This window comes from Pogoniulus pusillus, chromosome 12 (assembly GCF_015220805.1).
Source record: "Pogoniulus pusillus isolate bPogPus1 chromosome 12, bPogPus1.pri, whole genome shotgun sequence".
In the NCBI taxonomy this organism is placed as follows: Eukaryota; Metazoa; Chordata; class Aves; order Piciformes; family Lybiidae; genus Pogoniulus; species Pogoniulus pusillus.
Window position 1 is genome coordinate 31,866,836 of NC_087275.1, and position 108,002 is coordinate 31,974,837.

Consider the following 108,002-nt stretch of genomic DNA (forward strand, 5'->3'; position numbering starts at 1 on the left):
CCAGGCTGGGGCGAGGCTGGACTCGGCGACTCCCAGCGGCACCTCCCCGCCCTCAGCGCTGCGAGGCGGGGCAGGGGCAGCGGCAGCGGCAGCACCTGGCTGCGCCCCGCCCTGCTCCAGGCGGCACCGGGCGAGGAGCCGCCGCCGCCGAGCGGCACCAGGCAGCCGTCGGCCGCCGTGCCCGGCCCTGCTCCCGCTCCCGCTCCTCCCCGCCCGCCGCGCCGTGTGTCAGGTGCCGCGGGGCGGGCAGTGCGCCTGTGCGGTGGCCGCTGGGTGCCGCGGAACGGAGCGGAGCGGAGCCCCGGCGGCGGCGGCAGGAGGAGGCGGCTGTGACCACCGTCCCTGGGAGATGGCGGAGCCGGGGGCTGCGCGCAGCTACCCGCGGGCGACAGGTAAGGGATAAGTGCGCGGCCCCGCAAGGTGCCGAAGGACAGCGACTTGGCTGCCTGCCCCTCTGAGCTGCCCCCAGCGCCGTCCCGTCCTCTCCCCGCCCCCAGGCCGGGGGCTATCGAAGCCCCCAAGGGGCGGCAGACGAAGGTCGCTCTCCCGCCTGCCGGGCAGGTGCTGAGGGGGCTGCAGCGGCAGGGTCCGGCCGCCATCTCGGGCCGCGACCGCAGGGCGGGGGTGGCGCTGACCCACGGAGGGACGAGGCCCGTTATCCTCCGCGGGAGCCGCGGGGGAGCCGGCAGCGCCCGGGGACGTGCCGAGCGAGCGGGTCTCGCCCCCGCCGTCCGGTGCCGCCTCTGTAGCGCGGGAGGTGTTCGCCGTGAGGGGGCTTTTGTGCGGCGGGTCGGGCGCAGCGGGCAGGGGCTTCCCGCCCGCCGGCTGCGCTGCCGGGGGGGCGGCCGCTTGCTTTTGCCCCCTCACGGAGAGCGGGGAGGGAGCCCTTCAGTAACCTTCTTTTCAGCGGTGCCCGGGCCTGCCTGTGCTGGTTGGCCAACCCGGGCAGCAAACTGGTTGAGCTGGTATCGAGTGTGAACGCCTCGGTCCGAGCCCTTAGATAGGTATGGCGCCGAGGAAGGTCCCTCCTCGTTTGCTTGGTGAACACAACTTCTGCTTTCCGAGGGCGAGAGGCTGTGGGAGGTGCGGTGGAGGCTGCTGCGGTGTACGGGGTTAGGTGTGGGCTGGTATCGGGTCCCCCCCAGCAGCATGAGGTGCTTAGGCACAAGGCTGGTTGGCGGGCACGGTCTTGGCTCTTGGCCTTGTGAAGGTGTTAGGGTTGGGTCTGGCTGCCCTTTCTGCAGGTGACCTCTGGGCGCTTGGCTGGGTGAGAGGAGTGGTGATGGAGGTGCCAGGCAGCTGCTCCCTCTGCCCTTCCCTTCATTACCTCACGGGAGCCCTTGCTCTGTGGACGGCAAACCACCTAAACGTGTGGCGGCAGAGGGAGTTCATTTCCCTCCTGTCCTAAGCCGCTCTAGTTGCTGAAAGCAGGTTTACAGCTGCCGCGGGAGATAAGGGAGTGTTATTATCCAAAACTTGGGGAGTAGGAAGATGAATCCAAGTCTTTGACGTGCCGGAGGTAAGGCTGTGTGGGAAGCCAGGCAGGGAGCGGGGAACGCCTGTGTTTGCTGTGCCTTGCCCAGCTCCCATGCTCAGCCCTCGCAGCCGCTGCTGTGAGCTGTTGCAGTTGGGCAGTCAGGCACTTCTGGGGCTTGGATCTCCAGGTTTCATAGAATCATAGAATCATAGAATCAACCAGGTTGGAAGAGACCTCCAAGATCATCCAGTCCAACCTATCCCCCAGCACTATCCAGTCAACTAGACCATGGCACCAAGTGCCTCATCCAGGCTTTTCAGGCAGCCCAACCTAGCACCCAGCCCTGCCCAACCAACCAGACCATGGCACTCAGTGCCCCAGCCAGGCTTGGCTGCAACACCTCCAGCCACGGCCACTCCACCACCTCCCTGGGCAGCCCATTCCAGTGCCAACCACTCTCTCTGACAACAACTTCCTAACAACATCCAGCCTAGACCTGCCCTGGCACAGCTTGAGCCTCTGTCCCCTTCTTCTGCTGCTGGCTGCCTGGCAGCAGAGCCCAACCCCACCTGGCTACAGCCTCCCTGCAGGCAGCTGCAGACAGCAATGAGCTCTGCCCTGAGCCTCCTCTGCTGCAGGCTGCACACCCCCAGCTCCCTCAGCCTCTCCTCATCAGGCCAACAACTTCCTCCTAACATCCATCCTGAACCTGCCCTGGCACAACTTGAGGCTGTGTCCCCTTGTTCTGTTGCTGGTTGTCTGGGAGAAGAGACCAACCCCACCTGCTTACAACCTCCCTTCAGCTAGCTGTAGACATCAATGAGGTCACCCCTGAGCCTCCTCTTCTCCAGGCTGAATAAGCCCAGCTCCCTCAGCAAATCTGCCCAATATTCTCTTGTAGTCTTCCCAAGGCATTTTCTTTCATGCTTATACTTTCTGACTCGAGAGGCAAATGCTGGAGGAACAAAAGCTTTGCTCATTATATTTCTGCAATGTATATTTCACCCTTTGTAGGGTCTGGAATCCATAGGAAAAGGCAGCACATGGAGTCATTGAAGATGATATCAGATGGGTTATGTGTTGTGGAGCGTGGACAGGCACAGGCAGATGTAATCACTTGTGGTCAAGTATCGACATTTGAACACTAATGACCAAGTGAGAGTGGTCCCAGCCTCGTCTGTTATTGCGTTTGAATTGGCTGCTAGAAGGTAATGTGGCGTGGAAGATTGTCCTTGTGTGGTGTGTTTTACGGGCAGCAGTGTGTGCGTGGGGTTTGGATCAGCTGCAGCAGAGAAAGAGGCATTTTGATGGGAGCCAGCTCAAACCAATTTTGCAGCAGGCACAACAGCTACTAATGCGAGTCGTTAGCACGGATGTGGAAGTGACACCCTCCTAATTCACATGTGGGTCCTGGCGTCCTCATCTTCTTCACAGGGATAGGAACAATCCTACCTTCACATTCCAAAGTAAAATGCTCTTTCTTACAGTGTTGACCCCCCCAAGGCAATGGTGGGGGCTGATGGCTGCAGCTATTGTTCCCCCTTTGCGAACTTTGCAGTGCTCTGGCAGCATCTGAGTCTTGATCTCTAGGGTTCTCCGTTGCTAGAATGGCAGTGGAAGTGAAGCACCAGATCAGCTCCATTGGAGCAGGCTGCCCAGGGAGGTGGTGGGGTTGCCATCCCTGGAGGTGTTGCAGCCAAGCCTGGCTGGGGCACTTCGTGCCATGGTCTGGTTGCTTGGCCAGGGCTGGGTGCAAGCCTGGACTGGCTGAGCTTGGAGCTCTCTTCCAACCTGGTTGATTCTATGATTTAGTGCATCCATCCCTTCAGACTGCCTGCCCAGATCAAGCTGTAGCAAGCAAGCATGAAATAAGTAAGAGAAGTTGTTTGCATCTCTTAACTACTGGGGAAGAGGCAAAAAGGAGACAAAATTCTGTGTCACAGGAAGCATTTGCACAGCTTTTCCAGAAATCCAAGACGTGGGAATAGAGATACTACAACCTGCTATGTTGCAGGAATCTTGGCCAAGGACAGTGTTAGCAGACTCTGAAGTGACCTTCTTGTGGCCTTCCAGGATCTGAAGTGGGCTACAAAAAACCTGGGGAGGGATTTTTTAGGCTGTCAGGAAGTGACAGGACTGGGAGCAATGGAGTGAAGCTGGAAATGGGTAGCTTCAGGCTGGATGTGAGGAGGAAGTTGTTGAGTGAGTGGTGAGAGCCTGGCAGGGGTTGCCCAGGGAGGTGGTTGAGGCCCCATGGCTGGAGGTGTTTGAGGCCAGGCTGGCTGAGGCTGTGTGCAGCCTGCTCTAGGGTAGGGTGTCCCTGGGCATGGCAGGGGGTTTGGCACTGCCTGATGCTTGTGGTCCCTTCCAATCCTGATTTATTCTATGACCAAAATGTAGATGTTACTACTGCTGGCATCTGTAGCAAGAGTTACAACTAAACTGCATCTGAAGGACAAGTTGTGCAGTATCAAATCTTTCTTTGCTTTTGCTGCCCTGAGCAAAGGCTCAGGATATGTTCTGAGGGATTGAAATCCTGAATGCTCAGGTTTTCAGAGCAAAATTAGATTGTTTTTTTCTTCTTCTTGTAGTAAAAGTTGGTCGACCTTAAGCACTTAAATAAATATGGCATGGTAGCCAGCTTAGACTGTACATCACAGAAGCAGCTTCTGTGAAGGACTTGGTGTCTGCATTGCTTTAAAGCACTGTGTGGTGAGCTTTCCTTCCTGATAGCAGTGCTTTTCCAGCTGATCTCTCATTTGCCAAAATGATTTTAACTACACTTGGATGCTTTTGCTTTGGTCCTGTCTTATTTTCTCTCTAGGTGGACGTTCAAGGTTGTTTAGCCCCAAGCTTAACTCCTGTGCTGCTTTTCATGTGAGGTTGCCATTTGCAAGTATTTAGTTCAGAGCAGTTGAATGTGCTACATCCTCTCCTGGTTGTTTTCTTGCATCTCTCAAGGTGTTTTGTTATTTCAACTGCTGTAACAATGACAGGCTTTGCCTCTGTCCTTTCAGGGGTAAAATAATAGTCAGGACCCTTTCCAGTTCATAGAATCACAGAGTTGTCAGAGTTGGAAGGGACCTCAAGGATCATCAGGTTCCAATCTCCCTGCCACGGGCAGGGGCACTTTTCACCAAGTCTGGTTGCTCAGAGTCACATCCAGCCTGTCCTTAAGAAATTCCAGGAATGGAGCTCCCACCACCTCTTTGGGCAACGTGTTCCAGTGTCTCACCAGCCTTATGATGAAGAGCAGCCTGGTCTCTAGTGAAAGGTGTCCCTGAGCTAGATGATGTTTGAGGTCCCTTCCAACCTAACCCAGCATATGAATCTGACTGCGCTGCCTACCAGCCATCTCAATTTGTCTCCTCCCTGTTTCAGTCTTCCTCCTTTGTCTCTCACAGCTGTACTCCACCTGATAACTGTGGGGTTTGTAAGGTCTGTGTATCTCTTAGAGCCTGTTTGATGCAGCTACCTTTCAGGTGATGTTTCACAGGTTATGCTCAGCCTTCGGTATTCTGTGCTATAGTGCTTTGGGTCAGTGAGTGTGTGACATACACAAATGTAACGTCCTTGTGACTCTCCTGCTGCCTGAGAGGGGAAATTGGGATCATGTGCTTAAATAATGGAAGGAGCAGTAATCACAGAATGGTTGGGTTTGGAAGGGACCCCTCAGTGCAATCCCTGTGCCAGAGTAGGATCACCTAGAGTGAGTCACACAGGAACGCATCTGAGTGGGTTTGGAATGTCCCCAGAGAAGGAGGCTCCACAACCTCTCTGGGCAGCCTGTTCCAGGGCTCTGGCACCCTCACCCTCACAGAAGTGTCTCCTCTTGTTGAGGTGGAATCTCCTCTGTCCCAGCTTGTAGCTGTTATTCCTTGTCCTGTACCTGAGCAGCACCACAAAGAGCCTGGTGCCTGCATCTTGACACCCACCCTTCAGATATTTACAGACCTTGGTCAGATGCCCTCTCAGCTGTCTTCTCTCAAGACTTCTCAGTGCTGTAACTCAGCCAAGGTCATTGCAGTAATCAAAAGCAAAGTTCTTTCAGTACTGCAGCAGATTATTTGGCCTGCAGAGCTTCTGACACTGAGATAATTTCTGAGTTATTTCGTTGTAACTGACTCCTGTTCAGTATTTCCATCACAACTCTGCTCATTACAGGGGGGTTGGACTAGATGACCTTTAGAGGTCTCTTCCAACCTGGGTGATTCTGTGATGCTGCCTGTCTAGATTCTCTGATGGGAATTGGTGGATGTAAGAGCATGGTTTTCCCAATATAATCGTGGAGGGAAAAAAGTGACTTGAAATCTTGTCTAATCACAGAGCTATTTTGCAGCATAGTATTACCCTGAACTGAATTGAGATACCTTTCACTGTGTTATCTCCACAGTGATGGATGATGATTTATAGGGGTTTAAAGATAAGAGGTGAGTCACAGAGTGGAAATTAACCATTAAAATGAGGGGGGAAAAAATCACCCCAAACCAAACTCGCTTGGTGATTGTGTGAAATGATGTAACATTTGCCAGGCTTCATGGCTGTCATTCAGGCCATTCAGACTTTGCTTTGCTTTTCTTCATTTGTACTGAGAATCATAGAATCTTCCCAGAGGGAGTGATTGGCATTGGAATGGGCTGCCCAGGGAGGTGGTGGAGTGGCTGTGCCTGGAGGTGTTGAAGCCAAGCCTGGCTGGGGCACTGAGTGCCATGGTCTGGTTGGTTGGGCAGGGCTGGGTGCTAGGTTGGACTGGCTGAGCTTGGAGCTCTCTTCCAACCTGCTTGATTCTATGAATGGTCTGGGTTGGGAGGGACCTCCAGAGCTTATCCAGTCCACCCCCCTGCAGTCAGCAGGGACATCCTCCACTAGGTCAGGCAGCCCAGAGCCCTGTCAAGCCCCACCTTGATTTTTTCCAGGGATGGAGCCTGAACTACCTCCCTGGGCAACCTGTTGCAGTGTTGTGGCACCCTCATGGTGCAGAACTTGTTCCTCACATCCAATCTCAGCCTGCTTTTCTCTAGGTTGAATCCATTGCCTCCCCTCCTATCACCACAGGCCTTTGCCAAGTCTCTCTCCATCCTTCCTGTAGCCCCTTCAGGTTCTGAGAGGCAGCTCTTAGGTGTCCCTGGAGCCTGCTCTTTTCCAAGCTGAACAACCTCAGCTGCCTCAGCCTGTCTTTGCAGCAGAGGTGCTTCAGCTGTCCAGACCCTAAAACCCTAGCACATAGCCCTCTGTGGGGATCTGAATGTTGTAAGGATTTTGAAGTACTTGGGGCAGTGAAATCCAAATCAAAATGGTTTTTCTTTTGAGTGGCCTTTGCTCGTTGTGTGTATCTACAGCTGCAATGCTTACACATTTCAGGCTTTCTGCAAGTGTAACACATTTAATATATTAAATTCCTCTTGCTCACATCTTAGTTTCTTCTTTTTTCTTCCTGTGACTCTTAGATCAGTTATCTGCAGTAGTTACACATTGTGTGAACTATTTCATGCCTGTGTCCTCTGCCATATGAAGTAGTAAGAAGGATGTGCTTGTTTCTGTTTGTTATTTGCACATCTCACTTTTCCTTGTCAAATGAAACAGAGGAAATGCTTTGCCCTAAATTCTGGGATGTCAGTTTCTCTTTCCTGCTTGGATATCTGGAGGTTTTTGCTGCTGCTTTCATGTGTTTGTGTCAGTTTTCCTTTGATCAAGAAGCAGCTGGTAGTTCTTGTGGTATTAAGGTGCTGCAGCCAAACATCTTCCTCACCGAGATGGGTAAAGCACTCCTGTCATCTTTGCACGAATTTCCCTTCAGCAGGTTGGCTTCTTTTTGCTGTGCAGCTTCGTTGCAGGGAGAATCTCCCAAGTAGTGATGACTAGAAGTGGTATCTCATAGAGTGTTAGGGCTTGGAAGGGACCTCAGAAGATCATCCAGTCCAGCCTCCCTGCCAGAGCAGGAGCACCTAGAGCAGGTCACACAGGAACACATCCATTGGAGTCAGAAAGTCTCTACAGAAGGAGCTTCCATGACCTCACAGGGAAAAAGTTTCCCCTTCTGTTCCTGTGGCACCTCCTCTGCTCCAGCTTGCCTCCAGTGCCCCTTCTGCTGCCTTTGGCCACCCCTGAGCATAGAATCACAGACTCAGTCAGGGTTGGAAGAGACCAGATGTATCATCCAGTTCCAACCCCGCTGCTGTGGGAAGGGACACCCTACCCTAGATGAGGCTGGCCACAACTTCAGCCTGGCTGCATCCTGCCCACCCTGCCCTGCACATCTTTAGTGCAGCACTGAGGGCAACCCTCAGGCTCCTCTGCTCCAAGCTCCCAGCTCCAAAGCAGTGATGACTACAAGAAGCATCCCTCCTGATGTTCAGGATTTGCACAGCTGTGGTAGCTGTTTGCTTAAGAATTCTTTTGCTTTACACTGTTATTCTCAGTGTGCCAAGGACTGGTCCTTCACTCTGGTTCCATCTTATTTTTCTTGCCATAAAGGTGCCAGTAGCAAACCTCTTCTTAGTATTTAGCATCATAGAATCAACCAGGTTGGAAGAGACCTCCAAGATCATCCAGTCCAACCTATCACCCAGCCCTATCCAGTCAACTAGACCATGGCACCAAGTGCCTCATCCAGTCTTCTGTTAATTTAAGTTCCTTTCCAATGTGCACTTTGTTCCAGTGTTAGGTGTGTGTGCTTTGACTGCTTGCTGTAATTTGGGTGACACAGTGTCCAGCTGAAATCCTTGCAGTGATTTAACAGAAGAGATTTTTGCATCCCACAATATTGAACTTTCTTATTCTGTTATAAGAGTAAATACATACTGGGTATAGTCTTGGGCATTCACATCCTCTTCTGGTGTGTGGACAGTGGGGGAATTCCTTTTTCTCTACTTTGGGTAGAGAAATAGCTGAAGTTGTTCAAGCTTTTGAAGCCAGCCCCTTTGCTGATAATTACATCATCCCTGTGTGCTTTCATTTGCCTTCCAGAGCACCAGCATCTATTAGTTAGTTTGATCTGATAAGCATGTTATTGGGTTCACATGTCATGCCACAAGCAGCTGCCTTATGGACCCCACATGCACAGAAATGCATCTGATTTGGTCAGAAAGAGGAATGGGGTTTATGTGTCATTACTTTAGTACCATCATTGTGCATCCAAACACTCTCATGTGTTCATAGATTGGTTTAGGTTGGAAGGGACTTTGAAGATCACCCAGTTCCAACCCCCCTGCCATGGGAAGGACCACGTTCCACTAGCTCAGACTGCTCAAGGTCCCACCCAGCCTGGCCTTCAGCCCTTCAGGAATGAGGCAGCCACAACCTCTCTGGGTAACCCATTCCAGTGTCTCACCACCCTCACTTCAAAGAAGTTCTTCCTCATCTCCAGTCTCAGTCTGCTCACCATACCTGGAGGTCTTCAAGCAAAGCCTGGATGAGGCACTTAGTGCCATGGTCCGGTTGACTGGATAGGGCTGGGTGCTAGGTTGGGCTGGGTGAGCTTGGAGCTCTCTTCCAACCTGGTTGATTCTATGATTCTAGCACCCCCAGCCCTTCTCAGAAGTCCCATCCTGGCTTCCTCGTAGGTTACCTTCAGGTGCTGGAAGGCTGCTGCAAGGTCTCCATGGAGCCTTCTCTGTGCTGAAGAGTCCCAACTCTTCTCAAGCCTGTCTCTTTTAGTGAGAAGAAAGCATATGCAGCTTGCTGAGTCTATTTTCTTGTGTTGAATATTTGTTTAGGTGCTTTCCTAGTGGTGATTTTAATAAATAAAATAAGGCTTTAGATTTTCTCTTGAGGTACTTAGAAATTATACCTGAGGTGTTGGATAAAAATGAGCCATGGTTATGTTTCAGTTTGTTGATGCCACTGTAAATGCAGCTCCAAAGTAGTCAAGAAATGAGGAGTGTAGCTGTAGCAGCTCTGGTTGCTTTGTTTTGATGCCAGGGGCTGGAGGATGTATTGTGGTTTTGTTTCAATAGAAATAGGCCTTGCTTGTCTCAGTCCCTCTGAATGATCCAATTACGTGGCTCATGCCAAGCAGAAGGTAGCAGTGCTCCTCAGCAAAGTGCTCCTTCAGATATTTCTGGTTTGCAGTTGATTTGGGTGAGAGGTGTGGTACAACACTGAGCTTCTCCATGTAGCTTTGATCCAAAAAGAGAAAGGCAGCAAGACCCACATTTGCCTGAGGTGTGGCATGCCTGGATTTGTCTGCTGCAGGAGTGCTGAAGGGGCTTGTCTCCTTCCCCTCCTGCTTTTTCACTTCAGCAGTAAATCAAGGGATAGGTTGAAGAATGCTCCAGACTGAGGAAACTTGGTTATGGAGCTGGAATAAAATTTCAGTGTGCAACTCTATTTTAAGGAAAATGAACCTAATTTAAAAGCAAACCTGCAGCCATGAAATCAACTTCTTGTTGGTTGGGTTTTTTTCATGCTATCAAGTTGGATGAATAGCAGTTTGCACCAGAAGGGCTTTTCCTTTTCACCCCAGAGAATCACTGAGGGTTAGGGGTTGGAAGGCTACCTCAAAAGCTCATCCAGTCTAAGCCCCCTCCCAGAGCAGCAGCAGCCAGGGCAGGGCACACACAGCACAGCCAGGTGGGTTTGCAATGGCTGCAGAGAAGGAGACTCCACAGCCTCTCTGGGCAGCCTGCTCCAGGCCTCTGCCACCCTCACAACCAAAAAGCTTCCCCTCCTCTTGCCCTGCCACCTCCTCTGCCCCAGCTTTCCCCCAGTGCCCCTTGTGCTGCCCTGGGCCAGCCCTGAGCAGAGCCTGCCTGCGTCCTGCCCACACTGCCCTGCACAGCTTGGGCACAGCACTGAGGGCAGCCCTCAGGCTGCTCTGCTGCCAGCTGCCAGCCCCAGCTGCCTCAGCCTGGCCCCACAGGAGATGTTCCCTGCCTGCAGAGCTCTGTGCCTCTGGGCTGCACTTTCTCAAGCACTCCCCTGAGCTCCTTGAACTGAGGTGCTCAGACCTGGACACAGTATTCCAGATCTGGCAGAGTAAAGGGGCAGAAGAACCTCTCTGGACCTACTAACCACAGCCCTTCTCATCCATCCCAGGATACCTTCTGCCTTCTTGGCCACAAGGGCACATGACTGGTTCATGAGCACCCTTCTCTCCACCAGGACACTCTAGGACCAAAACAGGGACAGAGGACAGAGAGAGGACTGGAAAACTGCAGTTGTGGCTGTTAAAGTGTTGGTGAAGGGTAAGCCAACTTATGGCTTCCAAAAAAATGCTGGATAAGTTGGTTCTCCTTGCTGTAAAGGGAAGGGGCAACAGGGCATGGCTTTTATCCTGAGATTCTTGACTTTTAGTCCTGTGCTGCACTCACAAAGCATCTTTTCCCCAATATGCTTAGTAGCTGTGAGTATTTCCATTGTGTTTCTTGGGTTTTAGTAGCATTAAGTGCCGTGGTTATAAGTAAACCTGACAGTTCTCAGCACACATAGGAGGTGGTTTAATGATGCAATGAAGTAAATGAGTGAGGAGCCCAGAGTTGGACACAGCACTCCAGGGGTGGCCTGAGCAGTGCTGAGCACAGGGGTGGGCACAAGAACCTCCCTTGTCCTGCTGCCCACACTGCTCCTCAGCCAGCCCAGGATGCCATTGGCTCTGCTGCCCACCTGGGCACTGCTGCCTCCTCTGCAGCTCCTCTCTCCCAGCACCCCCAGCTCCCTCTCTGCCTGCCTGCTCTCAGCCACTCTGACCCCAGCCTGCAGTGCTGCTTGGGGTCATTGTGGCCAAAGTGCAGAACCCTGCCCTTGGCCTTGTTCAGTCTCATCCCATGGCCTCTGCCCACCCATGCAGCCTGGCCAGGTCCCTCTGCAGGGCTCTGCTACCCTCCAACAGCTCCACACCTGCTCCTAGCTTGGTGTCTGCAAACTTACTTCTGCCAGACTCAGTGTTCAAAGCCAGGTTGCATGAGGCCTTGAGTAGCCTGGTCTGGTTGAGAGGTGTCTTTGCACTAGACAATCTCTAAGGTCTCTTCCAGCCTGAGCCATTCTGTGATTCACATGCATGGGCAGGACAGGGGTTTCATACTTGTTATGCACTGCATTTCCCTTGGTTTGGATTTGGCTTATTTCCCCTCTGAGGTTCTTCAATCTCTGTTCTTATACCATAACCATTGTCTGTATGCAGCCTGCCTCTATGTCTCTTACTACCAAAAGGTGACTTAAAAAGACCAGAAGGATGCTCTGCCTTGGACTCTTCATCTGGGTGCTCTGTGCTGAAGTTGTTGGAGCTGATGTGCGAGTGGAACTGGAAGTCATGTTACCCAGTGCAGGCACATCCACTTTCACATCCAATTCTTGTCATGGCTGGTTCCTTTGCAGTGCTGAAGACTGAAAAAGAAGCCTTCATGCTACCAAGGTTCCTTGTAGTGAGTGCTCCCTAAAGCATAGTGACAAGCTTCCAGGCCATGTAGCATCTCCAAAGGTGTTTAAAATAGCACAGTAGTGCTTCTGGAAGACTGCTGAGTTCTCTGCTGGTGTTAAAAGCTCTGCAAGCCATAACCTGCTGGTAATGGTGCCCCTGTGCTGTTGGGCAACTGGCAACCTTCTAGGCTAACTCTTAAAAGCCAACATTAAACCTTCCTTTTCTTCCTCCCACTCACCCTCACCTGAAGGGTCCAGAGAATGGCCACTTCAGTCAGAGCAACAGGACCAGCTTCACTGCTCTGTCTTCCCTGATGGCTAGAAGGTGGCATTGTGAGGGTAGGGTGTAAGATGACAGCAAGCATGCAGTATGCTTCCTAGTGTCCCACAGATGACAGCTCCAAGAGCTAGAGATGTATCCAGAATGCCTGGCTCTGTGTTCTCTATATGCATATTCTTCTCTGCAGGCTTTCCAGCCCTGTCTGGATGTGTTGCTCTGTGACCTGCACTAGATTCTGGTCCTGCTCTGGCTGGAGAGTTGGACTTGATGACCTCTGGAGATCCCTTCCAACCCCTAACATCCTGTGATCCATCCTCTATCCTGCTTCTTGCCCAGCTTCCTAACTGCTCTCAGTGTAGGAGTTCTTGCACTCAATGCTCCAGCAGAGATCACTCTGCTCCATCTGGCATTGTGAGCAGAGGGAAAGAAAAACATGATGCAAAGGAAGAGGGAAGGTTCATCACAGGATGTTAGGGGTTGAAAGAGACCCACAGAGATTGAATCCAATCCTCCTGCTAGAGCAGGACCATATAATCTAGCTTAGATCACACAGGAACACATCCAGACAGGCCTTGAAAGCCTACAGAGAAGGAGACTCCACAGCCTCTCTGGGCAGCCTGTGCCAGGGCTCTGGGACCCTTACAGTCAAGAAGTTCCCCTTGTGTTGAGCTGGAACCTCCTGTGCTGCAGCTTCCATCCATTGCTCCTTGTCCTATCTCAGGCAGCAGTGAGCAGAGCCTGTCCCACTCCTTCTGACCCCCAGTTCCCAGATATTTATAGACATTGATTAGATCCCCTCTCAGTCTTCTCTTCTCCAGACTAAGCAGCCCCAGGTCCCTCAGCCTCTTCTCATCAGGCAGTGCTCCAGTCCCCTCATCATCCTCATAGGCCTCCTCTGGACCCTCTCCAGCAGATCCCTGTCCCTCCTGAACTGGGCTTTGGTAGGAAATGACCTCTCACCAGCTCACCTGCTCCTTGCAGTGAGATCCCAGAGGGCTAAAGTAGCTCTTAAATTCTTATTGAGGTAGCTGCAGGGAAGGCAATCAGGCCTGGAAGAGGAAAAAGGTGAAAGGAGGAGAAAATGCATTCCATGATGTGCACCCTCTGCTTCAGGCATTACTGTTCAGAAGTGCAGAATCATCATATCAAAGAGCTCTTTGAAAATCAAAGGTAACAAACCCCCAAGTAGGCTAAGGAATGTTTTGCTGCTCTTCCCAGCAGCTCTCAGGTAACAGGTGTTGCAGTATGGTAGAGAGCCAGAGAAGTCCTCAGGATGGCTTCCTAATGGCTGTTTTGCACTGGGATCAACCCAGGTGTCTCCTGGTGATGTACACGTTGAGAAACTCTGCTCCAAACTCTTACAGTATCATAGTTCTGGAGCTTCTATTGCAAGAAAAGGGGTATGGAGGTGCTGGAAGGTGCCCAGAGAAGGGCCACGAGGATGCTCAGAGGGATGGAGCTGCTCTGCTGTGAGGAGAGACTGAGAAAGTGGAGCTGTTCAGTCTGGAGAGGAGAAGGCTCCCAGGTGACCTTCTTGTGGCCTTTCAGTATCTGAGGGGGGATAAAAGAAAGCTGGGGAGGGACTTTTTAGGCTGTCAGGTAGTGATAGGACTTGGGGGGAATGGAACAAAGCTGGAAATGGGGAGATTCAGCTTGGCTGTTAGGAAGAAGTTTTTCAGCATGAGGGTAGTGAGACCCTGGAAGGGGTTGCCCAGGCAGGTGGTGGAAGCCTCATCCCTGGAGGTGTTTAAGAGCAGGCTGGATGAGGCTGTGGGCAGCCTGCTCTGGTGTGAGGTGTCCCTGCCCATGTCAGGGGGGTTGGAGCTGGATGGTCCTTGTGGTCCCTTCCAACCCTGACTGATACTATCATTCTGTGATTCTAGGTAGTGCTTGAAAGATGTAATTTTCTTCTTCTGATCTTCAGTCCCAGTGGCTGAAAATTGCTGGAGCTGATTCTGAGAAGCAGCATTTCAGGCTGGTTGTGTTGTACAGTCCTTCATAAAACTGGACAGCTGAAAAATCCCAGGATAGCTGTTTCCTGTTCCTTTAATAGTAATCTGATCAGTAGCTAAAAGCTACCTTGAACACCAACAAGATTTGCATGTATTCAGCCTTTCCTTCTTTGTTTCCAGCCACATAATCCAGGCCATTACTTCACACCTTGCCAGGATGAACCTAACCTCTTCTTCTTTGCTCTCATTCAGTACAAAGGTGGTTTCAGCATCGTCCAGCAGCTGCTAACTACTCTCTAGAAGGAACAGTGAAGTATTTGTAAGTAGAGCTTGAGTAACAACCATTGAGTGTGCAGGTCTGGGGTCTTTGGGAGTTTAATCTGGTGTGGTTTACACAAACCTGTAGGGGCTGATGGTGTTGGGTTTGTGGTGAGAGAACCTCTTGCAGTGCATCAGCTTGGCACTGCTTTGGTAAGGTGGTGCAAGAGTCTGCTCCTGATTCATCGTTTACCCAAGCACATGACACTGAAGTCATCTACCTGGAAGTCTTCAGGTGTTGTATCAGGCATAAGAATGTCTTCACCTTCTGGTGATAGGTGACTTTTATCCTTTTTGTTCAGAACTCTTCAGTGCATCAATAGAAAGGCACTGAAAGCAAAGGCAGGAGTGTTTCTGTCTTACACTTAGCTGATCTGTTGTTGCCTGTAGACAGAAGGGATGCCAAAATCTTGTCTGGCTGCCAGTGCCATTTGTATTCTGCTGCAAGAAGTGTGGATGCTGAATTGTCTTCCTTCCCAGTGGTGTTGGTAGCATTAATCCTTCTCAGTGAGGTAGAGCATGTGGGGATAGTTGGCTGTGCTAGTACACTTGTAATTTGCTTTGGCCTGTTTCCTGCTGCTCCTGGAAAATCCATTCCCCTTGATGCTGGCAAGTCAAGACTCAGAGAATCAAGCAGGTTGGAAGAGAGCTCCAAGCTCACCCAGCCCAACCTAGCACCCAGCCCTGCCCAACCAACCAGACCATGGCACTAAGTGCCCCAGCCAGGCTTGGCTGCAACACCTCCAGCCACACAGACTCCACCACCTCCCTGGGCAGCCCATTCCAGTGCCAATCACTCTCTCTGCTTTGTCAAGCCCTGACTCCCTCTTTTGGTTTGTATCCATGTGTGAAGGAAAACTCAGGCAGAGTGCAGCATCCCTGTGCAAGGGCTGCCTGCTGCATGGGAAGATGGGGTTCTGTGCCTGGTAACATGGGGTTGTGTGTTCAGCAGAGCAGCTTTCTGTTGCCACTGTCAAACACAAACCTTTCCTTGTGCAGGTGTGTCCTGACCTTTGGTCTGACCACAGTTAGTCTGTATCTAATCAGTTCTGCTAAGGAGCCTGCTGCTGGGAGTGCTCTGTCTGATGAATACACCTTTCCGGTGAGGCAAGGCTTGTGCACAGATAACCTTTTATTAGCCCAACCAATCATGCTCCAAACAAGCAAACTTCCTTGACCACTGAGCTGGAAAAAGGAGAAGCTGCATCTTGGTTTGTGGCCTGTGGTAGCAGAGAGGAGAGAAGTGGATGGAGGAGCCTCGAAGCTCACTGGGCAGCAGTGGGTGCCTGCTTTGGCAGAGGTGCAGGGTGCTGTGACCCAGGCTTTTATACTGGGGCACAGCACTGTGGACTTCTGCTTTGGGTGTGCTGCACCTTAGGGTGCTTCTGTTCCACTCAGGGAAGGTTCTAGGTAAGCAGCAGGCAAGAGGGAAGGAATAGAAGTTCAAATGTCTGAGTACTTTGTAAAGTACCCCACTGTTCTGTGGTGACACATGGGTGTGAGGGGTGGAGCACTGATGGATAAGAAGTGGCTTGAAGGCTGACCCCAGAGCGTGGCTGTCAATGGCTCCATGGCCAAGTGCAGGCAGTGACAAGCAGAGTCTCTCAGGGATCAGTCCTGGGACCAGTCTTGTTCAGCATCTCTGTGGTGCCATGGACAGAGGCACTGAGTGCAGCCTCAGCAAGTTTGCTGCCCACACCACCAAGCTGTGTGGTGCAGCAGCCCGGCTGGAGGGCAGGATCCATCCAGAGGGACCTGGGCAGGCTGCAGAGGTGGGCACAAGCCAAGCTCAGGAGGTTCAACAAGACCAAGGGCAAGGTCCTGCAGCTGGATGGAGGCAATGCCAAGCACCAATGCAGGCTGGGCAGTGAGTGGCTGGAGAGCAGCCCTGAGGAGAGGGACTTGGGGGTGCTGGTGGAGGAGAAGCTGAGCAGGAGCCAGCAGTGTGCACTTGCAGCCCAGAAAGTCAAGCAGAGCCTGGGCTGCAGCAGCAGCAGTGTGGCCAGCAGGGCCAGGGAGGGGATTCTGCCCCTCTGCTGTGCTCTGCTGAGACCCCACCTGGAGTGCTGCATCCATCTCTGGAGCCCCTGGGACAAGAGGGCTGTGGAGATGCTGGAGAGTGTCCAGAGCAGGGCCAGGAGGATGCTGAGAGGCTGCAGCAGCTCTGCTGTGAGCACAGCCTGAAAGAGTTGGGGCTGTGCAGGCTGGAGCAGAGGAGGCTCCCAGGGGACCTTCTTGTGGCCTTGCAGCATCTGCAGGGGGCTCCAAAAAAGCTGGGGAGGGACTTTTGAGGCTGTGAGGGAGTGTCAGGAGTGGGGGGAATGGAGCAAAGCTGGAGGTGGGGAGAGTGAGGCTGGAGGTGAGGAGGAAGTTGTTGAGCAGGAGAGTGGTGAGAGGCTGGAATGGGTTGCCCAGGGAGGTGGTTGAGGCCCCATGGCTGGAGGTGTTTGAGGCCAGGCTGGCTGAGGCTGTGTGCAGCCTGCTCTAGGGTAGGGTGTCCCTGGGCATGGCAGGGGTTGGCACTGGCTGCTCCTTGTGCTCCCTTCCAGCCCTGCCTGATTCTGTGCTTCTATTCTATGATTATTTGTACAGGGGGGGATGTTGCTATGACATTTCCAGAAGTGACTGACTCCAGGTGTTTAAGACAAACCTCCTGGGGATAGGAGCAAAGTGTGGAACAAACAATTGCTGTGTTCTGAGATTGCCAGTGATGGCTTTGGGATTGTTGTGCTTATGACAGTTGTTGTTCACTTCCTCTCATGTAGCAGCTCTGATTAGCACACTGAGTAAATAGAACTGTAAAGCTGGAATTCCAGATGGGCAAAGGGAAGTTAAACTGGTATTAAAGACTCATTCTTTTTGACATTTCTGTCCTGTCAGTTTGATCCAGGTGCACAGACTGAGGTGACCTTAAAGCACATAAACCAAGAGAGCATCCCTGCTTTGGAGCGTTGCTGCATCCAGTTTTCAGAGAGGTGGCAACTAACTGCCACTAGTGGTTAGCTTCCATGAACAACACAGCACAGGCTCCACTCTCCTTCCTTCCAGAGCTGCTGTCGTCAAGGAAAAGTGTCAGCTGCAAGCATTCTGGCTTCCTTGAAGTGAAAATGTCAGCCCTAATGCTGTTAGGAGGCGTTGGGTTGTCTGTTCTGAATGTGGTGGCATTTATGGCACCGCACTGTGATCACAGCTGGAGCTAAGCAGCAGGAGAGCACTTTCCTGGTGGCTCTGCACGGGGAGACTCTGCTGCTATGGGGAGTAATGAGCAGGAGAAGGACCTGGTGGGCAGAAGGATGCCCATGGGCCAGCAACGTGTCCCTGCGGCCAAGAAGGCCAAGGGCATCCTGGGCTGGTTACAAAGGCTGTGGTTAGTAGGTCCATGGTTCTCCTGCCAGTTCAGTGTCCTGCTGAGGCCTCCTCTGAAATACTGTGCCCAGTTCTGGGCCACTCAGGTCAAGGAGGAACTCAGGGAAGTGCTTGAGAGAGTCCAGCACAGAGCCCTAAAGCTGCTGCAGGCAGGGAACATCTCCTGTGGGGCCAGGCTGAGGCAGCTGGGGCTGGCAGCTGGCAGCAGAGCAGCCTGAGGGCTGCCCTCAGTGCTGTGCCCAAGCTGTGCAGGGCAGTGTGGGCAGGACGCAGGCAGGCTCTGCTCAGGGCTGGCCCAGGGCAGCACAAGGGGCACTGGGGGCAAGCTGGGGCAGAGGAGGTGGCAGGGCAAGAGGAGGGGAAGCTTTTTGGCTGTGAGGGTGGCAGAGGCCTGGAGCAGGCTGCCCAGAGAGGCTGTGGAGTCTCCTTCTCTGCAGCCACTGCAACCCCCCTGGCTGTGCTGTGTGTGCCCTGCCCTGGCTGCTGCTGCTCTGGCAGGGGGCTTGGATTGGATGATTTTTTGAGGTCACTTCCAACTCCTGCCATTCTGTGATAGGCTTCCAAGGTTTCTGTAGTAGAAGAGCATTTAACAGTGTCAAGCCTGTTCTGTCAGTAAAGCAGAAGCAGCTTTGCTGGGTGTTTTGGTAAGTATTTTGTAGGGGATTTGAGGTTTAAGAGGGAGTAGAAGAGGTCTTGCTGCCACCTACAGCATCACTAAATGTCTGATCTGTTCCCAGCACAGATGTGCTGCAGGATTTAAGGTAGTTATGGATATGGTAGTTGTGTGGAACCCCCCCCAGCTTTGTCTTGCATGGCTGATCTGTGCTTCTCATCAGGAGCCAGGACTGGAACCCACTGTCAGAGACTTACATGCCTGAGGGCACATTTTTAAGGCAAAGGGAATATCTAAGGCCACACAGAACTGCTTATTTCCACATTGAAGAGTTTTCAACCTCATTATTAAACTGTTCTTGCTATTTAGGCTTGATTTATTACTGTGGCTGAAGGTTTCAGGGTAGCATAAATAAAAGGGGGGAAGTTGATGTCCTGCTTGGTATGTTGTGTAAAATAGGCTTTGAGTGTAGCCTGTATTGTCAGCTCCTACACAGATTGCTTGCTGAGTGTAAAGAAGTAGCAGCTCCTTCAGCACTTTGCATGTGCTTGCAAAAATGGCTGGCAGAAGAGCAAACTGCAGACAGGAGGAGTTAAGGGGTTCTGTGCATGACACAGGCAGGTGTAGGAGGTGGATAGTTTAGTCTAAGCAGATAGGGTAAGGTACTGAGGAAGGCAGAGGCTTCCCTTACTTGTTTTAAAATACACCTGGCTGTAAAGTCTGTAGTAGTGTTGTTTGGTTGGGAGTGGTAGACAAATGTGTGTGAGGAGGGAGAGTTTGCCAAAGCATTTAGAACTGTGTCCTCCTACAGGTGTGCAGGCAGGGGGTGTGCTGCAGAGAGGGGGGAGTGGGAACAGGCCACTGCAGGAAGAGTTGGAAGATGCAAGTATGGAAGCACTGCTTTTGCTAGGAATGGAAGTCCTAAATTCTGTGGGGACAGGCTGAGAGAGTTGAGGCTGTTCAGACTGGAGAAGAGAAGCCTCCAGGTAGACTTTAGAGCAGTACCTGGAGGGAGCTACAGGAAAGCCAAGAAGGGACTTTTGGTAAAGGCTGGGAGTGATTGGATGAGAGAGAATGGATTGAAGCTTGAGGAGGGCAGATTGAGACTGGAGATTAGGAAGAAATTCTTTGGAGTGAGGGTGGTGAGACACTGGCACAGGCTGCCCAGGGAGGCTGTGGGTGCTCCCTCCCTGAAGGTGTTGAAGGCCAGGTTGGATGAGACCTAGAGCAAGCTGGGCTAGTGGCAGGTGCCCCTGCCCATGGCAGGGGGATTGGAGCTAGATGATCTTTAAGGTGGCTTCCAACCTAAACCATGTTATGATTCCATGACCAATGCAACCTGTGGTTGAGGTAGCATGCACAGCATCAGCAACTTTGGTATCAGCAGCAACTTTGATGTCAGTAGTAAGGAGGGAATCAGTACCTACAGGTGACCAGCAGGATGGTCCTAGAAGCTTCATTTTTCTGCCAAAGCCTCTAGGTTCTCTTGAAAACAAAATCTCAGCTTCAGATACAGAGGGACAGGTCCTGGCACATCATTCAGTGATTTTTTTGTTACCTGAAGACAAATGTCAGTGGGGGGAAGATGATAGGAAGCTCACACTGGTGTTTTATGGTAGAGAAGTCCTTTTGTGTAGCTGTTGCTACAAAGAAACAACTGCACTTATTTATGCAACCCCTAACAGTCATTTGGGTTTATTTTCCTTAAGTCTTCTCAGGATGCATGGAGTTAGTTTTTCCTCCCAGCTTGAGCACCCCACTGTAAAACATCATTATTAGTTCAAGCCACTAACTCAGGACACTTGCTCTGATGTTTCCCTTTCTACTTAGCTCACTGAGTGAGGTGTGAGTTTTGCAAGGAAGAAACATTTGCTAATCGGTGACTGTGACTTGATTCTCTAGCAGGATATGGAGCTTTTCAAATTGAATCATAGAATCAAGCAGGCTGGAAGAGAGCTCCAAGCTCCCCCAGCCCAACCTAGCACCCAGCCCTGGCCCAACCAACCAGACCATGGCACTAAGTGCCCCAGCCAGGCTTGGCTGCAACACCTCCAGCCACAGCCACTCCACCACCTCCCTGGGCAGCCCATTCCAGTGCCAATCACTCTCTCTGACAACAACTTCCTAACAACATCCAGCCTAGACCTGCCCTGGCACAGCTTCAGGCTGTGTCCCCTTGTTCTGTTGCTGCTTGCCTGGCAGCAGAGCCCAACCCCACCTGGCTACAGCCTCCCTGCAGGCAGCTGCAGGCAGCAATGAGCTCTGCCCTGAGCCTCCTCTGCTGCAGGCTGCACCCCCCCAGCTCCCTCAGCCTCTCCTCACAGGGCTGTGCTCCAGGCCCCTCCCCAGCCTTGCTGCCCTTCTCCAAACACCTTCCAGCACCTCAGCATCTCTCTGCAATGGAGGAGCCAAACTAAAATGGAAAAGGTATGAACAAGTTCCTTACCATAGGAGTAGTGGAACACAGCAATAGGTTGCCTGGGGAGGTTGTTGGGGGTACTCAGGGTGATGCTTGACAGTGCTCTGGGCAACCTGATCCAGTTGAAGATGCCCCTGCTGACTGCAGAGAGAGTTGGACTGGATGACCTTTGGAGGTTCCCTCCTAACCCAGACCATTCTATGATTTCCTCCATCTGTTTCTGCCATTCACAGTAAGTTACTCATCAATAGATCTCATTGCTAACATTTAGTTTACAGCAGGGGATTTTGAAATCCAGAGCTTTGGGTAAAACTGAACCATGCTCAGTAAAGAATGCTGTACATGAAAGAATCAGCAGGAGCCACAGGTTATTGTTCTGTGAATAAACAGAGAGCAATTCATTGACTTTTTCTCCCAGCCCTGTGATTTATTGGCCAGGGTGGAAACAGAAGGGCTTTGCATATGGGTTTTTATCTTTGCTTTCATAAAAGATATATATATATATATTTAAGGAACATCCTGCTGCTGCTAGGAGATTGTGGAGGAAATCAATGTATGAGGCTGTATACTGGAAGTGCTGTTAGATGTGTGTGTGTGTTCAACCTTTCATCCTGCATGTAAACCAAAAGGGAAATGCAGTTTGGGAAGCTTTAGATAGCTTTAGACTGGGAGGGACCTGGAAGGTCATCCAGTTCCAACTCCCTTGCCACAGGCAGGGACACCTTCCACTGGCTCAAGGTCTCATCCACCCTGGCCTTCAGCATCTGCAGTAAGAGGCATCCATAGCCTTCCTGGGCAACCTGTGCCAGTGTCTTACCATCCTCACTGTGAAGAACTTCTTCCTAATCTCCTATCTCAGTCTGCCCTCCTCAAGCTTCAATCCATTCCCTCTCATTCTATCTCTGCAAGTTCTTGTCAGAAATCCTTTCCTAGCTTTCTTGTAAGCTCCTTCAGGTCTTGTAGGCTTCTCCAAGGTCTCCCTGGAGCCTTCTCTTCTCCAGGCTGAACACCACCAACTCTCTCAGCCTGTTCCCATAGAGGAGGTTCTCCAGCCCTCCATTTATCTTAGTGGCCCTGCTGGACTTGCTCCAGCACCTCCATGTCCCTCTCATGCTGGGGGCACAAGAACTAGGTGCAGTATTCCATTGGAATGGGCTGCCCAGGGAGGTGGTGGAGTCACCATGCCTGGAGGTATTGAAGCAAAGCTTAGTGCCATGGTCTGGTTGAGTGGCCAGGGCTGGGTGCTAGGTTGGGCTGGATGAGCTTAGAGCTCTCTTCCAACTTGTTTGATTGTATTCTACTCCAAATGGGGTCTCATAAAAGCAGAGTGGAGAGGTGGAATCACCTCCCTCATCATTCTGGTCCCCTCCTTTGGTGCATATTCATTCTTAGTGGTTACTACTTTTTTATCCCTTAATAATAGAATGGACTTTTGCAGGTTTTCTGCATTTATATCTATGAAAACTTCTTTGGAGGTGCCCTGTGTCTGCTTTCACATTGCATAAAATGCTTTTACATGCAGGCACAGAAAGCAAACAGCAGACATCCCTTCAGGGATTTAATGTTGTGCTGTGGGATGAAGGATAATGAGATTAAACATGGAGTATTTCATTTTAGCATTCCTACCCTGCTGCTGTTTCCTGCTGACCTTTTCCAAGCACTGCTCTCATTGTGCTTTCATGAAATGAGGAGAACTCTGAGCTCTCCTCAGATCTATGCTTTTATCTCTGAGGTTAACAGGGCATGAGTACAGTCTTAGTTCCTGCTGCTCTGAGCATTCAGCTGGAGCAAGTGATGAACCTGAAAGGATCTGGTCGAAAGCTGATACTATTTCTGTGTGACTTCGTGGAAAACTGAGGCTTTGCCTGGGAACCAGGGCTGCTAATGAGCATTTACACAGGTTTGCACCTGTGGATTTGTGTTCTATCAGGAACTAGGTTCCCTTCATCTATTTTTAGGCATTCTGCTTCTGAGATGAGATGTTTCAGGTTGGATGAAATAGGTTTGGAGGCTGTGCTTCATCTCTTTAGCAGCCTGAGGAGCTAATGAGAAAATTAAATACCTAATGTTGTAGTTCCTTTGCTAGGATGCTTTAGCTGCTGTTTTTCTTGGTGTTGCCAACAACAGGTTGCTGCTGGAGGAGAAGCTCCACAGGAGCCAGCAGTGTGCACTTGCAGCCCAGAAAGCCAAGCAGAACCTGGGCTGCAGCAGCAGCAGTGTGGCCAGCAGGGCCAGGGAGGGGATTCTGCCCCTCTGCTCTGCTCTGCTGAGACCCCAGCTGGAGTCCTGCATCCAGCTCTGGAGCCCCTGGGACAAGAGGGCTGTGGAGATGCTGGAGAGTGTCCAGAGCAGGGCCAGGAGGATGCTGAGAGGCTGCAGCAGCTCTGCTGTGAGCACAGCCTGAAAGAGTTGGGGCTGTGCAGGCTGGAGCAGAGGAGGCTCCCAGGGGGCCTTCTGGTGGCCTTGCAGCATCTGAAGGGGGCTCCAAAAAAGCTGGGGAGGGACTTTTGAGGGTGTGAGGGAGTGTCAGGAGTGGGGGGAATGGAGCAAAGCTGGAGGTGGGGAGAGTGAGCCTGGAGGTGAGGAGGAAGTTGTTGAGCAGGAGAGTGGTGAGAGGCTGGCAGGGGTTGCCCAGGGAGGTGGTTGAGGCCCCATGGCTGGAGGTGTTTGAGGCCAGGCTGGCTGAGGCTGTGTGCAGCCTGCTCTAGGGTAGGGTGTCCCTGGGCATGGCAAGGGGGTTAGCACTGCCTGATCCTTGTGCTCCCTTCCAGCCCTGCCTGATTCCATGGTTCTACCAGACTCTTGCTATTTTGTCCTTTTCATTTCCTCAAGGTCTGGTCCTCTGACAGTGACTGAGTGCTGCTTTCCTTCAGGAACCAAAGGCTGATGATGCAGGATAGAGTCATATATAATGGAACTGAAATGTATGAGCTTTAGATAGTCTCATCTGTTAGAAACCCTGATTTTAGTGTGTTCTTTTAAAAGCCTTTGATCTATGTCTGGAAATTCATCATTAATTGTCCTTTGCCCAAAGGTTTCTGTCTTCTGCTGCCTCATGTCCCTCTGTTCTAATCAATAAAAATGCAGAGCTTGGAGATTTATTTCTTTCCTCTGTTTTTTTTCCCTCCCACATATTTAACAGCAGTGCAGGCAGGCATTAGTTCCACCTGCAGTGTCATTTCTCAGCTGTTGGTAAGCAGGCAAATGCAGGCAGGTGGTATCTGAGAGTATCTGTAGAAGCCATTCCCTGTGTGTAGAATCACAGAATCAAGCAGGTTGGCAGAGAGCTCCAAGCTCCCCCAGCCCAACCTAGCACCCAGCCCTGCCCAACCAACCAGACCATGGCACTAAGTGCCCCAGCCAGGCTTGGCTGCAACACCTCCACCAGGCTCTGCTGGGTGATGCCCAGTGCCAGGACAAGAGGCAATGGGTGGAAACTGAGGCTTAGCAAGTTTCATTTAAACACAAGGAGGATTTTTTTCCCTGTGAGGATGACAGAACCTTGGAACAGGCTGCCCAGGGGAGTTGTGGAGTCTCCTTCTCTGGAGACATTCAAACTCTGCCTGGATGTCTTCCTGTGTGTCCTGCTGTAGGTGCTCCTGCCCTGGCAGGGGCTTGGGCTGGGTAATCTTTCAAGGTGCCTTCCAACCCCTAATATTCTGTGACATTTCAGCTTCAGGAAGCCTTTGCATATGCACAGCAGTGGTGTACATCTCATTGCTCCTCTTCTCTTGCTCTCTGCTTCTATGAGGGTTTGCCTTTCTAATACTCCAAAAGTCTGCCTGAATAATGAATCCTCTTCTTTGCTGCATAACTTGCCAAGTAGAGGTAGTATTTAATGTTTGGACAGTGTTCTTGCCATGACTGCATCAGTTAATTGTCAGTGCCTTAATGGTGTTACAACTATAATCCCCGTGGGACAGGGACTGCCTTTTGTTTCGTTTGCTTCTGATTCTCTTTGCAGCAGTGTGAGAGGTTTTGGTACAAATTATGTTTTTTTGCTGGAATAGAAAATAATAGAGGTAAAACCCTTAAAGCATGAATCATTGACTCAAGCAGGTTGGAAGAGAGCTCCAAGCTCAGCCAGCCCAACCTAGCACCCAGCCCTGCCCAACCAACCAGACCATGGCACTAAGTGCCCCAGCCAGGCTTGGCTGCAACACCTCCAGCCACGGCCACTCCACCACCTCCCTGGGCAGCCCATTCCAGTGCCAATCACTCTCTCTGCCAACAGCTTCCTAACAACATCCAGCCTGAACCTGCCCTGGCACAGCTTCAGCCTCTGTCCCCTTCTTCTGCTGCTGGCTGCCTGGCAGCAGAGCCCAACCCCACCTGGCTACAGCCTCCCTGCAGGCAGCTGCAGGCAGCAATCAGCTCTGCCCTGAGCCTCCTCTGCTGCAGGCTGCACCCCCCCAGCTCCCTCAGCCTCTCCTCACAGGGCTGTGCTCCAGGCCCCTCCCCAGCCTTGCTGCCCTGCTCCAAACACCTTCCAGCACCTCAGCATCTCTCTGCAATGGAGGAGCCCAGAGCTGGACACAGCACTCCAGGGGTGGCCTGAGCAGTGCTGAGCACAGGGGTGGGCGCAAGAACCTCCCTTGTCCTGCTGCCCACACTGCTCCTGAGCCAGCCCAGGATGCCATTGGCTCTGCTGCCCACCTGGGCACTGCTGCCTCCTCTGCAGCTCCTCTCTCCCAGCACCCCCAGCTCCCTCTCTGCCTGCCTGCTCTCAGCCACTCTGGCCCCAGCCTGCAGTGCTGCTTGGGGTTGTTGTGGCCACAGTGCAGAACCCTGCCCTTGGCCTTGTTCAGTCTCATCTCATTGACCTCTGCCCACCCATCCAGCCTAGCCAGGTCCCTCTGCAGGGCTCTCCTGCCATGGTTAAACTGCAGAGTAGAAGAGGATACTAGAGATAAAGGACAAGAGGGTGAAATATCCAAAGGAGAATATGGAAGAGAACATAGTCCTGGGAAATTAAATCACAGCCTTGCAAGGCAAACCTTATTGAGATGCCAAGTGGGAAAACCATAACAAGCACAGTGAAGATCCCCCTCATTCTCTCATACACCCTGATAGGCTTTGAGGCAGGCTGCTAAGTGGTCCATGTGTTAAAGAAACACTCAAGAAACAGAAGGCTGCATCATTGCAGCTTCATGATTTACATCAGTCTTGTGCACAGAGGAGCTTCAGGGGTCTTTCTTGTCTGAGTCTTTCTCATGATGGGATATGGTTTAATCTGTTGCTTAAGATATGTTCAGTGTCAGATGGAATTATTCTCAGTTACAGGTCTGAGAAATCTGGGAAGAGCAACTGCTGTCATCTTCCTGGACTTGTGCAAGGCATTTGGCTCTGTCCCTCATGGCATCCTTGTTTGTGGGATGGAGAGATGTGGGCTTGGTGGCTGGACCAGTCAGTGGGTAAGGAGCTGGTTATGGTTGCACTCAAAGAGGTGTGATCACAGGATGTTAGGGGTTGGAAGGGACCTCCATAGATCATTGAGTCTAACCCCCTTGCCAGAGCAGGAGCATAGAATCCAGCCCAGGTTGCACAGGAATGCATCCAGACAGGGCTGGAAATGCTCCAGAGGAGTCTCCACAAGCTCTCTGGGCAGCCTGTGCCAGGGCTCTGCCACCCTTATAGTCAAGAAGTTCCCCCTTGTGTTGAGGTGCAACTTGCTGTGCTGCAGTTTCCATCCCTTGCCCTTTGTGCTGTCCCAGGGCACAGCTGAGATGAGTTTGTCCCCTCCCTCTTGGCCAATGGCTCCGTGTCCAGGCTCAGACTGGTGACAGGTGGAGCTGCGCAGGGGTCTGTGCTGTTGAACAGCTTTGTCAGTGACATGGACAGTGGGGTCGAGGCCCCTCAGCAAGTCTGCTCACAGCACCAAGCCCCCACTGAGGGCAGGTATGCCACCCAGAGGGACCTTGAGAAGTGGGCCAGTGCCAGCTGCGTGAGGTTTAACAAGTCAGAGTGCAGAGTCCTGCGTCTGGGTCAGGCCAGCCCCAGGCACAAACACAGGCTGGGTGCAGAGTGGGCAGGGAATGGCTCTGAAAAAGGAGACTCAGGGATATTGATTGCTGAGCAGCTCACCATGAGCCAGCAGTGCCCTCCTGCAGCCCAGAAGGCAAATTGTGTGCTGGGCCATATCCAGAGGAGTGAGGCCAGCAGGGCAAGAGAGGGGATTCTGTCCCTTGGCTCTGCACTGCTGAGACCTCACCTCCAATCCTGCCTCCAGTGCTGCTGTCTCCAGCAGAAGGACACAGAAGTCAGAGCGAGTCCAGAGGAGGCCACAAAGATGATCCAAGGGCTGGAGCAGCTCTGCTGTGAGGACAGGCTGAGGGAGCTGGAGAAGAGAAGACTCTGGGGAGACCTCAGAGCTACCTGCAGTACCTGAAAGGAGCCTGCAAGACAGCCAGGAAGGGACTTATTCCAAGGGCTGGTAGTGATGGGATGGGAGGGAGTGGGTTGGTGATTCCAGTAGCTGGGTGGTTCTTATGGTTCCTCTCATGTCCAGTCAGGACCTCCCCAGAAGTATCCTGTAGCCCTCAACTTTTCCATGCAACTCTCTGGAGAGGGAGTCTCCAATCTTCTTTGTAGCCACCCTTTAGATACTGGACCATGGTGATAAGGTCTCCCCTAAGCCTCCTTTTCTAGAGCAGCTCTATTGGTTGTGTTAGAATTATTGATGACAATTTCAGATGTAAAAACCTCAACTCTCTCCAGACTTTGGTGTTGTGTGAAAAGAACTCCCACTTAGAAATGCCTTCAGCCACTCTTTGCACTGTGAAATCCCAGACCTGTTTGAAATGTAACTTTCTGCAGAATATAAGCAGCAAGGGAAATTATGTTGAGCCTACTGTCTGCTGCAAAATCTACAGGCCTGTCTGCTGTGTGATGTGGGCTTACCTCCTGGTCCCCTTTGTTCATACATAAAGGAGGGCAGAGGTGGGCACAAGCCAAGCTCAGGAGGTCCAATAAGACCAAGGGCAAGGTCCTGCAGCTGGGTGGAGGCAATGCCAAGCACCAGTGCAGGCTGGGCAGTGAGTGGCTGGAGAGCAGCCCTGAGCAGAGGGACTTGGGGGTGCTGCTGGAGGAGAAGCTGAGCAGGAGCCAGCAGTGTGCACTTGCAGCCCAGAGAGCCAAGCAGAGCCTGGGCTGCAGCAGCAGCAGTGTGGCCAGCAGGGCCAGGGAGGGGATTCTGCCCCTCTGCTCTGCTCTGCTGAGACCCCACCTGGAGTGCTGCATCCAGCTCTGGAGCCCCTGGGACAAGAGGGATGTGGACATGCTGGAGAGTGCCCAGAGCAGGGCCAGGAGGATGCTGAGAGGCTGCAGCAGCTCTGCTGTGAGCACAGCCTGAAAGAGTTGGGGCTGTGCAGGCTGGAGCAGAGGAGGCTCCCAGGGGACCTTCTTGTGCCTTCCAGCATCTGCAGGGGGCTCCAAAAAAGCTGGGGAGGGACTTTTGAGGGTGTGAGGGCGTGTCAGGAGTGGGGGGAATGGAGCAAAGCTGGAGGTGGGGAGAGTGAGGCTGGAGGTGAGGAGGAAGTTGTTGAGCAGGAGAGTGGTGAGAGCCTGGCAGGGGTTGCCCAGGGAGGTGGTTGAGGCCCCATGGCTGGAGGTGTTTGAGGCCAGGCTGGCTGAGGCTGTGTGCAGCCTGCTCTAGGGTAGGGTGTCCCTGGGCATGGCATGGGGGTTGGCACTGGCTGCTCCTTGTGCTCCCTTCCAGCCCTACCTGATTCCATGATTCAATTCTATGACAAACACATGAGCATTGTGTAGCTCTGCAGAGATTTAAAATTCACCCTTTAAAACTAGGAGTCATTTGCAGGATTAAAATTTAATTACATGGAGACTCTTCTCTGTCCTTATTCAGTGTTTTCTGCTTTAATCAGTTATAAATGCAATCCTCTACAGCAAAAGAATTTCTTCTGCTAGTTTGTGTTCAAAGGGGACTTCTGAAGTTGCTCCTTTAAAAATTCAGAGGGGGGTTCAATCAAGAGGAGAATATAAAACACTTCCTTTCAGAAGCTGTTTGATTTTTGAAGATGATGATGATGATGATGATGATGATGATGGCTTAATTAATAGTCTCAAAACATCTACAGTGTTACTGTTTCTGGAAGAGACATTGTCTGATGGGGAGGGGCCTGGAGCACAGCCCTGTGAGGAGAGGCTGAGGGAGATGGGGGGGTGCAGCCTGCAGCAGAGGAGGCTCAGGGCAGAGCTCATTGCTGCCTGCAGCTGCCTGCAGGGAGGCTGTAGCCAGGTGGGGTTGGGCTCTGCTGCCAGGCAGCCAGCAGCAGCAGAAGGGGACAGAGGCTGAAGCTGTGCCAGGGCAGGTCTAGGCTGGATGTTGTGAGGAAGTTGCTGGCAGAGAGAGTGATTGGCACTGGAATGGGCTGCCCAGGGAGGTGGTGGAGTGGCTGTGGCTGGAGGTGTTGCAGCCAAGCCTGGCTGGGGCACTGAGTGCCATGGTCTGGTTGGTTGGGCAGGGCTGGGTGCTAGGTTGGGCTGGGGGAGCTTGGAGCTCTTCCAACCTGCTTGATTCTGTGAGTATGGCTATCCTCCTGAGCAGGTAAGCTGTAATTTGTCCTCTGGATGTGACCTTGTTACATGTTGTAGTATGAACACAAAACCTCTGCTTCCTAACACAGGTCCCCTGACACCTGTCTGTGCTTCAGAAGGCTGTCTGCTCTGCCTGTGGTGGCTTTGCAGGGCAAACGAGGCACAGAGTGTTTCAGGTGGGATTCACATACCACAGAATCATAATGTTAGGGGTTGGAAGGGGCCTCTAGATACCAAATCCAACCTCCCTGCCAGAGCAGGAGCATGCAGAACGAGTCACAAAGGAACACAGCCAGGAGGTTGGAGTGGCTGCAGAGAAGGAGACTCCACAGCCTCTCTGGGCAGCCTGCTCCAGGCCTCTGCCACCCTCACAGCCAAAAAGCTTCCCCTCCTCTTGCCTGCCACCTCCTCTGCCCCAGCTTGTCCCCAGTGCCCCTTGTGCTGCCCTGGGCCAGCCCTGAGCAGAGCCTGCCTGCGTCCTGCCCACACTGCCCTGCACAGCTTGGGCACAGCACTGAGGGCAGCCCTCAGGCTGCTCTGCTGCCAGCTGCCAGCCCCAGCTGCCTCAGCCTGGCCCCACAGGAGATGTGCACTGCCTGCAGGGCTCTGTGCCTCTGGGCTGGACTCCTTCAGGCAGTTTGCTGAGCTCCTCCTTGAGCTGAGTGGCCCAGAACTGGGCACAGTATTGCAGGTGTGGCCTCCCCAGAGCAGAGTATAGGGACAGAAGAGCTTCTCTGGAGCTATTAACCACAGCCCTTCTAATGCACCCCAGGATGCCTTTGGCCTTCTTGGCCACAGGTGCACACTGCTAACCCATAGCCATCCCTCTGCCCACCAGGTCCCTTTCCTGTTTGCTGCTCCCCATAGCAGCAGAGTTCCCCTGTTCAGAGCCCCTGCAGAGAGCCCCTCAGGAAGGTGCTTGCCTGCAGCCTCAGCAGGGCAGGTGTACAGGACTTAGCTTCTAATTCTCCTGTCAGTTAGATGGATTGGAAGACAGAGTCTGAAAAGCTGATGTCCAGGACCACATTTCTTGATTGCTTTGTGACTGCCTGTTCAGGCAGGACAAATGCAAGGGAGATCCCTTCTCTGCCTTGCCACATCCCAGACAATAGCAGTGGCTCCCTCCTTGTGCTGTGTCCTGTTTGTCTCCCTATGCAGCCTGGGGAAAGCTTTCTGCCTGGCCCTGGTCTCTTGAGCTGGGCTGGTTTATGCCTGTTTTGTCTAAGCTGAGGCCAGAGCTGTACAGTCTGCTCTGTCTGTTCTAGGTCTGGAACATTTCATGACGTTGTAGGTTATTTTGTGGTTGATGTGATTTGTGTTTGTTTGGGTTTTGGTTTTGTTGCTTTATTCTAAATCCACCCAAGAATTGCTGTTAACAACACAGTTAAAGGTACAGCAGCATCCAGCAGCTGAAGTTCTGACCCTTAAGAAGGGGCACAATCCTCTGAAGCCCTCCAGGGCTCTGGGATGTGCACAGTAAAGGGATTCTCAGTGTGTTGCTCTGAAAGACTGAGATGCTCTGTAGAGCATTTTGAACTAAAGCTGGAGTGATTGCAGAGAACAAAAGCTAGAATTTTAAGAGCATGTAGTTCAACCTTCATAATGCCTTCACTTGGTCTTCTCACATCCACTCTCTGCTGATGTTTTCCTTACTAATAGCTTTTTTTGCCTCTGGAGATGATCAGAGCGATGCTCTTTCTTCTTTAGTTTCCATATGCCAGAATATTTAGCCTGGCCTGGCTTTTTCTGTGTGCAGATCAGGGAGGATGCTGCTCTATGCTTTGTCATCACCCCAGCATGGCTTAGGCTGAGAGAGACTTTAGAGATCATAGAATGATTTGAGGTGGAAAGGACCTTAGAGATGATCTGCTGCAACCTCCTCACCATGGGCAGGGACACCTCTTAACTGGACTCAGCTGCTCAAGGCTTTATCCAACCTGTTCTTGAACATCCCCAGGGAGGAAGCAGCCACAGCCTCTCTGGGCAGCCCATTCCAGAGTCTCACCACCCTTGTACTGAGGAACACTTTCCTAAGACCCACTCTAACCCTGCTCTGCCTCAGCTTCAAACCACTGTCCCTTGTCTTGTCTCTAGACACACTCAGCAAAAGTCCCTCTGCAGCCTTCTTGATAGGTTCACTTCAGGTACTGGAAGGCAGCTCTAAGATCCCCCTGAGCCTTCTCTTCTTCTCCAGGCTGAACACCCCCAGCTCCCTCAGCCTGTCCTCACAGCAGAGCTGCTCCAGCCCTTGGATCATCTTTGTGGCCCTCATCTGGACTCGCTGCAATGGTTCTGTGCCCTTATGATGGGAATGTCAAAACTAGATGTGGTATTCAAGGTGAGGTCTCAGTTCTGTGCCCTTACGATGGGAACATCAAAGTTGGATGTAGTATTCAAGGTGAGGTCTCAGTTCTGTGCCCTTATGATGGGAACATCAAAGCTGGATGTAGTATTCAAGGTGAGGTCTGAGCAGAGCAGAGCCAGGGGACAGAATCCCCTCTCTTGCCCTGCTGCGCACACTGCTCTGGCTGCAGCCAGCACACAGCTGCCTACTGTGTGGCAGGAGAGCACTGCTGGCTCCTCGGGAGCTGCTCAGCACCCAACATTCCCAAACCTCTTTCTTCAGGGCTATTCTCAAGCCACCGTGAAGCCAGCCTGGATTTGTGCCTGAGGCTGGCCCAACCAGATGCAGGACCTTGCACTCAGTGTGCTCAGCTCATAGAATCAATCACTGGCATTATGTGTACAAATGTAAGAGAACATGACTCTCAGTTGCCCTGCATAAAAGCCCTCCCTCCTTGCCTTGTAGAGTCATCTGAGCCTTTGATTTTGATGTACCCAGTGATGTTCTTAGCCAAGAGCATACTCTGAGATGAGTGAAGCTGTTACACTGCAACAGACAGCTTGCAGGAAAGCAGGAGTGTGCTCAGGTGTGGCGATGGATTTACAAGGACTTCAACCGTGAAACATCTTACATTGAGCCCATTGGGTTGTGTGGCTTAGGTGTGAAACTTCTGACTTAGGCATGTCCACACCCTGCTCTTAGCTGTCAAGGGCTGTGCTGTCACCTCCCTGCCGTGTGTCAGGCATAGCTGCCTCCTCCAGCTGCAATCTGCCAAGCCCCTGTATGGGATTTGGTGGCTGCAGCACGGGCGAGGCGATGGCACAGAAGTGCTGCGGGGCTGAGTGTGCTGCTTGCTCAGGATGTGCTCCTTTGAAACACTCCTTCCCTTCCCTTTCCCTCTGCTCTGCCTTGCCCAGCCTGGCTGCTGTGCCTGTGTGCAAGCATGAAATACAAATCCCCAAAGAGAGTTTTGGGTTGAGGTTTGAGCTGTTGTGGTTAGCTGTGCTCTGTGGTTCCTGGACTGGTGTGCATACAATTCAGTAACTCTTCTCCCAAGGCTAAATATTTCTACTTCAGGCTGTTTTGGTACAGTGAGTAGGATGAAAATTTTCATTGTGAGCCTTAAAGCAATTAGAATCAAGCTTAGTGTTTTCAAATACCATGCTTGAGTGTGTGCCAGGCTTGCTGGGTGAGTAGTCTATGTTAGGTATCTATAGAAGGCTCTTCACCTTGCCATCACAGAGGGTTTAGATTGATGGACCTCAGCCTTAGGAACTGTGATGCCTTCCTGTTCTGTACTTCTGGGGTGCTACAAAGGCTGCAGTGTAGATGTATACTGATAATATGCAGTATTGAAGAGGTAAACTCATAGAGTCTCAGAATGGTAGGAGCTGAGAAGGAACCTCAAAAGCTCATCCAGTCCAACCCCTCTGCCAGAGCAGCAGCACCCAGGGCAGGGCACACAGGTACACAGCCAGGGGAGGTTTGCGTTGCCTGCAGAGAAGGAGACTCCACAGCCTCTCTGGGCAGCCTGCTCCAGGCCTCTGCCACCCTCACAGCCAAAAAGCTTCCCCTCCTCTTGCCCTGCCACCTCCTCTGCCCCAGCTTGCCCCCAGTGCCCCTTGTGCTGCCCTGGGCCAGCCCTGAGCAGAGCCTGCCTGCGTCCTGCCCACACTGCCCTGCACAGCTTGGGCACATCACAGAGGGCAGCCCTCAGGCTGCTCTGCTGCCAGCTGCCAGCCCCAGTTCCCTCAGCCTGGCCTCATAAGCACCATCCACAGAGGCATACTTAATGTGAGCATTGCTGCAGCCATGTAGAAGTGTCACCTGCAGCAAGCCAGTCCTCAGTGCCATGGTCTATTTGATTGGACAGGGCTGGGTGCTCGGTTGGACTGGACGAGCTTGGAGCTCTCTTCCAACCTGGTTGATTCTATGATTGCAGGTGGCCATTAATGGCTTACTGCACCTGCACAGAGCCTTCCTGAGTGTGGGAGTTGTCTTGGTTTGATAGTGCCTTAATTTCCTTCAGATAAAGCTGTGGTGAGGAAGAGCTTCACTTGTCATTTGCAAATGCATTCCATGACAGCTTGGGATGCCTTATGTCGAGCTGCCTGTTTCTGAGCTAATGATTGAAGGATTAGAGGACATTTTGTAGTGGGTTTGGGTTTATATTGCATGATTTGATCAACCTCCTAATAAAATTTAGTTATCAAATCTAAGGTAAGTTTTTGTTGCCCAAATCAGTGTCCAGAAACAAGTAGGTGTGAGCCATAGAACATAGAATGGTTTGAGTTGGAAGGGACCTCAAAGATCATCCAGTTCCAACCTCCCTGCCATGGGCAGGGACACCTTCTGCTAGCCCAGGTTGCTCAAGGCCTCATCCAACCTGGTCTGGAACACTTCCAGGGAGGTTGTGGAGCACAGAATCACCCAATGTGATCTTTGATCCATTGTGCTCCACAGCCTCCGTGGGCAACCTGTGCCAGGGTCTCACCACCCTCAAGCTGTGCCAGGGTCTCACCACCCTCACTGGAAAGAATTTCTTCCCAATATCCACTGTAAATCTCCCTCCTTCTTGTATAAGCCTGCTTAAATCTGTGATCCCCAAATTATCTTCCAAGCAGACAGCAGTCTCACTTCCTCAAGCCTGTTGACTGAGGACTGTATAGAGAATTCTGGAAACCTCTTCCATTTCTGGGAGGAAAAAAAAGGATATTTTTGTATAGAAGTTGGATTCTGAGCACCAGAAGGCAGTTATGAAGAATGCCATCTTGCTCAGCTGCTGTAAGCTGGCCCAGTTCCTCTGCCCTGGCTTGGATCCCCTTGAAAGGAAAGCCATAGAGTCGCTTTGCACCTTTGCTGTGGTTCTACCCAGCTGTGTAGCTGTGCTCTTTGTCACTGCTTCACTGTGCATGGCTTTGATTGCCTTACCTCACAGCATCACAGGATGTTAGGGGTTGGAAAAGACCCAGGGAGATCATTGAGTCCAACCCCCTGCCAGAACAGGAGCACAGAGTCTAGCTCAGGGCACACAGGAACACATCCAGACAGGCCTGGAAAGGCTCCAGAGAAGGAGACTCCACAGCCTCTCTGGGCAGCCTGTGCCAGGGCTCTGGGACCCTTACAGTAAAGAAGTTCCCTCTTGTGCTGAGCTGGAACCTCCTGTGCTGCAGCTTCCATCCATTGCTGCTTGTCCTATCCCAGGGAGCAGTGAGCAGAGCCTGTCCCCCCCTCCTGACCCTCAGCCCTCAGATACTGATAAACACTGATTCAATCCCCTCTCAGTCTTCTCCAGACTAAGCAGCCCCAGGTCCCTCAGCCTCTCCTCATCAGACAGTGCTCCAGTCCCCTCATCCTCCTAGCCCTCCACTGGACCCTCTCTAGCAGATCCCTGTCCCTCTTCAACTGGGGAACCCAACACTAAAGGCAGTATTCAAGATGAGGTCTCAACAGGGCAGAGTAGAGGGGCAGAAGCAGCTCCCTTGATCTGCTGGACACACATCCTTCTGTCCACCAGCACCCCCAGCTTCTTTATGCTACTCTCCAGCAGGTAGTCCCCAACCTATCCTGGATTTCCCAGGTGCCAGACTGTACCCTTGGCCTTGTCAGGTTTCATTCCTTTTCTCCCCACCCAGCTCTCCAGGTATATGTTTTACATATAGAGGTAAAGGTAGAAGCAGCTCAGGGGTGGGTTTTGTGTGGCAGTGCTGGCTGTGGGCTAGGGAGTGCAGAAAGTCCTCTGTGGGTTTTGTGTTTGCTTTGGTCTGGTCATCTTTCTAAAGAGGGAGCAGATGCACGGAGCTGTCTGTGTCCCTGCTCATTGCTTTCAGTGCTGTGGTGCTTTTAATTGTGTTGCTTTTAATTGGCTTGTAACTGGAGCTCTGCTCCGTGTGCATAGCTCCTTTTGATCGCTGAACCAGTAATAAGCTTCCTAAATTGTTCTGCTTGCTCAATTCTCACAGCTGACAAGAAGACCTTGCAATGCCTGCAGCCTACCCACGAGGACCCTTAAGCCATTCTTCTCTCCTGCTCCCATTTATTTATGAGTGGAAGGATTGTTTAACCTCTATTTCCCCCCCCCTCTCATCTTTGCAAAGCATTTGTACTCAAGCCCTGGTGCCCTCAGTTTCTGAGCATTGCATTGGAGTGGCTGTGCTACCAAAGACTTGCTGGTTGTAAAGAAATTGGGCTTGTTTGGTCTGTGTGGGGGTGACAAGATGGCATTTAAAAGCTGCCAGATAAGTCTTTAAGGCAGAGATGGTTTTCTTCCCAGAAATGGGAGCTTTCCAGAGTGAAATGTCTTTGCAGACCAGTGTAAGAGAAATGAAAGAAGAGGAAGAAATATTCCTTAAAGGAGGTTCAGAGGTTGTCAGGCCAAACCAGCTTTAGTCAAGGATGAGAAAGTGAGTTGATTTTTCCAGTGTTTTGCAGCTGTAAGCTTACTGGTTTGTTGTTACAGGGGTGTTAGGGATTGGAAGGTCTAGGCTGGATGTTGTTAGGAAGTTGTTGTCAGAGAGAGTGATTGGCACTGGAATGGGCTGCCCAGGGAGGTGGTGCAGTGGCTGTGCCTGGAGGTGTTGCAGCCAAGCCTGGCTGGGGCACTTAGTGCCATGGTCTGGTTGGTTGGGCAGGGCTGGGGGCTACACTGGAATGGATGTTCTCTTCCAACCTGGTTGACTCCAGTACCTCTTGTGCTAGTATGAAGGTAGCTAGAATGTTTTGGTGAGAAGAACTAGGCTACAGGCTGTGGGAGGAAAACAATGGGGATGTCTGCTGCACTCATAGGCTTGATGAAAGATGCAAGAGGAAGAATCAACACATAGATAAGGCACAACTTCTCCTGCTGGGGAGCTCCAAGCTGCATCTCACTCTCTACCTCACCCTCTGGTTTTATGATTAATCCACTTTGCTTCCTAACCCCCTGGCCAAACCTCCATTCTTCCTTGGGACTGGAGTAGGGTTGAGAGGGGCAGGGGGAAGGTGAAGGGGCAGTTGGGAGCCCCTCCTGGGGACTCAGGTTTCTGGGAGGGCTGTTGTGTTGCTGTATTACCTTTTACCTTGTCTGTTTCTGTCTATAACTGTATATCCTGTAAATAGCTGCTTGTATATTGTGCTAGCTGTAAATTTGAGCTTCATTCCACTTCCAGAGCCAGCTGAGTCTAGTCTGGGTGATTTCCAAAGTGTGGAGTGGCAGGGAACACCCAAACCATCACACCTCTGGAGATCTTTAAGTCCAACCCCGCTGCCAGAGCAGGACCATATAAGCCAGTTCAGTGTTTCTGAGATCAGAAATCATTAGCAGTGGTTTCTCTGTTCAAAGAAATCACTGAACAAAGACCTTAGGAGAAAAAAAACCCACAGATTGGAGCTGCTGATTGTGTAAGTACAAAGAAAGTTGGGAATTGCTGTGTCAGTGGAGGTGATGAGCAAAACTGGGAGGATCCAACTGAAGATGAGGTCATAGTTCTTATGTAGCCTAGAAGGCAAATTGTGTCTTAGGCTGCATCCAGAGGGATGTGGTCAGCAGGGCAAGAGAAAGAATTCTGCCTCTTTGCTCTTGTGAGACTCCACCTTGAATAGGGCACTACCAGCAAGTTTGCAAGCACACTAAGTTGAGCAAGCAGGAGTGATCTGCTTGATGGTAGAAAGGCTCTGCAGGGAGATCTGGATGGGCTGAGGTCAGTGGCATAGAATCATAGAATCAACCAGGTTGGAAGAGAGCTCCAAGCTCATCCAGTCCAACCAATCACCCAGCCCTATCCAGTCAACCAGACCATGGCACTAAGTGCCTCAGCCAGGCTTTGCTTGAAGACCCCCAGGGATGGTGCCTCCACCACCTCCCTGGGCAGCCCATTCCAATGGGAAATCACTCTCTCTGTGAAGAACTTCTTCCTAATATCCAGCCTATACCACAAGACCAAGTGCTGAGTCCTTCACTTGGGTCACAACTCCAAGCAATGCTACAGGCTTGGGGCAGAGTGGCTGGGAAGCAGCCTGGGGGAAAAGCTGCATGTTAACATCTTGGTACTGCTAAATAACAGGCATGTCAGGCTCTTGGTACTGATTACTAACAGGCATGTAATGTTTTCAGCTAGTATTTCTGGGCTAACTTCATGCAAAAATACAAGTTCCCATTTTCTGAGTTCCTCAGTGAAGAACATGGCACTGAATGTGTGCATTGTACACTTTGGTGCTCAAGATTGCCAAATCAATCAGGTGAAAGAAGATGCTGATATGCTTCTTCAGGGTAAATATGGAAAGCAATTAGCATAGAATGGGTTGGGTTGGAAGGGACCTTGGAAGGTCATCCAGCCCAACGCCCCCACCAGGCACTGAGCAGGGACATCCTCCACTGGAGCAGCTTGCTAAGGGTCTTACTAAGCCTCACCTTGAATGTCTCCTGGAATGTGGCCTCAACTCCTTCCCTGGGCAACCTGTTGCAGTGTGGCAGCAGTCTCCTAGTACAGAACTTGTTCCTCACATCCAGTCTCAGTCTGCTCTGCTCTCATCTCAATCCATTGCCCTCATCCTGTCCCTGCAGGCCTTTGCAAACAGTCACTCTGCAGCCTGCTTGCAGCCCCTGCAGCTCCTGGCAGGCTGCTCTTAGGTCTGCCTGGAGCCTTGTCTAGACTTGAACACCCCCAGCTCCCTCAGCCTGTCCTCACAGCAGAGGTGTTCCTGCCCCCTGACCATCTTCATGGCCCTCCCCTGCACCAGCTCCATCCTGTGTTGAGGGCCCCAGAGCTGGGTGTGACACTCCAGGTGAGGTTTTACCAGAGCATACAGGCATGCATAAAATCCTGTTCTAGTTCTTGCTGTTGACTTTTAATCCCATAAATCAGTCAGAAATAGCTGAGACAACCTAAGAGCTAATCCTGCCTTTGGCTTTTGATAGAATGGACACAAATTCCACCTGAACTGTGCCAGCTGGGTCCAATACAGATATTTTTTTGCCTAGAAGGACAATATTTCCAGTTCCTACTTGCTGATTCTTTGGTAGAAGTCAACTCTGCATAAGTTCCAATAACCAACTTATTGATTGTTTTCCACAGAGTTAAGTGCTGTCTATCTTTTAGGGAAAGGTTTCATCTACCTCCAGTGAGAAGAAGCAGCCAGGCAGGAAGGGACCTGGAAATGTTGGTAGATAAGAGCTGTAGGTGAGCCAGCAGTGTGCCCAGGTGGGCAGCAGAGCCAGTGGCATCCTGGGCTGGCTGAGGAGCAGTGTGGGCAGCAGGACAAGGGAGGTTCTTGTGCCCACCCCTGTGCTCAGCACTGCTCAGGCCACCCATGGAGTGCTGTGTCCAGTTCTGGGCTCCTCCATTGCAGAGAGCTGCTGAGGTGCTGGAAGGTGTTTGGAGCAGGGCAGCAAGGCTGGGGAGGGGCCTGGAGCACAGCCCTGTGAGGAGAGGCTGAGGGAGCTGGGGGGGTGCAGCCTGCAGCAGAGGAGGCTTAGGGCAGAGCTGATTGCTGCCTGCAGCTGCCTGCAGGGAGGCTGTAGCCAGGTGGGGTTGGGCTCTGCTGCCAGGCACCCAGCAGCAGAAGAAGGGGACACAGCCTCAAGCTGTGCCAGGGCAGGTCTAGGCTGGATGTTGTTAGGAAGTTGTTGGCAGAGAGAGTGATTGGCATTGGAATGGGCTGCCCAGGGAGGTGGTGGAGTGGCTGTGGCTGGAGGTGTTGCAGCCAAGCCTGGCTGGGGCACTTAGTGCCATGGTCTGGTTGGTTGGGCAGGGCTGGGTGCTAGGTTGGGCTGGGGGAGCTTGGAGCTCTCTTCCAACCTGCCTGATTCTGTGATTCTAAGGAAGCTCTCCAGCTGGAGATGTCTTTGTCAGAAGGGATTTGAGAGTGGCCTATATACACAGACTTCATATTTCAGAGAGAAGGGTAACAGATATGATCTCTTCAAAGAGTGCTTAGAAATGTTGTCTGTGAGATGATGATGTCTACCTAATTAGTTGTCAAAGCCATCCTTGAGAGCTCCTCCTCAATATGGGAAAGGAATCACTGTGGCTTCAGCCTGCTGCAGGGACTGCTGGAAGCCAAATTGTAAGGAATTCTTCTTTTTATCTCTGAGTTTTCCCAAACTCCTGCAGAATGATTTCTGCAAATAGCTTTTAGCAGAGCTGGAAAGAACAATCAGTTTCGTTTCCCTGTTGCTTTTCTCAGCTGTGCTATACAGAATATTATGTCTCATCTGGCTGAGTCTCCATGGTATTAATAATTAGAGGTCTTTGCAAAACAAGCCTGTTTCAGCTTCATCTTGGCTATTTCCTATTTTCAAGCTGAAACTTGGGCAGTTTCCTCCTAGGCCTACCTTTATCAGGTTCAGAACTGACTGTATTGTGTTGCAGGCATGTATGGCATCTTGGTTTTGTTTTGGTGAAGCTTCTTGAATTCAGCTTTCAGAGACATCACCTTGCTTTTGCTGAGCTTTGGGGTTTAATAGGCAGGGGGCTCTGATGGATTACATGGGGTGGAAGTGGTCGAAAATGATCAGGGAGCTGCAACACCTCTGCTGTGAGGACAGGCTGAGGGTGTTCAGCCTGGAGAAGAGAAGGCTCCAGGCAGGCCTAAGAGCAGCCTGCCAGGAGCTGAAGGGCTTCCAAGCAGGCTGCAGAGGGATTGCTCCAAAGGCCAGCAGGGACAGGACGATGGCAATGGTTTGAGATGAGAGCAGAGCAGATTGAGCTTGGTTGGATATGAGGAACAAGTTCTGCGCCAGGAGGCTGCTGAAACACTGCAACAGGTTGCCCAGAGACTTGAGTCCCCACCCCTGGAGATCTTCAAGATCAGGCTGGGCAAGGCTGTGAGCAGCCTGCTCTGCTAGAGGATGTCTTTGCTGACTGCAGAGGGGTTGGACTGGATGACCTTTGGAGATCTCCTCCAACCCAGACCATTCCATGAAGCCTGCCCTTTAGCAGACTTCAGCAGTATGCTTGAGTTGCCCTTCCCATTAAGACTTAGCTAATAAGGTGGCAGAGTGAAAATGCTTCTGATTGAGCACTCACAACCTGGTAACTCTCACTGGCACCCCAGCCTGGAGCCTGGGAAAATAGCAATGCCCATTGCATCCTAGAACTTAAAGAGGAGCAAGAGGAGTATAGTACAAGGCAGGCATGTTTAGAGTGTGGAAATCAAAATATTACTCTGTAGGTGTCTGATGTTGGCTTTCCTCTGATTGCTTCTCACTCCTTATGGCTGCTGGTCTGGGATGTGCACTGCAGAGCAGAACAGTTTGCTCTTCTCTCAGCTTAAGTTGGATGCTGAGAGGGCTGCAGCAGCTCTGCTGTGAGCACAGCCTGAAAGAGTTGGGGCTGTGCAGGCTGGAGCAGAGGAGGCTCCCAGGGGACCTTCTTGTGGCCTTGCAGCATCTGAAGGGGGCTACAAAAAAGCTGGGGAGGGACTTTTGAGGCTGTGAGGGAGTGTCAGGAGTGGGGGAGAATGGAGCAAAGGTGGAGGTGGGGAGAGTGAGGCTGGAGGTGAGGAGGAAGTTGTTGAGCAGGAGAGTGGTGAGAGCCTGGCAGGGGTTGCCCAGGGAGGTGGTTGAGGCCCCATGGCTGGAGGTGTTTGAGGCCAGGCTGGCTGAGGCTGTGTGCAGCCTACTCTAGGGTAGGGTGTCCCTGGGCATGGCAGGGGGTTGGCACTGGCTGATCCTTGTGGTCCCTTCCAACCCTGACTGATTTTATGATTCTACCTGTGCTCCTCTAGCTGTTCCTCCTGACATCCAGGGGCTTCTTTGGCAAGAAGATCAATAGCAGGAAGATTCTTCCAACCCCAACTGATTCTATTCTATGAGTCTAAGTTTTCTGCAAAGAAATGTTTATTAAACCCAGAACTGCCACACAGCAGAAAAGGAGGAGAAGGCAGAATCACAGAATCAAACAGGTTGGAAGAGACCTCCAAGATCATCCAGGTCAACCTAGCACCCAGTTCTATCCAGTTACCCAGACCATGGCACCAAGTGCCTCATCCAGTCTTTGCTTCAACACCTCCAGGGATGCTGACTCCACCACCTCCCTGGGCAGCCCATTCCAGTGCCAGTCACTCTCTGTGCCAACAACTTCCTCCTAACACCCAGCCTATACTTCCCTCAGTACAACCTGAGACCAAGAGCAAATGAAAGAGTCAGTTTCAGATGGAAACTATCTCCTGACCCATGTACTGGCTGATTGTAGACCTCAGAAGCCTAAACACATACGAGAAGAAATGAAGCTAACTCCAAAATGTGCAATCCCCTTGTGTTGTAAGTAGCTAATTTAACTGCACAATCACCCTTCAAGTGTTTCTAGAATCAGTTAGAACAAAGCATTGCCTGCCAAGCCTGCATGGCCTTGGGTCCTTAGGCTTCACCATGCATTCATCTCTCTACCCAGGAGCTGTCATTTTCCTTCCAGCACACACACCCACCCTGTGCCTCACCAGATTATGTCATAGCATTAAACAAACCTGCATGCCAGGGGTGGGGGGGGGTCAACTAAACCTGCCTGTGTGATTAGGTTGGATGTATCCCACGTGGCATCTCCCCCAAGGGAAGGTTTGTGAGTGTGAACTCAGCAATCATCCTGCGACCTTAGGACAATCCTGCTACTGTTTGCCGGTGCCAGGAATTCTCTTTGTTTCCTTTTTGGAGCTTGTTATGTTCCACTCAAATACCTCCCTGCTCCCCTCTTATCATCCACTTCTTTTTCAGCTGAACAGTGCTGGTTTGTTCAGCTGCAAGCACTCAGAGTGTCTTACTCTGGGTTTCCACACACACACACACACACACAAATAACCACTGAACATTATTCTCCCATTAACGTTCATCACTTTGTCTTGGCAGTTTAATGTCTCGAGGCTGGGCAAAGCTGCTTTTCAAGTCCTCGTTTGGTATCTTGTCCCTGCCTTTTTGGCAGCCTAAATGTTGGGTAATTAATTAGGTGCTTTCAGAATCAGTGCAGCAGGTTCTTTCCTGAGACACCCAGAAACAACCAGGGAGGTGCTTGAGGCCCCATGGCTGGAGGTGTTTGAGGCCAGGCTGGCTGAGGCTGTGTGCAGCCTGCTCTAGGGTAGGGTGTCCCTGGGCATGGAAGGGGGGTTGGAACTGGATGATCTTTGTGTCCCCTTCCAGCCCTGACTGATTCTGTGCTTCTAGTTTGTGATCCTTATGGTCCCCTCCAGCCCTGAGTGATTCTATACTTCTAGTTTGTGATCCTTGTGATCCCTTCCAGCCCTGAGTGATTCTATACTTCTAGTTTGTGATCCTTGTGATCCCTTCCAGCCCTGAGTGATTCTATACTTCTAGTTTGTGGTCCTTGTGATCCCTTCCAGCCCTGACTGATTCTATGCTTCTAGTTTGTGATCCTTATGGTCCCTTCCAGCCCTGACTGATATTGTGCTTCTAGTTTGTGATCCTTGTGATCCCTTCCAGCCCTGAGTGATTCTATACTTCTAGTTTGTGATCCTTGTGATCCCTTCCAGCCCTGACTGATTCTATGCTTCTAGTTTGTGATCCTTATGGTCCCTTCCAACCCTGACTGATTCTGTGCTTCCAGTTTGTGATCCTTATGGTCCCTTCCAACCCTGACTGATTCTGTGCTTCTAGTTTGTGATCCTTATGGTCCCTTCCAACCCTGACTGATTCTATGCTTCTAGTTTGTGATCCTTATAGTCCCTTCCAACCCTGACTGATTCTGTGCTTCTAGTTTGTGATCCTTATGGTCCCTTCTTTCAAGAGAGGATGGTGAGACACTGGCACAGGTTACCCAGGGAGGTCCTGAATGCTCCCTCCCTGGAGGTGTTGGAAGGCTAAATTGGATGAGGTCCTAAGCAACCTGGGCTAGTGAAAGGTGTCCCTGCCCATGGCAGGGGGGGTTAGAACTGGATGACCTTTAAGATGCCTTCCAACCTAAACCATTCTATGACTCTTTGAATCTCTGTTGTCATTTTTACTCCAGGCTCCAGAAAAACGTTCTCTGGCTGAAGCTGCTTCAGAAGCAAGCTGTGGTTTTGGCATGTCACCCTGTTTTATATGGGTGCTTTGACATGGAGGTTAATTAAGAATTTGATTCCAGGACTTATTTTTGTCTCTAGCAGTTGGCTCATTTGCAAGCAGTTGCTCTACTGTGGAGGTTCATGGCCATCTGCTTTGCCCTCCAGCCCTGCAGGCTGAGACCAGAGAAGAAGAAGAGGAAGTTCTTCACAGAGAGAGTGATTTCCCGTTGGAATGGGCTGCCCAGGGAGGTGGTGGAGGAACCATCCCTTGAGGTCTTCAAGAAAAGACTGGCTGAGGCACTTAGTGCCATGGTCTGGTTGACTGGATAGGGCTGGGTGCTAGGTTGGGCTGGATGAGCTTGGAGCTCTCTTCCAACCTGCCTGATTCTATGATTAAGATACGTTGTGCAGACACTGTCAGGCCTCCCTCCAAAGTTCTGTCCTGTGACCCCACATTACCTGTGGCTGGAGATTGGCAGCTACTGTGTCTCAGTGCTTTAGAGATCCCTTTTGGACTAAAGGAGCTCTGGCAGCAGAATAATGGACTTAAGTAGTGTGCTTGGGTGCCTCCAGCTAAGCAGCTCGATGCACGCTCCAGGCTACTGCCTTGCTGGCAAGATAGTCCCAACTTTCTGTTTTGCTGAGAAGCAGAACAGTAAGGAGGGGTCCTGGCTGCTGGAATGATGGGCTGGAGGGATGTCTGGCTTGCAGGGGGAGGCAGCATGACTGCCTGCTGCCCAGGAGCATCACTTGGGTCACAGAGCCAGTGACACTGAAGCATAAAGAAAGGAGCTCTGCTTCACTCACTCTAACTCTGCTGAGTTCTCACAACAGGTAAGCTGTCTGCTTACTTCAGATAAAATCATAGAATCAGCCAGGTTGGAAGAGAGCTCCAAGCTCAGCCAGTCCAACCTAGCACCCAGCCCTATCCAGTCAACCAGACCATGGCACTAAGTGCCTCATCCAGGCTTTGCTTCAACGCCTCCAGGGATGGTGACTCCACCACCTCCCTGGGCAGCCCATTCCAATGCCAATCACTCTCTCTGTGAAGAACTTCCTCCTATCATCCAGCCTATACTTCCCCTGGCACAACTTGAGACTGGAAGAGACCTCCAACATCATCCAGTCCAACCTAGCACCCAGCCCTAGCCAATCAACCAGACCATGGCACCATGGCCACCTGTGTGGCCTGCTCTAGGTGCTTCTGCTCTGGCAGGGGAGTTGGACTGGCTGAGCTGTGGAGATCCCTTCCAGCCCCTGACATTCTGTGATGCTGTGATTGGCAGGCAGCTCTGAGGTCCTCCTGGGGCCTTCTCCTCTCCAGGCTGCACACCTCCATCTCCCTCATCCTGTCCTCACAGCAGACCTACTCCAGCCCTTGGATTGCTTTTGTGGTCTCTTCTGGACTCTCTCCAGCTGCTCTGTGCCCTTCTTATGATGGGGACACCAGAGACAAAATTTTATACCCTCCCACCCTGCCCCACCCCAGTGTATAGTCAATAACTGGAAAAGACCTGGAGGGAAGCCATAGCAGGTGCAAAAGTCTGTTCTTTATTGTCCCAAGGGAGAAAAAGCAGGGTTCAGGGAGCAGAACCTTGGGCTTCCAGAGTGAGATTACAACTACCTGCAGGGAGGCTGTAGCCAGGTGGGGTTGGGCTCTGCTGCCAGGCAGCCAGCAGCAGAAGAAGGGGACAGAGTCTCAAGCTGTGCCAGGGCAGGTCTAGGCTGGATGTTGTTAGGAAGTTGTTGTCAGAGAGAGTGATTGGCACTGGAATGGGCTGCCCAGGGAGGTGGTGGAGTGGCTGTGCCTGGAGGTGTTGCAGCCAAGCCTGGCTGGGGCACTTAGTGCCATGGTCTGGTTGGTTGGGCAGGGCTGGGTGCTAGGTTGGGCTGGGGGAGCTTGGAGCTCTCTTCCAACCTGCTTGATTCTATGATTCTATTACATTATGGCAGGGGGTTGGAACTAGATGATCTTTGAGGTCCCTTCCAACCTAAAGCATTCTGTGATTCTGTATTTGAAACAACAGAGTTTGCTGACAGAAGAATGAGTTTCAGTGCAGAGGTGTCTCAGGCAGGGCTGGGCAGCTCACCACATCCTTGGCAAGGCCACCCACTGACCAAACTGCATCCATCAACACAGCAAGGTCAAGACAGATGACAGTACTGTAGTAGAGGTCTGGTAATGTTGGATGGTGTCATGTAGAAAGGGCCAAGGTGTAATCGTGTTGAACGTGGTCATGCAGGGTGGCCAAAGGTGGAACACTGTTATGTAGAGCTGGGCTTGGGTCTCCAGGTGACTTTCCTTCTGTGTTGGGATGCTTACTGTCAAGGGCTGTGATATCTGCTGTCTACAAACACGTGGCAAAAAGAATAGCCATGGGATGTTAGAGAGGACAGAAGTGTGTGTGGGTTCAGCAGCAAAGTAGGAGAGAAGAAATGGACACTTGAACTGCTGGGGTTACTCAGGTGCAAGTTTCAGGAGAGGAGGTGTCCCAGCAGCCTGTTTGTTCTTCTGAAATGTGCTCTCAGCTTCCAGCAGCCTGCTTGTCCTGCTGCAACTCTTGTTTTGTCAACCAGAAACAGGATGTGGATTTCAAAAGACAAACCTTGCCTTGTGTCTCATCAGGACAGGACAGGACAACTTTCTTCTCGGTCCTGAGCAGCCACAAAGAGCCTTATGCAAGTGGTATGTGGAGCAGAGTGTGTGTGGACATGTTCTGGCACTGTTTCATCACTCTGTGATGAGTAAGGTTGAAGCAGTGATTATCACATCAACTTTGGCTTCTTGGAGTAGTTCTTTATCCAAGTAAAGTCTTGGCAGAGTCCCTCAGCATGAGCTGGTAGGTTCCTGCTGCAGGACTGCTGCTGACATTTGAGCTTGCTTGAAGCTCTGGCACTTTTTCTTCATGAGAGGTTGTAACAGAGACCCTGAGGAGCAGCTGACCCTCTCCAGTTGGAAAATTAGGCACAATCTCAAGGAATCCTGGGCTGGATTAGAAGGGCTGTGATTGGTAGGTGGAGAGAGGTCCTTCTGCCTCTCCACTCTGCTGAAGCAGCATCTGGAATGTTGTGTTCGTTTCTGGGGGCCTCAGGTCAAGAAGGGCCTCAGGGAACTGCTTGACAGTGGCACAGAGCTCTGCGGGTAGGGAACATCTCCTGTGGGGCCAGGCTGAGGGAGCTGGGGCTGGCAGCTGGCAGCAGAGCAGCCTGAGGGCTGCCCTCAGTGCTGTGCCCAAGCTGTGCAGGGCAGTGTGGGCAGGAGGCAGGCAGGCTCTGCTCAGGGCTGGCCCAGGGCAGCACAAGGGGCACTGGGGGCAAGCTGGGGCAGAGGAGGTGGCAGGGCAAGAGGAGGGGAAGCTTTTTGGCTGTGAGGGTGGCAGAGGCCTGGAGCAGGCTGCCCAGAGAGGCTGTGGAGTCTCCTTCTCTGCAGACAGCGCAAACCTCCCCTGGCTGTGTGCCTGCCTGCCCTGCTCTGGGTGCTCTGGCAGGGGGTTTGGAGTGGATGACCCCTGGAGGTCTCTTCCAACCTCTAACGTTCTGTGCTTCTGGGAACCTGATGATGAGATGAAAGCCTTTGACAGGGGGGGAGCTTTTGGGCAGGCCATGGAGATGGAGCAGAAGCAGCAGCAATGTGTGTGTGTCCCTCCAGTGAAATCCTTGATGCCGTGGTTAGTTTGGAGTGTCCTTGGTCTTCGGCAAGTCCGACTTCATAGCAGTGTCTCTGCAGTCCCTGCCCTGGCAGAAGGCACAACCACCCCGTGCGGGCACCCCGTGCGGGCACCCCGTGCTGGCACCCCATGCGGGCACCCCGTGCGGGCACCCCGTGCTGGCACCCCATGCATGCACCCCGTGCGGGCACCCCGTGCGGGCACCCCGTGCGGACACCCCGTGCTGGCACCCCATGCATGCACCCCGTGCGGGCACCCCGTGCATGCATCCCGTGCAGGCACCCCATGCATGCACCCCGTGCTGGCACCCCATGCATGCACCCCGTGCTGGCACCCCATGCATGCACCCCGTGCGGGCACCCCATGCATGCACCCCGTGCGGGCACCCCGTGCATGCATCCCGTGCAGGCACCCCATGCATGCACCCCGTGCGGGCACCCCGTGCGGGCACCCCGTGCTGGCACCCCATGCATGCACCCCGTGCGGGCACCCCGTGCGGGCACCCCGTGCGGACACCCCGTGCTGGCACCCCATGCATGCACCCCGTGCGGGCACCCCGTGCAGGCACCCCATGCATGCACCCCGTGCTGGCACCCCGTGCGGACACCCCGTGCTGGCACCCCATGCATGCACCCCGTGCAGGCACCCCATGCATGCACCCCGTGCGGGCACCCCGTGTAGGCGCCCCATGCTGGCACCCCATGCTGGCACCCCGTGCAGGCACCCCGTGCAGGCACCCCGTGCAGGCACCCCATGCTGGCACCCCGTGCGGGCACCCCGTGCTGGCACCCCATGCATGCACCCCGTGCTGGCACCCCATGCATGCACCCCGTGCAGGCACCCCATGCATGCACCCCGTGCGGGCACCCCGTGTAGGCGCCCCATGCTGGCACCCCATGCTGGCACCCCGTGCAGGCACCCCGTGCAGGCACCCCGTGCAGGCACCCCATGCTGGCACCCCGTGCAGGCACCCCGTGCAGGCACCCCATGCATGCACCCCGTGCAGGCACCCCGTGCAGGCACCCCATGCTGGCACCCCGTGCAGGCACCCCGTGCATGCACCCCGTGCGGGCACTCCGTGTAGGCACCCCATGCATGCACCCCGTGCGGGCACCCCGTGCAGGCACCCCGTGCGGGCACTCCGTGTAGGCGCCCCATGCTGTCACCCCCTGCGGGTACCCCGTGCGGGCACCCCGTGTGGGCGCCCCATGCTGGCACCCCGTGCGGGCACCCCGTGCGGGCACCCTGTGCTGTGGCACACTGCTCGAGCTGAGGGCTGCGGGGCTGAGCTGGCGACATGCGGAGGGCTGCGGATGAAGCTGAGTGCGCAGGAGGTTAAGCTGAGCTCACCGAGCTCCGGGACAGCTTTCTGGGGTTCGCTCTCTCATCCAAACCTTGCTCTGCCCTCTGCTGGCAGCTGCAGTCCGGAAAGCACAGAATGGTTCCGGCTGGGCCATGGGCTCCAACCATTAACCCTGCTCTGCCAAGCTCACCTGTGAACCGTACCCCCGAGCACCGCATCCAAACCAGCGTTAAACGCACCCCGGGATGGTGACTCCAGCACCTCCCTGGGCAGCCTGTGCCTGACCACTCTTGCAGGGGAAAAGAGGTTTCCTCATGTCCAGCCTCTGCCTGCCCTGGTGCAGCTTGGGACTATTCCCCCTTGTCTTTTCTCACAGGTAATTAAAGATAGATCAAGCACCAACCTCTCTACAGTGTCTTTTCAGGTAGTTGCAGAGAGCAATGAGGTCTCCCCTCAGCCTCCTCTTCTTCCCACTAAACAGCCCCAGCTCCTTCAGCTGCTCTTAAGGTTTATTCTCTTGTCCTTACACACTCCTTGAGACCATCAGGTCCAACCATTAACCCTACCACATTCAGCACTAAACCATATTGCTAAGTGCCACATCTAAACCACCTTTAAACACATCCAGAGGTGGTGACTCCATCACCTCCCTGGGCAGCCTGTGCCAATGCTTGACCACTGTGGCAGTGGTGAACATGTCCTAATATCCAGCCTAAACCTCCCCTGCTGCAACTTGAGGTCATTCCCTCTTGTTCTGTCACTAATTACACCTGAGACCAGCAACTACCTCTTTGCATTGTCCTTTCAGGTAGTCACAGAGAGCAGTAACATCTCCCATTAGCCTCCTCTTCCTCACACTAAACAGTCCCAGTTCCCTTAGCTGCTCTTCATCATTACACTGGGAGGTGTCCCTGCCTATGGCAGGGCTTGGAACTGGATGATCTTCGAGGTCACTTCCAACCTAAACCATTCTATGACTCTCATTCTCCAGGCCCTTCTCCAGCTTCCTCTGCACTCTCTCCAGCACCTCCACATCCCTCTTGTATTGAGCTGTACCCAAACCTGAACACAGCACTCCAAGTGTGGCCTCACCAGTGCCAAGTACAGGGAGACAATTCCTGCCCTATCCAAGCCAGGATGCCATTGGCTTTCTTGGCCACTTGGGCACACTGCTGGCTCCTGTTTTGTTTTCATGGTAGAGCTGCCTGTGCCAGCTTGCTGCTTGCAGCCAGCTTTCCCAAACAGAGGTTGAAATCCTGTCACTGATCAGATTTCTCCCCCCAGGTGACTGCTGTGCCCATTGTGCTCATAATGCACATTACAGGCACGTGTGGAGGAAATAAGCTGGTTTGGCCTTAAGTATATAATCCCAGCTGCAAGAGTTGAAGCAGGCAGTGGTGATTTTGTCCTTCAATGCTATGTTTACTTTCTGAAGGGCAGCAGATGAAAATGCAATCCCAAGCTGCAGGATTTGAAGCAAGCAGTAGTTATTTTTGGCCTTCAGATCTATATCTGCTTTCTGAAGGCAAGCAAATTTCTGCCTCCTCCTTGTGCACCCAAGCTCCATCTCTCCTCTCTTTGGGCTCTTGATCCAGCCTTGGTTTAACCTCCTCTGCTGCTTGTAGCCTGCTCCATGCTGTTTTGACTTCCAGATGACTGAAACCCTTTTTCCAGGGGAGCTGAAGAGGAGGATTTCCCTTCAAAGCAGTTGCAAGTCTTTGCCCTGGTTGCTTTACTGAGCCTCCTCCTCCTCTTCTGTCCTCCCTGCTTGTCAAATCTGACAATAAATGGCAGCCAGGTGAACAGTAAGAGGGGACTAGTGTGGAAGTGGGTTCCTGAGTAGATATTCTGTGAATCTCTGTGTTTATCCCACAAACCCTTCTTGTCATTAGCCAGCTGGGAGCTATAATCAGAGTTTTCCAGAGGCCTGGCTGCCATCGGGAAGTTGCTGTCTGTGTGCAGAGGAGGATTAGAGATGGTGTTTGAAGGTGCTGCTTGGGGCAGAAGCAAGGTGGTGTTCTCATGGGGGGCAGCTGAGACCTGCCTTTTCCACCAGTCACAAGGTGAGGCTGATTCTCAGCCTTCCTGCAGAGCTCTGCATTTTACAGAAGGCACAACCTTTGCTCCTGCAGTCAGGATTCCCTCGGAGAGGAGCCTGCAAGTGTGACTTTGCAGCAAGAGGATGGAGGTCATCTAAGTTTGTCTGATAAAATGAACAACTCCAGCTCTTAGAGCAAGAGGGAAGAAGGCTCCATTACAGTCCAGTAACTCAGCAGGGAGCCCAAATACTGATGGCAAAGGGTGTAAAATGTGCTGTGTGCTGTCTTGTTCGCACTGCGGCCCTGCTAAGACCCCAGGAGATGCTGAGAACAAAGAGAGAAAGGAGGGCACTGGAGGCCCTGCCAGCTGTTATAGAAGGTACCATCCTCTGACCAGTCACTGGTGAGCTGTGGCATTCCAGAAGGTCCACCTAAGGTGCATCATGCTGCCTGTTCCAGGGCAGGCAGACAGGTGACCCTGAGGCACCTCCTGTGTCCGGCTCCGCCTGCTCCCCTGCCTTTTAAACTCAGCTGTTTGGTGGCTCCTGCGGTGCACAGAGCTGGAGTGTCTGGATCCAGGGACAAAACGTCCTCAGGCAACCTCCTCCCAGACAAATCACCTGCTTTTAGGTGCCAACCTGAGGAGGACACAAAGTGTTTCCTACCTGGGAGAGAGGGTAGGAGGGCTGCTGGCTCCATAGCCTCAGCTAGTGCTAATTGCTGCTTGTTGGAAGGAGCTGGTGGGGTGCAGGTGGATTTCCTGGAGGCAAGGGAGCTGTGGGGCTGTGTCAAGCCATAAAACAGGAAGGCTGGGAGCTGTGGGGCTGTGTCAAGCCATAAAACAGGAAGGCTGGGAGCTGTGGGGCTGTGTCAAGCCATAAAACAGGAAGGCTGAGACTCCACACAGCATCAGGCTGAGCGCTGCAGACTGCTTTTACTGCTTTCCTGAACTACCTTTTATTTGTTTCTTTTTCTAGCCATTAAAATGAGGTTATTGGCAGAGATGAATACTTGTTAATTGCCTCCTTGTGGGCTTTTCCCAAGGAGGTTTGGAGTTTTAAACCAGGCACTAAGAGGATGCTTGTTTGCTCTGAGAAGAAGGGTCAGGCACTCGGGCTGAGGAGCAGCGCTGGGAGTTCAGCAGTAGGTAGGAGGCTACACTGAAGGTGTAACCAAATCCCAGCTTGTTAAGCTGCCCAAATAGAGGTGCAAAATGGATTTTGTTGCTGGAGCTGTTTAATTCAGCAGATGTGATTTATTTTTGATGCAAAGGTCTGGGTTTATGTTTTGGTTTGGTTTGGTTCAGTTTTCCTAACACTGATTTTTTTTTTCCCCCTTCTCTCTCTGACTTCAGCCATTGATGGATTCCTAAAAACTGATGAAAGACAAAGACTGGCAAAGGAGAGAAGAGAAGAAAGGGAGAAATACCTTGGTAAGACGGCAGGAGGTGGATGTATTATATGTGTATACATATTAATGGGCTTAAGCTACTAATATGACTTCTTTCTGATCTGACTTTTAAGTGTGGCTCGGTCTGTTCCTAACCTTTATTGTTTGTATTATGACTTAATGAAATCAACCAATGAATGTTTTCTTTGATATCCATTTATGTGTTTCATACTCTCTAGTCCCTGCCCATGGCAGAGAGGTTGGAACTAAATGAGCTTTAAGCTCCCAAAAAACCTAAACCATTCTATGGCTGGGTTTCACTTTCTTCTTTGAATAGAGATTTATATCCAAGCTATTTGACTGATCATGGCTTTGTTTCACCTTCTTCTTTGGTTTGGAATATAGGTTTATATCTAAGATATTGACTGATCATGGCTTTGTTTCACTTGCTTCTTTGATTTGCACTGTATAGAATCAGTAAGGGTTGGAAGGGACCACAAGGATCAGGCAGTTCCAACCCCCCTGCCATGCCCAGGGACACCCTACCCTAGAGCAGGCTGCACACAGCCTCAGCCAGCCTGGCCTCAAACACCTCCAGCCATGGGGCCTCAACCACCCCCCTGGGCAACCCCTGCCAGGCTCTCACCACTCTCCTGCTCAACAACTTCCTCCTCACCTCCAGCCTCACTCTCCCCACCTCCAGCTTTGCTCCATTCCCCCCACTCCTGCCACTCCCTCACAGCCTCAAAAGTCCCTCCCCAGCTATTTGCAGCCCCCTTCAGACCCTGAGAGGCCATATATAGGCCATATAGATTTATATCCAAGATACTTGACTGATTAGGGTATTGACTTGTTAAGGATGGTATAAACCAGATACTTCTCCATACATTTAAAATCTGTTACTCCTTAAGAGATGCAGAAAAAATACAAAATGAATTAGCTTCCTGAATAACTCAGGCATTGGTTTTAGAGGTTTTAAAAGAGTTGGGTTTAATCTTATAATACCTCCAGGAAAATGTGGAGGAAACTATTTACAAAGGACTGTATCATGGAATCAAGCAGGTTGGGAGAGAGCTGCAAGCTCCCCCAGCCCAACCTAGCACCCAGCCCTGCCCAACCAACCAGACCATGGCACTCAGTGCCCCAGCCAGGCTTGGCTGCAACACCTCCAGCCACGGCCACTCCACCACCTCCCTGGGCAGCCCATTCCAGTGCCAATCACTCTCTCTGACAACAACTTCCTAACAACATCCAGCCTAGACCTGCCCTGCCACAGCTTGAGCCTCTGTCCCCTTCTTCTGGTGCTGTTTGCCTGGCAGCAGAGCCCAACCCCAGCTGGCTACAGCCTCCCTGCAGGTAGTTGTAGACAGCAGCTAGGGACAGGATGAGGGCAACTAAGGACAGGACCAGGGCAATGGTTTGAGATGAGAACAGAGCAGATTGAGATTGGCTGTGAGGAACAAGTTCTGCAGCAGGAAGCTGCTGCAACACTGCAACAGGTTGCCCAGTGGGGCTCCATCCCTGGAGATACTCAAGCAGAAGCTTGGCAGGGCTCTGGGCAACCTGATCTAGTTGAGGATGTTCCTGCTGACTGCAGGGGGGTTCAGTCAGATGACCTTTGGAGGTCCCTCCCAGCCCATTCTATGATGCTATAAATGTGTGTGTGTATATATATATATAACTGTGTATGTGCATATATGTGTGTGTATATATTGTGTATACAGATTTCTGTTGTGCCTACATCTCTAATGTCTAAATAGATGTCTGAAAACACATAAACCTGTATAGGAATGAATAAATAAATACATGTATATAATAACATATAAGTAGACATAAAGGAGGGTGTCTACACACTTAATTTCATATATATATATATATCTATGAAATTGCTCAGCATGCTTTTGGATTTCATGGTTGGCCTCCTGGGCTGCCATCCACCATTGCTGCCTCATGTTGAGTTTTCCATCAGCTGACAGCCCCAGGTCCTCCTCCTCTACACTGCTCTCCTATCCCAGCCTGTGTTTGTGCTTGAGATTGCCCCAGTCCAGGTGCAGGACTTTGCACTTGGCCTTGTTGAACTCCATGAAGTTGGCTTGGGCACATCTCTCCAGCCTATCCAAGTCTGTGTGGATGGATCCCTTCCCTCCAGCGTGTCATGAGACCACCCAGCTTGGTGTCATCCACAGCCTCAATGCCACTGCCCATGTTGCTGACAGGTGTTCAACAGCACTGGTCCTAGGACTGATTCTGTTGTGTTATCAGTAACTTTTAAAGCAGGAGGTAGGAGAGCCCTGCAGAGGGACCTGGACAGGCTGGATAGGTGGGCAGAGGCCAATGGGATGAGATTTAACAAGGCCAAGGGCAGGGTTCTGCACTTTGGCCACAGCAGCCCCAAGCAGCACTATAGGCTGGGGACTGAGTGGCTGAGAGCAGTCAGGAGGAAAGAGACCTGGGGGTACTGATAGACAGTAAGCTGAAAATGAGCCAGTAGTGTGCCCAGGTGGCCAAGAGAGCCAATGGCATCCTGGCCTGCATCAGGAGCAGTGTGGCCAGTAGGACAAGGGAGGTTATTCTGCCCCTGTACTCAGCACTGGTCAGGCCACACCTTGAGTGCTGTGTCCAATTCTGGGCCCCTCAATTCAAGAGAGATGTTGAGGTGCTGGAACATGTCTAGAGAAGGGCAAAAAAGCTGGTGAGGGGCCTGGAGCACAAATCCTATGAGGAGAGGTTGAGGGAGCTGGGCCTGTTTAGCCTGGAGAAGAGGAGGCTCAGGGGTGATCTTATTACTGTCTACAACTACCTGAAGGGACATTGTAGCCAGGTGGGGGTGGCCTCTTCTCCCAGGCAACCAGCAATAGAACAAGGGGACACAGTCTCAAGTTGTGCCAGGGTAGGTCTAGGCTGGATGTTAGGAGGAAGTTGTTGGCAGAGAGAGTGATTGGCATTGGAATGGGCTGCCCAGGGAGGTGGTGGAGGCACCGTCCCTGGGGGTCTTCAAGCAAAGCCTGGCTGAGGCACTTAGTGCCATGGTCTGGTTGACTGGATAGGGCTGGGGGATAGGTTGGACTGGATGATCTTGGAGGTCTCTTCCAACCTGGTTGATTCTATGATTCTATGTCTTTTATTCTCTGCCTCAGCTGCTAGAGAACAGCAGATACTGGAGAAGGAGAGAAGAGCAAAGCTTCAGTATGAAAAGCAAATGGAGGAGCGATGGAGAAGGCTGGAGGAGCAGAGGCAGAGGGAGGAGCAGAAGAGAGCAGCTGTGGAAGAGAAACGGAGACAGAAGCTTAAAGAGGAGGAGGTAAGGTCCACTCTGAGGTGTATGGCAGAGGAGCTCTGCATGCTAGCATCAAACAGAGCTGAATATTCACATGCAGCAAATGCTGGTTTCTCTTTTTGGCCCAGAGTCATGTGGGTGTCGCTTTTAGAGCTGCTACCACACAGCTTCACTGCTAGACAGACTCTGCTGCTGCTTGTGCATTGAAAACATTTCCCACAGCTTTTTTTGTCTTGAGTTTGGGGTTTGGTTTGTCTGATCCCTCAGACAAACACCTTCCTGTGTTCACACATCTGGGACTCTGTGAGATCTCAAAGCATCAGCTTGCCAGAAAGTAGCTCTTGAGAGATGACTCTCTCCATGAAATGGTAAGGGGTTTGTTTACTGTCAGAGAGACCTCCAGAGATCAGCCAGTCCAAGCCCTCTGCCAGAGCAGGAGCACCTCGGGCAGGTCTCATCCAGGTGGGTTTGCAATGGCTGCAGAGAAGGAGACTCCACAGCCTCTCTGGGCAGCCTGCTCCAGGCCTCTGCCACCCTCACAGCCAAAAAGCTTCCCCTCCTCTTGCCCTGCCACCTCCTCTGCCCCAGCTTGCCCCCAGTGCCCCTTGTGCTGCCCTGGGCCAGCCCTGAGCAGAGCCTGCCTGCGTCCTGCCCACACTGCCCTGCACAGCTTGGGTACAGCACTGAGGGCAGCCCTCAGGCTGCTCTGCTGCCAGCTGCCAGCCCCAGCTGCCTCAGCCTGGCCCCACAGGAGATGTTCACTGCCTGCAGCAGCTTTGGGGCTCTGTGCTGGACTCTCTCAAGCATTTCCCTGAGCCCCTTCTGATCCGAGTGGCCCAGAACTGGACACAGTATTCCAGATGTGGCTTCCCCAGGCCAGAGTATAGGAGCAGAAGAGCCTCTCTTGACCTACTCACTACAGCCCTTCTCACCCACCCCACGACACCCTTGGCCTTCTTGGCCACAAGAGTGCATTGCTGGCTCATGGTCATCCTTCTGTCCACCAACCGCCCCAGTTTGCTTATGCTGCTCTCCAACAGCTCAGTCCCCAACCTATCCTGGTCCTTGAGATTGTTCTTTCCCAGATGCCAGACTCTACCCTTGCCCTTGCTGTATTTCATTCAGTTTCTCCCCACCCAACTCTCAGCCTGTCCAGGTCTGGCTGAATGGCAGCACAGCCTTGGGTGTCTCAGCCACTGCTCCTCGTTTGGTGTCATAAGCAACCTTGCTGGCAGTGCCCTCTGTGTCCTCATCCAGGTCATTGTGAATTTACTGAACAGCTCATGAGACTGAACTAATGGATTTGGGTTTCCTCATGGAATCACAAGTGAAGTGTCTAAGCTGGTTTAAAACTCTAGCACAGAAGAGATTCCTTTCTGCTGTCTTGAGTCTGATTTCTGCTGCGGATCTCTGAATGCTCTCTGTGTGTCTTGCTCTTCATGACACCCTGCAGAAAACAGCAGTGCTGCTGCTGCAGCTGATAAAGAATTAATGATGTTGGAAAAATGGGGCAGTGGTTTGAAGAAAGAAATGGAAGTGGTTTCCCTAGTTCCTAGAGATAAAGGCTCTGGAACTCTGCAGCTCTTCTTTCAGCTGTAACATTCTGGTTGTGGCTCTGCAGAAGAGCTGACAATTAATTTTACAATGTTTTGCCATGGGTTTGATTTCAGATTTTGCTAAGGAGGATGACAAAAGTGACAGCAAAGGGTAGGAAGTCTCCCTCCATCATTGGCCTGACCTGCTTCTTCCTCAGGGTTTCCTGCTGGGATCATCTTTTGTAGCTAAGGAAAGTTGATTCCTTTTATGAGGGTCGTAAGGGAAAGCAGCAAGTACAAAAACTTCCTAAATCCTGGCCTCAAAATTGGCCCCAAAGAGGGGTGCAGGGAGTGGGAGGGGTGTGGGCAGAGTGAGCAGCTGCCTGCTTTTTCTGCCTGCATGGTTTTGCAGCACTGGAGAAATAAGAGCAGGGGTGTCAGACAGCAGAGAGGCAGTGCTAGGTCAGACCCAAAGGTCTCTTCAGTGGGGATCCCATCTCCTTGGAGCAGCCTCCTGCACTTGCCCAGAGGTGAGTTCAGAAGATGGTCTGGTTGACTGGCTAGGGCTGGGGGATAGGTTGGACTGGATGATCCTGGAGGTCTCTTCCAACCTGCTTGATTCTATGACTTCTGTGTTTCTGTGAGCACAGAGTGATGCTTCTCCCAGGCATGAGCAAGGCTGTTGCAGCTCCTCAGTACCCTGTGCATGTGATGGGAAGCTCCTCTCGTGCTGAGAGAAAGGCTTGCTCCCAGCTGTTTGGTTAGAACATAGAATCAAGCAGGCTGGAAGAGACTTCCAAGCTCATCCAGTCCAACCTATCCCCCAGCCCTATTCAGTCAGCCAGCCCATGGCACTAAGTGCCTCATCCAAGCTTTGCTTCAACACCTCCAGGGATGACTTGGACACCTCCAGTGGGCAGGACAGGAGGGGATGCTTGTTGGAGGGTGTTTTAAATCTGGTGGGAAGGAAAATTCAGGAGCCAGTGAAAGAGTGGGAGGGTACACAGGGGGAGTAATTTGTAGAAGAGAGGAGGATGAGGGAAGAAGGAAACTGGGAGGAGGAGATGCCACCACCTCCTGGCTTCCCTTCAGTTACTTTTCACTCCCTCATTTCCCAGATTCCACTTGAACTCTGCTGAAGGATCTGCCAAATCCCTTCCCCCCCAGCTCTTCCACAAGCTTTTCAAACCCTGCATGTGTAGTAGCAGCAGAGGTCTGAGTAAGGCTGGTGATGAAGTTACAACTCCCTGGGAACTGCAGGTTACTCACTGCTCCTGAGTCATTCTGGGCATTTGAGACCTTCTTTACTGGAAGAGCTCTGAGCCAGCATTTCCCACACTTGTGCTTGCAGCCAGGGCATGCTCTGTCCCATGCAGTGCAGCAGGCCTTCACTGTTCCTCCTTTCCATACTGGTTTACACTGGGTAGGGACTGGGCCACCCATTCTTTGGCACTTCAGGTAGATGAGGAGTGAGTAAAGAGAGGTTTTCTTCCTTGCTGTCTGCCTTAGGGCTTGTCTTTAAGTCTCTTGTCCTTGCTTTTTGACACAGCAGAAGGCAGTGCACATCTGTGACAGGAACAGGTGGCATAGATCTTTCTAGAAAATGCTGTTCTTGCATCTGGAAGAGCTGGAGAGAGATGAATGGCTCTCAAAATGGGGCTTGTTGGCTTCCTACAGCAAAGCATCCTCTGCTTGGCTACTTTGCATGCAAAGGACTTCTCCAAGAGGAGGTGACTAAAGCTTAGTTTTGCTTATGTTTGTCCTGTACGGTGCCAGGGGAAAGTTGGTAGCTTTGAAGTTGGTGTTGATGTGAATGGAGGTGGTGTGGTTGAGTTCTTCTCTGAGCAGCTTCTTGCTGAGCACATTGGAAGTCTGTCCAGATCCTCACAAATCAAATAAGCATGCATGAGAATCATCCTGTCCTCATACATTGAGTCTTTTGTTATCTGTAGACCTCTTCCTTCCAGGTTACTTTTAAATCTGTCCACTTCTCTTAGCAGATGTCTCTGAGCCTTGAGGAAGGAAGTGTGGCGGTGTTCAACAGAGTCATAGAGTGTTTTGGGTTGGAAGGGACCTCCAAAGGACATCCAGTCCAACCCCTCTGCAGCCAGCAGGGACATCCTCCACTAGAGCAGGTTGCTTACAGCCTTGCCTTGAAGATCTTCAGGGATGGGGACTCAACTACTTCCCTGGGCAACCTGTCACAGTGTTCAACACTCTCATAGCAGAGAACTTGTTCCTCACATCCGAGCTCAATCTGCTCTGATCTCATTTCAAACCCTTGCTCCTCATCCTGTTCCTGCAGGCCTTTGCAGACAGTCCCTCTGCAGCCTGCTTGCAGACCCTTCAGGTCCTGGCAGGCTGCTCTTGGGTCTGCCTGGAGCCTTCGCTTCTCCAGGCTGCACACCCCCAGCTCCCTCAGCCTGCACACCCCCAGCTCCCTCAGCCTGTACACCCCCAACTCCCTCAGCCTGTCCTCACAGCAGAGGTATTCCAGCCCCTTGATCATTTTCATGTCCCTCCTCTGGACCTACTCCATCAGATCCATGTTCTTGCTGTGTTGAGTGCTCCAGAGCTGGATGCAGCACTGCAGGTGTGGTCTCACCAGAGCCAAGTGGCAGAATCTCCTCTCTCCACCTCTGGCCACACTGCTTGTGATGCAGATTGCCACTCACCTTGTGGGCTGCAAGCTCCACACATTGCTTCTTAATGTGTTCTTCAGATAAAAACCAACAGAGCTCTTGTTGCTGTGTGGAAGAGCCACTCAAAAGAGGATGCCAGCTGATGGTAGCAGGAAGCAGCAAGCTCTTGTGGTGCTGGTAGGTCTCTAAAGCAAAGAGGAGGAAGCTTTGTGGTCTTTCTAAGCTGTTTACATTGCATAAACAAGCTAAAAATGGTTTAGAATTGCTTGCACAAATACATTTAAGTCCCTAATATTTGTCAAGTGAACATTTCCCTCTTCTTTTGGTCACATCTATGTTTTTTTTTTTACATAGAGAAAAACAAAGTCAGATTATTTCTACCCTCACTGCTGGGTGTTAGGTTTCTTTGGGGTCGTTTTGGTTCTTGTTTGTTTGTTTTCTAATTGAAGCAGTGCAAATGTTTGTTCTGTGGCTTAGTTTGAGGAGAAGCTAAGTGGAAGGTCACTTGTAAATCTTGGGTACAAGCAGTAGGTGGCTCTCAAGCTTGTAGGTTAGGGGGTTGGTGGCAGCTCCCTGTGGCTTTGCAGCTGTTAGGAGTTCCCACCTGAGGGTCACAAGGATTAGTCTGATGTGGTTTTATGGAGGTGCTTTGTCTGTAACATAGGCAGGAAGGGTTCTGCACACTGTTTGCTGATGGATTCACAGACTGCACTGGGTTGGAAGAGGCCCTCCAAGGGCATCTTCTCCAACCTCCCTGCAGGCAGCAGGGACACCTCCAGCTAGAGCAGGCTGCCCAGGGACACATCCAGTCTGAGCTTGAATGTTTCCAGGGATGTGGCCTCAACCACACTCGTGTTCCAGGATTTCCCCACTTTCACTGTTCAGAACTTCTTCCTGATGCCCAACCTAACTCTGCCCTGCTCCAGTTTGAAACCATTGCCCCTCATTCTGTCACTTTAAGAACAGTCCCTCCCCAGCCTTCCTGTAGGTCCCCTTCAGATATGAAACGTAGCTCTAAGGTCTCCCTGGAGCCTTCTCTTCTCCAGGCTGAGCAGCCCCAGTTCTTTCAGATTGCCTTTTCAGGGGAGGTTCTCCAGCCCTGTGATCATCTTTGTGGCCTCCTCTGAACCTGCTCCAGCACATCCATGTCTGCCTTGTGTTAGGGACCCCCGGGATGGACACAGCACTCCAGGTGAGGTCTGCCCAGAGCAGAGAGCTGCAGTCACCTCTCTTCATCTCTGGCCATGCTGCTTTTGATGCAGCCCAGGCTGCCATTTGCCTTCTGGGCTGCAAGCACTCACTGTTGGCTCATAGAATCCTAAAATGTCAGGGGCTGGAAGGGACCTTGAAAGAAGTTCTTCACAGAGAGAGTGATTTCCCACTGGAATGGGCTGCCCAGGGGGGTGGTGGAGGCACTGTCCCTGAAGGTCTTCAAGACGAGACTGGATAAGGCACTTAGTGCCATGGTCTGGTTGACTGGCTAGGGCTGGGTGCTAGGTTGGGCTGGCTGAGCTTGGAGCTCTCTTCCAACCTGCTTGATTCTATGATTCTATTATCTGGTCCAACCTCCCAGCTTCTTGTCCACCAGCACTCCCCAGATGCTATCAGTCCCATCATCCCCCAGCCTCTTTGATCACATTGGGTGATTCTGTGCTGCACAACCTCCCTGGGCAACCTGTGCCAGTGTCTCACCACCCTCACTGCAAAGAACCCTTTCCTAGCATCGAGTTTCAATCTTCTCTCTGCCAGCTCAGACCCGTTCCTCCTCATCCTGTCATTACAAGGCCTTGTCAATAGTCCCTCTTCAGCCTTCCTGTAGCCCCCTTCAGACCCTGCAAGGCCACTCCAAGGTTTCCTCCAAGCCTTCTCTTCTCCAGGCTGCAGAGCCACAACTCTCTCAGCTTGGCCTCATGGCAGAGCTGCTGCAGCCCTCTGAGCATCTTGGTGGCCTCCTCTGGATTGGCCCAAACAGTTCCATGTCCTTCTTGTGTTGGGGGCTCCAGAACTGCACACAGCACTCCAGGGTGCTGTGGAAATAAGATATGGAATAAAAGACTGGGACCAAATGTGTGCTTTAAGAACTGGGAAGATGCCTTACACAGGGTCCTGGAGAGGAGTATTAAGTGAAAATATTGGGGGGGGAAATAGCCACAATAAATAAGCAGACTGCAGAGAACTGGTAGCAAAATGGTACAAGAGAGGGACGCAAAGAGAATAAAGTTCATATTAGGAGGTGGAGAGTTAAAAGCAGGAAGTGTGAAGGTGAGATGCTAAGGCAGCACACACAAGGTGGAAACTGCATTTTGAAGTATGAAGAAAAGTAGAAGTCCAGCATCAGTAAGGCTGCAGACGACAGCAAGCTAGGAGCAGTGTGGAGCTGTTGGAGGGTAGGAGAGTCCTGCAGAGGGACCTGGCCAGGCTGGATGGGTGGGCAGAGGCCAAGGGGATGAGAGTGAACCAGGCCAAGTGCAGGGTTCTGCACTTTGGCCACAACAACCCCAAGCAGCACTACAGGCTGGGGCCAGAGTGGCTGAGAGCAGCCAGGCAGAGAGGGAGCTTGAGGTGGTGGGAGAGAGGAGCTGCAGAGGAGGCAGCAGTGCCCAGGTGGGCAGCAGAGCCAATGGCATCCTGGGCTGGCTCAGGAGCAGTGTGGGCAGCAGGACAAGGGAGGTTCTTGTGCCCACCCCTGTGCTCAGCACTGCTCAGGCCACCCCTGGAGTGCTGTGTCCAGTTCTGGGCTCCTGCATTGCAGAGAGCTGCTGAGGTGCTGGAAGGTGTTTGGAGCAGGGCAGCAAGGCTGGGGAGGGGCCTGGAGCACAGCCCTGTGAGGAGAGGCTGAGGGAGCTGGGGGGGTGCAGCCTGCAGCAGAGGAGGCTCAGGGCAGAGCTCATTGCTGCCTGCAGCTGCCTGCAGGGAGGCTGTAGCCAGGTGGGGTTGGGCTCTGCTGCCAGGCAGCCAGCAGCAGAAGAAGGGGACAGAGGCTGAAGCTGTGCCAGGGCAGGTCTAGGCTGGATGTTGTTAGGAAGCTGTTGTCAGAGAGAGTGATTGGCACTGGAATGGGCTGCCCAGGGAGGTGGTGGAGTGGCTGTGGCTGGAGGTGTTGCAGCCAAGCCTGGCTGGGGCACTGAGTGCCATGGTCTGGTTGGTTGGGCAGGGCTGGGTGCTAGGCTGGGCTGGGGGAGCTTGGAGGTCTCTTCCAACCTGGTTGTTTCTATGATAAGCTAAACCTGAGGGGAGTGACTGGATTCTGGAGACTGAAATACTGCTGTCTTTTCCCCCCCAAAGCAGAGACAGGAGGTGATGTGGTGTTGAAAACCGTGGGGGTTTTATGTGCTGTTGCAGCCTTGAGCTTTGTGACGCTTCTTGCTTTTGCTCTATAGGGAGAAGGAGGAGGAGGAGGAGGAGGAAAAGAGGCAGGGCACATATTTGCTGCCTGGACACTGATGGCACTGACTAGACAGAAGTGAGACAAAAAAGGGGAGGGAGGGCGGGGAAGCAGCTGCCTGCTTTCAGCGGGCTTTGCATGCCAGACCCTGGGCTAAAGACATAGAAGGGAGACAAAGCTGCAGCGAGAGCTAAACCACAGGACTGAAAGATCATCTTCCTAGGCATGGCAGTAGGAATTGTAGCAGCAGGATGGGTCCCCTGGCCAAAAGGTGACAGGGACAGGAGAGCTGGGAACAGCAGAAAGGATGTCTAGGAACTGGCTTTTTCCACTCTCTGTGCAGTGGGTATGATAATGGAATGCTTTATGGTATCAGTGATGGGTCATAAGAGAGCTTAAAAGGTAGTGGCTTGCTGCTGGAATTGGTGGGTGGTTGGTAGCAGGCTTGGATGAGGTGGGAAAACCAAGGTCAGAAGTAAATGAGTGGAAGTCCTGGTAATAGGAGAGATTCTTCCCAGACATGGAAGTACACTGCAGATGATGCTGAGAGGCCATTTGGCATTGTAGAAAGGCAGTGACCACAGGCAGAGGCCCAGGAAGGTAGCACCAAGTGTACAGGTGTGTGAATTCAAGTTCCAGGCATGGTAGTTCCTAGAGGTGCCCGGTGTTGGGGTCTGATGTGCCTGGAATGCTCCATCAGAAAGAGCAGACTCAGGATCAGTGAAGGAGACCTGCTTGAACAGAATCTGGAGTTTTATGGTAGATATCTTAGGGTAAGGGATAGGAAACCTAGGCCAAATTCATGAATCAGGGGCAGAAAGTGATCTGGCCAAGAGATGCAGGAGAGGTTTTCACACAGGTGGTCTCAGCTACCAAAAGTTACTGGAGATAAAGCAGGGGATTGGTAGAAATAAAAGGGGCTGTGGTGTAGTCACAGAAGCCTCACAGGATCAAGAGTTTGGAGTGGATAGAGAAGGAGTTTTATACTAGAGCAGGATGTAGCAAGGGTAGCAGTTAATAGGATCAAAATTACTACCAGGATCAAAAGGCTGAAGTCCATTGTGGCAGGAGGTGGAGGCAGCAAGAGTGGGCTCATCTTTCACACTAGGGTCTGGGCTGCAGAAATGTAAGGATGGAGATGTTCCCAGATGTGAATGAGAGGTACTGAGAGGAGGAAAGGAGGAGGGTGGGTGGTAGGTGATGGGCTGGTGGCTGGAGAAGCACCAGGTTTTATCTGCTTGAAAGGAGGGAGGGAAGCATTGCAGAGATCGTTGCCCCAGGAAAGCTCTGAGAAACTAAGAGGGTGGAGGTAGGAAGAAGATTGAGTTGGAGGTCTCTGAGGAAGAGGAAGAGGTGGAGAAGGTAGTAAGGTGACCACACATAGCTGTAAGCTAGCGCAGGGTTTGGGGACGGAAAGAAATCTCCTCCTTGTTCTTCCCCATCTGAAAATCCTGACTCATTAAGCCATAGAGGAAGGTGGGTGTGGAGGAGGGGAAAAATGCATCTCAGAACAGTCTGATCTGAGCGTGCACTAAAATAAAAGGGGGGAAAAAGAGAAGCTGTTAAATGCTTAGATTGTAAAGAACGTAGTGGAAGAAAGGAGGGAGGGTTGCTGAAGATAAATGACTAAGTGGAGCATCCTGCAAAGTAACCTACTTTGGGTCTGAAGTGGTCGTTTCTCTGCGTGGCTAGGAGGAGCCACTGGCATTGCAGCAATTTAGCTGTGCTCAGAAAGGGATGGAGGGCGGGGGGGGGGAGGGTGGGATGGAAAAAACGCCCCATCCTGAGGTCTGCCTAGACAAGAAAGAGTTAATGCTTGCCGAGCATTATTCTTATACAAATGAAGTCCAGAGCCCAGCAGCAGCCTCACCAGCGGGAGCAGATGCTAGGCAGTGATGCAACCTGTGTTATTTACTTAGGCCTCTGTAGTGACCTCAGTGGCTCGCAGACAAAGGACACAGCTATCTGGGGGTAAGTAGCATCCTGATGCCTTCTTGACTCACTCTCTTTTCTTTCTCTTGCCACCGAGCTCTTGTAATCGTCTTGCGTGGAGCAACAGGGGAATGGTGACTTAGCGAAGATGTTTTTTTAAAGCACGGTTTCAGAAGGAAGGGGCAAAACCAAACCCAACCCAAACTAATTCAGAGTTGGTTCTCTGGTTTGGTCTCAATATCACCAGGAGCGTTTAGAAGCCATGATGCGGCGGTCCCTTGAACGCAGCCAGCAGCTGGAGCAGAAGCAGAAGCGGTGGTCGTGGGGAGGAGCACTGGCTGCAGGCTCGGGAGGCAGAGATGGTAAGTCAGACAGGCTGCCTGCATTGCAGATCTCCAAGTGCTGAGTGCATGAGGCTGGGGAGATAGCGAGGGCGATGCATTTTCTGGTTAGGGTGGGACTGCTGTGGGGCTGCTGCCTCAGGGCACGAAGAAATGCTTTGTAATTGCTTGCCAGGCTTCCCCTCGCTGGCTGATAGCGTCTAGGCAGAAAGGTGACTCCTAACTTGAGGAAGGCAGATGATGCTAATAGCATCTGTTTGGAGGATGCTAAAAACCAGAACTCAAATTGATGCTTTCTCTCTCTCCATATCCTTTCCCCACACATTTTCCTCCCACGCACACTGTTAGCAAATGGAATATTCACCCAAAGGGCTGAGTGTTGTCTCTCTAAAGATGATCTGCTTTTGCTTGGTGCCTCTAAAAACCCCCTGGGAATTGCTGCATGTGCAGTTTAAAATCAGCTTGGTGGGCTTTGGGTTTCCTTTTTTTTCTTGTCTCCTATACTTTTTTTTGTTGTTGCTGCTTTTGATTTTTGGCTTCAACCCAAATTGTTTTAATTACGTGATGAGTCCTATCCTGCTTTTCTCTTTCCCAAAGGTGGATGTTTTCTGGGTTTAAAAAATCAGCATTTATTTCAATTCCTCAGGTTTCTGCAAGCTGATGTTATGGGTGTGGGGCAGGGGGGGGAAGGTTCGTGTTTGGGTGGTGATGCAATGTGACAGTTGCTATCTTTTAAACATACTTCATCTAAAAAAAAGACAAACTCTGCTTCACTTCTCAATTTTCATGGTATGCCCTCAAGAAGAAAAACCAAGCTGGGAAATTAAGTGTCCCTGATGATAAAAGCAGCGTTTTATAGTTTGAGAGAAAAGCCAGTTTGTCTTTGAGGCAGCTTGTGCTTAATCTTAGCACAATCCCTCGATTCACTCAGTGATTTCTTTCACCTCTTTCTGCTCTGATTTCTCTGCCGTGTAGGTGAATCAGAACATCCCCCAGCCCCCGCTCTAGGTTTAGCTGCCAACACCCTTCCTCCAGACCCTGTGACCTCTGCTGCTCCTGCTGATTCCTTCAATGGTATTTCAGAGACCCCCGCAGTCCCATCTTGTCTCATCTCTAGCTGTTCCAATCACCCTAATCCATGCACTGAGCTCGGCCTGCCTGATCACCCTTCCTTGCATTGTTTCACTCGGTGCTCTGCAGCATTACCCTTAGAGATGTGGACCCAATGTCTTCTTTCCTTTCCCTTTTCCTTTTGCCCTGGTGGAGCAGTGCATGCCTCTCATTCCAGCACACTTAGAGGCATTTCATGGCTTTCTTTTTCCCCTCACTGTGTAGACTTTCCCCACTCAGGTTCTCATCTCTGTTAACTGTGCTGTGTCTGGGTGTGGAAGTACAATCGCACAGGCGTTGGACAGGCGCAAAGGACTTCTCCCACTCAGACTCTGCAGACTTCTCCCACTCAGACTCTGCAGACTTCTCCCACTCAGATTCTCAGCTCTGTTAATTGCCCAGAGAAGGGCAACAAAGCTGGTGGAGGGCCTGGAACACAAACCCTATGAGGAGAGGCTGAGGGAACTGGGGTTGTTTAGCCTGGAGAAGAGGAGGCTCAGGGGTGACCTCATTGCTGTCTACAACTACCTGAAGGGACATTGTGGCCAGGTGGGGGGTGGCCTCTTCTCCCAGGCAAGCAGCAACAGAACAAGGGGACACAGTCTCAAGCTGTGCTGGGGTAGGTCTAGGCTGGATGTTAGGAGGAAGTTGTTGGCAGAGAGAGTGATTGGCATTGGAATGGGCTGCCCAGGGAGGTGGTGGAGGCACCGTCCCTGGGGGTCTTCAAGAAAAGCCTGGCTGAGGCACTTAGTGCCATGGTCTGGTTGACTGGATAGGGCTGGGTGCTAGGTTGGACTGGATGATCTTGGAGGTCTCTTCCAACCTGCTTGATTCTATGATTCTGCTGCTGCTCTGTGTTTGTAGCTGTAATTGCACACACGTGTGACAGATGTGAGGGACGTGCAGAGGTGCAGGTGCTGTTGAAAAGAAGTTTCAGTGAGAGAAAATGTGTTAGGGAGACCACACTTGATCAACGCTGCCCTTTGGGGTTGATGTTTTTCCCATCACAAGGGAGTTTTCCTGCAGTATTTCAGAACAATATAAGCAGCCAGGCTGTGTTTTCAGCCTCTTGAAGTGGGTTTTGTAAGAGCTGAAGCCCCTGACCTTGTTTTAGCCAATTATGGTTTGTTTTCTTTTGTATGGTTCATTATCTTGCTTCGTTTGTTTGGGTTTTCTTGTTGCTTCTTTGGTTGTTCCTGGGGGTTTAATTTAAGTTATTCTTCCCCATGAAAGGGCTGCAAAGTAGAGGAGTCCTCCAAAACGAGGAATGGATTGCACGTAGCAATTCTAATTTTGCTTGCAAATGGGCTTGGCCTTTTGAAAACTGAACCTGTGCTTTTATGAGCTGAGTTCTTTCTCCCCAAAGGAGGTGCTAGGCTTGGCTGCTGCTCCTGCAAGAACACACAGCAAATGTTGTTCTGCCCTGGACCTCACAGAGTCTTTCATTCTCTGTAAACAAATTGAGGGGGTTTCTACTAATTATTGCTCATCCCTGAAGAGTTTTGGGTGTGCAGATGATGTTCTGCAGGATACCAGCATTATACCTGCTTGCATTTAAAAAGGAAACACAGGGAATCCTACTGGAGGCACTATCCATCTACTGTGCTGAACTGAAGACCCTACTGAGGCAGCCTGTCAGTGGATGTTAGAAGGAATGTAGTAACTCAAGAGCTGCAGAATGAGGAGCAGCTGTATTTGTCCAGCTGAAAATGCTTTGGTTTTGAAAGAAACGAGACATCAGGGTGCAAAGCATCTCTAGTTTTAGCTTCAGTGGATCCTGCGGTGATCCTGAGGTGCTAGCACGCTGTAGTGCTACTTGGCATTTAACACTTGAATAGCATTTCCCTGGCATTTAACACTTGAATAGCATTTCCCTGGCATTTAACACTTGAATAGCGTTTTTCTGTCCTAGAATAAATGGCAAGCCAGGTGTTGTCTTCAGACGGTACAGGAGAAGGATTAAAGCACCTGAGGTAGGACCCAAAAAAAACCCCACCCAACCACAATAAAGTTTGCTGCCTTTTCTATTTTCTCCCTTTTAAAAGTTATTCTCAAGCCCCAAAAGAGAAAAGCCAAATGGCTGATGTCAGGTTAGTCACTGAAAGAGTGAGTGGACTCATCCATGTTTCATTTTTCCTATTGGTATAATACCTGAGGTCCACTGCAGGCTGAAAATAGGGGATAAAGGGAACAGAGATGAGGAGCTGAGTGTTATGTGTGCAGTCAGATGTCTTTGGGTAACTTTCTGCTTGTGCTGGTTTTGAGTATCTTCTGTCAGAATGGCTTCAGCTCCTTCAGACCTGATAGATCATGCTTTGCCTGTGGCAGTATGAAAGCCAGGCTGTTGCCCAAGTGGAATGTAACATTCACAAGCAGGAAAGTTGCTTCCCAAAGCGAGCCTTGGAAAACGCCGGCCCCCGGCGTTGCCTTGTTCAGTGCTATGATGAGTGGCAAGGGCCAGCAAGCACGAGCAGGAGGTTAATTTGGGGAGCTAATGGATGCTGTGATGTGAATACAAATGTCTTCAATGCATCTCTCTGCAGCATGTGACAAACTTTCAGCCTCTACAATGAATCTGCCCAAGCAAATGGAGTCGCCCATCAGTAAGCGCCTCTCCTCCTCCACAGCGGCCATAACGCATTCCCCTGACAGAGGCAAGTGACTGTGCTGCTCTCCTACCAGCCTCAGCTCTCCTCCTGCTTAAAGCTCTTCTTGTCCATGTAGCTGTGTGGCTTGTGTCTGTTAGCCAGAAGAACTCAGGCACGTCAGGGGTTGTAACTTAATACAGTAACACAGGTCCTCAGCCTGCCCCAGGACTCCGCTGCTGTGCCGGAGATCCTAGTCCTAGGTTTTTATTGCTGATGCTTGGTCAGTTTTTGATCCTTCAGCAAGCAGGGTGAGAAAGTACATCCTGAGACTGCAGCACTCACCTAAAACTCTGCAGTTTGGGATCTTCTAGCTAAATAATGAAAACCAAGTGAGCCAAACACGTGGCTCTGCCCTCGACTTGGGCTGTACTGTGGGCAGAAGTACATCCAATGAGCTACGAAGGAGACTTCAGTCTCCTAACCTTAGTTGTAGAGCCCTTTAATTTGATTTGAAGCTCTGATCCATGAGAGGCTCAGCAAAAGACAATCATCTGGTAAGATTAGTGGTTACTAAACACTCCAAGAGAAGACTGAAGGGTTTATCCCACTGTTGAGGTTTGGTTGTCCCTGTTTTCCTTCTCCACTCTTTGGAAACTCTCATGAGGAGGAAAAAAAAAGTGTCTGGACTTAAATAAGTGACACTGAAGGCTGAAAAGAGAAGGTGAATTGCTGAGATCTCCTCACCAGCTCTGCCATTCTCATGGTAGATGGCTCTAGCCTATGTGTTATAGGAGCACCTATAAATAACTCTTCTTTAGATGATGCTTAGGTTTATGGAGTAGGGAGGAATGCAGCTCTGGTGCATGAAGCAGACTTACATAACACAGTGAGACTGCAGATTTGCAGTGAAGTCCCAGGATGCTTGGCACATCAGTGAGTAGCTGTGCTGTTATAACCAAAACCTTTCACCTTTTCCTCCTGAAGGCAACCCTTTTTGTTTTGGCGATGCTGAGTCATGAAAGCAACCATTTTGCAGAGTGGAATATGCCTCTGGTGAGAAGCAAAATGCAACATGGTCAGAACCTTGCTGGATTGGACAACAAAATGAGGGAGGAATTAACCCCTTTTTTTTTTTCCAGAGGGAATGGAAGTTATCTTTAAGTAGTTCCAATACTGAAGACTTTTAGGTTTTTCCCTTTTAATTTAATCCAACCATTTCATCGTTTTTTTCTTTCAGTTCTTTTAATGTGCCCTGGTTTTATTTCTTTGCATTTGAAATTTGATTTCCCTGTGTTTTTTTTTGCTCCCATCCTTCAGCTCACCGCATGCATCTTAGCCCCATGGAAAACTTTCTTGTTTCTCGACTGCTGACTCCCACACAATCATCTTTAGCCAGAAGCAGAAGTACATTAATGCTCTCTGAGCAGTGCAATAATCCAGGTAAACCATGTGGGGGTTTGGAGAGATGCTGAAAGAATTGTCACTTTACATGGTAGTAAAGGCAAGAGTGAAGTTGTTCGTGGTAGAAGTGTGTTTAGAAGCATCAGGGTGTTGTCTGTCTCTCTTCTTAATGTCTTTAAGAAGAACCTAATTGATAAAAAACAACCAAAACTCCAAACCAAACAGACTGAAAATGGAGTTAACAACATTAGGAAAACCTAACCCGATGGAAAATGGACTACATTCATCTAAGAAACCATACTGTGCCTTGGGGAGGATGCATCTGGGATGCCATGTCCAGTTCTGGGCTTCTCAGTTCAAGAAGAAGCTCAGGGAGCTGTTTCAGACAGTCCAGCACAGAGCTGCTGCAGGCAGTGGAACATCTGTGAGGCCAGGCTGCGGGAGCCAAATGCTATTGTCTGGGATGTGGCAAGGCAGGGAGGGGATTTCCCTTCCATTTGCCCTGCCTGAACAGGTATTCAGAAAGCAATCAGCCTGGAGGTGAGGAGGAAGTTGTTGAGTAGGAGAGTGGTGAGAGCCTGGCAGGGGTTGCCCAGGGAGGTGGTTGAGGCCCCATGGCTGGAGGTGTTTGAGGCCAGGCTGGCTGAGGCTGTGTGCAGCCTGCTCTAGGGTAGGGTGTCCCTGGGCATGGCAGGAGGGTTGGAACTGGCTGCTGCTTGTGGTCCCTTCCAGCCCTGACTGATTCTATGATTAAATCAAGAAATGTGGTCAAGGACATCAGCTTTTCAGACTCTGTCTTCCAATCCATCTAACTGACAGGAGAATTAGAGGCTAAGTCCTGTACACCTGCCCTGCTGAGGCTGCAGGCAAGCACCTTCCTGAGGGGCTCTCTGCAGGGGCTCTGCACAGGGAACTCTGCTGCTATGGGGAGCAGCAAACAGGAAAGGGACCTGGTGGGCAGAGGGATGGCTATGGGTTAGCAGTGTGCACCTGTGGCCAAGAAGGGCAAAGGCATCCTGGGGTGCATTAGAAGGGCTGTGGTTAGGAGGTGAAGAGAGGTTCTCCTGCCTCTATACTCTGCTTTGGTGAAGTCTTCTCTGGAATACTGCATCCAGTTCTGGGCCCCTCAGGTCAAGAAGGAGCTCAGGGAACTGCTTGAGAGAGTCCAGCACAGAGCCCCAAAGCTGCTGCAGGCAGGGAACATCTCCTGTGGGGCCAGACTGAGGCAGCTGGGGCTGGCAGCTGGCAGCAGAGCAGCCTGAGGGCTGCCCTCAGTGCTGTGCCCAAGCTGTGCAGGGCAGTGTGGGCAGGACGCAGGCAGGCTCTGCTCAGGGCTGGCCCAGGGCAGCACTGGGGGCACTGGGGGCAAGCTGGGGCAGAGGAGGTGGCAGGGCAAGAGGAGGGGAAGCTTTTTGGCTGTGAGGGTGGCAGAGGCCTGGAGCAGGCTGCCCAGAGAGGCTGTGGAGTCTCCTCTGCAGCCACTGCAACCCCCCTGGCTGTGCTGTGTGTGCCCTGCCCTGGCTGCTGCTGCTCTGGCAGGGGGCTTGGACTGGATGATCTTTTGAGGTCCCTTCCAACCCCTCACATTCTGTGAGTCTGTGTTTTTTTGGTAGCACTGTGTGGCAACTCTCAGGAGCTTTATTTGATCTCATTGCCTTTCACACCCAGGCAGTATGTAGAACAAAAATCCCAGTGCACCATTCAAGCCTTAATTATTTTAGTGGGGTTGCAGTTCTTTGCTGTTAAACTACTTCCTCCTTCACCTGGGTGACTCTAGGTGTGTTTTCATCTCTCTGTATGTGTCTGTGCATACAGCTGTCAAATCCTACTCCAGGAAGAAAGAGAGGCACTGGAAGGACAAGAAGAAGTGGCCTCAAGTTGCAGCAAGGGAGCTTTAGATTGGATGTTAGGATAAATGTCATTCCTCAAAGAGTGGTGGGGCATTGGAACAGGCTGCCCAGGGAGGTGGTGAGCACCATCTCTGCAGGTGTCACACTCCAAACTGATGTCAGCCACAGCAATGACTGAAACAGCCACAGCAGCACTTGCTTTAGGTTTGGGGCTTTGTGTTTGCTTGGGTTTTTTTTTCTCAGTTAAGTATGATTTTGAAAACCAATTAAGGAATTTAGGAGTCTTTGCCACCTTTGGGCTTTAAAAATCAAATCTCTAAGCCTTTCCTTATTTTGAAGTGTTTATGCCAAAGTCACCCACCCAGGGAGAGGGAAAGAAAGCTGGGAAGGGACTTCTGACAAGGGTTTGTAGTGATAGGGCAAGAGGTAATGGGTTGAAGCTTGAGGAGGGCAGATTGAGCCTGGAGATGAGGATGAAACTCTTTGCAGTGAGAGTGGTGAGACACTGGCAAAGGTTGCCCAGGGACTGAAGCTTGAGGAGGGCAGATTGAGCCTGGAGATGAGGATGAAACTCTTTGCAGTGAGAGTGGCGAGACACTGGCACAGGTTGCCCAGGGATTGAAGCCTGAGGAGGGCAGGTTGAGCCTGGAGATGAGGATGAAACTCTTTGCAGTGAGAGTGGTGAGACACTGCCACAGGTTGCCCAGGGATTGAAGCTTGAGGAGGGCAGATTGAGCCTGGAGATGAGGATGAAACTCTTTGCAGTGTGGATGGTGAGACACTGGCACAGGTTGCCCAGGGATTGAAGCTTGAGGAGGGCAGATTGAGCCTGGAGATGAGGATGAAACTCTTTGCAGTGAGAGTGGTGAGACACTGGCACAGGTTTCCCAGGGACTGAAGCTTGAGGAGGGCAGATGGAGACGGGAGATGAGGAAGAAATTCTTTGCAGTGAGAGTGGCGAGACACTGGCACAGGTTGCCCAGGGATTGAAGCTTGAGGAGGGCAGATTGAGCCTGGAGATGAGGATGAAACTCTTTGCAGTGAGAGTGGCGAGACACTGCCACAGGTTTCCCAGGGATTGAAGCCTGAGGAGGGCAGATTGAGCCTGGAGATGAGGATGAAACTCTTTGCAGTGAGAGTGGCGAGACACTGGCACAGGTTGCCCAGGGATTGAAGCCTGAGGAGGGCAGATTGAGCCTGGAGATGAGGATGAAATTCTTTGCAGTGAGAGTGGTGAGACACTGGCACAGGTTGCCCAGGGATTGAAGCCTGAGGAGGGCAGATTGAGCCTGGAGATGAGGATGAAATTCTTTGCAGTGAGAGTGGTGAGACACTGGCACAGGTTGCCCAGGGATTGAAGCTTGAGGAGGGAAGATTGAGCCTGGAGATGAGGATGAAACTCTTTGCAGTGTGGATGGTGAGACACTGGCACAGGTTGCCCAGGGATTGAAGCTTGAGGAGGGCAGATTGAGCCTGGAGATGAGGATGAAACTCTTTGCAGTGTGGATGGTGAGACACTGGCACAGGTTGCCCAGGGATTGAAGCTTGAGGAGGGCAGATTGAGCCTGGAGATGAGGATGAAACTCTTTGCAGTGAGAGTGGTGAGACACTGGCACAGGTTTCCCAGGGACTGAAGCTTGAGGAGGGCAGATGGAGACGGGAGATGAGGAAGAAATTCTTTGCAGTGTGGATGGTGAGACACTGGCACAGGTTGCCCAGGGACTGAAGCTTGAGGAGGGTACATGGAGACAGGAGATGAGGAAGAAATTCTTTGCAGTGAGAGTGGTGAGACACTGGCACAGGTTGCCCAGGGAGGCTGTGGATGTCCCCTCCTTGAGGGTATTGAAGACCAGGTTGGGTGGAACCTTGAGCAACTTGTGCTAGTGTAAGGTGTCCCTGCCCATGGCAGGGGGGTTAGGACTGGATGATCATCTTGAAGGTCTCTTCCAACCTCCACCATTGTATGAATTGGTTTGTTACTGCTGTTTATTACATGCAGCAGAGGCTGGAGTCACCTTCGTAGGCAGCTGATTCAAAAGCTGAGCAGTAGTTGGGAGAGATTAAAAGGGGGAAAATAGTTTAGAGCATTAAAAACAACAAAAGAACACCTCTAAAACTGTTTCTGTTGAGGCATTTTTAGCCATCATGGGACCATGCTGGAGGTGTTTTGTAATGGGATCTCGAAAGCTCCCTGTGAAGGTGATAACAATCGACTGTGCTGTTTTCTCCTCTCCTCCACTTCCTCTGTCTCTGCTCCCTTTTTGCTCTTGCTTTTGTGCTGTAACTCTGTAGTATTCCATATCTGTCCTCGTGTAGCACCAGCTAGTCCTCTTAAGTCTCCCTACAAGCCTTCCCCAGCCCGAAGCAGCGACAGGAAGAAGGCGACGTCCCCCTCCGCTGCCGACGCCGTCAGAGGGGCGGCTGCAGGCGAAGGCTCTCAGGTGGGTTGGCAGTGGTGGTGGTTTCCCAGCTGGCTCAGTGGCTGCTGGATGGCTCTCCCTGGGCATGGTTCAAAGTGAAGTGCTGCCCCTGCTGCCAGAAACAGCAGTGAGAAGGGAAGCCTTGCCTCCTGCCTGCTTCTGGTGCCCTGGTGCTCTTGTTTGGCTGTGCTTTACTGTCCCCCTGAGCATCGCTGGGGATCCTTTGTCCTCTGAGGCTTCTGGCACTGAAGGATGGACTTGCCTCTGACTTCTGAGAGTGGGGGTGGCAAATTGGATCTCTTCTACTGAGCATGACTGGGCTGTCTTGCTGGTTAGTTAGGAATTTAAGAATGGTGCTGAGCTGCTGGAAGGTGTTTGGAGCAGGGCAGCAAGGCTGGGGAGGGCCTGGAGCACAGCCCTGTGAGGAGAGGCTGAGGGAGCTGGGGGGGTGCAGCCTGCAGCAGAGGAGGCTCAGGGCAGAGCTCATTGCTGCCTGCAGCTGCCTGCAGGGAGGCTGTAGCCAGGTGGGGTTGGGCTCTGCTGCCAGGCAGCCAGGGACAGAACAAGAGCAAAGCTGGAGGTGGGTAGGTTCAGACTGGCCATGAGGAGGAAGTTGTTGAGCAGGAGAGTGGTGAGAGCCTGGCAGGGGTTGCCCAGGGAGGTGGTTGAGGCCCCATGGCTGGAGATGTTTGGGGCCAGGCTGGCTGAGGCTGTGGGCAGCCTGATGTGGGGTATGGTGTCCCTGCCCATGGCAGGAGGGCTGGAACTGGCTGATCCTTGTGGTCCTTTCCAACGTGACTGATACTGTGATTCTATGAAGAGGACACAGCCTCAGGCTGTGCCAGGGCAGGTTCAGGCTGGATGTTAGGAAGAAGTTGTTCACAGCAAGAGTGATTGGCATTGGAATGAGCTGCCTGGGGAGGTGGTGGAGTCTCCATCCCTGCAGGTGTTTACAAGGAGGCTGTATGAGGCACTTGGTGCCATGGGTTAGTTAATTAGAAGGTATTGGGTGATAGGTTGGACTCTGTGATCTCAGAGATCTTTTCCAACCTGGTTAACTCTGGGAAGCTTCACATATTTCAGAACCCAGCCTAGTGCCTTGACAGCACATCTGGGTTATACCAATTGTTTGCCTTCTCCTGTGGCCATATTTTGTGCTCTTTGCTTGGAAGATGCATTGCTGACCCACTGTGGTTTCCAGAAAGCAAAGGCAAGTCCATCACCTTCACTGAGCCCACAGAATACAAGGCCTGTTTTAACAGATCTATGGCAGGGCTGTAAAATTCACTAAAGGTCCTGTGCCTTGTAGTAGTTCACAGCAGGAGAATTCATGCTGGCTAAATCAGATGCAAGTGAGGCCAAAAGCTGGGAGTTCGAGCTGTGTGGTGTCTGTCTTGGGTGTGATTCACACTGTTGCATCCTGCAGCTTTTCTGGGTGCCCTGCTCATCACCTCCATGCTCCTGCAGTACTCCTTAGGGTGTGATTTTGGAAACCAAAACCCACCCAGTGCCACTCCCCCCCACACTGCCAAGCACAGCTGGAGAGAGGCTGTGGTGTGGTGGTGCTTATCTGCAGCTTGTCTGTCCACACAAGACGTCAGTGGCAGGGGGGAGCTATGGCTGTGTGAAACTACTGCACCTCAGTTGTGAGCTGGTGCTTGAAAAGCTTTTATCTCCCAGGTGTTACACACATCTGTTTAAGGTCTTGTTAGTGAAACAATCAAAACCATTTTAGATGTGTTGGCCCTAATGGAGGAAGCTAAAACCATCTCTGCTTCTAGGCTGAGAAGGTGAAGAGAGAGAAGCGATCCTCAACACCTGTTTCGTCGTCTGGCATGGGATCTCCTCTAAGAAGGTCTGATTCTCCTGCTGCCATCTCCAGAAGATCTGCATCACCTGCAACACCCAAGTAAGACTTTCTTGTTAATGCTCTGATGTCTTCTGAGCTGCTTCTTGGCTACAAAGCAGCCAGATTCTGGAGGAATTTCCTTTGAAGCGCTGCACAGAATCTGTTTAACTTCAGTACGTACAGAACACCTCTATACAGAGGGGGAGAGAGATGGAGATCAGCAGACAGAATAGATGTAAGGTGAGCACCTCCCCTATAGGGACAGGCTGAGAGCGCTGGGGCTGTGCAGCCTGGAGAAGAGAAGGCATCAGCAGAGACCTTCGAGCTGCCTTTCAGTACCTGAAGGAGGAGGCTACAAGAAAGCCAAGGCGGCACTTTTTGTAAGGGCCTGTAGTGCTAGGAGGAGAGGGAATGGATTGAAGCTTGAGAAGGGCAGATTGAGACTGGAGATCGAGAAGAAATTCTTTGCAGTGAGAGTGGAGAGACAGTGGCACAGGTTGCCCAGGGATTGAAGCTTGAGGGGGGCAGATGGAGACAGGAGATGAGGAAGAAACTCTTTGCAGAGAGAGTGGTGAGACACTGGCACAGGTTGCCCAGGGACTGAAGCTTGAGGAGGGCAGATTGAGACTGGAGATGAGGATGAAATTCTTACAAGTGACAGAGGTTGTGGCTGCTCCCTCCCTGGAGCTGTTCAAGGCCAGGTAGGATATGGTCTTGAGCAACCTAGGTGAGTGGAAGGTGTCCTGCCCGCAGCAGGAGGCTGGAGCTAGATGATCTTGAGGCTCCTTTCCAACCTAAAGCATTCCATGAAGGCAGCTACAAGAAGTTAATGACCATCAGCACTTTGATTGTAGTTTGGAGCAGGTCATTGTTTCACAGCCCTCCAAAAGGTGCAGAGAAAAGTTTGAGCTGTAGAAATGTAGATTATTCTGTAAGTTGCTGATCCTCCCTGTTCCAAAGGCACCATTCAGTTCAGTCAGCCAGCACAAAAGGCATTCCAAGAGATGTATTTAGCTAAGCAAAATGAGTGGTGGGAAATGGACTGCTGAGAGGGAAGCACTGCTTGACGGGCAGCTTGCTGAAAAGGTTGATGCAGCTCATCTTGGTGGAGGGGGAGGAAAGAATAAGCCTTGGTGAAGCAAGCAGGTGTAAGTGCTTCATGGGAAGAAAAGAAAAGGGATGCCAAGTCAATTTCTAGCACTGGTTTCCATGAGGATGATTTTAGAGACTTGAAAGTCTCTGCTCTGAATAAAGACTCAGAGCTGTTCAGTCTGGAGAAGGCTGAGAGGGGATCTGATCAATGTCTGTGAGTATCTGAGGGGTGGGTATCAGAATGAAGGTGCCAGGCTCTTTGTGGTGGTGCCCAGGGATAGGACAAGGAAGGAGAGCACAGAAGGTTCCACCTCAACGTGAGCAAATGCTTCTGTGTGGTGAGGGTGTCAGAGCCCTGGAACAGGCTGCCCAAAGAGCTTCCAGAGGCTCCTTCTCTGGAGACATCCCAAACCCACCTGGATGTGTTCCTGTGTGACCTGCCTTAGGTGCAGGAGGGTTGGACTCAGTCAAAGCCTGCCTGAGGCACTGAGTGCCATGGTCTGGTTGGTTGGGCAGGGCTGGGTGCTAGGTTGGGCTGGGGGAACTTGGAGCTCTATTCCAGCCTGGTTGATTCTATGATTCATCACCTTGCTTTGTTGAGTGGTAGTTGTTTGTCATCTCTACATGTTCTTTCATTATCTTTCAATTTAAAAAGCTCCTTTTGTCATGGTAAAGTGAATCAAACAGGGTCCACCCCCTAACGTTCTAATGACTGCATAAAGCTTAGGCCAGGGTGAAGAATTTCCAACCCAAGATGTGCCATTTGAGAGAGCCTTTCTATAGCAAAAGGTTTTCATGCTTGTGAGAAGCAGCAACTGCTGCTCGCAGAGAAGAAGCAGTTGCTGGAGGGAGGAGTTAAGAAGCCTCCTGGTGGGTAGCTTTTGTGGTGGTGAGTTAGAGGATTGGTGAAGCTGGAAGGGGCCTCAAGGATCATGGCTTCAACCCCCCTGCCGTGGGCAGGGATACTGCACATTAGGTCAGGTTGCTCAGAGCTGCATCCAGCCTGGCCTTTGGGTTGGTTTTTTTTTTCCCTTCCGTCTCTTCCTCAAGGGAATCTGATTCTGACCACTGCTAGAAATGTCTTACTGAGCATTTAATCTGCCCAGTTAGGACACCCTCCCTGACCTGCTGAGAGACAGAGGAAATAGAGTTGAAATCCTGGTTTGTTGCTGGTCACAGAAAGGCAGTTCTGCTGCAGCAGCACTCTCAAAGCTTCCCTTCAGAAACTCAGACTGGAAGAGGTGTCCTGATGACCAGCTGAGAGTGTTACATAAAGACAGACATTTCTGAATGCCACTCAAATGCCAGTGAACAATTGCTCAGTGGATCAAAGCTCAGGCAGTCAGCACCTGCCTTGAGATCCTGCCACTTTCACACCTGAAGTACTGCGTCCAGCTCTGGAGCCCTCAACATGGGAAGGACATGGACCTGATGGAGCAGGTCCAGAGGAAGGCCAGAAGATAATCAGGAAGCTGAAACACCTCTGCCAAGAGGACAGGCTGGGGGTGTGCAGCCTGCAGAAGAGGAGGCTCAGGGCAGAGCTCATTGCTGCCTGCAGCTGCCTGCAGGGAGGCTGTAGCCAGGTGGGGTTGGGCTCTGCTGCCAGGCAGCCAGCAGCAGAAGAAGGGGACAGAGGCTGAAGCTGTGGCAGGGCAGGTCTAGGCTGGATGTTGTTAGGAAGTTGTTGTCAGAGAGAGTGATTGGCACTGGAATGGGCTGCCCAGAGAGGTGGTGGAGTGGCTGTGGCTGGAGGTGTTGCAGCCAAGCCTGGCTGGGGCACTTAGTGCCATAGTCTGGTTGGTTGGGCAGGGCTGGGTGCTAGGTTGGGCTGGGGGAGCTTGGAGCTCTCTTCCAACCTGCTGGATTCTATGATTCAATCAAAGAATGTCAGTGACCCAGGAGCCCAGAGTAGTACAGAAAGACCAAACTTGTAAAGCTTTGGGTTTTTAATGTCCTGTTAGAAAGGTGTCTGCAGGTGGTGAGTTGCTCACAAAAGCAGCTTCTGTGTCCTGCAGTGACCTACTTACAGATTTCATTTGATATGAGCTACATTTTCATCTTTTGCCTTGGAAAGATGGGAAAAAAAACATGAGTGGAATATTGACTCAGGTCTGGTTTTGAGGGCCAGCTGGAGAATGGGCCAGTTAAAGGTCTTGAACACATCTGCAGCGATCCAGCTCCTCTGCAGACCTCTGCTGAGTTTGTGCTATGTGGAGAAATGGGAAAGCAAAACGAATCTCCCTCTGGCTAGCAAAGATCAAAACTAACAGTGAGAGAAAAGTGCTTTTCAGAAGGCATCCCAGACAGCAGAGCAAAAATGTCAGAGCCTACCAGCAGCTTTTGGTGGCAGCAGGCTTGAGAAATGTGCAAGTGTGGTTGCAGCAGAACTTCTGTTGAATTAATAGGGGCCAAAAAAATGCAGCTTTGGCATGGCTGCAGGTTTATGGTCTGCAGTCAACCTCCTGAGATGCTGAACCTGTCACATACCTACCTGGCTTGTCAGGGACCTTACTGGGCTCTGCCTTGCTGTTTAGGGACCTCTGAATCACAGAATCCTAGAATCAGGCAGGGTTGGAAGGGAGCACAAGGATCAGGCAGTGCCAACCCCCCTGCCATGCCCAGGGACACCCTACCCTAGAGCAGGCTGCACACAGCCTCAGCCAGCCTGGCCTCAAACACCTCCAGCCATGGGGCCTCAACCACCTCCCTGGGCAACCCCTGCCAGGCTCTCACCACTCTCCTGCTCAACAACTTCCTCCTCACCTCCAGCCTCACTCTCCCCACCTCCAGCTCTGCTCCATTCCCCTCACTCCTGACACTCCCTCACACCCTCAAAAGTCCCTCCCCAGCTTTTTTGGAGCCCTCTTCAGATGCTGGAAGGCCACAAGAAGGTCCCCTGGGAGCCTCCTCTGCTCCAGCCTGCACAGCCCCAACTCTTTCAGGCTGTGCTCACAACAGAGCTGCTGCAGCCTCTCAGCATCCTCCTGGCCCTGCTCTGAACACTCTCCAGCATCTCCACATCCCTCTTGTCCTCCAGAAATGGATGCAGAACTCCAGGTGGGCTCTCAGCACAGCAGAGCAGAGGGGGAGAATCCTCTCCCTGGCCCTGCTGGCCACACTGCTGCTGCTGCAGCCCAGGCTCTGCTTGGCTTTCTGGGCTGCAAGTGCACACTGCTGGCTCCTGTTGAGCTTCTCCTCCAGCAGCACCCCCAAGTCCCTCTCCTCAGGGCTGCTCTCCAGCCAGTTGCTCTTTTCTATGCTGCTTCCTCTTTTGGTTGCTTTAAAAGGACAAGAGAACCTTAGAGGTTGGATGGTATCTTCAGAGATCATCCATTTCAACCCCCCCTGCCAGAGCAGGATTCCCTAGGGTAGGGCACACAGGAATGCATCCAGGTGGGGTTGGAAAGTCTCCAGAGAAGGAGACTCCACAACCTCTCTGGGCAGCCTGCTCCAGGCCTCTGCCACCCTCACTCTAAAGAAGTTTCTCCTCATGCTGAGCTGAAACCTTCTCTGTTCCAGTTTGGATCCATTGCTCCTTGGCTTATTGCTGTGCAGCACCCAAAAGAGCTTGGCCCCCTCCACCTGACCCCCACCCCTCAGCTATTGACAGACATTGCTCAGATCCCCTCTCAGCCTTCTCTGCTCCAGACTGAACAGCCCCAGGGCTCTCAGGCTCTCTCCACAGGGGAGATGCTCAACTCCCCCAGTCACCCTCATAGCTCTCCACTGGACTGTCTCCAGCAGGTCCCTGTCTCTTTTGAGCTGGGGAGCCCAAAACTGGGCACAGTATTGCAGGTGTGGTCTCAGCAGGGCAGAGCAGAGGGGCAGAAGAACCTCTGTAGCCCTGCTGGTCACACTTTGCACCCCAGGATGCCATTGGCCCTCTTGGCTACAAGGGCACATTGCTGGCCCACGCAGAACTTGCTGTCCTCAGAGCCACAGGTGTTGCTTGTCCTTCTGGGCCCCGGGCTGTGAGGAGCAGCAGCTGTCAGCAGGTCTAACAGCTCCCAGCTGCATGACTTCAGTGATGCCCTCTGCACATGTTCCACCCCAGCTGGTAAGCCATGCAGGCAGCCTTCTCTGCTTTGTATGCAGTGCAGGATATGTCCCTCTCTGGCCTCAGACTCCTTCCTCCCTCCATCTGATTGCCATCTCTTTATTAGAGAACAATGACTTCTGTGCTGACACTGGAAGTGACTCAGCCTCGGTGGAGTGAGTGTTTCTCTGCTCCTGTCACAGCAAGTCAAATCAAGGAATGTGTGCTGGGGTTGGGAATGTAAACCAAGGACAGCAAGAAGGGGACTGTGCTTTGAATCAGTATCTCCTTAGCCAGAGGCAGCCTCTGTGGTGCAGAGAAGCACAGGAAATAAAGACTTATTTGGGGGTTTTGTGGGAGTTTTTTATGGGATGCAGTTGGAAATGGCTGTAATGGTGAGATAGGGAAAAGACACAGTTGTGGAGGTGGGGCCTTGAAAGCTTTGTCTTTAGGAGGGCCTGGAGTGCATCTAGATCCTAAAGAGAAAGCTAAAGAGTTTGGCGTCCCCCAGTGCCTGAAGGCATCCTGCAGGAAGGTTGCTTCCATGAGAATGTCCAGCAGCAGACCAAGAGGGAATGGTTTGGAGCTGAGGCAGAGCAGGGATCGACTGCAGCTGAGCAAGAAGCTGTTGAGTGTGAGGGTGCTGAGAGTCTGGCACAGGCTGCCCAGGGAGGCTGTGGCTGCCTCCTCCCTGGGAGTGTTTAAGGCCTTGAGCAGCTGAGTGTGGCTGAGAGGTGCTGCTGGGCACGGTGGGGAGGTTGGAAGTTGATCTCTGAGCTCTCTTCCAACCTGAGCCATTCTGTGACTGGCAGTCAGATGTGGCCAGCAGCAGCCAGTCTCCCTGGCTTCTTCCACTGCTGTTTTTGCACAAGAGCTGGCAGCAAACTTGCCTGTCCACATTCTCCAAAGCCTGCTCCTGTCAAGGAGCTGCAGGAGTAGGCTGCCCTGCAAGCCAGGCTGAGCTGGGAGCTGTGGGTGGCAGCAGGGCAGACAAGGACAGAGGCCTCACCCACACAACCCTGTCCCTCAGCAGGCACCAGAAGTGACCAGGGCAGTTGTGGTGATTGTCATCGAGGTTAGCCAAGGCCTTTTTGAGGCAGGTCCAAGGGCAAGCCAGGATTTCAAGTCAGGATCAGAGGGTTAGGAGGCCAGCAGCAGACTTACCTACAGCTTAGCTCTGTCGAGGACCTGAGTTTGCAAGGAGCTGCTGAGCCTGCAGGCAGAGGCTACCTGAGCTAAACTTGAAATGTAGCTGGGTGCTGCTGGAGTCTGTGGTGGTTCTGCAGTGGCAGTGAGCAAGTGCAGATGGTGCAGTGCTCTGCAGTCTTCTCCCCACAAACTGGAGAGCTCTGAATGAGCTCCCTGCCTTCTGGTCATGACCTCTTTGAAGTGCAGTGTAATATGGTGGAAGAGAATCCTCTCTTCTCCTGACCTGACCTCATGAAGAGGGAGGAAGGAGTCAGAAAACATCTCATTTTTGTTGTCTGCTCTGTCACACAAACCTTGTTGTGGCTGTAATAGTCTCTGGCCACACAGTACTGTGGTTAAGTCTACCCAAAAGTTGCCAGCTCAGTCCATTAATTCTCAGCTGTTGCCTGTGTTTGTGGCCTGCTAGAGCGAGTGGAGAGTCCAAAAACCACCTCAGTGTGTGAGACTAGATAGGAGGAAATACACTCATCTCATTTTAGGAGGAAGTTCTTCCCAGAGAGAGTGATTGGCATTGGAATGGGCTGCCCAGAGAGGTGGTGGAGGCACTGTCCCTGGAGGTGTTCAAGCAAAGCCTGGATGAGGCACTTAGTGCCATGGTCTGGTTGGTTGGGCAGGGCTGGGTGCTAGGTTGGACTGGATGAGCTTGGAGCTCTCTGCAAGCCTGGCTGATTCTATGATTCATTATTGCATATCACAGGCTGGTTTGGGTTGGAAGGGACCTCCAGTGGTCATCTAGTTCAACCCCCCTGCAGTGGGCAGACATGTCCTCCACCAGATCAGGTTGCCCAGAGCCTTGTCCAGCCTCACCTTTGAACATCTCCAGGGATGGGACCTCAACTACCCTGCTGGGCAATGTGTTGCAGCCTCCTGGTGCAGAACTTGTTCCTCACACCCAGTCTCTGCTCTCACTTCAAACCACTGCCCTCATCCTTTGCAAACAGTCCCTCTGCAGCTGCCTTGTAGCCCCCTTCAAGTCCTGGCAGGCTGCTCTTAGGTCTGCCTGGAGCTTTCTCTTCTCCAGCTCCCTCAGCCTGTCCCCACAGGGAAGAATAACTCACACATGTAACTTCAACTTTCATGAAGGACTTTTTATTGAAGCAGTCATCTGTGTGAGGCTGTTAGAAGGTTGGAACCTCTGCCATGGCACTCAGTCCCACAGCCCAGGCTTCCTTAGTGGTACAGCTATTGAGTGCTAGTCACTGGTGTTACATAAACAGTGACTGGGGCTTGGGGGTAGATTTATGTTTCCTGGCAATCTCTTCTCTTTAGTGTGCATCTCTTTTCAGTGTGTGTCAAGCATCTTTGCCCTTCTGCTTTCCCAGAGCTCACTCCAGGGTTGTCATTTCACCTAAAGGAGCAGTCAGCTGCATTGCTGCTGTGCATTTACCATCACCACAAATGCAGAAGGTTGCAGGGGTTGAGTTTTGAGCCTTGATTCTATTGGGTTGGTACTGATTAAACCACTGCCTTAAACGGTGGAGCTGACTCTACAATGCTGTTCTGGGTGCCACAGGATAGGAAAGACATTGAGAGACTGGAGAGTGTCCAGAGAGGAGCAATGAGGCTGGGGAGGGGTTTAGAGGGCATCGTCTGAGGAGTGCCTGAGGGAGCTGGGGGTGTTCAGTGTGGAGAAGAGAAGGCTGAGGGCAGATCTTACTGCTCTCTACAGCTCCCTGAGAGGAGGTTGGGGTGAGGCTGGGGTTGGACTCTTCTGCCAAGTACCCAGCAACAGGACCAGATGCAGTGGTTGGAGCTGTGCCAGGGGAGGTTGTGGTAGTTGGATTACAGTTGGACTTGATGATCTTAAAGGTCTTTTCCAACCTTAGTGATTCTGTAATAGCTTGGTCATGATGATAGGCTGTGGAAAGGAACCAGTGGTGATGCCTGCTTCACTCATAGGCTTGCTGAGAGGCATAAAAACAAGAACACAGACATAGAGAACAGAGCTGCTCTCTGGCTTTTGGCTGCCTCCCTTCTCTCTCCCTCTTCTGCTGTCTGTCTAGCTAATCCCTCTGCTTCCTAACCCCCCTGGCTGATTCTCCAAACTCACCTTGAACGTGAGGCAAAGTCTGGGATAAGGTAGAAGGGTGGAAGGGAGGTTGGGAGCCCCTCCTGGGGACTCAGGTTTCTGGGAGGGCTGTTGTGTGTCTGTATTACTTTTTAACTTGTCTGCTTCTGTCTGTAGCTGTATAGATTGTAACTCTCTGCTTGTGTATTGTGCTCAGCTGTACAAATAAAGCTTCATCCTTTAACTTCCAGCTCAGCTGAGTCCAGTCTGGGTGATTTCTTAAGTGTAGGGGTGGCAGGTAACACCCAAACCATCACAGCAGTCCCTGGTTTCCTGTCCCTTGCTTACAGCTCAAGCAATGGCACTGCTCTTTTGAAATGTGAGTTTTCTGTGGCCATTTTCACTCCCATGCCAGCTCCCTGCTTTTCAGCTTCTGATTTCTTGCACCTGGGTGATATCTCTGCAGTATTGTGCAAATCAGCCAAGAGAAGGAGGAGCAGCACAACATGTGAAGATTCCAGGGTGTGTAAGGTGTGGCCTGTTCTGATAACCTCTTTTTTTTCCCCTTCTTCTTCTGACTTCCTCCTCAGGACAGCTGCAAAGGCTTACCCTCAGTCCCCTAAAACCACCAAACAATACCCAGCCTCCCCTGTGAAGCACCGTGCCACTGCTCCTCTCAACCAGGAGACTCCCAAGAAGAAAGCAGACAAGGAGAAAGAAAATGTCAGTCAGCAGAGGTCCCCAGGGGCACGCAGCGAGGAGAGCAGCCAGGGGGCTTCTGAGAAGCAGGTGTCCTCTGCAGGCAAGGCTGAAAGCACTGAAGGTGAGTCTTGCTGTGAGAGTGTACCTGAAAGGAGGCTGTAGCCAGCTGGGGGTGGGCTCTGCTGCCAGGCAGCCAGCACCAGAAGAAGGGGACAGAGGCTCAAGCTGTGCCAGGGCAGGTCTAGGCTGGATGTGAGGAGGAAGTTGTTGTCAGAGAGAGTGATTGGCATTGGAATGGGCTGCCCAGGGAGGTGGTGGAGTGGCTGTGGCTGGAGGTGTTGCAGCCAAGCCTGGCTGGGGCAGTGAGTGCCATGGTCTGGTTGGTTGGGCAGGGCTGGGTGCTAGGTTGGGCTGGGGGAGCTTGGAGCTCTCTGCCAACCTGCTTGATTCTGTGATTCAGTACTGCTCCCTGAGCCATGAAGAGTGGTGAGCTGCTCTCCTGAAGCTGCTTAGGCATAGGCAATGTGTAAAAGCACATGCTGGAGCCAGTCAGTGTAATTAAACCCACTTGTTAACAGGGGTGTGAACATGCTGAGATCCAGGGATGCCCTTACCTGTGTTCCTCCTGGACTCGGCACTGTGCGCTGAGGCCACACCTTGGATTCTGTGGGCTCACTTTTGGGCCCCTCACTGCAAGCAGGACATAGAAATCCTGGAGTGGGTCCAAGAAAGCTGGAGAGCAAAGTCACCTGAGGAGCAGCTGAGAGAGCTGGAGTTTGTTTAGTGTGAAGAAAAGGAGGCTCTGGCCAACCTGATGTGGGGCAGGGTGTCCCTGCCCATGGCAGAGGGGTTGGAACTAGATGATCCTTGAGGTCCCTTCCAGCCCTGACTGATTCTATGCTTCTGGTTTATGTTCCTTGTTTCCTACAAGCTCTCCCATCAAAATCCAACAGTACTTAACCCACCCTCAGTTATCAGCCCTGATTCTATGATGAGGCTGAAACCTCTTTGCCCCCTACAGCTCCCTGAAAGGAGTCTGTGGAGAGGTTGGATGTCTGTCTCTTCTCCTAAGTGGACAAAAGAAATAGTCTCAAGTTGCTCCAGGGGAGGTTTAGATGGGATGTTAATGAGGATTTATTTACTGAGAGAGTGGTCAGGCATTGGAACAGCCTGCCCAGGGAGGTGGTTGAAGCCCTGTCCCTGGAGGTGTTTAAAAGGTCCATGGATATGATGCTAAGGGACATGGTTTAGCACCAGGCTTAGTGGAGTTGGATTTGATCTCAGAGGTCTTTTCCAGCTCTGAAATGATTCTGAGTCTGCTGACAAAGCTTTTGCAAGCAGAGATATCATCCCAGTCTGAGTGGGGACTGTTGAAGCTTCTGTGTGAGTGTGGAGGTGCTGGGCACTCTGTTTTCCTGCCTAACTTTCCAACCTTGGCCATCTCCTAGGGAAGATCACAGCAGGAACAACTGACGCAGAAGAAGCTTCCAAAATCCTAGCTGAAAGGAGACGCCAGGCTCGCCTGCAGAAGGAGCAGGAGGAGAGGGAGAGGCAGGAGAGAGAAGAGCAGGAGAGGTATCTCTATGCATTTCTCACTCCTGACCTGCTGACTCAACCTCTGTCACTGAAGGCACTTGAAATTAGGAGTCTCAGAATCTAAGTGACAACTTAACGTCTAAGTGCTCATTTGGGCCCAGGTGGCCAAGAGGGCTAACAGCATCCTGGCCTGGATCAAAGCCAGTGTGGCCAGCAGGAGCAGGGCAGTGATGGTGCCCCTATACCCAGCCCTGGTGAGGCTGCAGGTTGAGTGCTGGGTTGAGTTCTGGGAGCCACAGCACAGGAAACATAATGAGGGGCTGGAGAGTGTCCAGAGAGGAGCAATGAGGCTGGGGAGGGGTTTAGAGGGCATTATCTGAGGAGCAGCTGAAGGAGCTGGGGGTGTTTAGTGTGGAGAAGAGAAGGCTGAGGGCAGATCTTACTGCTCTCTACAGATCCCTGAAAGCAGTTTGGGGTAAGGCTGTGATGCTGGAGAGCAGCCCTGAGGAGAGGGACTTGGGGGTGCTGGTGGAGGAGAAGCTGAGCAGGAGCCAGCAGTGTGCACTTGCAGCCCAGAAAGCCAAGCAGAGCCTGGGCTGCAGCAGCAGAAGTGTGGCTGTGCTCTGCTGAGACCCCACCTGGAGTCCTGCATCCAGCTCTGGAGCCCCTGGGACAAGAGGGCTGTGGAGATGCTGGAGAGTGTCCAGAGCAGGGCCAGGAGGATGCTGAGAGGCTGCAGCAGCTCTGCTGTGAGCACAGCCTGAAAGAGTTGGGGCTGTGCAGGCTGGAGCAGAGGAGGCTCCCAGGGGACCTTCTTGTGGCCTTCCAGCATGTGCAGGGGGCTCCAAAAAAGCTGGGGAGGGACTTTTGAGGCTGTGAGGGAGTGTCAGGAGTGGGGGGAATGGAGCAAAGCTGGAGGTGGGGAGAGTGAGGCTGGAGGTGAGGAGGAAGTTGTTGAGCAGAAGAGTGGTGAGAGCCTGGCAGGGGTTGCCCAGGGAGGTGGTTGAGGCCCCATGGCTGGAGGTGTTTGAGGCCAGGCTGGCTGAGGCTGTGTGCAGCCTGCTCTAGGGTAGGGTGTCCCTGGGCATGGCAGGGGGTTGGCACTGCCTGATGCTTGTGGTCCCTTCCAGCCCTGCCTGATTCTGTGGTTCTGTGAAATCAAAGAACACTGATGAAGGGCCTCTTAATTTTGCTAAGCCCAGGCCTCACAGAGCAGATGCACACTGCTGACGTGGCTGTAAGAAGCTATTTGTAGCAGTTAGCTGAACAGTTACAATATGTGACCATAAATATGGAGCTCTGTAGAAGTGTCTGTAGCAATTAGTTGGAGATTTGCAGTCTGTAACTTTGAGCAGTCCAGGTTTGCATTCTTTGTGACTAAAGAAAGCAGGATGGAGAGCAGGAGGAGCTGAAACATCCTAACTGCAAACTATAGAAGCAACTGGAAGAAGCCAGCTGTAGAAGTTGACCCAAGGTGAAAAGTAGGCTGTGAGGAAGACTTCTCTCCCTAGTACCTAGTGACAGGACCAGAGGCAATGGTTAGAGTTGTGCCAGGGGAGGGTTAGGTTGGACATGAGGAAAAACTTCTTTAGTGAGAGAGTGGTGAGGGGTTGGAGCAGGCTGCCCAGGGAGGTGCTGGAGTCTCCTTCTCTGCAGACATTCCAAACCACCCACTTGGATGTGTTCCTGCGTGACCTGCTCCAGGTGCTCCTCCTCTGGCAGGGGGGTTGGATTGGATGATCCTTTGAGGTCCCTTCCAGCCCCTAACACTGTGATTCTGTGACAAGACTTGCATGTTTCCAGATATCAGCACTGACTGTGGAGCTTGTGGCTGCTCCCTCCCTGGAGGTGTTCAAGGCCAGGTTGGATGAGGCCTTGAGTGACCTGTTCTAATGAGAGGTGTCCCTGCCTACGGTGGGAGGTTAGAACCAGATGATCTTTGAGGTCCCTTCCAACCTGAACCATTCTATGAAGTACAGGGGAAGAAGGATGAATTCCATCCTTGAAGCTTCATGTTGAAGCTCTATCTGAAGTCTGAGTGGGTAGGTTTTCTTTTTCTCTGCTCACTCTTTGTCTTTTTAACAGAAATTATCATTCCTGTGTAACACTTCAGACAGTAAACTGAAGGTTGGAAGGGAAGTTTGACAGCAACCTGAATCCTGGGCATGTGCTCAAGCTTTTGGCTGAACCAGAATCACTTACTGCTGAGTGTGTGCCATGCATACAGCAGGCTTCATACTAAACAGGATCACAGAACCTTAGAGGTTGGAAAGGACCTCCAGAGATCATCCAGTCCAACCTCCCTGCCAAGCAGCATCCCCTAGGGTAGGGCACACAGGAATGCATCCAGGTGGGGGTGGAAAGTCTGCAGAGAAGGAGACTCCACAAGCCCCTGGGCAGCCTGTTGCAGGGCTCTGGCACCCTCATTGTCAAGAGGTTTCTCCTCATGGTGAGGATGAAGACTGTTCAAACAAACTGGTGTATTGTTCTCCTGCAGGCTTGAAAGAGAAGAACAGCAAAGAAAGGCAGAAGAAGAAAGGCTTCGTCGAGAGGAAGAGGCTCGGAAGAAGGAAGAGGAAAGGAAACGTGAAGAAGCAGCTGCTAGGAAAAAGGCAGAAGAGGAAGCCAAGAGAAGAGCTGAGGAAGAACAAATGCTGAAGGAGAAGCAAGAAAAAGAGCTCCAGGCCAAGCTTGAAAAACAGGTACCACCCCAAACACTAGTGGGAACCCCCCACAGCCCCTCAAGCACTGATCTGTACAGCTCTGATGGCAAACTTGAATCTTTGGGGAGGGTAAAAAGCTGCATAAAACTCCCAGATAACATCTTCTGAACTAAAAGATGAGGCTTTTCCCCCCCTTATACTGCTATGAGTATTCTCTTTCATCTGTATTTAATTGTGGGGTGTGTGTTCTTTTCAATTAGCCTTATTTAACTGTACCATGTGGACACCAAATCCTAGGCTATGATTATCCTCCTGCAGGCCAAGAGGAAGTGAAGGGTATGGAATGAATTGTAAAGGTGGAGAGGTGCAGATGCACACACACACACACACACACACACACACACCTGTTCTGGCCAGTGCAAAGGGATTGCTGGAGCCAAAGAGGTGTTTTCCAGAAGTGATGTTGGGATGAGATGAGGGACAATGGATTGAAGATGGAAGAAGGCAGATTTAGGCTGGATGTTAGGAAGAAATTCTTTAGAGTGGGGGTGGTGAGGCACTGGCACAGGTTGAGGATGCTGAGGCACTGGCACAAGTTGCCCAGGGAGGTTGTGGAGCACAGAATCACCCAATGTGATCAAAGATCACATTGGGTGATTCTGTGCTCCACAACCTCCCTGGAGGTGTTCCAGACCAGGCTGTGCTGGTGGGATGTGTCCCTGCCCATGGCAGAGGGATTGGAACTGGATGATCTTTAAGGTCCCTTCCACCTTTAAACCATCCAATGAATCTATCCCCTCTAACAGGTCCAAGTGGGAATGTTCAGGATAAGAAGGAGTTAAAAGGTCAAAAGACCACTGAAAATATATACTCATGTATTATTTATGTAGCCATAGATGTGCTTTTAGAGTCATAGAATGGGTTAGGTTGGAAGGGACCTCAGAGCTCATCCAATTCCAACCCCCTGCCATAGCCAGGGACACCTCCCACTAGGAAAGGTCGCTCAAAGCCTCATCCAACCTGACCTTCAACATCTCCAGGGAGGTTGTGCAGCACAGAATCACCCAATGTGATCAAAGATCACATTGGGTGATTCTGTGCTGCACAACCTCCCTGGGCAACCTGTGCCAGTGTCTCACCACCCTCAACCTGTGCCAGTCTCTCACTACTCTCAACCTGTGCCATTGTCTCACCACCCTCAACCTGTGCCAGTGTCTCACCACCCTCACTGCAAACAACCCTGTCCTAACATCCACTTTCAATCTCCCCTCTGCCAGTTTAAACCCATTCCTCCTCCTCCTCTCATTCCCAGACCTTCTCAATAGTCCCTCCTGTAGCCTCCTTCAGATCCTGCAAGGCCACTCCAAGGTCTCCTCCAAGCCTTCTCTTCTCCAGGCTGCACAGCCCCAACTCTCTCAGCCTGTGCTCACAGCAGAGCTGCTGCAGCCCTCTCAGCATCTTTATGACCCTCCTCTGGACCGGCTCCAACACTCCATGCCCTGCTTGTGTTGGGGGCTCCATAATATCTGCTAATGTGCCTAAAATAAGTGCCTGACCCTATCCTATTTTGCACATCCCAACTAGAGAGAGGAAGCAGAACTCAAAGCCCGCGAGGCAGCCGAACAGCTTCGACTGGAAAGGGAACAAATCATGCAGCAAATCGAGCAAGAGAGGCTGGAGCGGAAGAAGGTGAGTGGGGGCTGCCTCCAGCTCATGCTGCCCTGTCTGCTTCAGATACATAACCCCAAGAAGTCTCCTAGGAGTATCCAGCAATAATAATCTTGAGGGATTGCAGATGGAGATCTAAGCCTGCTCCAGGAGTTGCTACTCTCATGCTAGAGGAATGCGACCATGGGAATTTGGGAGAGGTGGAATTACCTGAGGCAAACAAACTGCTTCCTGCTGGCTCCTGAGCAAACACAGGCTTAGCTCTCTTCATCAACCCCAGAGACAAACACCAGCTGCTGCCCTACCCAGCACAGCACAGGCTGATGAGGAACATAACCTGCCCAACCCAGGACATCCCAGGATAGAGAGGAACTGGTGTGGGTTCAGAGCAGGGGTCTGAAGCAAGGGATCTCAGTCAGGGATCACATTGGGTGATTCTGTGCTCCACAACCTCCCTGGAGGTGTTCAGCACCAGGTTGGATGAGGCCTTGAGCAACCTGTTCTAGCAGGAGCTGTCCCTGCCCATGGCAGGGAGTTGGAACTGGCTGAGCTTTGAGGTCCCTTCCAGGCTGAACCATTCTGTGAATCTCTGAGCAGAGTGAGTTTGTTTAAGATCTACTCCCCAAAAGCTCCTTGTGACTACTGATGGAAGTCAAAGCAATTACCATGCAGCTTTTCTCCCACTTGGCTGCTCTCTGGCTGCACAGTGCAGAGCCAGCAGGGCTGTCTGGCCACTGTTGCACAAGGAAGTGGCTGGAGCTGCATGAATTAGCTCCGTGGCAGGAAAGAGAGAACAGCTGCAGAACCTCTGTCTGGTTGTAAAAAGCTGTCTTGCCATATTTATGATTCCAACATGTGGTTCTTAACTGCTCACCACAGAGCTGGAGCCAGGTGGCATTTGCAGATTAGAATGGTGAAGCAAACTGTCTTCTAAGTCTGCATTGGTTTCACAGCAGTGCAAAGGGACAATGAGAGAGGAGGCTCAGTCTTCTCCTCTCCAGACTAAGCAGCCCCACGTCCCTCAGCCCCTCCTCATCTGCCATGCCCTCCTGTTCCCTCCTCATCCTCATAGCCCTCCACTGGACCCTCTCCAGCAGATCCCTGTCCCTCTTCAACTGGGGAGCCCAAAACTGAACACAGTATTCAAGGTGAGGTCTCACCAGGGCAGAGTAGCCCCATGGCTGGAGGTGTTTGAGGCCAGGCTGGCTGAGGCTGTGTGCAGCCTGCTCTAGGGTAGGGTGTCCCTGGGCATGGCAGGGGGGTTGGGACTGGCTGCTCCTTGTGCTCCCTTCCAGCTCTGACTGATTCTATAGATGCCAGGCAGCTCTCAGGTGATTCCTGCCATTCCTTTTCTTTTTTATTGTCCCTTTGTCAAGCCAGGCAGAGATGACATTGTGACAGCACAGAAGGTTTTAAAGATGACATTGTGACAGCACAGAAGGTTTTAAAGATGACATTGTGACAGCACAGAAGGTTTTAATCTTTTTTTCCTCCTTTCTCAGTCTGTGTTTAAAAGTTCCACCTTCCTTCTCATCCTCCAATTTGTTTTGGTTTCTAGAGAATAGAAGAGATAATGAAGAGAACAAGGAGGAGTGAAACACCAGAAATAAAGGTAGGAAGCAGGGTGTGGTGGCAAGGCTTTGTTTGGTCTGTTACCCACAGGAGTAGTTCCATGGTAGTAGGGATACTCAGATGCAGCTCACATTTGGATGCAGAGTGTATTTGGAGCTGAGAATGACTGTTGCTGTGTCACAGTTCCTGCTGGAACTGTGCTGAATGGTGCCACATCCAGCTGGCAGCTGGTACCAGTGCTGTGCCCCAAGGATCAGTGCTGGGCCCAGTCCTGTTCAGTATCTTTATTGATGATCTGGAGCAGGGGATTGAGTCCAGCAGCAGTAAGTTTGCAGATGGCACCAAGCCAGGAGCAGGTGTGGAGCTGTTGGAGGGTAGGAGAGCCCTGCAGAGGGACCTGGCCAGGCTGCATGGGTGGGCAGAGGCCAATGGGATGAGACTGAACAAGGCCAAGGGCAGGGTTCTGCACTTTGGCCACAACAACCCCAAGCAGCACTGCAGGCTGGGGCCAGAGTGGCTGAGAGCAGGCAGGCAGAGAGGGAGCTGGGGGTGGTGGGAGAGAGGAGCTGCAGAGGAGGCAGCAGTGCCCAGGTGGGCAGCAGAGCCAATGGCATCCTGGGCTGGCTCAGGAGCAGTGTGGGCAGCAGGACAAGGGAGGTTCTTGTGCCCACCCCTGTGCTCAGCACTGCTCAGGCCACCCCTGGAGTGCTGTGTCCAGTTGTGGGCTCCTCCACTGCAGAGAGCTGTTGAGGTGCTGGAAGGTGTTTGGAGCAGGGCAGCAAGGCTGGGGAGGGGCCTGGAGCACAGCCCTGTGAGGAGAGGCTGAGGGAGCTGGGGGTGTGCAGCCTGCAGCAGAGGAGGCTCAGGGCAGAGCTCATTGCTGCCTGCAGCTGCCTGCAGGGAGGCTGTAGCCAGGTGGGGTTGGGCTCTGCTGCCAGGCAGCCAGCAGCAGAAGAAGGGGACAGAGGCTGAAGCTGTGCCAGGGCAGGTCTAGGCTGGATGTTGTTAGGAAGTTGTCAGAGAGAGTGATTGGTACTGGAATGGGCTGCCCAGGGGGGTGGTGGAGTCTGTGTGGCTGGAGGTGTTGCAGCCAAGCCTGGCTGGGGCACTGAGTGCCATGGTCTGGTTGGGTGGGCAGGGCTGGGTGCTAGGTTGGGCTGGGGGAGCTCTTCCAGCCTGTTTGATTCTGTTACTCTGAGTTGCAATCTGTGCCACTGCTCCAGACACACATTTTTGTGCACCTGTTCCAGACTTGCCTCCCTAAGTACCTCACAAGGAGGCAGGAGCCAATTCCTGGACACTGGAGCTGCAGTGTTTGCTGCTGTGAGGTATCCTCTGCTCTGTACCAGGCACTGAATCAGGTACTGAGCTCTCCATGTTAGAGGATGAGAACAGTTAATTGTGTGCTGCTGGGCAGTGACAGAGTCAAGTTTCACTTCTGTTCCCAGTTTCCTACTGAGGAAAGGTCTGTTCAGTTCCCTTCAGGGAATGCTTTCTTTTCCAAGGCACACAAATCAGTATCCATATGGCTAAATAAAAAGGAAAACAAAGTCTTGGCTGTTGATGTCCTTTGACCACCCCATGGCCCTGGGCAGTCTCACGAGTTTCAAGTCCAGTGGGTTCCATGAAGGTTCCAGCCCTTTGTCTGATGTCTAAATCATGACTCAATACTTCATTCCAGAAGGAAGAACCAAAACTGGAAGCACCATCAACGCTGAACGTGGAAAAGCAACCAAAGGCTCTTGTTCTCAACCAGCCAGGTAAAAACTGCCTTGGGGGAGCTGGCCTTGTTCAGCCTGAAGAAGGAAAGACCTCAGAGCAGCCTGCCAGGACCCAAAGGGACTCCAAGCAGGCTGCAGAGGGACTGTTTGCAAAGGCCTGCAGGAACAGGACGAGGGCAGTGGTTTGAGCTGAGAGCAGAGCAGATTGAGATGGGAAGTGTGGAGCAAGTTCTGCACCAGGAGTGTGGTCGAACACTGCAACAGGTTGCCCAGAGAGGTAGTTGAGGCCTCATCCCTGAAGACACTCAGTGTGAGGCTGGCCAAGGCTCTGAGCAGCCTGATCTAGTGGAGGATGTCTGCTGACCGAAGGAGGCTTGGACCAGGTGACCTTTGGAGGTCCCTTCCAACCCAAACCATTCTATGAGTCTAAATCTTTCTGACCCATTTTCCCAGGTTAGTTCTTCTCAGAGTTTCTTAACCTGAGCCAGAGCACTCTGCACAGGTTCTGTGCTTTCATCTCCAAAGGAAGAGCCAGAAATGGTAGAAGCCAGAGGCTGGCTTTGTTGTGCCATGTAAGCAGAAGCTTCTCCACTTGAATGCTGCCATAGCATGGCTGGGAATGAGAATCCCAAGCTGGCAGGGGGGTTGGTTGCTGAGAATCCCAAGCTGGCAGGGGGGTTGGTTGCTGCAATCTACCTTTGAAGGTTGCAGGTAGATTATTCTTGCACCCAAGCAAGCTTGTGATCTTTTTCCTGGCCTTGCTTTAGACCTTCCATTTCAGTCACTTTGAGTCCAGAAGAGCACTGAAACACTTAGTAAGTCAAACAAGCATAGCTGCCATTTGTCTGTGCTTTCTCTGCCTCCCCAGGCTCAGGGTTTGTCTGTTATTTGCTAAACTAAAATGTTTCTGCTGGAGCTGATGGAAGCCAGAGGGGCAGGAGGGAAGCTCTGAGCTGAGGGCAGTGCAGGAGCTGCAGACTGCAAGCCTGGAGCAGCTTGTAGAGGGGGGAACTCTCTCCTTGCCTCCACATTCCTCTGCCCCTGTGGTTGCTCTGGCTTTGTGCTGTTTCCAGCCAGCACAGCTGTGTGCCCAGCTCTGCTGTGGGAGAGGAGAGCAGATCTGGAGCACCTCTCCTATGGAGGTGGACTGAGAGAGTTGATGTTGTTCCATTTGGAGAAGCTCCAAAGAGACTTTATTGTGGCCTTGCAGTACCTGAAGTGGGCTAACAAGAAAGCTGGGGAGGGACTTTTTAGGCTGTCAGGTAGGGATAGGACTGGGGTGGGGGGAAATGGAGCAAAACTAGGAGTGGATAGGTTCAGACTGGATGTTAGGAAGAAGTTCTTCATCATGAGGGTGGTGAGACACTGGCACAGGTTGCCCAGGGAGGTGGTGGAAGCCTCATCCTGGAAGGTTTTAAGGCCAGGCTGGATGTGGCTGTGAGCAGCCTGATTAGTGTGAGATGTCCCTGCCCCTGGCAGGGAGGCTGGGACCAGATGAGCCTTAAGGTCCCTTCCCTTGTGTGATTCTGCAATGTGGGGGGACTGGGATATGTCCTGGGCTGGATGGTTTTGTACCAGCAGCAAGAGAGTCTTCCAGTGCCTTGGGTGTTTCTGTCCTGGGCTCTCAGGAATCTGTGGCAGAGCCCAGGCCAGAGATGTGGGAAGCAGGGTGGGATTGGAAGGGTTGGAGCAGATGATCTTTGAGGCCCCTTCCAAACTGGTCTTCTCTAGTTTTCTTTCTGCTTCCTCAGATGGAAAAGGTGCAGCATAAAGAGCAATGTTAAGAGTGGAAAAGAGGAGTGAGAGCAGAGTATGATGAGTCAGAGCAGAAGCTCAGCCCTAGTGCATTCTCAGTCTCACTTTCTTAAAGGCATCTGTGATTATTTGGAAACTGTTTTAACTGAAGAAGTTTCTCCTGTGGTGATTTTCTGACCTCCTTTTGCAGAGATCAATGGGTTGGCAAGCTGCCTGAAAAGTAAAGGCTTAGAAAGTGCTGCCTCTGTATTCCCTGCCCAGGATGTAGTTGCCAATGGACTAAAATCAGTTCCAGGACTTATTCAGTTAGAAGCTGTTGATGGGAAATGTAGCATGGAAGACTCAGCTGATGAGGTTCAGTCCATGGATGTGAGGTAAGGACCACATCTGCCAACAGAAAGTGTGGAGGTCCTCTTAAGAGACACCAAAGTGTCTCTGTTTCATTTGTTGATACTTCATTGCTTCACAGCTCACCTTCCTCACTGTGGGGCAGGCTCTGCTGCACTCCATTCCTATCCTTTTGAGGTCCCTTCCAAGCCCTAACATTCTGTGGCTGTGCCATTGAAGCAAGGGGGTGGAGCAGGCACAAGTGATCTGGCAGCAAACTACCAGGGAGTTGTTTCTGGGGGATGAGTGGTCACATCACACAGCTCCCACAGTCTTTAGTCTTTAAGGAGGGTGGTTAGGTGTGACCTCCTGTCCTTGCTGTTTGCACTGGGGCATGCTCTAGGTAAAGGCTTGCTGCAGCTGGCTTCCAGAGTAGTTAATGCTGGGCTCCCCACTTGAAGAGGGACAGGGATCTGCTGGAGAGAGTCCAAGGGAGGGCTACGAGGATGATGAGGGCACTGGAGCACTGCCTCATGAGGAGAGGCTGAGGGACCTGGGGCTGCTTAGTCTGGAGAAGAGAAGACTGAGAGGGGATTTAATCAATGTTTATCAATAGCTGAAGGCTGGAGGTCAGGAGGGGGGGACAGGCTCTGCTCACTGCTCCCTGGGATAGGACAAGCAGCAGTGGATGGAAGCTGCAGCACAGGAGGTGCCAGCTCAGCACAAGGGGGAACTTCTTGACTGGAAGGGTCCCAGAGCCCTGGCACAGGCTGCCCAGAGAGGCTGTGGAGTCTCCTTCTCTGGAGCCTTTCCAGGCCTGTCTGGATGTGTTCCTGTGTGCCCTGAGCTAGATTGTGTGCTCCTGCTTTGGCAGGGGGTTGGACTCAATGATCTCCTTGGGTCCCTTCCAACCTCGAAGATCCTCTGGTGCTGTGTAGTGGCCAACGAGAAAGCGAAGCTGCCTGTGCCTAATGAGCAGTCACACAGCTCTTACTCTGCATCTTCCTCTTGTGTCTCCCTTGTGCAGCCCAGTTTCCAAAGAGGAACTTATCTCTATCCCTGAATATTCACCCATGAACGAACTGATGCCTGGGGTTGCTTTGGACCAGAATGGAACAAGCAATGCCAAGGCTCTCGAAGACCTCTTGGATTTCACAGGCCAAGCTACCTACTCCAAGATGTCCAGTGATGCCATTAACCTAGATGACTGTAACAAAAACCTGATTGAGGGATTTAACAGTCCAGGACAGGAAAATACACTCAATTCTATCTGTTGACAACCTCACTTGGCCAGCAGAACAGAGCGAGGTACAGTATTGTGAGGAACATCTTAGCCACCACAAACTGCTGTGATTGCTTCGCCGTCCTCCCCCCCAGCAAAAGAGAGCATCTGTGGAGGGAGGAAGCAAGCTGGGCTCACAGATCTGGAAATTCAGCATAACCTTTCTTATCTGCAGCTCTTTGTAAATAGGCATCGTAGGCAAACCCCAGCATAGCCTAGCAACAGAAGGCATCTGCTAAGTGGAAACGTTTCCTTCATGCATTCACAGGAGAATCGGCAGAGGAGGTGCTTTGGGGCTTTTGTTTTCCTTCAAGTGCTTCCTTTCCTCTCAGTCTTTGGAGCATTTTTGCATGAAGAAAACAGTTAAAAGTGGGGCCAGCATAGCAAAGTGCTGCTTACTCTCATCTGCTGCCCCAAGTAACATGCAGCAGGATGGAGAAACACTGCCCCTGGGAAGCCTGCACAGCTATAAAGCCATAGCAGGCTTCAGGGGCAGTGGCACAGTGCCACAGACACTTGGGGTTTGGGGGGCAATAATGTATTCTGAATTAGGAAGCTGAAATCAGTTCACTGGCAGAGCTGACTCAGCATTCTCCTCTCTTTTAACTGGCAGAGATAGCAGTTCATGAGGGATATACATCCCCGACGTGGCACTGGCAGTAAAATAGGAGCTTGGCACTTGGGGGGTGGGGGGGAAGCTTCTGCAGGCTTTGAGCACGTTTGAACATTTGAAGTTGGAGTTGAAATTATCAGAGCTGCATAAAACTTTGTCTTCTGCTTTTGGCAGATGCCAATGGTGCAGAGCCTTGATGGTTTTGGGGAAGACTTGAGTGTGGCATTAGGATGTGAGCTTCAGCTGCTGGTCAAGCACTTCTTTCTCCTTTTCATCTACACTCAGCTCAACACTTCACTGTCATTTTGTTTTCTTAACCTGTGCATTTGACTGGGAAATGATTCTTCCTTCAGCCTCATCATGCATCCAGGTAATTCTTCCTTCAGCCTCATCATGCTTCCAGATAATTCTTCCTTCAGCCTCATCCTTCGTCATGCATCCAAATAATTCTTCCTTCAGCTTCCTCATGCTTCCAGGTAATTCTTCCTTCAGCCTCATCATGCATCCAGGTAATTCTTCCTTCAGCTTCATCATGCATCCAGGCAATTTTTCCTTCAGCCTCATCATGCATCCAGGTAATTCTTCCTTCAGCCTCATCCTTCATCATGCATCCAGATAATTCTTCCTTCAGCCTAATCATGCATCCAGTTAATTCTTCCTTCAGCTTCATCCTTCATCATGCATCCAGGCAATTTTTCCTTCAGCCTCATCCTTCATCATGCATCCAGACAATTCTTCTTTCAGCTTCATCATGCATCCAGATAGTTCTTCCTTCAGCCTCATCATCCACCCAGATAATTCTTCCTTCAGCTTCCTCATGCATCCTTTTAGACCCTTTTTTTTCCCTTGTAAATAGGGTAAAAGTGAGGTTTGCTGCTGGTGCACTGCAAGGAAATGCTGATGCTGTGCTTTAATACTTCAATAACGAGTTCTTGGCAACTTTGGTGCAGGTGTAGACTTCAGAAGTGCAGCTGAAGAGGTCTGAATAACTACTGGATTCCAAAGAGCCTTTTTTTGCTGGCAGGGGGAGTGTGGGAGCTTCCTCCTCGTGGTTGTTATGTGGAGACTTTTAGTCACTAGTGGCACTGGTTAAGGTTAGTCTGGGAGTGACTGTGTGTTTAAAAAGGTGCTTGTGGAGCAGCTGTAAACAAGGTAGGCCAAATGCCTCATGTAATCCCTTCCAATACATATATATATATCTAATAGCTGTAGTAGAGCCAAATGAGTGGCTGGAGGAGGAGAGGACACATTCATCTCTGAAGATGCAGACACTTGATTCATACCAGCAGGCTTTCTGTCACATGGGAGAAGCATTTTTGTCTTTCTCAGAGGCTCAACAAACCCAAGTTTTAGGCAGCAGCAAAACAATAAGCAGGAATCCAAAGGCTGGGACACCTTTGGGGCACACTGCTTAGAGCCCTAAAGGTTCTGCAAGCATCTGGCTGGAAGAATTCACATCAAGCTATGTCATTGTTAACTTCGGTGAGCTACAGCTGTGTGCTGCTCTGAGGACACTTCTGGTCCAGGTTCTTCTCAGAATAAATGATAACTCAAACTGCCTCTGGACACTACCACCCAAGAAGTATTTGGGATTCTGTGGGTGTTTTCTTTGCCTTTCTGTTAGTTTGGGTTTGGGGTTGGTTTTTTTCCCCACGTGTAAGGGACTTCCCAGCATAAGTTAAGCTCAGCTGGAGCCCTGCTCCCGTGCTCTTTGCAGCCAGCAAGAGGCAATGACATGGTGTGAGGTGTAAAGGAATCAGACCTACACCAATCCAGCTCTGTTCCTGTTAGTGCTCCTCAGAGAAACCCTTCCTTGTGAGTGTGCAGTAAGCTGTAGCATGGTGCTGTGTCTTCCACCTTAGTCTCCTTCATCTCTTTCTCACCTCATGAGCAAAGCAAGCCAGCTGGTGTTGCTGTGGTCCCTTGTGTTTGACAGGTGTCACATTCTATTTTATTAGGGTGTCACTGTATAAGCTGTAGATTTCTGTATTTGCATGACCTGTATAGCATGTATAAAGGTGAAATACATTTTCATTTATGACTCCCAACTTGGTTTGTGGCATTATTTGACTCCCAGCAAAAGTACATCTGAGATCCTCCTCCCCTCACCTGCAGCACTGCGTCCGGTTCTGGGGCTCGCAGCACAAGGAGGACATGGAACTGCTGGAGGGGTCCAGAGGAGGCCACAAAGATGCTCAGAGGGCTGCAGAAGCTCCCCTGTGGGGACAGGCTGAGAGAGCTGAGGCTGTTCAGCCTGGAGAAGAGAAGGCTCTGGGGATACCTCAGAGTAGCCTTCCAGAACCTGAAGGGGACTACAAGAAAGCTGGGAAGGGACTTTTGACAAGGGCTGGAAGTGACAGGATGAGAGGGAATGGATTGAAGCTTGAGGAGGGCAGATTGAGGCTGGAGATTAGGAAGGAATTCTTTGCAGTGAGGCTGGTGAAACACTGGCACAGGTTGCCCAGGGAGGCTGTGGATGCCCATCCCTAGAGGTGTTGAGGGCCAGGCTGGATGAGGCCTTGAGCATTGTGGGCTGGTGCAAAGTGTCTCTGCTATGAATAAAATACACATATGGATGAGATGCTTTGTTCTCTATGTATTTATACAGGAGCTCCTCCAGCCCTCTGAGCATCTTTGTGGCCCTCCTCTGGACCCACTCCAGCAGCTCCATGTCCCTCTTAAGCCAATGGGCCCCAGAACTGGAGGCAGTGCTGCAGGTGTGGTCTGAGCAGAGGGGCAGAATCCCCTCCCTGTGCTGCTGCTCTCCCTGCTCTGGCTGCAGCCAGCACACAGCTGCCTCTGTGCTGCCAGCCACCAGTGCTGGCTGCTGGGCACTTTGGCACCAACTGACACCCCCAAGGCCTTCTCCTGCAGACTGCTCTCAGCCACTCCTCACCCAGCCTGGATTTGTGCTTGGGATTGCCCTGACCCAGGTGCAGGACCTTGCACTTGGCCTTGTTGAACTGTATGGGGCTGGCTTGGTCCAACCTCTGCAGCCTGTCTGAGTGCCTCTGGGTGGATCCTTTCCCTCCAGAGTGCCAACCACACCACACAGCTTGATGTCATCAGCAGGCTTGTTGAGGGTGCCTCAGTGCAAAGATGTTCAACAGCACTGGTCCCACTACAGACCCCTGAGGGACACCACTTGTCACTGGTGTCCCTTTGGCCACTGAGCTGCTGGGTGCCTGCATCCAGCCCATTCCTTACCCAGACTGTGGCAGCAATGCCTTCAAACCAGCAGGCTTTGGATGATTACCTGAGGCCTGCACTGTTCAGAACCAACACAACTGCTCTGGAAGCCAACATGTGATATCCACAGAAATAGCTCAGTAACCCTGATGAAATCAAGCCTGAAGGAGTCCCAGAGCAACAACAACTGTGATGCAAGAGAGTCAACAGAAGGAAAGGCTGAGCTGTGTGCTGCCTGCTCCACAAAGTCCTTGCTCTAAGAACCACTTTTTACACAGATTACAGAGCTGGCTTCAACCAGAAGCTTTCCATCATCACTCTTCTTGCTGTGTCTAGAAGGAATAACCTACAAGTCAGTGGCAACAAAATTACTTAGCTGGAGGAAACAAAAATTAATGAGTGTAAGAGATGTTCTCAATCAGGGGAATTACTCTGACAATGTTCAATGTCCAGCAGTGTGGGCAGCAGGACAAGGGAGGTTCTTGTGCCCACCCCTGTGCTCAGCACTGCTCAGGCCACCCCTGGAGTGCTGTGTCCAGCTCTGGGCTCCTCCATTGCAGAGAGCTGCTGAGGTGCTGGAAGGTGTTTGGAGCAGGGCAGCAAGGCTGGGGAGGGGCCTGGAGCACAGCCCTGTGAGGAGAGGCTGAGGGAGCTGGGGGGGTGCAGCCTGCAGCAGAGGAGGCTCAGGGCAGAGCTCATTGCTGCCTGCAGCTGCCTGCAGGGAGGCTGTAGCCAGGTGGGGTTGGGCTCTGCTGCCAGGCAGCCAGCAGCAGAAGAAGGGGACAGAGGCTCAAGCTGTGCCAGGGCAGGTCTAGGCTGGATGTTGTGAGGAAGTTGTTGGCAGAGAGAGTGATTGGCACTGGAACGGGCTGCCCAGGGAGGTGGTGGAGTGGCTGTGCCTGGAGGTGTTGCAGCCAAGCCTGGCTGGGGCACTGAGTGCCATGGTCTGGTTGGTTGGGCAGGGCTGGGGGCTAGGTTGGGCTGGCTGAGCTTGGAGCTCTCCCAACCTTGATTCCATGATTCAATGTCATTTCTCTCTCTAGGAGTGACAGCCACTGCCCCCCAGTCCGTGGGCAGGGCAGCATGCAGGAGCAGATCTGCAGCACCATGGTTAATGTCATGGTCACACATCCCTTTTCCAAGTGAAGATGTCATTATCAGTGCCTGACACATGCAGAGCTCTGGGGGTTTATAGCAATAAATCCTGTAAAGCTACTCCTATTTTCCTGCTGTGGAGTTTCAGCCAGGAACACTTTTCACTCATTCCTCTTTTGTTTCCTTTCAATTCTTACACTTTTATCAGTTCCAGCACACAAAGCCAAGAGGATACAAGTTCTGGTGGATGCCTGCTGGAGTAGGTTTGTTCACTCAGTTCCTGGCCAAGATTGTCCCCAAGACCAGAGCTGGCAGAGAAACAAACAGCCCAAGGAGCTTTTTGGAGCCTGAATATATGAAGTCTTATGTCTGGAGAGGAACAAAGCACCACTGGCACAAATAGTTAGTGTAATACTGCTCAGAAATGGCTGAATCTTACCCAGCTGAAGACCAGGTCAGGGTTTCTTTCTTTTTGGCAAGAAATATTTGTCCTTTTAGCCTCCATTTTGACATTCTGTGCTGATGGTCTTGGGCCAGTCTTGTTTCAGGGCAGAAAATGTCCTGTAGCACCTGAGGCAGCTGCTGGATTGAGCAGAAATGGAAGGCAGGAGGGGAGGAGGAGGCAGGATGGGTGAAGGTCACAGTGGCTGAAGACTGCTAAGACACTTCACATCTTCTTTACTACCACATCACTACTGTTAAAAATCCTGCAAGAAATGAGTCTGAGTCACAACTCCACATCTTGCACTGGGTTGGAAGTGACCCTCAAAGATCATCTTATCCATGCCCCCTGCAGGCAGCTGAGACACTTCCAATTGGATCAGCCTGCCCAGGCACACATCCAGCTTGAGCTTGGATGTCTGCAGGGACAGGGCCTCAGCCACATCCCTGGGCAGCCTGTGCCAGGATTTCACCCCTCTCACTGTGCAGAACTTCCTCCTGCTGCCCAACCTGACTCTGCCCTGCTCCAGCTCCAAACCACTGCACCTCATCCTATTGCCTGCAGCCCTTACAACAGTCCCTCCCCAACCTTTGTGTAGGTCTCCAGAGACTGAAAGGTAGCTCTAAGGTCTCCAGAGCCTTCTCTCCTCCAGGGTGAACAGCCCCAATCCTTTCAGCTTCTTTTCTCTGCTGATCTCGGTGGCCTCCTCTGGACTCGTTCCATCAAGTCTGGTTCTCTGGTGTTGGAGGCCACAGAGCTGGACACAGCACTGCAGGTGAGGTCTCACCAGAGCAGAGGGGCAGGATCCTCTCTCTCTGGCCATGCTGCTTTGGATGCAGCCCAGGCTGCCATTGGCCTTCTGGGCTGCAAGTGCACACAGTTGGCTCCTGTCCAGCTTCTCCTGCACCAGCACCCCCCCAAGAGCTCTGCAGGGCTGCTCTCACTTTCATCATCCCCCAACCTGTGTTGATAATGAGGGTTGCCCTGACCTAGGTGCAGGACCTTGCACTTTGCCTTGCTGAACGTGATGTGGTTGTCCTCAGCCCACCTTTGCAGCCAAAGGTGTCCTGCCAAAGGACATCTGAAAACATGATCTCTCCTTATCCTGCTGTTTCACTGCAGTTTCTCCTTCTGTCACTTGTTCCAAGAGCTACCTCTTGCACCTGCAAAGAGATGCAGCCTCTCTGCACCTCTGCCTTCCTCCCCAGGTTCATCTGTTGTGGCCTCTTGGGTGAGAAGCTTGGCTAGAATTATATCATAGAATCAAGAAGGCTGGAAGAGAGTCCAACCTAGCACCCAGCCCTGCCCAACCAACCAGACCATGGCACTAAGTGCCCCAGCCAGGCTTGGCTTCAGCACCTCCAGTCACGGCCACTCCACCACCTCCCTGGGCAGCCCATTCCAGTGCCAATCACTCTCTCTGACAACAACTTCCTAACAACATCCAGTCTAGACCTGCCCTGGCACAGCTTGAGCCTCTGTCCCCTTCTTCTGCTGCTGGCTGCCTGGCAGCAGAGCCCAACCCCACCTGGCTACAGCCTCCCTGCAGGCAGCTGCAGGCAGCAATGAGCTCTGCCCTGAGCCTCCTCTGCTGCAGGCTGCACCCCCCAGCTCCCTCAGCCTCTCCTCACAGGGCTGTGCTCCAGGCCCCTCCCCAGCCTTGCTGCCCTTCTCTGGACGCCTTCCAGCACCTCAGCATCTCTCTGCAATGGAGGAGCCCACAACTGGACACAGCACTCCAGGTGTTGAAACCTTACTTCCAAAATCTCTCTCCTGTGTTTATGGCCTGCATGGGTGTCAGCTGCTACACCGAGATTGCTCTCACTGCTAACTTGCCACAACCTTAGCCAAGTTTACACAGGCCCAGTGGCAACAGCACCTTTCCACATGTTCCAACAGGAGAGTCAGGATAGCCTCATAAATGACACAGAGAGGCATGGTTACCTCCCAGCAGCCCAGCCTCGCTGAGGGCTCTCTTTAAAGAGCAGTTTGGTGATGCTATCACAGCGCAGTCATGCACTCAGTCGTCCTCTCACATTCCTTTGGGCTTTAATTAAGCAATTACTTTACTGCTTCCCTTACATTTCACAGCTAAATAATGCAGGACTTCACTTCCTCAGCTACAGAGGAAGTCGTTAGTACAGCGTCACAGGGTGGTAGGGCTTGGAAGGGACCTCCAAAGCTCAGCCAGTCCAACCCCCCTGCCAGAGCAGCAGCACCCGGGGCAGGGCACGCAGGAACGCAGCCAGGCAGGTTGGGAAAGGCTCCAGAGAAGGAGACTCCACAGCCTCTCTGGGCAGCCTGCTCCAGGCCTCTCATAGCCTCACAGGGAAAGAATTGTTCCTTCTGTTCCCACGGAACCTCTTCTGCTCCAGCTGGCCCCAGTGCCCCTTGTCCTATCATTGGCCATCCCTGAGCAGAGCCACCCGTTACAGCCTATGGGTTCTGTCTGCAGACACCAAAAGGAACTGGGTATGGCAACCCAGGAACTGGGTATGGCAGCCAAGGAACTGGGTATGGCAACCAAGGAACTGGGTATGGCAGCCAAGGAACTGGGTATGGCAACCCAGGAACTGGGTATGGCATACAAGAATTGGGTATTGCAACCAAGGAACTGGTTATGGCAACCAAGGAACTGGGTATGGCAACCAAGGGATTGTGTGTGGCAACCCAGGAACTGGGTATGGCATACAAGAATTGGGTATTGCAACCAAGGAACTGGCTATGGCAACCCAGCTATCCCACTCCTTACAACTTGCTTTTCTCAGTGCTAGGTCCAGTCCTGTTCAATGTCTCAATCAGTGACATTGATAAGGGCAGAGACAGACAGAGTCTGCTCAGCAGGTTTGCTGCTGACACCACACTGAGAGGCTTGGCTGATAGAGCTGCAGGCTGTGAGGCCATCCAGAGAGCCCTGGGCAGACAGAGCTGGGCACAGAGCAACCAGATGAGGTTCAGCAAGGACAAGTGCAGAGTCCTGCACCTGGGGAGGAACAATAAACTGCAGCAGGACAGGCTGGGAGGTGACTGCTGGAGAGCAGCCCCAAGGAGAGGGAGCTGGGGGAGAGCATCCATGGCACAGCAGTGTGCCCTGGGGGCCAAGAGGGCCAATGCAACCCTGGGGGGCATTAGGCAGAGTGTGTCCAGCAGATCAAGAGAGGTTCTCCTGCCCCTCTGCTCTGCCCTAGTGAGACCTCATCTTGAGCACTGCCTTCAGTTTGGGGCTCCCCAGATGAAGAGGGACAGGGACCTGCTGGAGAGGGTTCAGCACAGGACTATGAGGATGATGAGGAGACTGGAGCACTGCCTGGTGAGGAGAGGCTGAGGGACTTGGGGCTGCTTAGTCTGGAGAGGAGAAGATTGAGAGGGGATTGAATCAATGTTTATCAGTATCTGAGGGCTGGGGGTCAGGAGGGGGGGACAGGCTCTGCTCACTGCTCCCTGGAATAGGACAAGCAGCAATGGATGGAAGCTGCAGCACAGGAGGTGCCAGCTCAGCACAAGGGGGAACTTCTTGCCTGGAAGGATCCCAGAGCCCTGGCACAGGCTGCCCAGAGAGGCTGTGGAGCCTCCTTCTCTGGAGCCTTTCCAGGCCTGTCTGGATGTGTTCCTGTGTGCCCTGAGCTAGACTGTGTGCTCCTGCTCTGTCAGGGGGGGTTGGACTGGATGATCTCTTTGAGTCCCTTCCAACCCCTAACATCCTGTGAGCCTGTGATAAATAGGCATGCAACAGCAGTCAGTGTGACAGTGAGCTGGGCAGTGCAGGAAAGCTCAGCTGGCACTCTCCAGCAGCTCAGGCTCCCTTGCTCTACCTGCTTCTGGGCCTGGCCTTGCCAGGGAGGAAGGAAAGCTTCATTTCCACTTTAGAAAACGAAACAACCAACTCAACATAGAAGAGTTGGGCAAAGTTCAGTGTCAATAGTGATGTTTTCTGTGGAAATGAAACCATCTGCTTGAAAGAAGAGCTAGGCAGAGATAGGATCTGGCTGCTATGGAGAGCTAGGTTCTGCCTTTGAATTCTTGGTGACTTCCATTAATCATTTCCAAGTACTCAGCATGCACACTCCAGCCATGCTCTTTCCAAAGGGAATGTTTACTAAGTGAAACATTAAAGGAGCATGGAAGCTATTCTCTATTCTAATGATACTTAATGGAGGGGAGGAGGAAACATCAACAAACCAACAAAAACCACCATGGAAATAGGTTAAAATAATTAGTCTTAGTAGGCAGTAATTGCCAAGTCCTGTGCAACAGAATGGCCTTCACAGCTCAGAGCTGGAGAATAGTGATGCTGTGGCACTACTCACAGACACTGCTCTGAATGTTAGGCTAATCTGCAGTGTGCTTCAGTGCTTCTTTCTCTTAGGCTACACAGTCCCAACCGTTGAGCCCCTGGGTAGTGTCCATCAGGACAGATGGGATCAGGAGCATCTAAGGTGAATGCAAGAAGGTAGGTTGAGAGTGAAGTTTAATAGCTTGGTTTATGTAATGTAGACGTTCCTCAGACACACGCAGGGGTGGGCTGCCTGGACACAGTGCTTTGGACCAGGGTGTGCTTTGAGTGAGGTTTTGAATTGCAGGGCAGTGCTAGCTCCACCCCACACAGAAAGCAGGCAAACTGCTACACCATAGAATCAGGGAACCAAGCAGGTTGGAAGAGAGCTCCAAGCTCATCCAGTCCAGCCTAGCACCCAGCCCTGCCCAACCAACCA

The 108,002-nt window shown here is 51.8% G+C and overlaps 1 protein-coding gene across 9 annotated transcripts; it reads left to right on the forward strand.

Moving 5' to 3' along the window:
- The first annotated feature begins 227 nt into the window (after positions 1-227).
- Positions 228-100,612, forward strand: MAP7D2 (MAP7 domain containing 2). 9 transcript variants are annotated; one of them, XM_064152036.1, is made up of 18 exons: positions 233-392; positions 52,016-52,093; positions 55,188-55,351; positions 65,069-65,183; positions 66,138-66,236; positions 68,816-68,926; positions 70,178-70,300; positions 74,404-74,552; positions 76,313-76,440; positions 85,316-85,548; positions 86,876-87,002; positions 89,461-89,665; positions 91,211-91,315; positions 92,853-92,906; positions 94,548-94,626; positions 96,533-96,716; positions 97,697-97,977; positions 98,739-100,612. In XM_064152036.1, the coding sequence occupies exons 1-17, from the start codon at positions 350-352 to the stop codon at positions 97,944-97,946; spliced, it is 2,247 nt and encodes a 748-aa protein (XP_064008106.1). In that variant the 5' UTR covers positions 233-349; the 3' UTR covers positions 97,947-97,977; positions 98,739-100,612. The 9 variants fall into 9 exon arrangements, 8 of the variants coding, with proteins under 8 accessions (XP_064008108.1, XP_064008106.1, XP_064008107.1 ...); XR_010304189.1 differs by having other exon boundaries at positions 234-392; positions 97,697-99,139; positions 99,180-100,612; XM_064152038.1 differs by lacking the exon at positions 91,211-91,315 and having other exon boundaries at positions 228-392; positions 97,697-100,612.
- Positions 100,613-108,002: the final 7,390 nt, after the last annotated feature.

Coding starts and splice junctions, on each gene's coding strand:
- MAP7D2 (XM_064152036.1), top strand. CDS start 350: ATGGCGGAGCCGGGGGCTGCGCGCAGCTACCCGCGGGCGACAG. Junction 70,301..74,403: donor TGAGCAGTGCAATAATCCAG/GTAAACCATGTG, acceptor GTAACTCTGTAG/TATTCCATATCTGTCCTCGT. Junction 91,316..92,852: donor AGAGGCTGGAGCGGAAGAAG/GTGAGTGGGGGC, acceptor TTTGGTTTCTAG/AGAATAGAAGAGATAATGAA.